This window comes from Cynocephalus volans, chromosome 10 (assembly GCF_027409185.1).
Source record: "Cynocephalus volans isolate mCynVol1 chromosome 10, mCynVol1.pri, whole genome shotgun sequence".
Taxonomy (NCBI): Eukaryota; Metazoa; Chordata; class Mammalia; order Dermoptera; family Cynocephalidae; genus Cynocephalus; species Cynocephalus volans.
Window position 1 is genome coordinate 113,100,900 of NC_084469.1, and position 124,663 is coordinate 113,225,562.

The 124,663-nt window shown below is 58.1% G+C and overlaps 4 protein-coding genes and 1 pseudogene across 11 annotated transcripts; 3 read left to right on the forward strand and 2 right to left on the reverse strand.

The window, feature by feature from the left end:
- Positions 1-220: 220 nt before the first annotated feature.
- LOC134388629 (small ribosomal subunit protein eS27-like) lies at positions 221-461 on the reverse strand (annotated as a pseudogene).
- Positions 462-13,467: 13,006 nt separating this feature from the next.
- Positions 13,468-78,803, forward strand: PIEZO1 (piezo type mechanosensitive ion channel component 1 (Er blood group)). 2 transcript variants are annotated; one of them, XM_063109346.1, is made up of 51 exons: positions 13,468-13,628; positions 44,949-45,044; positions 51,332-51,454; positions 52,520-52,562; positions 52,716-52,854; positions 55,807-55,975; positions 56,109-56,322; positions 56,415-56,586; positions 56,663-56,776; positions 56,849-56,936; positions 57,609-57,709; positions 58,019-58,279; positions 59,223-59,334; positions 59,406-59,584; positions 59,667-59,815; positions 60,143-60,325; positions 60,743-60,849; positions 61,026-61,186; positions 61,294-61,470; positions 62,010-62,135; positions 62,223-62,423; positions 62,882-63,086; positions 66,587-66,691; positions 67,304-67,457; positions 67,534-67,777; positions 67,851-67,947; positions 68,042-68,213; positions 68,827-68,916; positions 68,993-69,087; positions 69,476-69,547; positions 70,194-70,291; positions 70,782-70,878; positions 70,955-71,005; positions 71,088-71,260; positions 71,436-71,542; positions 71,807-72,019; positions 72,186-72,444; positions 72,512-72,700; positions 72,872-73,187; positions 73,646-73,775; positions 73,872-74,019; positions 74,118-74,332; positions 74,462-74,620; positions 74,754-74,901; positions 76,763-76,951; positions 77,186-77,278; positions 77,386-77,558; positions 77,629-77,751; positions 77,834-77,913; positions 78,022-78,211; positions 78,302-78,803. In XM_063109346.1, the coding sequence occupies exons 1-51, from the start codon at positions 13,565-13,567 to the stop codon at positions 78,549-78,551; spliced, it is 7,614 nt and encodes a 2,537-aa protein (XP_062965416.1). In that variant the 5' UTR covers positions 13,468-13,564; the 3' UTR covers positions 78,552-78,803. The 2 variants fall into 2 exon arrangements, with proteins under 2 accessions (XP_062965416.1, XP_062965417.1); XM_063109347.1 differs by lacking the exons at positions 77,386-77,558; positions 77,629-77,751; positions 77,834-77,913; positions 78,022-78,211; positions 78,302-78,803 and having other exon boundaries at positions 74,087-74,332; positions 77,186-77,274.
- CTU2 (cytosolic thiouridylase subunit 2) lies at positions 78,776-85,554 on the reverse strand. 2 transcript variants are annotated; one of them, XM_063109349.1, is made up of 15 exons: positions 85,446-85,554; positions 84,823-84,897; positions 83,673-83,751; positions 83,397-83,456; positions 82,075-82,135; positions 81,404-81,513; positions 81,021-81,325; positions 80,788-80,923; positions 80,456-80,587; positions 80,026-80,117; positions 79,802-79,905; positions 79,550-79,700; positions 79,366-79,414; positions 79,102-79,160; positions 78,776-79,017 (listed from the first exon to the last, which is right to left on the reverse strand). In XM_063109349.1, exons 1-15 carry the CDS (start codon positions 85,508-85,510, stop codon positions 78,942-78,944), a joined length of 1,554 nt encoding a protein of 517 aa, XP_062965419.1. In that variant the 5' UTR covers positions 85,511-85,554; the 3' UTR covers positions 78,776-78,941. The 2 variants fall into 2 exon arrangements, with proteins under 2 accessions (XP_062965419.1, XP_062965418.1); XM_063109348.1 differs by having other exon boundaries at positions 79,348-79,414.
- A 108-nt stretch (positions 85,555-85,662) lies between these two features.
- On the forward strand, positions 85,663-96,205 carry RNF166 (ring finger protein 166). 3 transcript variants are annotated; one of them, XM_063112216.1, is made up of 6 exons: positions 85,663-85,848; positions 90,581-90,737; positions 92,912-93,024; positions 93,594-93,708; positions 94,060-94,167; positions 95,132-95,274. In XM_063112216.1, the coding sequence occupies exons 1-6, from the start codon at positions 85,694-85,696 to the stop codon at positions 95,195-95,197; spliced, it is 714 nt and encodes a 237-aa protein (XP_062968286.1). In that variant the 5' UTR covers positions 85,663-85,693; the 3' UTR covers positions 95,198-95,274. The 3 variants fall into 3 exon arrangements, with proteins under 3 accessions (XP_062968286.1, XP_062968287.1, XP_062968288.1); XM_063112217.1 differs by having other exon boundaries at positions 93,609-93,708; XM_063112218.1 differs by lacking the exons at positions 93,594-93,708; positions 94,060-94,167 and having other exon boundaries at positions 95,132-96,205.
- Positions 96,206-103,045: 6,840 nt separating this feature from the next.
- Positions 103,046-110,241, forward strand: SNAI3 (snail family transcriptional repressor 3). 4 transcript variants are annotated; one of them, XM_063112264.1, is made up of 5 exons: positions 103,104-103,372; positions 103,919-103,985; positions 106,714-107,334; positions 109,329-109,531; positions 109,680-110,241. In XM_063112264.1, the coding sequence occupies exons 3-4, from the start codon at positions 106,788-106,790 to the stop codon at positions 109,508-109,510; spliced, it is 729 nt and encodes a 242-aa protein (XP_062968334.1). In that variant the 5' UTR covers positions 103,104-103,372; positions 103,919-103,985; positions 106,714-106,787; the 3' UTR covers positions 109,511-109,531; positions 109,680-110,241. The 4 variants fall into 4 exon arrangements, with proteins under 4 accessions (XP_062968332.1, XP_062968334.1, XP_062968333.1 ...); XM_063112265.1 differs by having other exon boundaries at positions 103,113-103,197; XM_063112262.1 differs by lacking the exon at positions 103,919-103,985 and having other exon boundaries at positions 103,046-103,197.
- The last annotated feature ends 14,422 nt before the right edge of the window (positions 110,242-124,663 follow it).

A 124,663-nucleotide genomic window follows, 5' to 3' on the forward strand; every position in this document is an offset into this window, starting at 1 on the left:
TGTGCATGTTTCCAGGTGCACTTCTTACCATGGTGTGATGACTTTTAAAAAGACCATCACCTTCATCATCACTATCATCATCAACACCATCATCGTCACCATCATCATCATCACCATCACCATCACCATCACCATCAACAACATCACCATCACCACCATATGATTATTATTTCTTTGTGTGTTTATTGGGATGGTTTCCCATGATCTTGATTCAGTGCTTTTAGTGCTGCTTCTTCCTGAAGGAACATCCCTCTATCGGCCTTGCTTTTCCTCTCATAGGCTGGCGGAGGACAGTGGAGCAGCCAACACACAAAACTACCATTTGTGCACATGGTGATTTTATAGCATCCTGGGCACTTCAGGTCCATGAAGTAAGAATTGGGGCTCTGCACCGGGTATTTTTTGTTGTGTTTCATCTTCTCTTCTGGAGAGGGATGGAGGAAATCCTCTGTGAGAGGCATGTTCTTGCGGGGAGGTCTTCACCGCTAGTAAAAGCCATCATCATTATTTTAACCACACTCAGAGATTATAAGAGTTGCCTTAGGTTCTGTGTTTGGACCATAGCCTGTTCTGACCTTCTCTAACTTCCTAGAACCTATCCCAGTCCCCGGGTCCTGCTCCCTGCCAATCCACCACCTCAGTGCATGCACAGTGTGCAAGGCTTGCAGTAGCTCCTCATTTGCTCAATCCAAGTTCCATTTGCATGTAACAATAACAACAAGCCAGGGGTGTGCAGTGCTGTACAGTTTTCAAAAGCAATTTCACAACACATCATAGCTAGCTTCTGTCAGACTTGCTGTGTGTGAAGCTCTGCTCTCCATGGTTAGAATGCCTTATCTGTGTCACCCTCAAAGTGAGCCTACAAGTAGGACCCACTTGTGGGTGAGGAAGCCCAGTCTTGAAGGGCACAGAGCTGGTGAGACAGGGAGCCAGATCTATACATCGCACCTCCACCACTCAGTCAGCTACTCTTTTCTCCACAAGGGTCCAGACAGGAACCAGCAAGTAATGTTGGAATTCAGGCTCATAGGATGCCCTGGGCCCTGCAGCGAGCCTGTCAGTAACCTAAAGCCACCAGGGAGCTTTCCATGGACTTGGCTCATAACACAAAGTCTGTGGCCAAGTCTGGAGGCAGCTTTCACCTTCAGTGAAGGTATTTGGGTCTCAGCCAGGATTGATCTGCACTTGGCTCTCTGTCAACCAGACAACCTTGAATCCATTACGAATGAGACAAAGAGGAGGTGGAAAAGCTGTTGCAACTGCCCATGGGTTAAATGACCCAGGCAGTCTCCTCTCCTCCCCAAGTCTTGGTTTTCTTATCTATACCAGGGAGATCTCATGGAACCTTCTCCCAGCAAAGTTGTTGTCAGAGTCCCAGGAAAAAGAACCACACCTCTCATGTTTATCTCAGTGATAACAAACATCCTCACCATTACACTTGGTTTTAGAGAGTGTCAGGGTGGGGAGAGGGTTAACATTGTCTTGATCCTTATATAAACATCTAGCATAGCTCAATCTAATAGAGACATGGTGTGAGTCACTGCTGTGATTTTCAATTTTCTAGTAGCTACATTAAAAAAAGTAAAAAGAGGGCTGGCCCATGGCTCATTCAGAAGTGTGTGGTGCTGACAACACCAAGGCCACGGGTTCAGGTCCCATATAGGGATGGCCAGTTAGCTCACTGGGTGAGCATGGTGCTGACAACACCAAGTCAAGGAAGGGTTAAGATCTCACCAGTCATCTTTTTTAAAAATAAAAAATAAAAAAAGCGAAAAGAATCAGATGATGGTAATTTTAATAATGTTTTTAATTTTACCCATTATGTCCAAAATGTTGTCCGTCAACACATAATCAGTATAAAATATATTAATAAGATTTTACATTATTTTTCTCATCATCATCACCATCACCATCACCATCACCATCACCATCACCACCATCACCACCATCACCATCATCACCATCACCATCACCATCATCATCATTACCATCATCATCAGCATCATCACCATCAGCATCACCACCATCACCATCATCACCATCACCATCATCAGCAGCATCATCACCATCATCACCACCATCATCACCATCACCATCATCATCATCACCATCAGCATCAGCATCATCACCATCAGCATCACCACCATCACCATCACCATCAGCATCAGCATCATCACCATCATCACCACCATCATCACCATCACCACCATCACCATCACCATCACCATCACCATCATCACCATCACCACCATCACCATCACCATCATCACCATCACCATCATCACCACCATCACCACCATCACCATCATCACCACCATCATCACCATCACCACCATCACCATCACCATCATCACCATCACCATCACCATCATCATCACCACCATCACCATCATCACCATCACCATCATCACCATCATCACCACCATCATCACCATCACCACCATCACCACCATCACCATCATCATCATCACCATCACCACCACCATCACCATCACCACCATCACCATCACCACCATCATCATCATCACCATCACCACCATCACCATCATCACCATCACCACCACCACCATCACCATCACCATCACCATCATCGCCATCATCATCACCATCACCATCATCACCATCACCATCACCACCATCACCACCATCACCATCATCATCATCATCACCACCACCATCACCATCATCACCACCACCATCACCATCACCATCACCACCATCACCATCATCACCATCACCATCATCATCATCATCATCACCATCACCATCATCATCACCATCACCACCATCACCATCATCACCATCACCATCACCATCAGCATCATCACCACCACCATCACCATCACCATCACCACCATCATCACCATCACCATCATCACCATCACCATCATCACCATCATCATCACCATCACCACCATCACCATCATCACCATCATCACCATCATCACCATCATCACCACCATCACCATCATCACCACCATCACCATCATCATCACCACCATCACCATCATCACCATCACCACCACCATTGCCACCATCATCACCACCATCACCATCATCATCACCATCATCACTATCACTATCACCATCACCATCATCATAATCATTAAGTACTAATCACATATACTAAATGTACTAAATCTTTGAAATCTCCCGTGTATATACACAGCAATCTCAATTCAAAGGATGCTACATTTTCATGGAAACACTTGATCCTTAATTTAGATTTTAAAACATTGGAAAAAGTGGATTCACATAACAGCAAGGTCAAGAGTTCAGATCCCCATAACAGCCATCCGGCAAAAAAAAAAAAAAAAGTGAATTCACGTATCCAAGTTGTTGTACGCATACTAATCAGTTTTTCAATAACTGAATAGAGTGTTTAAAATTAATTAAAAGTATGCAAACGTGGAAGTCTGATTCCCAGTTGCATCGCCCCATTTGGGGTGCTGATGGACCCAGGGACAGAGCTTGTCCAAGCGAACAAGCCCATGGGGAACCACGAGCTGTCAGAGATCACAGGTCTGGACAACAGAGCAGGGAGCTGTCTAGGGAGCAGGGTGGCAGAGGGGGTCTTTTCCAACTGGGGGCGCCCGTGACATGGTGGCTAGGGAGGCAGAAAAGACGGTGTTAGGGCCCTGGAGCTGCGGGAAGGTGCGCTTGGAAACCGAGAGAAGACCCCCGACCCTCCAGCCCCCAGCCCATGCCCTCCCCAGCGTGTGAGACCAGGCCAACAGCGTGCCTGATGCTGTCAATCACGGGGGGGGGGGGCTCGTGGAGGTGGCGCTGCTGGGCAGGTGGCCTGGGCTGACTCCCAGCGGCACTGTGGCACTGTACGTTCGGTAGGTGTCAGCCCAAGTGTGGGACATGCGGGGTTCACACCCCAGGGGCAGCCCAGGCCACTCGTGGAGCTGGGAAGTTTCCACGGGCCTGAGCTCCGGCTGCCCGCAAAGCAGATAGGATCAGCCCTGGGCCATCTGGGGTCCCCACGCGCACGCAACCTGAGTGACCTCAGCGGAGGGTCCCAGCCCGGCCCCGCAGTCACGGGGCTTTACAGTCGTGCCTGCCTGGCGCCGCGCTGGTCAGTCCCAGGGCTCTCGGCGCAGGTCCCTGCTTTGGGGACCATGGTCCCCCGGAAGGAATGATCTAAGGCACCCGCAGGCGTGTCGGCGCTGGTTGCCCCAGGTTACCCACAGTTAACAGAAGCAGCCCCCCCTTGGCAACACATCCAGCTTGTGGGAGGATGCCTAGAACTGTAGGAATAACCTGAGAAATAACGTCCGGTAGTGCCCTCCGATTACTCCCTTAAACTGTGGTGCTTATTCCAGGAGAAAGGCCCAACTGCCAGGAGCCCTTGTGGAACAAAGCAGACCAAACAGAGGGGTTCCCTCCCCTCACCCTAGGCGACTATGATGGGGCCCGTGGGCATCACTTGAGAGCCCTGCAGACGTTCCCTCATTTAATGACTTCCAAGGCCCTGCCATAAACGAGGGGTGAGCTGACTTCCCCAAAAGTTCAAGGTGGATTAGATGTGGTCCGGTGTTGGAGGATGTCATAGCCTGGTAGAATCGAAGCTTAGCTTCCTGCTTAAGAGCTCAGGCTCTGGAAGGAGACCACCATTAGTCAGCAGTGTCCACTGAGCACCTGCTGTGTGCTGGGCACTGTGCCGGGAGCCCAGAGAATGGAGGTAAGCTTCCAGTGGGCTGACATACCTTAAACAGGCTGCACGATAAACTCCCCTGGGATAACACTTTGCCTAGTCAAGTGTGCCTGGCAGGGACCTGAAGATGCAGAGGAGTCAGCCATCAGAGCCTAAGACGGCAGTGGTCTTGGCAGGAGTTGCACCTGGGAAGGCCCCGGGCCAAGGCTGGGGCAGGGGTGCTGGGATCTCAGGCAGTGAGGTGATGCACATAGTACAAGGTCTTTTTGGCCTCAGGAAGCATTTTGGAATCTTCCTCAGTGCAATGCAAGGCTTACACCCAGGAAACAGAAGACCAGATTTCATATTTTAATATATTGCTGTGGCTGGGAGGGAACACTGCGTGGAGCTGGGAGCACTTGCCCGGACAGAAGCCCACAGCATTTGGATTAGAGGGGGGAGGACTCAGATGAGGTCAAATGCTGGCTTGTGCAAGGGACCAGTGTATGTGGCATGGGCCCCAGGAACTGACCTCCTTTGGGAGACTCACAACACTTACCCATGGGGGCGTCAGGGTGCTCTCGGGGCAAACCTGCAGTGTGCCTGCCTCCCGGGCTGCACTCAGCAGCAGGAACTGACCAATGGTTAAGAACGGAGACAGGGTCTCCTGTGTCTCAGTGCCTGACAGGGACAGCCGTACCGAGGGTTTGGGGAATTGCAAGGAGGGAGCGTGAACTTGCAGAGCAGAGACGGATGGGAATCTGAGCAGGCTGTGAAGCCTCAGCTGGGCATGTGTCCTTAGGGATGGGGCAAGGGGCGTTTGTGAGAGGTGGGATTCCAAGATGGCCCCACAGTTCCTGCATAACTGCTTGGCCAGGGTGGAAATGGTGGCCAGACCATGAAGGACTCGGAATGCCATGAAGGGGTTTGGACTTCTTCCTAAAGCTGGTGGGGGAGAGGTAGCTGGTCAGGTCCGTATTGGCAGCAGGCCCTGGGCTGGCCGGGCACAGCCGGGAAGTGACCAGCCTAGAGCCTTGAGTGGCTCCCCTGCTGCTGCTTTTTATTTTATTTTTTCCGCATTACTACAATAGTTAATTTTATTTTTATTTTTTTTCCAGCTGGCCAGTTTGGATATCCAAACCCTCCCACATTCACTACACTCTACACGGCCACATTTGGGAGACTCTGTGTTCTCCCAAAATCCACCTGTGGCAGCTCTGTGACAGCTAATTCTAAGATTGTGGTGGTCACTGTGGGAGTCTGTCAGCAAGAGGGGGAGAGTCATCTCAATCTGGTGCAGAGAAATGTTAATGTCTTCAAATTCATTATTCCTCAGATCATCTAGTACAGTCCTGATTGCATCATAATTGTGGTTTCCAACCCAGTGGACATCCTTACACTTGTTACCTGGAAACTAAGTGCATTACCCAAGCACCGAGGGATCAGAAATGGGTGGAATCTGGGTTCTGGTGGGTTGCGCTGTCGTATGGCTGAGAAGCTTGGCGTTCATGCCCGCTCTGCTCCTTCTGGTGCCACTTCATGTCAGCCCTACCTGTGGTTAGAAGGTAGGGACCTCAGGACCAGGAAAAGGGAAGGTTCCAGGACCCCTGGGGCTTCCTGCCTAGACCTGTGAGAGGCACAGCCAGCAGGTGGGTGGCAGGAACGCAGAGCCTTTAGCTCAGTCTGAGCCCCTGGAGTCTGAGGAAAGAACAACCCCTCTCATCTTCCTTCCCCAGGCCAACCCCAACCTGGAGAGGGGTTGGGAGACTTTCCCTGGGACTTGTGCCCCTGGGCCAGTACCGCTCATGTAAAGGGCAATTCAAATAGTGAGCCATCCTACATACCGGGAAGCCTGGGTTGTCTTCTTGAATAGGACCAGGAAATTTCCCAGGTAAACCTCCCTATGGACTTCTACATTTTCATAGCCGCGACACTGAGGTTTATTGGTGGTAGACATTCTGCTGGTGGACAGGTGCTCTCTGGCCCAGTGTGTCCCTGATAACTAACTCTGCTATGATTAAAGACCAGCTTGGTGATGAAGGCCAGAGAATCAGGCCACGAGGTTCAAAGGAACCAGAGGGAGGCTCCAAGTGAGTGTGAGGATGTGACTGCTCCATGTGGCCAGCGTGTGGGGAGCCCCCTGTGGGTGTGGGAGATGCTGACCCTATCCAGGTGCCTCAGGTGTGGGGTCTGTCCTTTTCTCAGGTTACCTGCCACTGGAACTGCCTCTGAAATAACACACATTTTCTTGGTGGGGGACCCTCTTAACCTGGAATGCCCAGAAAGCAGAGCCCAAGGCAAAGGCTTCCATGCTAGGGTTTTGCTGGGGTGGGCAAGGCAGGAAGTGGCATGAGGCATGAGGAGCGAGGGGTGAGGGACAGGGAAGGACGGCCAGGAGCCCATGGAAGATGCGTCCCTGAGCTGGCGTCTCCACATGCAGCTGACTCAGTTGCACACAAGGGTCCTCCAAGAAGCAGGGCAGACTGCACCTCAGTACCATCCAGGGGAGAAAGGGGAATTTACCCACTGGCCCTGGTCGATCAAAGGTCAGCGACGCTCCCTTTCTGAATTGTGCACATGTGAGCGTTGGGTGGCCCCAGGGCATCCTGTGCCCCCATAACACAGAAGCTCTGGGCAGAAGGTGAGGGCAGGAGGTGGAGAGAGGAGGGGTACAGTCTGGGCCGGGCCTGTGTGACATTGTCATCTGTTGACACACTGAAGTGGTGCTCAGTGGCTGCGGTCAGTGGCCAGAGCTCTGCAGGAGAATCTGATAAAGGGACTGACCTCTACCTGCTCTGCAGGCACTGAGTGGCCTTTCCATGTGAGGGCACTGTGCTGGTCCTGGGGGTGCACAGTCACTTGAGACAGAGCCCTTGGGAGTCCCCTGGCTCGTGGCCATGATGGTTACACCCCAGGAAGTTGGAGCTATCCCAGAGGGATGCTTGAGCTTCCTCAGAGGGATGCCTGTGCTGCCTCAGGTGGCCAGAGTGGAATGTCAGGAAGGGCTCTCAGTGGAGGGGACTCTGGAGGTGTTCAAGAATCATAATGAGGAGGTTGCCAGCTGAAGGGATGGCATTCCAAGTGGAGTTATGGCTGAGGGTGACACACTTGGGGAGTCTCAGCAGCCCTGTTTTACTGGTGCGGGTGCATGGTGGTTGAGTGAGGTGGTGCATGTGGCTGCCGTGCTGAGCCCTGTGGGTGATGGGACCATTGAAGACCATGACGAGAGGAGTCCTGCCAGGCTCCCAGTCCCTGCTCCCTCAGGCCTGAATGCTCAGCACCTTCTGTCTCCCTTCTCATCCACAGCCCCTAGGGCATGAGAGGATGACGTTCCACGTGGGGCCCTGCTGCTCACTGTTTGAGTGTGGCTGGCAAGAGGGCACTTTCTGCCCTTGCCTGAGCGGCCCATGCTTCCATCAGGGGCCAGGAGTCAACAGTGCACTCTTGGTGCTGAAGAAAACCAGCAACCCTACAGGGCTGGGACAGGCAATGGTAGAAACCTGAAAAGTGCTCAGGCACTTTTTTTCAGGTGGCAGGCAGCAGCTTCATCACTTAAAACCTCCATCCTGGGAGATTCCTGAAAACAAGGAAGGGCAGGCGTGCCCGTCGCTGGCTCCACCCTTGAGCTGGCCCAGCCATACAAACCCAGAAGCAGTCTGCAGGAAGAGGGCGAGGTGGCAGGGCAGCCAAGTTTGCACATGTGCCCATCACCCCCTTCAAGCTCTGATGAGGTTCCAGGGGAGCTGGCCGATAAGGGTGGCCCCAGATAGAGGGTGGATGGGTCAGCGGGCGGGAGGAGGCAGCGAGGTCTTAGCCAGGGCTGGGGCTTGGCTGGGGCTTGGCTGGTTCCTTTTCCCCACCTGGGAGGATGTGCCCCACCATCACTGCCGCCTGGGTAGTCAGCCCTGCTGCTCCCCGCGGGTCGGGCTGAAGTGGCCACTGCGCTCTGCAGAGCTGCTGCTGTGGGACAGGGCTGTGGAGGGCTGGGCAGGGCTTGTGGTCTTCACCCTCTATCTCAGTCTGTTTCTGTTGCTTTTAACAGAAATACCTGAAACTGGGTAGTTTATAAAGAAACAATATTTATCACTTACAGTTTCAGAGGTTGGGAGGTCCAAAGTCCAGGGAACACATCTGGTGAGAGCTGTATTGGTGATGACAGTGACACAAGATGTCACATGGCAGAATGGTGGAGCAGAGAGAGAGCTTCTTACATTCTCCTTTTAAAACTCTCAGAACCACGCCCACGACCACCATTAAACCATCAATGGATTAATCCATTCACTAGGGCATGGTCCTCACAATCCAATCACCTCTTCGAGGCCACACCTGTCAAGTACCATGATCAGATTTCCTACCCTCTTAAATTGCCACAGTGGTGACCAAGCCTCCAACACATTAAACTTTGGGAGGACACAATTCAATCCATAATACGCTCTGCATCTATGTCTCGTCTCTGGAGCCCCTCACACTGTCCCCATTCCACTGGACTGTCAGCTGCAGGGGGCACTGGGTGTTGTCTCATTCATCGTGGCTCCCGGCAGTGCCCGCTGCTCAGGCCTGGGCCATTGTCCCCAAGCTGGGTTTTGGCCATGTCGCTCCCATCATTGCGTCCCCTTGGACTCCAGTTTTATAGCCACAGTGGGTATGGCAAAGACACTGATAAACGTCTAAAAGTTGTGCTCACTTGGAAAATGCTGAGGACGCATCGGGCAGCCTTACCCCCAGCTCTCTCACCGCAGGTGTGGGTTTAAGTGCCCCCTCTACTCCTGGTAGCAGTTTGTCAGAGGGCTCCTGGCCACAGGCCTGTTGGCATGTTTCCACATGGCAGGGTCTTAGCTGCTAACCTTTGACCTCTCAGCCAGCCACTTCAGACATGACTTCGAGCTATGGATGCTGAGCTGGGGCCACTGTGACTCTCTGGTCCAGTCACATCCTCATGGACAGAGTCAGGGCTGGGCCTTTGGGCAGGGAGGAAGCAGGGGTCAGTGGGCCGATTCCAGGTGGGCAGGAGTGTGGGAGGTGATAGTTACAGCCAGTGTGGGTGGCCATTTTGTCTGTCATTGCATGATGCATCTGGCTTGATGTCTGCCTCTGCCAAGCACCTTAAATCTGCATGTCCCCAAAAGACGGGCGAGCACATGTGCTTTCCAGGTGTGTTCCCAAATGAGCATCTCACCTGATCCTGTGGCTCTGAGGATGGGTGGGACCCGGCTTTATAGACCAGCAGATGGTTGAGGCCCCCATGGTTTGTCCCAGGCCTCAGACAGTGAGAGGCACAGCTAGGGCAGGCCCAAGACATGGGTTGTCACAACAGGTAACAGGTGCTGTCCAGCCTCAGTGGTTCCCTGAGGACTGGGCCTGGTTCCAGTCGTGGGACAGGGAATGACAGTGTTGAGTGCAGGCTTTCCCCTCAGCCTGGCCTTCTGGGGCCCTCGGCTGCTTACCTGGGACTGAGAAAGGAAGGGGGTGGTGGTGTGTAGTGGATTGAATTATGTTCCCCCAAAACTCGTTGAAGCTTGAATTGTGTCCCCCAAGTTTTATGTATTAGAAACTTGGCCCCTGCTGTGACTATTAAGAGTGTGGGAAATCCTATTATGGTAAATGAAAGGTGGAGCCTTGAAGAGGTGATTGGATTGTAGGACTGTGCAGTAGTGAATGGATTAATAATGGTGATCAGGGGCATAACACCAGCCATCCCTATATAGGATCCGAACCTGTGGTGGGAGCACTGCTGCGCTCCCAGGGCTGCACTCTCCTGAGTGCGCCACAGGGTCGGCCCTGAAGGTTTTAAAAGAAGAGGAGAGTCTGTCTTTCTCTCTCTCTGCTCTCTCTGCTTCCACCATCTTGCAATGTGAGACCCCTGGGTCACTGTTGCCACCACTAGATGGACTTTGGACTTCCCAGCTTCAGAAACTGTAAGCAGTAAATGTCGTTTTTCTTTATAAATTACCCAGTTCTAAATATTCTGTCTTAGCAACACAAAACGAACTAATACGTGAGGGGAGAGAGTCTTTCCACTGCCTGAGAGGAAAGGGCTTTTCGCTTGAACAGAGTCTCTGGTAGAGGCGCCAGCTCTGTGCCCCAGGTGGGACAGCCCCTGGCAGGAGCAGGGCATGTACCGCTTGCTCATCGCGGATCGGTTCCTGATCTCTGTTTCCAGGAAAGGGGCTTGGGAAACTCAATGGGAATGTACTCAGGGAATTAAAATAACAACTGCCCAAAACTCACAAAGTCTCTGGCCAGGAGTCAGGAAAACGATGGGCTGGAGAAATGGAGATGGTGGTTGCCTCTGGGGAGGGGTCCTGGGGTGGAAGGAAAACTTAAAGCAGACTGCCTGAAAGTTGTTTTAACCATGTACGTATTTCTTAAAATTGTTTATTGGGGTAAAAATACATAATATAAATTTACCATTTTAACCACTCCGAGTGTACAGTTTGAAGGCATTAACTACATTCACAATGTTGTGTAACCACCACTGCTATTTCCAGAATTTTGTCATCACCCCCAAACCGAACCTCTGTCCCTATTAAACAATAACTCCCCACTGCCTCCTCCCCAAGCCCCTGGTAACCGCTATTCTACTTTCTGTCTCTGTGGATTTGCCCATTCTAGATGTTTCACATAAGCGGGATCCTACAGTATTTTTCCTCTCGTGTGTGGCTTCTGTCACTCAGCATACCCTCAAGGTTCATTCACATCATGGTGTGTGTCAGTGCCTCGTTCCTTTCTATAGCCACGTAGTGTTCCAGCGTGTGGGTAGCTCACATCTTGTTCACACACTCATCCATTAATAGATGCTTGGGTTGTTTCCTCTTAAAATTAGTTTTTAAGTACAGACAAGTAATGACGACTGTATTATCCTTGGGAAAAGGGAAAGACTGAGTGGTAAAGCTGACAGTCCCTCTGATCCTCTTGTGTGGCTCTTCCTCTCTCCCTAGGAGAACTGACCAGTGTAGCTCTTCCAAGCTAAATTACTATTAAAAAAAAAAAAAAGGAGTGGCTTTGGACTTGGAATCAGGAAAGCTGGGCTAGCTCAATGCCTGGCTTGTCCTTTGGCAAATGGCTTGTCCACTCTGGCCCTTGGTGTCTGTCTTCTTCTGCAAAAGGAGTTGGGTAAGAACACAGTCTGAGTTTCCGAACGGGCCGTGGGCTGGGCGTGTGGGAGGCACAGCCGGGACGTGAGACAGGCTGGCTCTCCTGTGCGCGTCCGCTGTGTCCCATACCACCCCCTGCGGGCAAGCAGCAAGCAGGGACATTCTGTTTTTTGAGGATCTGTTCCCATTTCGCTGATTTTATTCTGTGAATAGGTGACACATGTATATAGCAAAACATTAAACAGCGCAAAAGTGTATTCCAGTGAGGATTATGTCTCCCTTCCACCCTGACAGCTCTCTCTTCCCAGAGGTGACGGCTCTCTCTGACCCGGAAGTGGTCAGTGTCCCAGAGGCCTGTGGGCTGACGGTGAGCACCTATGTGTTTCTGGTTGCTTTTTCCAATTGAAATATTGTATCTTAGATGTGACTTGACATCGATACATGGGGAGTTGCCTTAACTCTTCAACTGCTACATAGTCTTCCACTGTCAGACACACTGTGACTCATGTATCCCTCCTGCAGGCGCACAGGTCCATTTCTCATCACTGGCTGCTCTGATGACCCCTGAGCACTTGTGTCCCAGTCCTGCGTGAGCACACCCAAGCAGGGAGAGTGCTGAGACGCCCCATCTCTGCAGACTGTTTTTGAGCCAGACCAGAGGGTGGGTCTGGGAGAGAGAGCAGGTCAGACTTCCCAGACAGTCTGCATTTCCGGCTTTTTTTTTTTTTTCCGGTGGCCGGTTGGTACTGTGATCCTATCGCTTGACCTCGGTGTTACAACACCTCACTCCAACCAACCGAGTAACTGGCCAGTCCCCTGTCATTTTTTGGAAAGTTGGAGGGTCTGGGCTTCTGTCCTGGCTCACACATCAGTTGGCTGGTGCCTTGAGGCTCTGTGGTGGCCACAGCCTCCCCCCACTGTTTCACTCATCCTTCATGCAGCGAGTCTGGGACCCTGCACTGAGCCCAGCCGTGCTGGCCGTGGGCGCTGCCCTTCTCTTGGCGCCCACCTCAAGGGCAGATGAAGGCCAGACTGAGGTGCTCTGGCCGTTTTACTACTGTCCTATGGCAAAATGATTAGGACAAGGCCGCGTGGCGGTGGCAGGCGTGGCTGGAATCATCCGTCAAGCCCGGGTGTGAACCGCACGGGACCGCAGCAAGGCGGGCGGGCGGAGCCGCCCCACGTCCTGCTAGGCCGGGCCGCGGCGCCGCCACCGCCGTCTGTCCCTCTGGCCGGAGCTCCGAGCCACCCCACGGTCCCCAGGAGGCGCTGCGTCCCTGCGTCTCCGGGAGCAAAGCGAAAGTCGCTCCGGCCACGCGGGGCGCAGTTGCTCGTGGGGTGCTGCCAGGGGAGGCCAGGCCCCAGGGAGCCTTCCTGCAGCGCCCGGGCCCCGGCCCCAGCCCGCTCGGGCAGGAGCGCCCCCTGCCCCCGCGCGCACACGCCTAGCGGCGGCGCCCAGGCCCTGGCGAGGGTGGGGGTCTTCTCGGGCCGTGCGCTGGACGGGGTCCCCGGGCCTCGGAGCGCCGGCTTGGGCGCAGAGGGCCAGCGGGGTGCCGGGCCGCGTGGGGCCGCGGGGAACTCCTGGGCGCGCCGGCGGCCGTCGGGGGAAGCGCGGGGGCGGGCACGCCGGGGAGGGCGGGGGCCGAGCTTATAAAGGGCCGGGGCGGGCGCGCGGGGAGGGAGCCGCCGAGCGGCGGAGGAGCGGGCTGAGCCGAGCGAGCGCGGGTGCCGCGTCCCGGGGAGAGAGGCGCGCGGGGCCCGGGGTCCGCCGTCCTGTGCGCCATGGCGCGCCGGCCCGCAGCCGCCTAGCGCGCGGTCCCCCGACCCCGGCATGGAGCCGCACGTGCTCGGCGCCGTCCTCTACTGGCTCCTGCTGCCCTGCGCGCTGCTGGCCGGTAAGCGGGGGCGGGCGGCGGCGGGAAGCCCCGTCCGAGCGCGCGCCGGGGAGGAGGGCGCCCCGGGACCCTGCGGCTGGCGCCTGTGCCCGGGCGCCGGGGGGGAGGGCCGCGGCGAGCGGAGCACGAATCTCTTTTTCTCTTTTGTGTTTAAAAAAGAGAAAAGTGCAGACTTGCATCGTGACTTCCTGGCCAATCTGGGGGAAGGCGGGCTTCCTGCCTGGAGCTGTTTGATTTGGAGCCTCCGAGCAGAACTAACGAGCGTGGGCAGCCCCCCGCCCGCCGAGGCCGGCCCTTGCCGTGGAGAGTAGTTAGTTAGGGTTCCTGCCTGCCCCGCCCGGCCCCTACGCGCTGGGGCAGGCCTCCGCCCTGGGCTGGGGGAGGGCACCCCGGGAAGGCTCTGGCCTGGCGACAGAGCTGTGGTCCCAACCTGGACGCAGTGGCCCCTGCTTGCCAGGGAGTTGGTGCCCTTCGGGGAAAACATCCTGTGGCTCCCGATACTTCTGCGCCCTCCCTGCCTCCACCTCGCCCGGGACCCTGTCCCTCCCTTTACACCCCGAGCCCTCGGCCCCCTCTGCGTGTGACCAAATCTCCTGGCAAGACCGGGAAAGCAGTCTGATTAGGTTAATCCACCGAAAAGTGGGATGGGTTTGCATTGTGAAAGTCTGTCTGTTGTGTAGAAATCTCTCAGCCCGTGGTGGGTGGGGGTGTTTTTATTCTGAAAGTCCTTCCAGAGCCTTTGCTGGGTCGCCCCTGCCACTGTCTGTTCTGGGTAGGAGCCGGCTCCCAGCGGCTGGGATGGGGGCATCAGAGTCGCCTCCCCTGTGGCTTGCAGACAGACCTTGTTTTGATTTGTAGCACGGAAAGGTGGTGAAACCTGGGGAAATTTTTCGAGACAGGAATCAATGAAAACCATTGAGGTTGGAAAGGAGGGGTTTGGGGAAACTGTCTTCAGTGTGGTCAGCCCTGTGTGGGCAGAACCTCCAGGATCCGCTCAGGAGAGCGCAGGGTCAAACGGGCCCTCAGCAGTGTTGGCTTGTTTTCCTCCCTGCGCCTTTGGAAAGCCAGGCCGCAGAAACTAGCAGAATTGACCCGGCCCAGAGGCAGGGATTAGATGCTGACATGGCCTGAGAGTGGGCAAACAGGTACGCTTTTTAAAGGTGCAGGGTTACTTCAGACTTCCCGTCAGGGCACCTGCAGCCTCCTCGGCCTTTAGCATGTTGAGGTAAGAAGTGAATCAGTTAGGGGTCACTTAGGAGGTCTTTCCTCTTACTTCCTGCGTCTCTGAGTGGGACATGGGGCACTGTCCTCTCAGATAGTGGACTCTCCCTAAGCAGGGTTGGCAAAGTTTTTTTCTAAAGGGCCAGATGGTAAATATTTTCACATCACGAAATGATATTCTGATTTTTTCCCAGCTCTTAAAGAATGTAAAAAGCATTCTTTGCTTGTGAGCTGTATAACGAAATAGGGGGTGGGGCCCTGGCTTGCTGACCCCTGAGAGTTAGGGGCCTGGCTGCTTTGGGCTGCTACCCACGCAGGTGACCTGTGTCTTCTACACACACCTCTGCCTCCTGGGGTCAGACGCGGAGGTTGTGCTGCCTCAGGGTTCCCACTGCGGGCACATGTTAGAGTCACCTGGGGTGCTTTTAAAAAATATTGATAATTAAGTCTCTGTGCTTTCCATAAACCTAAAACTGCCCCCAGATAAAGTCTATATGAAAAATATTGAGGCCCAGGCCATGCCCCACGTTGATTCCGCGCCTGGGCGTGCGGCTTGGGCTTCAGCAATTTCTCTTAAGCTTCTGGGGAGATGGACGTTGAGCCGGCCGGGAGCCCTGCCCAGGTGACACCCAGGACCCTGGCCCTGAGGCGTGAGCAGCTCCCAAGAGACCGGTTTGCTACCTGCCAACGTGCAGATGCGGCTGGCCGCAGGCGGGCGTGTGCTCTGTCGTCCTTTGACGAGCTTTGACAGAAACGGTTATTTCTGTGGTGTTTTGGAACTGGATACGGCCTTCAGAGGGTTTTAGTCAGCCTTGTGCCTGTGCTGGCTCAGACAGTGGCCGTGGTGAGAGTTTGGGTGCCCCTAGCCTGTACGCCACTCGCTGTGCAGGATTACTACCCAAAAAGCCTGACAGAGAGCTGCCCCGGTCCCCCTGGGAATGGTGACCACCTCAGGCTGTCTCACCTGTTCTCCCTGGAGCCAGGGACCCAGGGGATCAGGACCCACAGCAGGAAGCTTCTAGAAAGATGTTAGGGCATGACATTTTGTGCTTCCAATAGAACAGGACCATACCTCCTGGCTCCTGACCTAGCAGGGCAGCCAGAAACATAAACATTGTAACAGAAGTGTGAAAGTGGTGACTCTGTATCGCTGACGGGGGAAACACATGGGGTGACAACATGGCTTCTGCTTTTCAGGATGCCTCATGACACAGACTGGTGTGCACGCCTGCTGGCACTGGGGGCGTCACCTGGGCTGGACTGACTGTCACTGAGAAGTGTCACCATTTAGAATGGGGGACACTTCCTCCTTTTCAGAGCTTTTTTCACATCACTGCCCCGTGAGGCAGGTGGGAAGGGATCTTGTTCTGGCTGGGCCTCAGGAACAGCAGGGACTTGTTAGCGGTCACTCAGCAGTCCAGATCTGCTCCTGATCAGGGCAAAATGTGAGGCCAGCCCAGCAGCCAGGAGAGTTAGGAGGATTGCAGGAGAACCCAGCATTCGCCAAGTCACCCCTTAGACGGTGACCTGTGATAAGGTTTCAGAGCTACGACTTCAGATGGGTCTGTTCCATCTGAGGCCATGCTGGTGTCACTGGGAAGAAGAGCACCATGTCTTAGCCTCTGCAGAGTGGAGTTGGGAGCTGCTTTCCTCTGTGGTCTTGGGGAGCATACCCTGCTGAGCACAGCTCCCTGGTGTGGTAGAGGGGAGAGTCACTGCCTCCCTGCTGGGCTGGGGCCTGAATGAGTCAGCAGGAGTGAGAGAGGCCTGGTTCACGGAACTGGGGGCTGCGTGTGGGTAGGTGTGGGTGAGTGCGTGTGTGCCTGTGTGTGAGTGTGTGTTTGGGGGAGGGGCTGGAGACTGCCCAGGAGCTGAGGATGGATCATGGTGGTTGTCCTGCAGGTGGTCGCTGGCCTGCTGGTGGCCAGTTCACGGAGAGCCCTGACCTGGCTGGGAGGGTCTTGCAGAGGAAGTGTCCTCACTGCGGGGAGCAGAGGTGCCTGGTCTCTGACCCTGGCACTGAGGCTGCTTCCTGGGCGGTGTCTCTCCTGTGCTGACATGGCACTAAATTTACTTCCAGTGCTCAAAGATGAGCGGCACGAAGGGTGAGCCTTTTGACCGCACACTGCATCGTGCTCCTGAGATGGGGTGGAGGACGTTCCCCTCCTGCAGGGCCCAGCGTAAGCCTTCTCTTACAAAAGACCATTCTTGGTCACTCTGACCTTCCAAAATCCCTTTGTCAATTCAACAAAATGTTGGCCTTCTCTTTATTCTAGAAATTACACATTCGTTCTTTGTTCATATACGTTTTTTCCTTCTGGTTACAAAGCAACTTTGTACTTCCTTATGGTGAAGAAGCTAAGTGCTACAGAAGCAGTTCGTGGGCAGCAGTGTCCCACCCGTCTGGCTGGTGTGCAGCGCACTCTTGCTGAGTGTCTCTCTTGTGTTTCTCCTTAAGGCAAGCAGGAGTTACTGGGTGGCACTCATCCCCAGCGCATGCTCTTTTCTGTCCATCTCGGCCTTAGCCTGTCCTGGAGGCCTGAGTTTCCTGGAGAGGGAGGTGGGGTGGGATCTCCATACCTGCCCTCTGCCCTGCTCTGGAACTTCAAACTCCTCTGTCGGCCTCAGAATGCAGCTGTTAGCCTGTTTTATGGATTACGAGTCTTGGGTGTGGAAAGTCAGTGCATGCACCCGCGATCGCACAGGTGGGAAGTGGTGAGCCGGGATGAAGTGTTTTCCTTCCCTGGGTGGGTGAGTCCCATACCTTGTGCTGGCAGATGTTGTACCTGCAGGAGAACCTGGGGTGGAAGGTCATGGGGAGGACAGGGAGAGGGAGGCGGCTGGGAGGGGAGGGCAGGTTGGGCCGAAGCCTAGCGGACTGGGCTGCAGGGGCTTGTGGGCGACAGCGGCCTCTGTCTTGCTTTGAACTTGCCTGGCCCTCACCCCTCTTTCTAAGTCTCAGTCTCCTCCCCTGTAAATGAGACTGTAAAAACTTTAGAGCCGCTTCCAGGTCTCTGATCTCAGTCTCTGGGGCTTCGGATCTAAGGCCCAGGCTGGGCGGGAGCAGGGGTGGGGCAGTCCCTTCCACAGAACGGCCAGCACTTCCTTGCACAGCCCTGGGATCCTGGAGCCCCAGAATGCTTTCCCAGATGTGCCAGCAGCTGGGCCCAAGCGCTGGCGGTCGGCAGCCAGGTCGGGCCTCGGGGGAGCTGAGTTGAAGGGGAACTACTCACCATGGGGGTCCCTCAAGCACCCTGGATGGTTCCCAGGAGGGGGAGGCTCCAAGAGACCCTCCAGGCTGTCTGCCTTGCTCACCCTCCACATGAAGAATGTGTCCCCAGGGGTGCCTGCAGCCCCTGCCCCCCACATTACGCCTGCACAGATTCCTATGTGCTCACGCGGGACCTGTTCCCGAGTCTCAGATTCATTCATGCATTTTCTCATCCTGGTCTTGTGGGACAGAGTTCTGGGTGGGAGCCAGGAGCCCCGGTTCTGGTTCTGGGCCAATCGTAGTGGATGGCAGGGGAGGGGCTAAAGCAGCTGCCTCCGCCACCACCTGCACAGGGAGGCCTTGGGACCAGCACAGGTTCTGTACGTGCTGCTGCTGTTTATTCACCAAGCACAGCACTGAATACGGGGGAGAAGAAACAAACCCATCCAAATGGGGTCCCCAGTAATACCATGGAAGATGGGGTCCCCCAATAACCCCTTTCAAAGTGGTGTCTGGCACTCCCTGTGTAAAATAAACACGTGGACAAGTGCAGCAGTGCAGGTGGTCAGGGCAGACAAGACCAGGTGGACAGGACCTGCTGTGGTCCTGGGCTCTGAAGGCTGGACAGGCTTGGGTGGGTAGAGGAGACCCTCAGGGGACCATGGGGCTGGAGAGAGATGGGCACAGGTTGGGGAGGCCAGTCTGGCTGGAGGGGGGGAAATGAGCAGCCAGGCTGGAGAAGGAGGGGCCGGATGGCCTGGTAGATGGGGTTGTTGTGCGAGGTGAGCATTGCTGGGAGTGACTCTAGGGTCCAGTCCCCTGGTGGTGGCTGAGAGGAAGCTGGGAGGCCAGGTGGGGGACAGGAGGCGCAAGCTGGAGGCTCTATACCTCCCCTGTGGCCTGTCTCCCCCAGCAGAGCAGCCCTCCCAGGGTAGGGAGAGTCAGGGACTGGAGGCTGGATTTCCCACCCCCCTGTTTTAATTTATATTGAGTTTTAATTATACAAGTAATATATAAATACCTTTTGTAAAAAAGCAAAATATAAAGTCAGATAAGGCTAAATGCCCCTTTTAACCCTTTAGACCTTCTGTCCTCCGGTTCGCTGAGGGCAGCCTCTGCGCTGGTGTGCCTTGCATCCTGTATGGTCCCATCTTCCACACAAGCCACCTGCAGCTGCAGCACTGTAACTGAGGGTCTCCCTGAGTTACTGTGGCATCCCCTGTTCCCGGGTGTTTGGGTTAGTCCCAGCCAGGTTTTTGGAATCATTCTCCTTTTGCTCAGTGCATGTGTTTCTCCGGGGTGGACTTTGGGCCAGGAGCTCTGGGACCTGGGGCAACCTGCCCATGGGTAGGTGAGGACCTGAGGCTGTGCACAGGTGGAGACTCACACCAGGCCCTGGGAAAACGGACCATCCTCAGGGAAGTGAATGCCAATCCTGGAGCGACAGCCTGAGACGTGATGGGGCAGTGGGCAGCTGTCCCGCCAAACTGGCCTCCTGATGGTGATGCTAAGGCCCCTTGGGCCGATGTGCATGGCCTCCTGCGTCCCTGCCACCATCTCAGGGGCCTTTGCTGGGTGGGGTGGATCAATTTTTCTGGTATGTTTTAATAACATAATTATAGAGAGTATTTTTAGGTTCCCTCTAACAGGCCGGCAGGGGCTCAGCCGCCGGCTGTTTACCAGGCTCCGATCCGCACGCTGTTTTTCTCCGTAGGTATATATAGCTGGGGCCGCTTCTCCTTCCTTGGCTTCAGGCTAAAGAAGGACAGTGGCCGCCTCAGCCTCCTCCTGTGGTTTCCTTTGCCTTTGAGTGAGTGGCTAAAACGGGCCGGGAGGAGTCAGCTGGTGCCTGCAGAGCAGCGAGAGTAGCAGAGTAGCACGGAGGCTGGGGGCTCGGCCACCCCGAGTGGCAGGTGAGGCTGTGAAAGGGAGGGGCTTCCCCAGGTGCCCAGGTGTGTCAGGCCCGCCCCTCCCCTCCTGTGAGTCTGGATGCGCCTGCCTGGGCCACGGTCCCTGCGGGTCCTTGAGGGAAGAGGACGAAACAAAGCCACTGTGTGAACGGACCCCTCGGGTCTGCAAGGGCAAGGGAAGGCCTGTGGCTGTGGTGGGGCCTGCAGGGCAGAGCAGGAGGGACCAGGTGTGGGTCCCCACGGGCACCTTCTGAGGGGCCTTGCAGACCCCAGGCCAGGTCGTGATTTCCATCACCTCCCAGCCTCCACGTGGCCTGCTGTCTGTCACTGGTTCGTCCCCAGCTCTCTGACAGGGCTCCCGGGCCCACATCTGCCCTGCACAGGTGGCTGTGGAACACCGTCGGCCCCTCCCTCTGTCCTTCCCACTTACTTGATTTCTGTTTATGGTTAAAGCACCATTTAAAACAACACATCATTAAAACATTAAAGGGAGCTTTTAAAGGGAAACGAAATCACCCATTCCACCACCCCTCACTTAACAGCTGTTTTTATTTTTCCTTTCCTGTCCAGTCCGTCTGGACCAGGATGGTCAGGGATGATAATGACTGCCACAGACAGACAGAACCCGGGAGGGCTCCGGGCCGGGCTTTGTGCGGTGTCTTTGTCTCTCTCCCCTCCTGGGAGGGGTGTGTACAAAGGAGCAGGTCAGAGAGGGTGCCTCAAGGGCCGAAGGTCACCCTGGGGAAGGTGTGTCCCTCCAGCTGGCCCGGGTGCCCTGTGTGACTTACAGCAAGTCCAGGCAGATGTGGGTCTGTCTGCAGAGTCCTGGGCCATGTGGGGCTGCAGCCCCTCAGCTCCTCTCCTGTGTTAGTCCATTTTCTGTAACTGATAACAGAATACCTGAAACTGGGTAATTTATAAGAAAATGAAATGAGTCCAAGGTCCGGGGGTGCATGTGGTGAGGGCCTTCTTCTGGGCGGGAGCTCTCTGCAGGTGAGGCAGGGAATCGCACAGTGAGAACAGCCAGAGCGTCTTCATGTGTCTCCTTATAAAGCTGCCACTCCACAGCCACGATAACCCGTTAATCCATTAACCGATTAATCCATGCATGAGGACTGGGCCCTCACGATCCAGTCACCTCCTGAAGGCCCCACCCCTGCACTCGGCCTCCGTGGGGATCTGGCTCACATGTGCGCTTTGGAGGGACAGGCATTCAGAGCATGTCATCTTCTGGACGCCAGGCCTCATCTCCTCCCGCACAAGGAACTCCCGCCTCCTCACACGTGAAGTTGTGCATACTCCTCCGGTTGACCGACTGGTCACTTGGGCACAGGCCTCTGTGGGATCTCTTCTAACTCAGTGTCTGCTCGCCCAGTCCCTGTCCAGCCTCTGCCATGTCCACTGCCATTGGACCCTCTGGCCTGGGCATACATGGGGCATCTCTGTGTGCTCCCCGTCCCGGGCTTCCAGCTCTGGTTGAGATGCACCCAAGGCCGTGGTGGGCCTCCCAAGCTCATCTGGGCAGCCATTCCTCCGCACAAACCCCCGAGCGCTGCCCACCATCCACCTTGAAAACCCTGATGCCTCAGCCCCACGCAGGCGTTCCCAGACTTTCTGGTCTCCACCCAGAAGTGGGTCTCAGTGGCTCTCCTCCTGGCAGGGAGCGGCGGCACAGAGAGCACAGTTACCTCTTGGGACAGACAGGTGGCAGCCATCGCATTTTGTGGGTGAGGACGTGCAAGCCCTGGGGTGGTGCCGTGGGTGGCAGGGTGGCCGTTGGCACCAGGCCTGCCTGCCCAGAGCATAGGTCTGCCCCTCCACATGTTGGACACACTGGTGACTCCCCTGTCCTGCCCCTGTGTGTGTGGCTCCCCAGATCCTTCTGGAACTTGCCTCAGCCCCCAGCGTCTTCCTTCCCCGAGAGCCAGAGTGCACTCGCAGGGGCCTGCAGCCGCCCCTTCCTGCATCTGCCATGCCGCCTGCCTCCCGGCACTGGCTAGTGTCCTCTGCTCACCTCATTCATCTGGCAAATGTGTTAGAGAACCTGCTCCATGCCAGCCCCTGCCTTAGGCTTTGAGGGTCCCCACAAAGTCCCCCAGAGGGTGGCACTGAGCCCCATGTGTTTTCTAACCGACGTATCATTAGCAAACAATGAAATGCACACGTCTTGAGTGCATAGCCCTCCAACGAGTTTTGACAGTTGAGTATTTCGAATAACCAACTCCAAAACCAGATAGAGGAGGTTTCCACTCTCTGAGTCCCCCAAGCCCCTTTCCAGTCCCCCCTTTCTATCACAGTAGGTTACTTGTGCTATATTTGGAATTCACTGATGTGGGGCTACCGGGGCTGTGCACGGCTGTGTGGCATTTTTCCCATCGTGATGTTTCTGTGACTCATCCGGGTGATTGTGTGCCGTGGTCACTTCTGTGTCACTGCTGGTAGGATTCCTCTGCGTGCATACAACACCATTTGCTTATTGATTTGTTCCCTGGTTGGCAGTTGTGAGGCTGCTGTGGAGAGTTGGCTGTGTCTTTCTGTGGACACAGTTTCATTCCACACACTCCTGCGTGCCTGGGTCCTGGGGTTGCTGGGTCCCAGGGCAGTGCGTGCCTAGCCTAGAAGGAAACTGCCTGTCAGCTCTTCAGGTGTGCCCTGCAGGCTCCCGGGCAGGGCCCACACCTCCCAGCACCTGCTGCTGTGAGTCTCTTTGATTTTAGCTGTCCTGTAGGTGTGAAGGCCACCTCCTGTGGCTGTGATCTGCATTACCTAGATGCCTAATGAGGTTAATCACCCTTGCCCTTCTTGACATCTTTTGTGATGCGTCTTTTCAAGTCTTTCAGCCATTAAAAAAAACTGGAACATTGGTCTTTTATTTCTGACTTGGAGCTCTGTATGGATTCTAGATTTAGGCTTTGTCAGCCGTGTGTACTGCAGTGTTTGATCCCTGCCCGGGCGGCTTACCTGTTCTGATCGCTTTCTTAATGGTGCCTCTTTAAGAGCAGACGTTTTAATTCAGATAAAGTCTGATGAACTTACGTGACATGCTCTGTTTGGATGTCCACTTTCCCCACTAGAACATCCTTGCTACTCCTCGACTCTGGTGGTCAGTCAGTGGCCTCCACTCCTGGCCATGCCCCCTGCGTCCTCCTGCACATCATTCCACCCTTTGTCTTCCAGCCACCTCCTGCCCGGCTTTTAGCCACACTCAGACCTTGCTCCCCAGGGGCCTCTGTCCTGCTGTCAGGGGGACTGCCCCTCTGCCATGCTCTGTGCCCTGCATGTCGTGGGCCTGGCTGGGACTCTCCATGCCCTTCAGCCTGGGTTCCCTGGCTGCCAGGAGCCTGGGACCTCTGTAGGTGTCTGCTGGAGGAAGCGGCTTCCTCTAAGCCCCTGCAGACTGTCACCTAGGTCTCCTGACCCCTGCCCTGTTGCTCCCAGGGGTTGCGGGTATCATCTTGGTGTACTACTTTTCCTTCTGCTTATTTCCCCCTAAGATAAATTCCCAGGAGTTGGACTTCTGAGCGTGAGAGACAGGATGATTTCAGAGCTCCGCAGATGCCACACCAGGCTGCCCTGGGCAGCGGGTGCCTCTCTTGCTTTTTGCGCCCAGGCACTGTGGGGCACTTTGTTTCTCCTTGAACCCTCTGGGGAGCCTTATGTGGTCCCAGCTGCCACGCTTTGTGGAGGGACACTTTGTTACTCCTTGGGCCCTGTCCTCGTCTTGATGGCCACACCTTCTGGGGTCAGTGTGGCCTCTCCTGCTTTCTTTTCTGTCTCACGGGACCCCGCTCAGACCTCCAGCTTGTCCAGCAATGCCCGTCCCTGCTTCTCCTCCACTGCATGCGTGGAGGTGGTGAGACCTGCTTCCTGGAGACTCTGGTGCCCCGGGGGTGAGTCTCCCCGCTACGTGGTCTTGCTTGCCTGTGGCCTGCAGCACCCGTTTTTGTGTTTTTCTCCAGTTCGTGTTATCACTGCGCAGTCAGGGCCGGGGTTAGGAGTCAGCGTCCTGTGGGTGGGAAGGGAATGTAGGCAGAGGCCAGGAGGAGGTGATGAGGATGTGCTCTCTGACAATGGGTCTTGGACATCACTGCCCCAGCCATGCCTGGTGTATGTCCCTGTGCCACGGTGGGAGTCTTATCAGTGCCGGGTCTTATCAGTGGGCGCAGACCTTCCCAGCCAGGGGTGGTATGGGGGGAGGGCAGGGGACGGCCCCAATCTCCCAAGGTCAGGAGTGACTGGGGGAGGTGGCTCTCAGTACTGAAGGGACTTGGGGGGCCTGCAGGGAGGCGTTGGTGATCAGGGACGGTGGTGGCGCCTGAGGGGACATGTGATGGGACCCCATGTGGACCCTCAGAGTGAGGCAACCTCACTTGAGAGCAGTCTGTGCCAACCCTCTGTCCATTTACCACTCCTGGCTCAGTTTCCTTATCCTGGCAAATGGGCACATAATACAAGTCCTCGTGGTGCCTCCAGGAGACGAGACTGACTGTCGCATGAGCAAGGTGTCCAGAAACAGCTCCCCCCTGGGCCCTGGACCCTCTTCCTGAGACAGCTTGGGAGGACACAGGCACAGGGCAGCTGGTCCTCCTCTTCTGCCCACCGTCTTGCAGCTCTGATCCACCCCTCAGATCTGGGGACCTCAGGAGTGGCCGGGAGCCCCTGGCACTGCAGGTGGGAAGCTCCAGCTGCTGTCTTCAATCCTCCCCCAGTGAGCAAGGTTTATGCTGAGAAATAACACACAGGCTGGCACAGGGCCACACAAGGAGGGGCCCCACAGTGTCGCTCTTCAGCTTTCCAGTCTCCATCCACCCTTTCTACTGAGGGTCCCAGCCGTGGAGAGCAACATGAAGCCTTGAAGCCAGGAGTTCTTGGTGAGGCCAGAGGGGACGCCCCCCGTGGGAGGCTCAGTGTGAATCGGTGAGACCCAGGAGGGGGCTGGCCAGCTGCAGGTGGAGGAGTAATTGTTGCTTACAGGGGACAGCGAGTTCCAGACTGACAGGCTGCGTCACATTCCAGAGGCTGACAGACCTTTCCAGGCACCCCCCAGCCCTGGGAGGCCGCCTGGGGGCCCCGGACATCCAGTTGTGTGTTCAGTGGCATTGCTGGCGTGCCTGCCATGGGCCAGGCTCTGCCTGGGGCTTCAGGTCATTCCTTGGAGGGGAGGCTGCCCTGTTGTGCCACAGGAGCAGCCCCGGCCTGGTCTGGGCGGGAGGAGGAGGAGGAAGCAGGTACTGGAGCCATTTGTGGGGACAGAAGCTGTGGCACTGTGGCTCTTTCTCACCCTCTGTCAGACATGGGCTCACACAGGTGCTTCCCTGGGACGCAGTGCTGGCCACTCTGGCCCAGCCGCCTGATCCCAGGGCTCAGGTTCCAGCATCCGTCCGCGGGCCATTTGTAACCTGAGACTTGCTGCCTCCTTGAGACTGTGTTCTGAGTGGTAGTTGTGGCCGGAGGCTGAGCCTCAGGGGCCCCTTCACTGTCCTTGATGGCGGGTGACACCGTTGCCTTCCTTTGCTCGTGCTGCACAGTGTCCAGGACTCCTGTGTCTCCACCCCATTTCAGACACAGACCTGGGGCCTTGGCCCATGGAGATGTAAGGAGCTGCTGGACATTCCAGCAGCTGTGCCAGTCCCCAGGAGGCTGGGGCATCAGGGCATGTGTAAACAGCATTTTTCCCCATCCCTGCTTGGGATGCTGCTGTGGACCCTGATCTAACTGGCACCTCTTTAGTGCCCTGCTGTGTGTGGGTAGAGGTGGGCCCACCTGTAGCTGCCTGGAGACCTCAGCTGGCCCTGGATTCTGCCCGTCCCGCATACTATTGCTTTGCACTCATTGGATGGCCATGCCAAGATTTGGGCTTGAGTGCGTGTGACCTCTGCACCCAGCTGCTGCTGGGGTGGTGGGAGTCCTGAGAACCGGGGGTTCGCACAGCCTCATGCTCCTCCCCCTGCCTGCCAGGGGGCCTGCGGAGCAGAGGTGGTGGAAGGGAACAGCTCCCTCTGCTAGCCTTGCACAGTAGACATGGCTTCAAGTCATGGCCTGCTGTTGGGTGCCCTGGGACAACCTACTCAGCCTTTCTGAGCTTTGAACCCTTCGTTTCACAAGTGGGACTGGTGTGCACCTGCTGCACTGCAGGCAGGTGGTCCCGAGTGGAGCTAGAGGGCGCAGAGTCCTGGCCAGCACCTGGCCAGGCAGGTGCCCAGCACAGCTATCCTAGCTGTGGGGCCTTTTGCACCCCAGCCTTTAAAAGATCTCCGGTCATAAAATTAGTGCCTGCCTGCTTTGCCTCACAGGTCTTAGGGACGACCTGCCAGGGCCTGGCTGCAGATTAGATGGCCAGCCTCCTATTCCCTCACATCTAAGGGCCCGCGAGGGGCAGCCCACGCCACCAGGAAGCCCGTCCAGAAGACAGTTTCCTCTGGCAAGCACTTTCACCAAGGAGCTCTTCCCTGAAGTCTCAGGGCACTTGGGTGGCCTCCCAGGTGATAAAACCAAGGCATAAGGACCTCTGTGGAGGCTTGGTGACATCCTGCAGCCCAGGCAGGGGCTGAATGAGTTGAGGACCCCCAGCCTCAGGCCCAACCACGGCTCAGCCACTCAGGTGGGAGCAGTGGGCCTTGCTCGAGGCACTGGTGCTGCCAGGCTCTGCCTGGTCTGGCAGAGTCACAGGTAGCAAAGGCACTGAGGGGACGGCCCTGTGGGCTCTGGTGGGAGAGCCTCCCCAGCCCAGGGCCTGTCTGGATGGTGAGCCCTGCTCTGACGGCTGCCTTTCCTGGCTCTTCAGCCTGTTGAAAGCTCAGGATGCCAAGGACTGAAATTTGGGATCCCCCCGAGGTGGATGCCTGGCCCAGTGTCCTGGAGGACCGTCATCAACTCAGCTTGATGCTTCCAGGGGCCGTGGACTCGACCTTAGGGTGGCTCGCTGCTCCCAGGCCACAGTGGGGTCATTGATGGAAGGAGCAAGACCACAGTGCCCTCCATGGCCTGTCCACCTCGAGGCCCTGCACCACTTGTGGGCCCTGCTCACCAAGTGTGGGCAGGCCATGCTGGTGACTCTCTGCTGTGTGTCTGTGGGTCCTCATGGTGGCCTCCCAAGGCAGCTGCCACTGTCTCCTGTGTCTCGCAGACAAGGGACCACAGCTCCAGCAAGTCCAGTGAGTACCTGCGTTCCATGGCTAGAGAGGGGCGCAGTGGAGCCTGGCTATGGAGAGGTGTGACTGGGTCATGGGAGTGGATATGCGGCCCCCGTCAGGCTCTGTCCAGGCCCAGGTTGTGGGAAGACTGCACTGTGGGCTTCTGGCCAAGAGGATGGGTGGGCAGGGGTCCAGCTGGTGGGGCTGGTATTGTGGGGAGGGCAGTGTCCCTGGCTTCAGGAACCTCTCCCTGTGGGAGGACACCTGGGAGGCCCCCCCTTGCTGAGGGATGGGCTGAGTTGTGAGACCCCTGTCCTCTCTTGGGGCAGCAGCCTGGAATTCCTGAGCTACAAGGTTGGAGTGGGTCTCAGGAGGTAACTAACAACTCCCCTGCCATCTGGGGTTGGGAGCAGGTGAATGGGATCCAGGACCCCCAGGTGATCTGTTCACCACACTGCCCCACGCTGGTCCCCTAGGGGAGAAGCAGCATATGCCAGCCTCTCTGTCCCCTCTTCCAGGAGACTCGGGGCCTGTCTCGTCCCCCCACCCCAGCCCTGGGCTTAGCTGCCACACTGGTTTCCCATCACACAGTAGCCCACAGGAACCCGCATCTGCTCATGCATTATCCCAGTGGCCTGGAGCAGGGTCCCTGGAGGGTCGCAGTGGACAGCCAGGCCTGGGGGATGGGGCTGGCCCAGGCCACTGTAGCCAGGCCTCTTCCCTCCTGTGACTAGAGCCGCAGGATCCCAAGAGTGTGACCCTTAGGAGTGAAGCTGTCGGGCAGAAGATCCTTGAGGGGTCTCTGGCCGTGTGTGGCAGTGGGAAGATGGGGATTGAGGTCAGTCCCTGAGCTTCTGGCCCAGTGGCCAAAAGGCTCAGGTGCAGGTCTGGCCCCAGGGGGGTGTTCAGCAAGGACTGTTTTCATGTTAATAAAGAAAATACAGACCCTATAATAATGAGGATTATATGTTATAATACTGCTAATGGGTTGGTAGCTTTATATAGTGTTTCTCACTTGGTAGCCTTTGAAATAGATAGGGTTGGTGTCCCCATTTTTCCCTTGAGGAAACTGAGGCCCAGGGAAGCCACACAGCTTGTAGAGGAGGAGCCAGGGCTCTGGCCAAGGCCACTCTGCCACCGTGCCTAGGACTAGACCCTGTAGCTCATTATGTCTCCAGCAGTTTCTGACCTGCCTATCGTGGGCAGCAGCCCCCAAGGTGACAGCTGCCCCCTCCCCATGCAGTCTGGCCAAGGATTGGGGAGGGCGGTGGGCAGGAGCCGGCGTCTCACTGCCAGAAAGGGGTTCATCGATCCCTGGCCTCTCCTGAGGAAGAGGAGGGGAGGCTGTGATCCTCGAGGGACAGGGAGCTGGGTGGTCGGGGGAGACCTGTGGGGATCCGCCCATCATGGCCTCTTGGGACCCCCGAGGATGTCTGCTGCTTGCTGTGCCGTTAGGAATTAGATTAGTTTTCCATAAAAACAGGATGTGGTGGGTGAGGGCTGCGTGTCGATCTTTTTCTCTTGCTCCTCTTTTTCCAGGAACTGGACATATAGCCTTTAGCCAGGGCCATCCCTGTCCCCACCCCGCCTCCCCCAGGATGCAGGAACAACCCGCTCCCTGCTTTTAAGTGGCTACTTAATCCTCCTGCCTGGGAGTGATTACATCAGCCGGAGCCTGTGGGCCAGGCTGGGGAGGAGGGGCAGGAGCCTGGCGTGCTGAGCCCTGTGCTGTGAGGAGAGCATGTCCTCGTGGCGCAGAACATCAGGGGCTCCGGGGGTCCCTTCCTGCAAGCCTGGGGACCGCAGTGCATGGTGGAGGGCTGAAAGGAGCGCTCTGGACCTGGGGAGGGGGAGGTGAAAGGCGTGTGGGAAGGATCCGTGTGTGCGAGTCACGTGGCCGCTTTAGGAAAGAGTCCTGCTGTTGGGGAGCCCGGGGCAGACCTGGGGAGGCTTGGGGGGTTGCATTAGGATGTGGGTTTTGTCCTGAAGTGACATGGCCACAAAGAGGGGCTAGTGGGGCTGAGTCTGAGTCCCCCTCACTTCCCTCGTGGCTCTGGACCCTGAGTGGGGGCTGCTGTCATGGCTGCAGGGCAGGGTGGGGGTGCCTGAGGTTAGGGGCCCGGCTCAGTAGAGCTGGTTCAGCCAGACTCCGTCACTGCCTGGCTGTGGCCTTGGCTTGAGACCTGTGGGGACCTTTGCTCCCAAAATACAGTCTGTCCTCTGCAGCCGGGGCAATGTGGTGCCTCCCTTCTGGTGGCTTGTCCTGCGAGCGGCCCCACGCTGTGGGGCTCTAAGAGAGATGAGGGGTGGGGAGCGGAGGTTTCCAGAAAACCTGGACAGCTTCCACCCCCAGCTGCTTGTGCAGGAGGACGGGGTGGGGGCGGGGGGACTGCTCTTCCCTCAGGCCTCGGCGAGGGTCTCCAGGGAATCAGGACTGGAGAGGACTTGGGTCAGGCCAGAGTGGACCTATCTGTGAGCTCCCTGGTCCTCCTGCCACAGTCCACTTAGCTCCTCCGTGGCAGACACGGGCCTGGCCCGGGAAGGCATCTCCACTGCTTCTGCTCATTCCAGCCTCAAACAGACCTCAGCTGCAGGCCTTCAATGCCCCTGGAAGTGACCTCGGATGGAATTCCAGAGCTCACAAGTGCCTCTTTCCTGGAAGGATATACCGAAATTCACAAGAGTGTTTCTTCTGGGGAGGGAAGAGGAGTCGTGGGGAGATGGGCACAGAGCAGTTCATCTTAATCAGTCAAGTTTTATTAGTAACATGGACTTGGAAGGAAGAATGTGTCAGAGGGCTCACGGCATTGACTGCATGCAGGCTGTGCTCGTTTGTTTTTACTTTCTGTGCTTCTCTGCATTTAAAAAAACTTTTGGAATGAAGAGAAGGAAAGTATGTGTTCTATGAGCTGGTCAGTGACCCTTCATGTAAAGGGGAAACTGAGGCCCACTCTCTCCTGTCTGGACCCCAGGGTTCCTGCCTGGGGGTCCAGTGGCCCTTGCACCTGGCCTGAGGAGGTCATCCCCTTTCAGTGGGTGCTGGGAGCTGCATAGGCTGAGCCCCTGGTTTCCCTGGGGTGGAGCTGAGCCCTGCCCTGGTTGTTATGAGCTGACAATGTTGGTTTTTCCCCTGATCACTTTATGAACTACCTGACTTGCCAGCGTTCGTGTGGCCCCCAGTAACCTAGCCCTGTGGCTATACAGCTGTCCAGAGCAGCCACCTGGCCCAGACCTCAGAGGTAGGGGGAGTACCTGGGCGACCTCACAGGATTTCCTCTTGGAGTCCCCGTCGAGGTGCTGGGGCCAGGAGGGACCCACAGGCAGGGGAGCCTCGGGGCCCCCAGGCTTGGGCCACGCCAGTCAGTGGTGTGTTACATGTTAGAGAAACAGATATTTATTTTAAGGAATTGGCCCCATGATTGGGCTGGCAGTCTGAAATCTGCAGGGCCAGCCAGCAGGCTGGAAACTCAGGCCAGAGCTGATGCTGCTGTCTTGAGCCCAAATTCCACAGGGCAGCAGGCCGGAAGCTCAGGCTGGGCTTCTCTGCTGAAGTCTGGAGAATTCCTTCTCCTCGGGGTCCTCAGTCTTCTCTTAGGCCTTCAGCTGATGGGCAGGGCCCACCCCACCCACGTCACAGAGGATCATCTGCTTTACTAAGTCTACTGATGTGTTAATCTCATTTGAGAAACACCTTCGCACCAACTTCGAGATCAGAGTTTGACCAAACCACTGGGCACCACGGCCCAGCCAGGCTGACACACAGAATCAGTCCTCACACCCAGCCTGCAGGCCATTACCAAGCACCCGAGCTGCCAACCCCGAAATCATAGGCATGCACAGACTTGCACGTGACGTATCTGGTTACACCTCTGAGCTTTCAGGCATGTCCTCAGACCTCAGTGCTGCCTCCGGAGTGGAGATAGCATTGTGGGTTCTCCCAGGATGAGACGCCACAAGTGTCTCGGTCATCTGGTCTTCGCTCCAGCTCTGTGAAACGCTCACTGGTCACATGTTCCTGGAGTGCCTTCAGGGGCAGCACCTTCAGGGGAGCAAAATGGTCCTGGTGGAAATGCCTTAACATTGTCTCATGTCACTGAAGGGGAAAGCAAGGTACGTGCTGAGCTAGGCATGGACACTAGTCTCCTGCTGAAACACGGAGAGATGACATAACGGCATTCCTCACTGCCTCCCACTGAGATGCCATCCACCTCTGCCCACCCAGCGCCTTCATTCTTGAGGAGTCGGGGTTCTGAAGGGGGTGTGACCAGAGAACTGTCCCCTCGCCCTCCCCACCCGCCGGGCTGCCTCCCAGTGGCCAGGGAAGGCCCTGGAGAGCCGGGCCAGCCTGTGGCCAGGCCCTGGGGCTGTTTGCACAAGCCCGACTGGACAGGCCAAGAGGTGCAGAAGTGCTGCGGGCTGGGTGAGTCACGGGGCGGGACTCTGAGTCAGCGTCCCAACCTCGCATCTGGGGCCAAAGCCGCCGAGGAGACGTGGGGCAGCCGGATCTGCCTGGGCTGGGCACTTCGTGGGAGAGGCAGCCCCAGCCTGAGCAGCATCTACCAGAAGGTTCTCAGAGCCAGAGCTCTTATGAAGCCCTGGCTGCCTCTCAGGTCAAGCTGCTGTGGGCCGTCCTTAGAGGGGATGCCATGTTCCGTCCCCCCAGGAGAGAAAGAACTTGGGTGGAGGCGGCACAAGAGCACCTGAAGGTGGGCCGACCGGCCTCCAGGTCCCAAAAGCGGAGGGCTGTGTGGTTGGGGAAGGGCTGTGTGCTGCTCGGGATCTGTTGGCAGGCGGTAGAAGCAGGTTGTGGTGGGTGGATGCTGATGGATCGTGTGGCTTGCTCCTCCTAGTCAGAAGAATGGCACACCTGTTTCCTTCCAGTCTTCGAGGGAGCTTCTGGAATGCCACTTCCGCTTTGAGAGCATGTCTACATCCCCAGCGGGGGGATTAGAACACAGATTACCTGAGAATCGGCATGGCCACTGGGTTCCCAGGTGATGCTGGTGGTGTGGCCGAGAGCCCACTTTGAGAACCTCAGCTCTCTAGAATGGGTTATGTTTAGCCTGGGCATAGCAGAGAACTTGATCGGGGGGACTCTGAGAGGATCCATTCACCAGTGACCAAGACACATGTCTTGCAAGTCCCGCGCACCCACCCCGCTGCCCTCTGCAGCATTCTGACCTCTGGATTTCCACCCAAGGGCCTTTGCGCTTGACACCCCCTCTGCCAGAGTTTCCAGCCCAGGTCCTTCCTGCCACCAAGTCCAGCTCCGGTGTCCCTGCAAGGGGAAACTCCCCCTGGGAATCCATCTTACTCTAACACTCATTGTGTCTGTGTCCTAGTTAATGGTCCACCTTGGCCTCCTGGCTGGTGTCATCACAGCTTTATAACCATACCTGGTCCACGCTGGGCCATATCCTCATATTTGTCATCTGGGAGCGAGTGGCAGACGTAGACCCTTGTCCAAGGTGGCTCAGTGCTCTTCCTGCTTCTGGCTTCAGCCAGCTCCCCGCTGCGGACAGCAGGTGCCCAGGGTTGGGGCTCTGTGGTCATTCCTCTTGTGGCCTCCACAGCCTGGTGTGGGGGTGTCCTGAGTGGACAGAGAGCAGCCCTGCTCAAGGTAATGCTGTTGTTGGGGGTGGGGAGAGGCCCCCTGTCTGACGGCCAGGTCTGGGTGGGGTTCTGCCTGTGCGAGAGGTGCTGGGTGGCCCAGGCTTGCTCCGCAGCCTCAGAGGATGAGGTGGGAGCTGAGATTTGAGGCCAGAGCCCTGGGTCAGGGAATGCTGTGTGGCAGCCTCATCATGCGCGTCCGGGTTGGGATGGCTGTGATGGGCCTCACAGAGCCCAGACTGCTGTCCCCAGTCTTCCAAAACCTCTTCCCACCCTTGTCTTGGGTGCCAGAGATGGGGCCATCTGCAGGAATCCTACCATCTCAATTCGTCTGGAATGCTTGGGTGGGGATGGGTCCAGCTCACAGGAGCACCAGAGCATCTCCTAGATGGAGAGAGAGGGCCACAGAGGAGAGACAGTGGCTCGACCACGGCCTGGAGCTGGCTGTGTTCCCTGCATCCTGTTCACACAGGGGCCACTTATGTGCTGGGGCAGCCAGCAAGGCCCCTCCAAGGGGACCAGGGACCAGACGGTGTCACAGTTGAGCCACCAGAAGCCGGTTCTGCCTGCCCCAGGCAGCTGCTCCCTGTGGTGGCTTCATCCCAGGTGGGGACATCACCTGCCAGCTCACCAGCTGGGCACTGAGCACGTTTGAATTATAACCTGGAACTTCAGGCATCCTCTGGCCCCGCCCCCAAGCCCACGTCCTGTCACTGTGCCCTCGCCTGGCCCACTCGTGTCTCCATGCCTTGGATGGGCTCCATGAGGCCGCCCGTGTTACTCCTCCAGGTGGGCGCCTGTGTGTTGGAGGATGGAGGTCCAGGGTTGGCATATTCCCAGGAAAGAGCCCCAGGGACCCATCTGCGTGTTGCTGTGGGCTGAAGAACTAGCTTCTTTCCAGCCAGGCCTGGTAAGGGCTCAGTGTCTAGGAGAGTAGCCAAGGCTCTGGGAGCCATTGTGCCTCAGTTTTCTCATCTGACAAATGGTGCAACAGGAGCCCCTTCCTGGCGCAGAGCCCAGTGTCAGCCCCGACACAGCTCACAGGGGTGTGGTGAGACCCGGGAGGGGCTGCTGCTGGCTGCTTGGTTCTTGCCTCGGATGGTCTGGCAGGACCTCTGCTGGCCCACTGTGACACTGCTCGGTGGAGGTCTGCCCTTCACAGTCAGGGTTTGCGGCTCACCTGGGAGCCCCTTCCCCTCCCCAGATGCGTTTTTTCCTTGACGCTGGAAGGGGTCCTGCCTGCCCCAGGGGTCTCAAATAGCAGGGATCTGGGAGGGCAGTGACCTGCAGGTCAGGTGGAGGCTTGTGGAGGGGGCCCACCCTCTTGAAGACTCGGAGCCTCGCACAGCCCGAGCATCCCGAGGTAAGTGAAGCAGGAGACCCTGGTCTGAGACCCGAATTTGTCACCACTCTCTGTGGGAAGGGAGGGGTTGCTGCATGCAGAGGCTCTGCCCGCCCACCTCCCCTGCCAGGCATGGTGGGCCGTGTTGGTTCCATCGGGACCTGGCCCTGTGTCCTCTCTGGGCCCCTCCCTCTGCCACTGCCCCCCCCACCTGTTTACCTGCAGCAGCACAGAGATGGTTGCCCAGATAGGAGATAGGCCTGGTCTCCACCCTCCTGCCGGGGCTGGGGGCGGAGGGGGATGAGGCACAGGCACTGCAGTCGCCTCTCAGGCTGGTCATCACTCCTTGTGGAATGCAGGCCCCACCCCAAGCCGTGGAATTTGTCTCCTTCGACATTGGGGAGGGACACCTCCAGCAGGTCAGGGTGGCTGGAGCTGGAGCCCCGATCCTCTAGGGGAGCGAGCGCGGGATAAATACCGAGGTTTGTGCAGGGGCGGAGGTCACCATTGGTTGTTTTCTGGGGAAGGACAGGGCATTGGGGAGGGTCCCACAGAGGAGCAGGGGGCTTAACTGACACCATTGGGACCAGCCTTGTCTCTGATGTGAGGGGAACGTTCCACATTGGGGGTGAGCCATGATGGGGGGGCCATTCTTCACTGATGTCCCCACGGCCTGCAAAGTCGGGATGGGAAGTCAGAGCAACCTCCAGGGCCAGGACAGACAAGCCCATCTTCCTGCTCACGGGTCTCTGCCTGGTGAGCAGAACGTTTGTCTGTGATGTGGGCGGCAGTGTGGACTCCGTTTTGGGTTTTTTTTTGTTTTATTTATTTATTCATTCATTCATTTTTTAAAAGATGACCGGTAAGGGGATCTTAACCCTTGACTTGGTGTTGTCAGCACCACACTCTCCCAAGTGAGCCACGGGCCGGCCCAGCAGACTCCAATTTTGGACGAGGCGTGTGGACGGTGCTCAGGGCCCTCTGCGAAGCCGCTGGCTGAGGTCCAGGGACAGGTCTCACCAGCACCGTTGTGCATCCGCCATCACCCCTTGGCCGGCACCATCCTGGGCACCATACTGCGCAGGGCAGCACTGATTCAGACCCCAGGCTCAGGCGTTCAAGTCCCCCCGCAGCCCCCTGCTCCACCTGCAAGCAGGTCACCTGGAGAGCAGTGTCCTCCTGTGGCGTTGGTCTGCTCATCTGTGAAATGGGCATGTGTGAGAATCTCAGGGGTCGATGTCCATGGGACCCTGTGGAGTACACCCTGCTCCCTGGGCAGGTAACTGTCCCCTCTTACCCCTGTCTACATGGTGTGCACAACTGTGGCCTGCTGTCCCTTTGTCCCCCACACGGTCACCTCATCCCTAGCATGGTTATTTCTTCTGCAGCACGGTCATCTGCCAGAGAAGCAGGCCTCCTCCAGCCTTGCAGGAGTCACCAGTGGCCATGTGTTGAGTGTAGCTGGGAGGGATGGCCTGGCTCCCCCAACTGTTGGGTTTGCGAATGGGATGGCTGTGGCGGGCACCTGGGGTGCCTCTTCTCTCTGGTGGGGTCCTTCCATGCCCAGCTCACAGTGGCCACTGGGCCATGCTTACAGGCTGCCCTTAGCCTCACGTGGCTTCAGGAAGCCAGTGTGTACAGAGGGAGCTGGCCACCTGCACCCTGCCCCGCACAGGTCAGACAAGCCGTAAAACCACGTTTCCCAGACACCGTGCTAATTAAGCCTGGACACTGTGCTAATTAAATGCTCCAAAAGCTCCTCGCAGCCCCAGGCTGCCTGGCCGGGCTCCAAGTAGGTAACACATGTTTCCCGTGGCCACCTCCTGCCACCGCGGCTGAACCGCTCCCCTCCTGGGCCCCTCCGTTCGTCTTGGGCTGCCTTCCTTTGGCACCGTCCCATTGCTGACTTCAGGCGCCCCCCTTGTCTCTCCTGTGAGACGGGAGGGCTTTGTTTGAAGGCCTGTGAGGTTTTTGAAGCTCTGTAAACTGTGCGGTTTTTGAGCTCTAGGAACCACTTTCTCTCCTTGCCTGCTGGGTCTGCACTGCCGCACTCAAGAGGGGTGGCTTAGACTTGCTCCCCGTGTCTCTCTCCACTCTCCTTTGTCTGTGATGCAGAAAGAGGGGCTTCAGTGTTCAGCATGGGTGGGGTGGTGGAGGAGAAGGGCAGGTCCCGCCCCACTGACTGTCCTGGGCCCTGTGGTAGTGCAGCCCCACGAACATGGCTGTGTGTCACCAGGGCTGGAGCTACCAGAGGCCCTGCCAGTGTGGGGTTAGGGTGGGCTTCTTGGTGGTGGGCATTGAGGGCGGGTACCTGGTGGGCTTGTGCTCATGGAGAGTGCTAATGCTGGGGTCTTTGAGGTGATGGGGGCGGATTTGCACAGAGGATGGCAAAGTAATGGTGTTTCAAGAAGACCACAGAGCAACAGTGCATGAGGGAAAGTGTGCATAGGGTCAGGCCTTGGGACCGGGGCGGCCCCAGCCCCCCTACCACACCAGCTGCTCTCTGTGTGTGCTGTGCTCAGGAGCTCTGAGATGTCAGGCCACACTGCCTGGGCTAAACCCAATCACAGGCTTCATCTGCAAAGGCTGGGGGCCACTGGGGGTGGGTTGATATGCCAACCTTCCCCTTCTGGAAAGATGAGTCCAGGCGTCACCTCTGGGTCTGGGTCTGGGTCTGGGTTTAGTTTTTGTGTTCTTCCTGGGGTGGGGGGACATGGCAGGTGTGGCCATGGGCCCTGTTGGAGCTGGAAGGACGAGCCTGCCCCAGCGGCCCTAGTGAAGAGTGGGGCAGGGCAGGGCAGAGCCTTTGCAGCAGGAGCTCCCTGTGCCACGTTCTCCCTCTTCCTCTTCCTCCTGTCTTCTGCCTGGTCCCACCCACTGGCAAAACACTAGCACAGAAGTGTTTATGGGTTTCTCATCCAAGCCAAATAAGGCAGGGAGCTCACTCAACTGGCAATTGGCACAGGCTGGGGGAGGGCGGCTGGGCTTGGGCCAGGACCCCTGCCCTGGCAGCTGTCATCTGGGGACTTTGATCTTCCCCTGGCCCCACCTGGCCCCTGCAGAGCTTCACAGGCAGCAGAAGAAGACAAGGCCCAGCAAGGTGCCCACCAGGCCAGGTCCTGCTGCTGTGGGGGCTCTGGGGACTCAGATGACTCATGTCCTTTCAGCCTCTGTTCCCTTCTGAAAGAGGAAAGTCTGGGCCAGGCAACCTGACCCCCTGCTATCTGTTCCACTTCCTCCAGTCTTTTCAGTCAATTCGCTGTTGCTGACTCCAGTAATTCAGGAAAACATTATGGGTAGGACCCCTTCTGCAGGGGGAGACACTGACATCAGCTTGGTGCAGATCCCCCTGGGCCTTTTATATGTTTACAGACATGCAGACATGTAGACTGTTTTGTTTTAATTTTAGTATTTGTACAGAAGGGGTCATAATGTATGTATTTGGCTCTCTGTGGCTTTTATCACTCAACAGTGCCTGAGAGATTGGTGCATGTGTGTCAGGCATGGTTGTAACTGCAACCCTCCTGTGAGGTAGAAAGCTAAGACTCTCACTTAACAGCTGAGCAAACTGAGACAGACAAGATTGGACCTGTTCCTGGTCATCTAAACAGTCACAAAGGATTGGGGTCTGAGCCCAGTGGTGCAGTTCTTCATGCCACATGCCACCATGCGTCTGTTCCATGACACACAGGGTTCCACTGCACGATGTGCCACCCTGTGGCCCTGCCCTACTGTTGGATGCAAAGGCCATTCCCGTTCTTTCCATTCTGGTGCTCCAGGGTCTGCCCTGTCTCATAGGTCTGAGGCCTCTTTCCTCAGGGCACTGTGGAATGGGCTGTGCATTTTCAAACTCTGCCTCTGTGTCAGGCTGGAGAAGAAGAGCCCTGCGTGAGCGGTTATGGGCCATAGATGGATGTCAGAGGGGAGAGGAGCTGGGATGGCTGAGTGATGATGGGTGGGAACAGAGCTCAGGAGAGGCCAGGGTGGCCCCTAGGCTGGATCACTGCTCATGCCGAGGTTGGAGAGCAGCAAAAAGACCACTGGACTGGGGGGACATGATTGGGCCCAAAGTGGGGAGCCTTGAATGCTAGACCAGGAATTGAATCTGCTCTGGGTGCTACCAAAGGTCATAGTTCCTCGGCTGGCCATTCCGTTGCAGGGGGAAAGTCAGGACAGGCCACCGTCTGGGAACCCCACTCGGGTTGTGGGAGCAAGGCTGTGAGGTTGATTGAGGAAGCCCTTGGGAATTCCTTCCTGGACTCAGCCCCTCTGCCCCTGTGAGGGCTTGTTGATCTAGCCCTATGCCCCCTCTGCCAATTAAGTCTGGGCCTGGTAATAGAGGCACAGAGGGTGGCCGGGGGTTTCCTGGTCCAGCCTACCTAAGACATCTTCTGGGGCCTGCTGAGGTCTATGAAACTGTGTCAACTGGCAGAGGCCCTTCCTGCCTCCTGGGGCATCTGCTGGAGCAGGGCTGCTTGGGGAGCTGCTCTGTGACTTGAGACCCTCACTTACTGGGATGTCTTGGGCTGAGATTGCCTATGAAATGGGGGTCACACCTCCCTTGGAGATTGCTGGGAGGATCCTAAGGGGACACCCTGGGAGCAGCTTCTGGCCCAGTGCCACCTCCTGAGAACCACTTCCCAACATTCCCCGTGGCCGTCAGCCCTTGTTCCAGCTGCTGTTTCCTCTCCCTGTGCCCTGGGCACATGGTGTCCACAGTCCTCCCAGAGCCTGGCCCTCACCACACCCATATCACGGGCTGTCCTGTACAGGGCCAAGGACCCCCCACCCCAACCTCACAAGCACACTGGGTCCTGGGCCAGGGGCTTCGGACAGCATCCTGCTCAGAGTCCTTCTGCAGCCCTGCCTCGTGGCCTAGGTGCACTCACCTCCAGCCCTGCGCTCTCGGCACACAGCCTCCAGGCAATGTGAAGTGGAGTCCCCTGCCTGTCCTCAGGCCAGGGGTGCCTCCCTGCCTAGGCCTGAGCCCCTGCTGGACACCAGGCTGTGCTTGGGCAACTTGCACACCCTCGTGGGCCCGGTGTCCCCCACTCACAGACAGGGAGCCATGCTCCAGGCACAGCTGCCCACAGGCTCCCAGACGGTGGCCGAGAGCCACTCCCTGCCAGGCCATTGTGGCCCCTATGGGCAGTGGGGGCTCTCCCTGCTGACACCAGCCTTCTCCGGCAGAGCCCCACCCACTCCTGTGGCTCTGGCCCCAAGTGTTGGACAGCACCGTGCAGCTACCAGCTCAGGCCCTCTAGGGCCTCACCCCGAGCCAGGCTGGAGTTAGAGGAAGTGGCCATATGGCTCCAGGACTCGGCCTCCCTGTATCCTCAGCTGTACTCCTTCTCCTCATGTGGGAGCTCTGGCCAGACCCGGTTGTGCTGGGACCCAGGGTCGCAGCCCCTTGGCTTGGCCCTGGTCCCCCAGCAAGGTCCCCCACCTGTTGGCCACTGCTGCAGACCTGCTATCCTGCCCCTTCCCCGGCGTCCTGCCCCTGAGGCTCTCCTATGGGGTATGGGGCGTCACTGCCGCCCCTCTCCCTTGGCCTGGGGGTGACCCTCCTCTATGGGAGTGGGGCCTGGGGGCTTGGAGGGTGGGCCACTTGGCATGTCAGGCTGGCCTAGATGCACTCTGTCTCCTGTCTGCAGGTGGAGGTGATGAGAACGGCCCTTGTGGGTGCTGTGGGAGCATGTGGGACAGGTTGCCAGCCCCGTGCCTGCACGGGGACAGTGGCATGGTGGCCATGGGTGTGTCCACCTCCTTTCAGGCCTCCCGCCTCTCCGTGGGGCACTGGCAGCCCTCTTGCCAGCTCTCCTGGGGTGTGAGGCCATCTGCTCAGCTCGCTGATCTGACCCTTGTGCTTTCCACACCTAACGCTGCCACAGACCACAACACCACGTCTTTGCTCACACTGTCCCCCACTGGCTTCTGACCCTCCCCCACACTCTGTAGGTCCCAGCGCCCTGGAGGTCCCCAGCTTACCCTGCCCATGCCAGTCCTGCCTTCCTGCACCAGTGGTGTGGCTTCATGCTCCAGGCGGGGTGAGTCTTTCCTGGAGCCTCCCTGCAAACGGGGTTGTAAACACCAGCTTCCAGTTGCTGTAAGGCTCCCAGGGGCACATGCATGTGAGGTGCCACCACATGCACTGTGCCCACTGTGTCTGCTCTCTAGGGAGGAGACCGGGGTCAGAGCAGGCCTTCCTGGCTCAAGCTCCCACAGGGAAGGAGGATCTGGGAGGTCCAGGTGGATCCTCTTCTGGGGCGTAGGCCAGCCTTGGGGGGCTTGTCCCAGGAACTGCATCCTGACCCGAGTCTTGGGTGTCTGACGACCCCTCGGCAGGCCCCATCTCTCTGGAATGTTCTGCTCCTCATCCTCCCTCCTGACCCAGCACTTGGTTTCCTCAGCAGCAGGATGAGGATCTGTGGGTGGATGCTGGCTGGGCCCTTGCGTCTCTGCCATGCTGGGTGTGGCCACAAAGGGTTAAGCATGTGCTGGTGGGGTGAGGGGGGCCCTTTCCTGCCGGACACAGCCCCTCCCAACCCTATTGTTGCTGGCTCAGGAAGAGGCATGTTTTCCCCATGAGGTCACAGGCCCAGCCTGCCTGGGCACCTCCTGACAGGGAGGTGCCCTGTCCCCCCTCCTCCAAATATCTTGGGCTCCCACCTCCCCTCCAGCCAAATCTCTTCCTTCTCTGCTGGAGCCTGACCAAAAGCTGCTCAGGTTGCCCCAAGTTGTAGCAAGCCTTCAAGACCAAAAGCAGTGTCACCTCCTCCAGGCAGCCTGCTCTGATGTCTCCCCCCTCTGGCCTTCTCCGCACACAGAGTCCCAGTCGAGGCCACATCGGTGCACTTAGACCAGCAACACCGCTGGCATGTGCAGGACAAACAGACACAGGGGTGCGTCCAGGGAAGCCCTGGATCTGGAGCCAGGAATCCTGGCAGTGCCGTTCCCCAGAGCTCCTCCCCCGAGAGCTTGTTCCTCATCTGAGGAGTGGGCAGCGTGAGCCTTGCCTCTTTGCTGTCTCTCTGTGCCTGCCTGAGGTCCCTGTGCCCTGCTGGCAGCTTTCTGCCCCGTCCCTGGTCTCTGGGGCCCTTTAACGGGGGAGGGGCAGTGGGCTGGCCTATAACCGGTGGGCCTGGCTTTCCTGCTCATGCCTCCTGAGCTGGCATCCAGGGCTGTCCAGGCGCCACCCGCCTGCCCAGGGCCAGCCTCCTGGCAGGGCTGACAGCAGGAGATGGAGTCAGGGAGACCAGCCAGGCCAGCCCGCCCACAGCCCATCTCTGGGCGAGCTGGCATGCTCTGGCGGGACGAGCTGGCATGCTCTGGCGGGACGGGCAGGCTGCCTTCCGAGACATCCCAGGGCCCCCGGGAGAGCTGGAGCCTCAGTTTCCTCTTCTGTGTTGGTGGGGGTGCTTGCTGCCCAGGGATGCTTTCTTTCCTGTCCAGCTCTCCACTCTGTCCCAGAGCCTGGACCAAGTGGGCCGCTGGGGGCGTGTGCATTGAGTGAAGGAATAAACACAGGAACAAGCCAGTTCTGGGCCTTCCAACTCCCCCGGAGCAGGCCTGTGGGGGTCATGGCACACAGTGGATCCAGGTCTCTGGTGGGGGCAGGTGTTCTCCCAGGGTGGGGGCAGCGTCCTCGGCTGGCCCCTGGCAGCGCCCTGTGCCCTGCCTGCTCCTCGGTGCTTCCCACGCCTGCGCCCACCCGCGCCCCTTGGCTCGCTGCCTCTCTGATTTCCCGCTTTTGGCAGATGGAGCTTCTTGGAGCCTCTTTCCCTCCCACTTGGCCTGGGGTGAGCAGTGGGGGAGGCTGGCCTCCCCCTGTCTCCTCACTGTGTTGTCCAGCAGCAGACCAGGCTGGGACAGCCCCTGCCGCCCGAAGCCTTGGGTTCTGGTTTCTGAAATCCTTCATAGATTTCAGAGGCCGCTTATGTTGGTAGATTATACATCCACAAAATGTATTGTTTTAACTGTTTTTAAGTGTACAGCTCAGTGGCATTAAGTACACTGCTGTGCAGCTACCACCACTGCCCATCTCTCCCCAAACTGAAACTTGGTAGCCGTGAGACGCGAGCTCCCTGTCCCCGTCCCCCAGCCTCCAGGTCTGTTTATTGGGCTTGCCAGACGTGCACCTGCCCCTGCTCCCCGGGGCCTGTGTTTCTGCCTCTAGGAGGCTTCCCTGGTGCCTTGCCCATGCTGGGCCTGTCACGGGCATGGACACCGTCCCTGCTGCACTTTTATGTGGAGGCAGGGACCTGCAGAATAGGCTCTCGAGAGAGTTCCTCGGATGGGTGGACAGACAGATGGACCGATACCGCCTCTCACCAGGCTGTTGCAGCAGGGGAGGGTGCTGCCCTCTCTGGGGGCAGGGCCAGACAGGCATTGGTGGAAAGACAGACAGAACCGAGTGTGCACAGCTCTGGAAAGCAGGAGGGACCTTAGAAGCCTTTGCAGTAAATGCTTTTTCCTCTTGCCTCTTGGGCCAGATCAGATCGATTGTTTTTTATGAAAATACATAATTGTTGGAAAACTTTAGATTTAAGAGAGCTGAGCAGATCGCTACCGCTAGAGCACGTCATGGAAGGAAGAGGGGTCCTGACCATAGGGACCACTCTGGGGGACGGTGTCCGCTCAGGAGGAGGGCACTGCTTGGGGCCCAGGACTCTCCTGTGGCTCACTTTTGTTGAGCCACCACTGCTGCCCCCAGTTTGCGGCTCTTCGGGGTTTCCTCATTTCTGGGGTGTAGAAAGGGTTTGGTCCATGGTGGGTAGGAAGGGCGGGGGCCTCCGTTCATGGAGCTCATCCTGTACCCTGCCCACGCTCAGCTCCTCACACGGCGCTCCCCATCAGCCTCCCTGAGGACCCTCTGGGCGGCAGCGGCAGCCCACTGTGCACACGTGGACACCCAGGCCTGTCTGGCATCGGGCGGTGGTGCCTCCTGCCCGAGCCTCTGGTCACCACTGTGCATTTTCTGAGCTTCTGGTTTAGGGCGAGAGAGCTGGGGGTCCTGGGGACTGTGGTGAAGGGAGAAACAAAGGCAAGAGCGAGCTGGCCAGTGCCTCCCTCCAGAAGACATCCTGGGGAGGGTCACAATGAGGCGCTTGGATGGGGACAGACGGGGGAGAGGCACCACTGGCCGCACCCCAAGCCTGGGCTTTGGGGTCATGCGGGGCACTGTGGCCAGAGGTCTCATGTGGACAGGGGTGCTGAGCTCTGTGCTGAGCCCCTCTTTCACCTCCGCCCCCCAGGGTGGAGACAGCCGAGGGGACTCTAACCATGGCCCAGCAGAACCACAAGGGGCCTGAAGCCCACGGGCCAACCTGCCTCTAGCACTGGAGGGAGGAGTCAGCCATCGTCACCCAGGTGGCCTCCATGGAGAGCAGGTGCCCTCTGCATAGTCAGGATGTGTGTCCTGCCCTGGGAAGGCCTGGAGAAGTTGCTGGGACGGGTAACCAGAGGCCCTGGTGGGGGGCTGTCTTCCTGGGTGGGTAGGTTCTCGTCACAACCCACAGGTGGGACCCCGTGTCTGGCCGCTGGGTGGGTGCCAGCCCCAACCCAGACGTTCTCACAGAAGAGTCGCTGCCCAGCAGCTTCTTCCTCAGCCTGGCTCTGTCATCTGGCCCCTTCATCACAGAGGGGACGACGTGGCCTGGCTTATTTTCAGAGTGTCCAACTGTTTTGGCCCTGGCTGTCCAGAGTGGCTGCTGTCGCTGGACGCTGGAGCCGTCGCTGGGCTCCCAGGCCTCACACTTGGGGATCTGTGGGGGCAGAGGGCGGATGTAGTCTGGCAGGCCCCCTCCAGGAGACTGCCTCTGGGCTCAGGCTTGGAACCCGCTCCCCTCGGTGGGAGAGCCCAGTCGACGCCACCTCTGCTCAGTAATGGAAGGTTGGGCCAAGGGGTCGGGTCGTCCAGGAAGGGAACAGGTGCTCACGGTGAGAAATGGTGACTCGCCCATGACCTGCCCTCTCCCGGGGTCTGGAGTAGGCAAGACCGGGTCAGCATGTGTCAGCTCCAGGAGGCAGCGGCGGTCTGAAGTACAGAGGGGACGGAGGTGGCTCTGGCCCTGGAGATTCGCAGTGATGCCATGTACTGTGTAGTGCGTGGCACCCTCTCCAGCACCCCAAGGAAAACTGATGGGCCCGCGGTTCCCCTGGGGGTGAGACCCACATCACGAGCCTGTCACCTCCTGACAAACCTCATATGTTCTTGGGAGGAGACAGGCTTGGCTCACGAGTGGTGGGCAGGGACTCCTGCTCTCTGACTCCAGGTCCCCTGGCCTCCCTAGCAGCCGCACAGCACTTCGTCAAGTTGGTGCCAGCACTGTGAAAATGTCAGCGAAGCCCTCTGGGGGAAGCCATGTTGCTTGCGCCTCTGACACAGGCCCCAGCGCGGGGGGTCAGCAGACCTGGGAGTTGGAGGCAGGCTCCGGTGACCTGGACAGGGCTCAGCCCCCACCACACAGAACAGATTGGCAGGCGCTGGGGCGGCGAGGGGGCATCAGAGGTGGTGGATGGCGTTGTGTCCAATGGCTCTGTGCGTGTGTTTGGGCTCCCAGAACTGGACACCAAAAAACGTCTGCTGTCCTTACTGCATGCTGATTAAAAGATTAAGATTTTAGAAAGGAAGAAAAGCAAGTTAGAAAATCAGTCACAGCCTCAGGGTCCACCCACAGGAGGACAAGCACCTGTACTGTGCGTGCGTAAGAAACACAGGAAGATGGTAAACCTCAGATGTGTCGTGTTGGGAGCGAGAAGGTCATGTGAACGTAGGGATGCATGTGGCCTCGCGGGAGTGCTGAGCTTGGCACCTGGCAGCACTGTCCTGAGGGCCAAGGGGCTGGCCGTCCCCTTTGCCCACACATGCTGACCATCTGTCTCCTTCCGCAGCCTGCCTGTTCCGCATCAACGCACTCTCTCTGGTCTACCTGCTGTCACTGCTGCTGCTGCCCTGGCTCCCGGGCCCCACCCGGCACGGTGTCCCAGGTAAGGGGCTTGGCGGGAGAGGAGCTGGAACCCACTGCTCAGAGGGCTTTGTCCAGTGGACCCAGCCCAGTTCCCACAGTGGGAGGGGTGTTGGGTATTTGGGGCAGAAACCTGTACCATGATGACCTACACTCAGTTCCAGCTGAGCCCTGGGAGACAGACCTACAGCACGATGTCACGGGGGACAGTAGCAGGAGGGACAGAGAGGACCCTTCTTCTTGGGACTCTTGTCACCTGCCCCATAGGTGCTTAGTGTCAGTTTTGTGCCAGTTTTTCAGTGAAAGCAGCGGTCAGGGGCCTGTCCCCAAAGGCTGCTCAGCCCCCTATGGGTAGGGAAGGGCCCCCAGCCAGCCTTTAGGGTTTGGAAGGTAAAGAGGCTTAACGGGGCTCCTCGGGGAGGTGTGTGTGAAGGACAACCAAGGAGGGCTGAGGGTTGGGCGGGGCCCAGGTGGGGCATAACTTCCTGGAACCTCTGGAGGGCCACTTGTGCCCACGGGCACTGCCCTTGTGGAGACTCTGGGCACAGTGGACGGCTGCTCTGGGCCTGGGGGAGCTGCTGTCGTGTCAACACAGCTGAATGGTGTAAAACCACACACTTTGGGGCTGGAGGTCAGATGTCTGACGTGGGTCTCACGGGGCTAAAGCCAAGGTGCCAGCAGGGCTGAGTGTTTTCTGGAGCCTCCAGGGGAGACTCGTGTCCCTGCCTTTTCCAGCTTCCAGAGACTTCTGCATTCCTGGGCTCATGCCCCCTCCTTCCTCCTTCAAAGCCAGCAGAGTCTGGTTGAATCTCCTTTACATCCCACCTATAACAACCTTGTGGTTACCTGAGCCCACCGGACAACGCCGGATACTGTCCCTGATTACGGTTGCTGGTCTCAGCTGATTAGCAGCCTTCATTCCATCTGCTCTTCTAACTCCCCTGCGAGGTCCACATGTTCACAGGCTCCAGAGATTAGGATACGGCCGTCTTTGGGGTCCATTCTGCTTACCACAAGGTCACCCCCTCTCTGGCCTGTTGACATATGGCTCTGAGTACCCCTCAGGCTGCCTTCTAGCTCAGGGTGCTTTGGAGCAGGCTCTGGTCTTGGAGCACGGGCAGCACTCAGGGGTGCAGAGAGCAGAGGAAGGTGTTTTGGGGAGGGCCCAGCACAGGCAGAACGCTGGGAGCCACTGGAGACTCAGGGCCAGACCCCTTCCAGGACTCACAGCTAGGGCTGGACGGGCGCCTCTCTCTCTCCTGGTCCCGATCCCAGGCCTCTCCCTCCCTCCACGGAGCCCATTCTGTCTTCTCCCAGGCCCTTGACCAAAAAGCCACTTATTCTGTAAATACTTCATGCCCCGTGTGCGATTGGGAACACTTTTCTCCAATCAGTAGTGGGAGAGCTCAGCCTCCCAGCCAGACCAGGGGAGACCTGGAGACCCTGCCTCCCTGCCTGACCCTCCATGTGTCCATCTGTCCAGTCTCCGAGGCCCATCAGGGACAGAGACGCTGCCCAGTTCTTCCAGGCAGGAGAGGAAAATGTGAGGCCTGGCTGAGCTGCCTGCGCCTTTATGGCTTACACAGCTGCCGGCCTTGGCACCAGCCCCTGGTGGAAGATCTGATGCCACCCATCCCTGGGAGCACTGCCCTGGCCCCGTCCCCACATAGGCGTCAGCCTGACCCTCTGGGGGCTGGGGGCAATCTGCTGGGGGTGGCCAGGCAGGGGCAGGGGCTGTCACAGAAGCTTCAGGGCTGCAGGCAGACCCTGGGGAGTCAGCTGCCAGAGAGCTGCATGGCATTTAGGGGCTCATGGAAGCCCCATCCCTGCCTTAGAACAGAACCTACCTTTGAGGCTGCTCTCAGGAGAGAGATCCTCCCCACCCTTCACCCCCTGTACCCAAGGGGCCTGCAGTGGGGCCCTACCCTCTCCGCCATCAGCCTAGCTCAGCCGTGGAAGCCTCTAGAATCCTCCCAGGCCCCTGGCCTCCCTGCTGCGATGGCCTGGGCTGTAGCTCTGCTTTTGCTCAGCTGCTGTGTGAAGGTCCAGGTCCTGGGATTCAGGGCCGCGGCTGAGAGGAGCGTGAGGATGCTGCGAGTGATTCCGTCATCCTCATGCCCACATGTTGGTGGCTGTGGTCCCAGCCCCCCTTCAGGGCCTCTCTCAGCCCCTACCCAGGACAGAGGTTGGTGCACAGCCCTCAACCCCTGTGCCCTGCTCCTGCGCTCGGTGACACAGGTCACAGCCATGCTCTTTGGCCTCCAGGTTGATCCAGGTTTTGGTGCAAGGGCGCGTTCCTCTCAGCCTCTCCTCCTGTTGCTGGGTGGGTCTCATGGCACAGACCCTTCGTCTGCCCCCACCTCTCTAGACTCTCCTCCGTGTGTGTGTGGAGGGACCCCTCTGCAGGTGGTGCACAGGGTCCCTTGGCTAGTCTCACACACCACACGAGTCAGCCCTGCCCAGCTCGTGTCTGGAGAGTAATGTCTGCATACAGCTCTGCTGAGGGGTGGGCACCACAGCCCCGGGCAGGGGGCGAGGCCAGCTCAGAGGAAGGAGGTACTGCCAGCAAGGGCTTCATGGGTGGGCTTGGATGGGTCTTCCAGGCTGAAAGGGCAGCAAGGGATGGCCTGGGGACAGAAGGTGGGGGTGCCTGAAATGCAGGAGAGGAGGTTGGGGTCCATGCTGAGGCAGGAGACGCCCCTGAGCTTTTACAGCCTGGGCAGTGGTCTCAGGGGCTGTGGGTCGATAGATCCGCTGTATGGACTATGCCCCTGTCTGCGATGGCCTCTCCCTCCCTCCTGCCAGAAGGACCCGCCTCTCAGCCCACTTCCTGTTTCCCTAGAGAGCCTGCCAGAGCCTGAAGCCCCCCGTGGGAGCCCCTGCCCCTTTTTTTGGATGGGCAGTGGCCACACTGAGCCCCTCCCCACCGCAGACAGGGGGGTCGCCTGCCCTGGCAGTTGTGGCAGGGGACAAGGACTGTGGGCGGATGGGCCGGGGCCAGACAGTGGTTCAGGAACAAAGGCTGAAGGCAGCAGCCAGCCAGGGCGGGCGGGTCCCTGGCTGGAGCCTCAGTCGCTCCCTTCCCCAGGATAGAGGAGGTGCTGTGGGCCGATGTGGCCTGTGATGGGAGGGTCCTGCCTGGGCAGGAGCCAGGTGGGGAGCAGGAAACCCCCCCGGCCTCCCCTCAGCCCAGCTGCTGCTGCCGCACTCGCCCCTGGAAGGGGCTACTGGGTGGGGCCCCTTGGCCTCCATGCAGGCCTCGGTCTGGGTGTCAGAGCTTTGTCTTGGTGGTTACACAGGCTGCAGCAGCCAGGCCAGGGGTCCGTGCAGTGGAAACACTTCTCTAGTTGTCTGACCACGAGCTGGTGCTCCGAGCCTCAGTCTCCTCATCTGAAAGATGGGGAGTGTGGTAGCAGCCACCCCTGGGTCAGTGATGCAGGCTCGGGTGCAGTCTGAAGGCTGAGCAGGGCCCCCACCCAGCTAGCCATCTGGGGAAGGGCTTGTAAGCTGATAAGTGGGCTTTTCCCGGAGTTGTCAACCCCACCATCTCTAGGTCATGATCATATTTGCCAGGCCTGCTGCTGGTGAGCTGCCTTTTCTCCTCCCAGGTGGTTCCCACCATGCTGGGGCCCACAGGGCAGCAGGGGTGGTCATCGCACCCCCACCCCACCTTGCTTCCAGACCCCACCGTGATCCACAGGTTCTGCAGAGTCTGGCCTAGAATGTCCCCCAAAGCCCACTGCCCCTCTTCCTGCTACAGGGCCTTTGCATGGGCTGTTCCCTCTGCTCAGACCCAGCCCCACCCTCCACCACTGAGCGCCACCTCATCCAGCTAGTGCCACCTCCCCTCGGATGTGCATCTCTGCAGGAACCTCCTCTGATCCCCAAGCCAGGTCCCCCCGATTTGCGTTCCCTGTGCCACCATGGCGGTCCCTGTGCTGTGGCATTTCTCGGGGTGTCACTCTCCCCAGCCAGATGGAATCCCACAGGGCAGGGACTGGTCCTTCTACGGAACATCCTGTACCTCATGTGCTTCATGATCAGGTTCCTGGAGAAAGGACAGGCAGCACCACCCCGGTGACTATAGCCACCAGTCACCTGATCACCCCCAGCGCCCCTCCCACTCCACTGTCAGAAGTGGAAGGGACGACCATGTGCAAGACTCACAGCTCAGGTTCCAGGGGAGACTGGAGGAGCCCCATTCCCCCCATCAGGCTGCAGGTGACCATGCTGTTCAGAGGTGGAGGGGAGCGGGGCCTCCTGCCCACTCTCCTGCAGTACCTCCTGGCCGGCCGGACTTCCCGGCTCTGCAGAAGACAGGCAGGCATGGCAGGTGGGAGCCAGCACAGCGGAAGGTCTGAGCCAAGCAGGGGAGGAGGCCCCTGCTCCCATGGGTTCCGGGCAGGGAGGTGGGGGTGCTGAGCTCTGGAAGGTTCTGTCGTCTGGGAACCCTGCACGGCCTCCCACTGGTAGCCAGCTGAGCAGCCTTCCCTCCTGTGGACTCCAAGCATTGGGCCCTGTGAGGGCTTTGGGCCGGATGTTCCTTTCGGCCTCTACCCTTCTTTCCCCCCACCTTCCACTGCCTCCACCCTGGCCTTCCTCTCACCCTGCCCACTGCAGGTCAGAGGTAAGAAGGGTCAAAAGGTCAGGGCCTGTAGGGACGCTAGAAGGAGAAATCAGAGAAGCTGGTGCAGGTCCCTCTGGGACTCCTCGCCTCGCTGAGCTGGGGTGGCATGTGTGGCTGTGACAGTCATCACTCCAGAAGGGACAGCTGAGTGACATCCTCTGGGCCAGCCCTGGAGCCGAGGAGACTGAGGCCAATTCTGAGTCTGTCAAACAAACATTGTTTGTGACCCCAAAACAGTGAACAAAACAGACACGGGCCCTGAGCCTGCTGGGTTCTGGGCAGAGAAAAGAGGGCCAGATATGATGGTGCCATTTTTGCAGCCCCCAATCTGGACACTGTCTGTCCCCGAGCTCCAGGAGGTGGTGGGAGGAGCCTGTGCTGCTCCCTGCGTAGGTTCTCGGTGCCGGCGTCATCTCAGGGTCTGGCTGGGATGGCGCAGTGAGTGGCCAGCAGGGGTGAGGACCTGGCGGCTGCTCCCGCCCCTGTCCGAGTGTGAGCTGCCCACCCACTCACAGAGAGCAGAGGCGAGGCCAGGGCCCCTGAGGCCTCCTCTGCGGCCGCCCGGTCTCCTCCCTTCCCGCAGCCCAAGGCCACCCTGCAGGGTGGACTAAGTCCAGAGCACCCCCAGGGACAGGGCCTGGCAGGGCCCATGGTGGCTGGATCAGGGCGCAGCTGCAGGGCACCATGTCCCACTAGGCACACGGTGCTGAGGGACGGAGGCTGCGGTCTGGGGCCACACCTCCCTACGCTCCGGAGCTCCCACTCTCAGCTTCTTCTCCCACAAAGCGATGAATGAAACAAGGTCTGAGATGCTCTCAGCCCCATCTGGCTGAATGTTCCCTAGGGACTGGGTACCACGTGCTCCACCACAGGAGCCTCTTAGCCCACACACCCCCACTAGGAGGCGGCTACTCACCCCACTTTTCTCCAGAGACACCCTGGCCCACCCCCACTCCAGACCACCTCTTCTCTGGGCACTCCCTCAGCGCCCTCACCTTCAGTGTGTGCTGGGAGGCAGAGAGGCCATTGCTGGGGTCCCTCCTTTTACATTCCCTCAGGGCTTGCAGAGCCAAGCAGTGACACAGATGTTTGCTACATGAGTGCACACACCCACAGGTGTCTCCTCCAAGCCCAGAGGGCCTTTTCCTTTCTGTGCTGGCCTCTGTCCCCTCCTGCCTGCATCCCAGGAAGGAGCAAGGCCCAGGCAGCCAGGGGCCAGCACCAGCCCCCAGCCAGCCGGCTCCACAGGCTGTGCTTGGCTGTTTGCTCATTGTGTGACCTTGGGCAGGCCCCTTCTCCACTCTGTGCCTAGTTCCTCTTCTGTAAATCAGGGGTCTTGATGGTGCCCACTCCGCAGGGCTGCTGGGAATGGCCTGTGAGATGGCGTGTGAAGGGTGTCGAGCAGCCTTGGATGGAGCAAGTGCCTAACGAGGGTCACCGCTGCACGAGGGTCACTGCTGTTGCTGGAAGCTTCAGCCACCTCCTGGGGGGGCACCGGCTATGGTACATGCTGTGGGCCAGCCTGCTGGGATCCTGCAACTGTGCTGGATGTGTATCTTGGGCCACGCGGACGTGGCCTGGTTGGGGGCTGTTAGCCCAGGTGGAATGGCCTTGGCTGGCCACCCCCCTCCCATCCTCCTTCCGCTGTGTGTCAGCCTCATGCCTGCTTGCTCTGCCCGCAGGTCACACTGGCCGCCTGCTCCGGGCCCTGCTGTGCCTCAGCCTGCTCTTCCTGGTGGCCCACCTCACCTTCCAAATATGCCTGCACACCGTGCCCCGCCTGGACCAGCTTCTCAGGCCAAACTGTGAGTTGCTGGGGGCAGGGGGGCTAGGAAGAGAAGGGGGTGCCAGGGGATGCAGTTGAGGGAAAGGGGAGACCCCAGTGGACTTTCTGAGCTAAACCGTAGGGCCTGCGGAGGGTGAAAGGGAGAGAGGCAGCCTCCACAACCCTGCAGGGACCTTGGGTCTCTTGGGGCGGTGGCTCAGCCTCATCAGCTGCCCTGCCACCTGGGCCTTGCCTAGTGAGGACCAGCCCCTGAGCATTGGCCATGATTTATGTCCGGCCTGGATGGCCCAGGTGAAGCGCTGCCAGTAAGGACCTGGCCTAGGGGTCTGAGCTGAGCAGGGCTGATCCCAGAGCCAGCGTCCAGCTCAGGGACAGCCCTGGTCTTCTCGGCGGCCCTCCCTCTGTCAGCATCTCCTCCACTAACCTGGCTTACCACTGGGGCTCAGCAACTCTGCGAACTCCAGGCCCTCGAGGCTGCCCTGCCCACCCCCACTGCCCTGTGGACACTGTCTGCAGTTGGCCCCCTGCCTCTCCCCCAGACAAGGGTGGATGTCAGCACCCAGGCTTCAGATGCAAAAGCCCTGGGCTCCAAGTCCCTACCACCCCACCAGGGGCGTCCTGCTCTACCACGCGGGTGGGTGGGCGGGCGGCTGTGGCCTGTGTCCTTGTCTTCATTCTATGAAGATTTTCCTCCTGCTATTTGGAACCTGAAGCTGGAGAGGATCTTGGTGGCCTCTGTCAGTGGCAGCTCTGAGACCGGGCCTCCCAACTTGGCCCCACTGTCTGCACCCAGGAGCGGTGGAACGGGGCTGAGGGTCCTGAGAGCCCAGACTGCCCTGTCAGGCCTTGTCCAGCCCTGTCTCGGCTGCACGCTGCCCGGCGGGGCTGAGAATCCCCGTCTGCCACTCAGGGCTGATGAGGCCTTCAGTCAGCCCAAGTTTCCCTGGCTGGGTCTCAATTTCCCTGTCAGTAAAGGCAGCATTTTCAGGCATCCCTGAGACCAATCATGGGCATCCTGCAGACATGAGGTGGGCTGCTTGGCTCTCCCTCCCTGATCTGGGTTCCCCTGTGCCTTTCTCTGCAGGCAGCCACTGGGAGACCTTCTTCCAACATGTAGGGGTCACAAGGTAAGACACCCCCTGACCCTTGCACCAGCCTTAGAGGACTTCCCAGGCCCAAGAGAGGGTCAGGGAGGACCTGGAACCATCCACCACGCTGATGTTCTCCAGCCCCCGCATCCTCGGAGGCCCACCCCCCATGCCCCTCCTTGCCCTTCACAGGCTGGACCTGAAGGACATCCCCAACACCATCCGGCTGGTGGCCCCCGACCTGGGCATCCTGGTGGTCTCCTCTGTCTGCCTCGGCCTCTGCAAGCACCTCACACGGAAAGCCCAGCAGAGCCAGCGTGCCCAAGAGCTGGTGAGGGTGGTGGGCACTGGTCACATGTGTTGGGGGTTCATTCTAGATCTGTGGTCCCAGCCATCTGAGGGACTGCTGTTGTTTTTTTCTTAACAAATGTAGACTCTTTAGTTGTAAAAGTGAGTATGTGCTATTTACGAAGAGCAGAGATGCTGGAGGAGAGAGGAGGTTCAAGTCCGTTCCTGGCCCTCGCAACAGGGCAGGGTGTCCACATGAGGCCTGTTCCTACCAGGGCTCCATCTCTGGTTGGAAACATTCATGGACCCCAAGACAGTGTCTGTGCTCTTGGAAACTGTTTGTGGGGGGATTTATCAAGGCCAAGAAGCAGCAGGAATCGGCAGTGCAAGAAGATGGGTCTGTGCTAGAGAGCACCCTTGGACAGATGCCTGAGAAGCTGGGGGCCAAGGCCCTAAATCAGAGACTCTGTCTCTGGAGGGAGAGGCAGGGTCCAGCTCAGCTGCCACGAGGCTTAAGGGTCCAGCCCTGGGATTTCTGGGCTCCCAGCTGCTCCCCATGGGCAGGGCATGACTATCGAGGTCCTGGATGTCCTCCACTGCTGAACAGCTTTGCACGTCCCTACACGAGGACTGTGGTCACACGCCCAGCCCAGGCCCGCTCCTCCCATCCCCCACCCCCGGCCTTGGCCTCTGCCTGATGGGGCCTGGTCCCCAGGGCTCAGCCAGGATTTATGACCATCCGTGTGTCCTGGCACATAAACTCCCTGCCCGGAAGGTGCCAGGGAATATGGGCTCCTCCCACCTCACCTGTGTCCATCTGTCAGACATCTGACACTTGTCAGGCACGTGGGCCTCGACTGCCAGAGGAGCCAGAGAGGGGAAGGCACACCCCAAAGCCACACAGCAGATCAGGGCAGGGCAGCTCACCCTGAAGCTGGCCTGGCCTGCTATCCTCCCTATCCCTGTCCCCGTCCTGCAGGGCAGAGCTGGCACCACCTTCTCAGAGGTGGAAACGGGTCTGGAGGTCAAGTGGCTTTTCCAGGCATTTGGCAGTTTAGCCCAGGCCTCCTGGAACAGATTCACTGGGAAGGGGTGGGCAGGAAGGGAGAAAGGCCAGCCCCCCAGAGCACAGGGCTCTCCAGGTGGCATCTGGGCTGCTGGATTCTGGCCTGCAGGTGACCCTGGACAGGTCACCTTCATTTCTGAGCCATCCTGCCAGGCTCTGGCGTGGCCAGTGTGGACAGACTTCATAGTGAGGGGTGAGGGGTACTGGGCTCACCTGGGCACCTACAGGGCACAGTTTTAAAACCCAAAGTGAGGAGCTCCCAAACATGACTGCACGTGTGACACTGACTGGCAGAGTCCACGAGCACCTGGCCCACAGGGACACTCTCGCTCCAGGTGCATGCACATGTGTGCACGCATGCAGCAGGGTGCAGAGGCGGCTGCAGGTGGGACAGGAGAGGCGTGTGGAGATGTTTTCCAGGGCGTTCCAAGGGACCTGCTGGGTCAGGGTTGGCTGGCCTGGATGCCGCGGGTGCCGCAGGCACCTGTCCTTGGACCGGCAGCTGCTCTGTTCTTTCCACTCCCAGAGGCACTCACGTTCACACTGTTTCTCAGATTTCCCAGGGCTGGGGCCAGGCTGTGGGCGGGTGGCAGCAGGCCTGGCTGTTGTGTTTTCCTTCCAGCCCCTGGCTCCTGATTCTGGGGTGTGAGGGGACAGCCCTGGCAGGAGGGGAGCTCCTTGAACCTGACCAGCCTCACCTTCAGCTGCTGTGTGGTCTCAGGCCCCACCTGCCCTCCTTGCCCCTGCTCCCAGGCTTGGGTCTGCACCCCTCCTTGGGCCTCCTCAGCCCCCTGGAGTCCTGTGAGGGCAGGATCTGTCGGTTCATCTCTCCTGTCCAGTCTCCATCCCCCATTTTATAGATGGGGAGAGTCAGAGAGGTTGAGTAACTTGCCTAAGGCTGCACAGCACGGAGACTGTTGGAGCTGGGAGGGGCCAGATCTCCTGGCTCCAGAGCCTGTGCTCTCAGCCCAGGCACCTCGTCCCGCCCCAACAACTAGGAAAGGGCAGGCAGGGTGCCCAGGGGGCCGCCAGCCCGGGACATCTGACGACAGAGGCTATGTCTTTCCACCACACCCTGGCTTTCTCCGTGTCTGGGAAATAGCTCCGCTATGGGAAATCCTTAGTCAAGGCCAGGAAAAACAGGCCTGTCAGGTCTCTGTCCCCCCAACCCAGGCAGGTGCTGTCCCTTTTCCTCCAGGGCAGTCAGTCACCTCCATCCCTCCAGAGGGTCTGTGAGGGCAGGAGCACCCCCCACCCAACCAGGATGCAGCTAGTTTCTTGGGGGGCGGGACAGGGGGAAGGGCTGGCCACAAGGCTGGTGGGGGCACCCAGGAGATCCTGGTGCCTGGCTGTGTCCCTCAGGGCCCCCTTACTCCCCAGAGATCCCACAGGGTGCCAATGGGGCCCTGCTGCTTCCTGGGTATGTGGTTTGGGAGAGTCACCTGTCCCCTCCGAACTTGTTTCCAACCCCGTGTGACCCACTGTAGAGGGTCTGCAAGTGCCCTGTGAGCTGAGGTGTGGTGCAGGGTGTGAGCAGCTGCTTGCCTTCCCAAACCGTTTAGGGGCTTCAGGGACAGATGTGGGAGTCATGGCGCCCTCCCTGTCCTCCAGGGCCTGGTGGTCTAGATGGGGAGATAAAGAGATGCTCAAGGTGTTCTGGAACACTCCACAGCCAGCCTACACCAGTCAAGGACTGTGTGTCTTGGGGTGGGCAGGAAGGCCCACCAGCTTGTGAACTTGAGCGAAGAGGCAGGAAGGTGGGGGGGGGCCTCTGGACAAGGGGGACAGCTGGGGCCATTGGAGGGACAGCTGCGGTGTGGCGGAGCAAGGCCTACCTCACCCCAGCACTCCCAGCTGGGCAGACGTGGGGCTGGAGTGGTGGCCTCAGAGCTGGGAGCCTGATCTCCCCACTCCCCGTGACCTTGGCAGGATGATGACGAGAGGGACGTGGACAACAACACCCTGGAAGAGCTGCAGGGAGTTCCTACACTGGCCCCTACTCGGAGGTCACGGCTGGCCACCCGATTCCGGGTCACAGCCCACTGGCTGCTGGTGGCTGCTGGGCGGACGCTGGCTGTAGTGCTGCTCGCACTGGCAGGTACCCACTGAGGCAGGGGGCAGGGCCCCGGCACTGTCACCCTGAAGGGGCCTGGGAGCTCCTGATAACCCAGGAGAAGGGGGGTCATGCACCCCAGTTGGGCTGACCCTGTGCACCCCACCCGGCCCGGCAGGCATCGCCCACCCCTCGGCCTCATCCAGCGTCTACCTGCTGGCCTTCCTGGCCATCTGCACCTGGTGGGCCTGCCACTTTCCCATCAGCTCCCTGGGCTTCAGCGCTCTCTGCGCCATGGTGAGCTGCTTTGGCGCTGGGCATCTCCTCTGCCTCTACTGCTACCAGACACCCTTCGCCCAGGCCATGCTCCCACCTGCCAGCATCTGGGCCAGGTGAGGCCCCGCCCGGACAGCCCCCGGTCCTTGCTCTTGCCCTGGCCCTGCCCCGTTGCCTCGGTGGTCAGTGACAGGCTTTCTCCGGGCAGGGTGTTTGGTCTCAAAGACTTCGTGGGCCCCCCCAACTGCTCCAGCCCCAACGCACTGGTGCTCAATGCCAGCCACGACTGGCCGATCTACGTGAGTCCCGGCGTGCTGCTGCTGCTGTACTACACGGCGACCTCCCTGCTGAAGCTTCGCAGGCACCACCCCACAGGCCAGGTGCGTGCCTTCCCTCCACTTTCTTGGGGCCTGCCTCGGGGGGCGTGGGCTGAGCTCCCGGCTTTGGTCTCCGCAGAGGAAGGAGGAGGCTGTAGGGGATGAGGAACGCGAACTGGAGCTGGACGAGCTGGACCAGCAGCCCCAGGGCCAGGCGGGGGCTGCTGTTGCCCAGGACAGGGGTGCCGCCCAGGTGAGGAGTCCGGCTGCACTTTGGGGGTGTGGTTGGAGCCGTTGGCGTGCTGCTCATTTGGGTCCTCTACAGCCCGTGACGCCCATGGGGCCAGGTGCTGAGGCCGACAACTGCATCGTGCACGACCTGAGCGGCCGGACCCCCACCCAGCAGCACCCCTGTGAGTACCACACACAGACCCACGCGGGGACACCCCACCCTCCCTCGGGCACACGTGGGCATGCTGTGGTTTCCCAGATACTGGGTCCTGTTGGGCAAGGCCAGTGCTGCCCCCTGGTGGCCACTAGGTGGTCTGGCGCGTCCGCCCACTGCCTCTCCTGCTGGCTCCCAAGACCTGTGAGGGGCACCAGCTCTCTCAACCCCTGCCCCGAGGACTTGGCTGCTTGGCCCTGGCTCAGAGGCTGCCGTCCCAGGCAGATGTGGCCTGGATGCTGCGTGTTGACGCTATTGCCGTGGGCAGGGGATGGGGACTTCTGGGTGCTCTTCACCCTCCGCCTTGGTTTCCGTGTCATGATTTGAATGAAGCAGATGAAGTTGCTGGCCTTGGGGGCAGACACCCTGGGGATCTTGTGTGCACAGAGCTGGAAGGGGGCAGGGGCCGTCTTGTGCATCCGGTCCTTTCAGGGTCTTAGAAACCAAGGCCCAGAGGGGCAGGAACCGGCCAGGGTCACACAACATTTGGGAACAGAGTCAGACCCACCATTGTCGCCTGCTGGGCCCTGGCCTCTTGCCCTGCCATTGCCCACTGTCCACATTTTAGGGCAAAGCCAGGTGAGGTGCAGGGATTCCGGAGCACCCCACTTTGGGGCTTACCTCTGTCCCCCACTCCCAGTGCATCCCAGGCTGACTGAGCCTCGAGAGACGTCCCCAATGCAGAGCCTGGGCCACCTCATCATGGACCAGAGCTACGTGTGTGCCCTCATCGCCATGATGGTAAGAGTAGCTGCTGCTGGCACCTGCCACAGGCTTTCCCACAATGTGCCGGGAGGTGGGATGGCAGCTGAGGCCTTGTCCTCAGAGACAGAGCTGTGGCCCACTGGGCTGGGAGTCGCCCTCCCACCCACAGGTGTGCGTGCAGTGTGCGTGTGCGTGTGTGCACGTGTGGTGTGCGTCCTGTGCTGCTGAGCTCCGGGCTCAGCAGGTATGTTCCCCTCCTGCATGAGCGTCACTGTGGCGGGCTGGGTGAGCAGGGTGGGTGCAGCCAGGTGCACTCATCCCCTGCCTGCTGCCCTGGCTGCCCAGGTGTGGAGTATCACCTACCACAGCTGGCTGACCTTCGTGCTGCTGCTGTGGGCCTGCCTCATCTGGACAGTGCGCAGCCGCCACCAGCTGGCCATGCTCTGCTCGCCCTTCATCCTCCTCTACGGGCTGGTGCTGTGCTGCCTGCGCTATGTGTGGGCCATGGACCTGCGCCCCGAGCTGCCCACCACACTGGGCCCTGTCAGCCTGCGCCAGCTGGGGCTGGAGCACTCCCGCTACCCTTGCCTGGACCTTGGTGCCATGGTGAGTGAGTGTCTGCCTGCCACACCTGGGTGCTGGGTTCCATCCGATGACCTGCAAGGACGATGCTGTGCCATTCACTGTCCACTCACCTGTGGATGGAGGCTCTGGGAGGGCAGGGCCAGGTCCAATGGCCACCACAGGGCCCCCAATGGCCACCAGGGGCCAGTCCAGAGTAGTTGCTCGATGAGCATTTGGGGAGTGGGCGCTGCCCTGTGTCCCTGATGCTGTGTGTCAGCGTGCACTGTGTCTGTCAGACATGGGCTCCCTTAGCCTCCCACACAGCCCTGGGTCTCAGTGGCTTGTTGTCTGGGTCATTGTGTTCATGGGCACCCATAGGTCCCTGTGTGAGACAGGCGTGTGCCACAGTGCTGTCACATCTGTCACGTTTGCAGGCCAGTGAGTTGTATGTCATCACGTGAGACTTGTGAACCTGTGTGTGCAGATGTGTGTGCCAGCGTGTGCAGCCATGTGAACATGTGAGTGCACACGCATGCATGTGTGAATCCATGGCTGTGCAAATGTGTGAGCCTGGGTGTATGTGTAAACATCCCAGCATGTGTAAACTGTGTGAACACGTGAGCCTGCGAACGTGACACTGCATGTGAAACCTGTGTGCACACATAGGTGTGTCTGGCTCTGCGGATGTGTGCTTCTGTGCAAACACGAGTATGTGTGTAAGGATGTGAACCCATGTGTGAGCATGTGCGTATGCATGCATACGTGTGAGTCTATGGCTGCACATGTGTGCTTCTGTGCATCTGTGTGCGCACCTGTGTGAGTTGGAGAGCAGGGTTGTGGCTGGAGGGGGGCTGGTGCAGAGGGGCTGGTGCCGGCTGCGTCCCTGCCGAGGGCTCTCCCCTGGCCCCACATCGTGGCTGGGCCCTGCCTGTGGGAGGGGGTGCTGGGCCCCCCAGCCCTCAGTGACAACCCCCACCTTTCCCAGTTGCTCTACACTCTGACCTTCTGGCTCCTGCTGCGCCAGTTTGTCAAAGAGAAGCTGCTGAAGAAGGCGAAGGCCCCTGCTGTACTGACGGAGGTCACCGTGGAGGACACAGGTGAGTGGCGGGGCAGAGGCAGTGGGTGCCCTGCCCCCGCCAGCCTGACGCCATCGCCCTGCTTCCTGCAGAGCCCACGCGGGCGCGGACGCTGCTCCGGAGCCTAGGGGAGCTGGTCAAGGGCATCTACGCCAAATACTGGATCTTCGTGTGCGCCGGCATGTTCATCGTCGTGAGCTTTGCCGGCCGCCTCGTCGTCTACAAGATCGTCTACATGCTCCTCTTCCTGCTCTGCCTCAGCCTCTTCCAGGTGCCTGGGGGGACGGGGTGGGGCCCGGTGCACAGGGGTCCTGCTGATGCCCTCACTGCCACATCCCTGTCCCGACTGGCAGGTCTACTACAGCCTGTGGCGGAAGCTCCTCAAGGTGTTCTGGTGGCTCGTGGTGGCTTACACCATGCTGGTGCTCATCGCCGTCTACACCTTCCAGTTCCAGGACTTCCCCATGTACTGGCGCAACCTCACCGGCTTCACCAACGAGCAGTGAGTCTGGGCGGGTCAGCCGGGCCGCGTGGGGCTGTGTGATTTTTTTTCTTTTAAAGATGACAAGTATGGGGATCTTAACCCTTGGCTTGGTGTTGTCAGCACCACATTCTCCCAAGTGAGCCCCAAACTGGCCCCTCTGGGTGAGGTCTTGTGTAGGGCCATGTGGGGCCCATGCCCCCTGCTCACCTCCTCGGGGCCACAGTGGCTCCCTGCACGCCCGCCCCGTGTCCCACGGTGTTGCCTGGCAGCTGCATAGGTAGACCCCAGGGGTGTGGGGCTGGGCCAGGGCTGATGCCACCCCTGACGCCACCCTGTCCCCGCCAGGCTGGGCGACCTGGGCCTGGAGCAGTTCAGTGTGTCCGAGCTCTTCTCGAGCATCCTCATCCCCGGCTTCTTCCTGCTGTCCTGCATCCTGCAGCTGCACTACTTCCACCGGCCCTTCATGCAGCTCACAGACCTGGAGCACGTGCCCCCAGCCCACAGCCGCCGCCTGGGCTGGACTCACAGGTGTGGCCGCCACCCTCCCCAGCAGGCGGACTGAGCCTGTCGCTGCCTCCGATGGCTGCAGGCTCCCTCCGATGGCTGCAGGCTCCCACTCGGCTCACATCCCACCAGCACCGGCACAGACACAGATACAGGGAAGGGTTCCCCCTGGGCGGGGCAGAGGGGAGCCAGGGCCTCTGTATGGCCTTCAGATGCTGAGGGCCTCAGGCACTGGACCTTTTCTCACAGCCTGTGGGACTGGGGGCTGTGTGAGCATCATGGGGACTGAATGTCAGCTGACTGCATGCACCTGACCTGGAAACTACGGCAGAAACAGAACGAGGGTCACCGAGCAGAGGGGCGCAGGCGAGGCTTCCTTCAGCCCGGGGTGCAAGAGCGAGGGTGGGAACGGACAGAAGTAACCCTTTTGGCCCCTCCCAGGCAGGACGCAGCAAGCGTGGCTCCGCTGCTGCAGCAGGAGCAGGAGGTCCCCGGGGATCAGGAGCTGGGCACAGCTGGCCCCTACCAGGACACACAGGTCCCCGAAGGTAAGTCGGGCCAGGCCAAGCACAGCCCCAGCAAACAAACGAGTGCTGAGGGCTTGGGCCCCAGGTCCCGAGTCCACTGCCAGGTCCCTGCTGTGGGACGTTGACACAGTCCCCTCTGAGCCGCAGGAGCCTCGTCTATGCGCAGGACCCTCCTCACTGCTCCTGCCATTCCACAGGCACAGCCAGCAAGTGGGGCCTGGTGGCCGAGCGGCTGCTGGACCTGGCTGCCGGCTTCTCAGCCGTCCTCACCCACGTGCAGGTGCTGCTGCGGCGCCTGCTGGAGCTGCACGTCTTCAAGCTGGTGGCCCTGTATACCGTCTGGGTGGCGCTGAAGGAGGTGGGCACTGGCCGCCCCGAGCTCCGCTTCCGTGTCTGAATCGTGCCCCTCCGGCTCAGCCTCGCTGGCCTCCCTGGAGCCCAGTCGACTGCCATCCCTCCCTGCAGGTGTCGGCGATGAACCTCCTGCTCGTGGCGCTCTGGGCCTTCGCCCTGCCCTACCCCCGCTTCCGGCCCATGGCCTCCTGCCTGTCCACCGTGTGGACCTGCATCATCATTGTGTGCAAGATGCTGTACCAGCTCAATATTGTCAACCCCCACGAGTACTCCAGCAACTGCTCCCAGGTCTGCCCACCACACCAGCCCTCATGGGCGGTGACCGCAGGAAGCTCCAGGCAGCTCCATGCTCCCGAACCCACCTTCGGGGCTGCTGCTTCGGCTCAGGGTGGTCAGCGATGGGTGCAGAGGGGCCATCCCTTGGGGGATGGGGGACTTCCTGGGAGAGGTGTCTTTTGACCTGGTCTGGGTGGGATCAGAGGCTGACTTCCCTGACGCTGAGATGTCCTCAGGCTCAGAGGCGTGTCCTGACTGAGTGGGTCCCCTGATGAAGGTCATGGGGTGAGGGGCACTGAGGTCAGAAGCCTCCTGCTGAAGGAGGAGAGAGAGGCTGCTGAGGACAGTCCCTGCCTATGGCCTCCCTGTTTCCCAAACACCTGGTACCCTCACCTGTTAAAGGTGGCTCCGAGGCCAAGAGCCCCCACGCGTCCCCTGGTTGGGGCAGCTGAGGGTGTGGGGCAGGACTGGAGACAGGGCTGGTGGTCTTGCCCCTGCCCACCTGGGTTCCAGCCTGGGAGAGGGTGCTAACACCTGTTCCTCTCTGCCAGCCCTTCCCCAACAACACCAACCTGCAGATGACAGAGATCCACCAGTCCCTGCTGTACCGGGGGCCCGTCGACCCCGCCAACTGGTTTGGGGTGCGGAAGGGCTATCCCAATCTGGGCTACATCCAGGTGAGTATGGAGGGCAGGTGGGGCGGAGCAGGGTGGGCTGGCCAGGCTGGTGGGGCAGGTGGCCCCTGACTGTCCCACCCTCCACAGAACCACCTGCAGGTGCTGCTGCTGCTGGTATTTGAGGCTGTGGTGTACCGGCGCCAAGAGCACTACCGCCGGCAGCACCAGCTGGCCCCCCTGCCCGCCCAGGCTGTCTTCACTGACGGCACCCGCCAGCAGCTCGACCAGGACCTGCTCAGCTGCTTCAAGTACTTTGTCAACTTCTTCTTCTACAAGTTCGGGCTGGAGGTGAGGCCGGGGCGTGTGCCTCCCACCCTACCTGGGTGGGGCTCGGCCAGCTGTGGGGTTGCGCTGAGCCTCTGCAATGTGCACCTGTGTGCAGTCCCCGCCTCGGGGCTGCCTGGGGTACAGAGGGGACCCAGAGGAGGCAGGAAGCCGCTGGGGCTGGGTCCTCGCGGGGAGGAGGCATGGGTGCATGAGGAAGGGGCCTGGGTTAGAGCCTCACTGCGTGGAGTGCAATGCCCTGAGTCTCGGTTTCCCTGGCATGTAGAGACATGTCCAGCCTCCCCAGCACTCCCAGGTGGGTGGTGTGGGCCGTCGTGAGCCTCGGCTGCACTGAGCCTGCCCCGACCTCCAGGTTGGCTGTGGCCCTCTGAGCCTGCTGCCTGCTGGGGCCTGAGGCTGGCCAGGATGGTCCCTTCCCCCAAGCACAGTCCATCCCCCATATCCCCCCGTCACGCCCCCAGATCTGCTTCCTGATGGCCGTGAACGTGATTGGGCAGCGCATGAACTTCATGGTCATCCTGCATGGCTGCTGGCTGGTGGCCATCCTCACCCGCCGGCGCCGTGGGGCCATCGCCCGCCTCTGGCCCAACTACTGTCTCTTCCTCACACTCTTCCTGCTGTACCAGTACCTGCTGTGCCTGGGCATCCCGCCAGCGCTGTGCATCGGTGAGTAGGCGGCGCGTGTGCAGTGTGGGGTTTGTGGCCGCGTGGAAGCCGTGGGAGTGTTTTCCGCCTACCCTGGCTCCCATCTGCCCTCCTGGACTTGGCTGTGGCACTCCCCCTCCCCGCTTGCCCCTGCACAGCCTGGCCCCAGTGAGCCCATCCCCACGGTGTGTATCCCCCACGGGCTGCACCCGCTGCAGCTGTGTTGTCTCTCTGGGGTGGGACCTGGCCTCCTGCTTGGTCTCTCTGCATTCGTTGCTTTCTTTTCCTTTTTTGCCCAATATTCTATTGGGAAAATTTTCAAACCTTGAGAAAAGTTGCAAGAATAGTATAAGGGACACCTATGTGCTCTCTCTGGCCATATGAGAGTTAGTCGTGACATTTCATGCCAAATGCTGTCTCAAGCATGTGTCTTCAGACTGGGACATCCCTCTGTGATTGCAGCATGGTGGCCATTCATGGCAGTCCGTCTCTGGCAGTAGCGTCATCTAACATGCTGTTTGCATTCAAACCGCCCCATCCACACAGCAACGCCCTTTGTAGTTGTTTGCTTCTGATGCAGGATCCAGTTGACATCTGCATCGAGTCTTTGGTCTCCTTTGGTCCGGACTGTCCCCACCTCTTGACATTTCTAGAGAGCCAGGCCAGTGGTTTTGCAGAATGCCCTGAGGTCTGCATTTATCTAGCTGTTCCCGAATGCTCGGCTGCTGGTGAATACCTTGGACAAGATGACACAGGGTGGGATGGTCTGGCATGGCTCAGGGACTTGGTGTCGGCACAACCCACAACCTGGGTGTCAAGTTCACCCATCTGGCTTGTTCAGAGTGTCCCCACTGGCCCGGTGCCTCGATACTCCAGATGTGCAGAGTCCTTCCCCACACTGGTTCCCGGCGTGGTTAGCTGCGAGTGATTCACAAAGTGGGATTTTCTGTTTCTATTACCTGGACACGCTCACCAGGTGGCCTTTCTGTCAGGGAGCGCTGTGCCCGCTCCCCTTCCCTTGTTACATGTTTCCTCTTTCTGAATGTGTGGTAGCCCCTCCTGCCGTCACGTTCATGGCCACTGTGTAGATCCGGCCCACACGAGCCCTTCTGACATGCTTCGTTAGTGTTGCTCAGAGTTGGGTCCGGCAAGGCGCAGCGTCCACAGCCAGAGTCTCCTTCTCGGTGTCCAGCACCCAGGAACCCCCTGTCCCATGGTGGAGCTCCTGTTCCAGCCACCTCTAACTTTGCCTTTTCTGGAATGTCTCAGAAATGGGTTCACACAGCGTGTCACTGTCTTTCAGGAAGCAGAATGTGTTTGAGACTCACCCAAGTCGAAAGATCAGTTGTTCATCACTTCTTGGTTTTTTTGTTTTTAACTTTTTGCATAGACTTACCGAAGAGCTGAGAAGCCCCCAGATACCCCTCACCCGCTCTTCCCTAGCACCCGCCTCTTATGTAAGCCAAGGACCAAAACTAAGCAGGAGACTCTGGTGTGGATCTCCCAGCTGGCCACAGAACTGCAGGCTTTCTGTGTGTCTCACTGGGCCTCCCAGTCGCCCTCCTGACCCAGACCCCTGCAGGACCCCACGTGGCATTTAGCCATCCTGCCTTCCTCGTCTCCTCCTGTTGGGGGCAGTTCCTGGCTTTCCTGGTCTTCATACTTTAAGAATTTTGAGGTTCCCTGGCCATTGTTTTGTAGATCGTGCCTCAGTTTGAGATTGTCTGGTGACTTTCCACTGGACCCGATTACTTGTTTGGGGCAACAGTTCCACAGGGGTGACACTTCCTTCTCAGTGGGTCACGTTAGCGTCAGCGTGTCTCATCACTGGTGACACTACCCTTCAGCACTCAGGCACCGTGGTGTCTGCTGGGTTTTTCCATGTGAAGTCAGTATTTTTCTCTTTATAATTAATAGGTATTTATTAGTAAATATTTACCTTAAGACTGTGCAAATATCCTGTTTCTCCTTAAACTTTCACCCACTAATGTCACCATCTGTCGGTGGATCTTGCCTGTAGCAATCATCTGTCTGGTTTTCGATAGTACTCTTCCGGCATGTTTTTCTTCTTTGGTGGCTGGCCAGCATGGGGATCCACACCCTTGACCTTGGAGCTATCAGCACCAGGCTCTCATGGACTGAGAAGCCGGCCAGCCCTTCACTGGTTTTCTGATGGTGACTTCGTGCTTCTCTGCTTAGTTGGTGTCTTCTGTAAGGGAGTGTGGTCCCCGCTCCCCGTCCGTGTGTTCATTCAGGTATCTGTGTCCACGTGGCACTGTTTTCTTCTCTGGGATCTGCTGCAGTGCCATCCATCTGCTCATGTTGTCCTGGCTCTGGCCCCTGGGGTGGGCTGGCTTCTGGCCCTCTCCATGTGCTGTGCCAGCCTTTTCAAGCACATCCATGTTTTCTCTCGGGTGCTCCTGCGTCACCCTGGGCTCCCTGCCCACCCTGAGGCCAGCCATGCTCCATGAGCCCCAGTTCCCTTTCAGGAGAGTGAGATTTCCAGACCTGGATCTGGGTGCTCGTAGCCACAGGGGCCACTGCTTCTGGGTCCTCTTGGCCGATGGTGCACAGCTGTCTTCACTGTTTCTAAAGTTCCTGAGGTTGGCTTCTTTCTTCCTGTCCCCTCTGGCGAAAAGGTGTGTCGTAGGAAAGGTGTGTCGTAGGAACGTAATCCAGTCTGCACTCCGCCCTGGGCTGCCCAACATCCAGGGGGAATCTGTTTTTTGAGCATAGTAAAATTCACCCTGTGGCATTCAGTTCTGTGGATGTTGACAAAGGCACGGGCTGTGTGTTCACATCCACAGCCCTCAAGAGACATCCCCACCACTGGAGTGTTTCAATGCGACCCCTCTGTCCTCAGCCCCCCCCACACCCGGAAACCACTGATCTGTTTTCTGTCCTTATTGTTTTGTCTTTCAAGAATGTCCTGTAAGCAAAGTCACTCAGCATGTAGCCTTTTGGTTCTAGCTTCTTTCATTTAGCAAAATGGATTTAAGATTCATCTAGGTTGTTTCGGGCATTGATACTTTGCTGCTGAGTCATATTCCAGGGATGTGTATCTTGGTTGTTTAACCTGTCGCCCACTGAAGCGCATCAGGGTTGTTTCCAGCTTTGGGCTATTATTATATTACATAAATATAAATATAATCTTACTTGTGTTATCATATCATATATCATCTGAACCACGATGCATTCCAAATGCCGCCTCTTGTCAGAGAGGCCTGCCCCACCCACCCCATCTCAGGTGAAGTTACCTGCCCATCTCTGGCCTGTCACTTAGTTCCTTTCCCCCAGGGAGCCTGGTGCACCATTCATGTCAGAATGCACTGGAATCTCTGGGCTTCGGAGCTCTCAAGCCTCCAAGTGTGAGTGGGTCTGTGTTGGGACTGTGCGTGTGTGTGAGCGAGTGTGAGAAGGGTTCCCAGTGGACACTGGATTGTCTGTGATGGAATCACAGGCCCCCGAAGCCACTGGTCAGCAGACAAGGATGGGCCCTCCTCACACCTCTTCCCCTGCAGACTACCCATGGCGCTGGAGCCAGGCCATCCCCATGAACTCTGCACTCATCAAATGGCTGTACCTACCCGACTTCTTCAGGGCCCCCAACTCCACCAACCTCATCAGTGAGTGCCCACCCGGGCTGGGGCCCGCCTCCCAACTCGCCACTGCCTGGGGGCGGAGGGGGGGGGGGGTTCACTGGAGGCCATGAAGGCTCCGCACACAGGACATGCAGCGGGTGAGCAGGGACCCTTGTCTGGAGCCAGATGAGGGGATGGGTGGTCCAGGCCTCACCCTGCCAGCCAGGCCAAAGTCCTGTTTCCCCAGCTGGGGGGCCTTTGTCCAAGAGTGGACACCCCATGTTCCAGGCACATCCACGTGGTACTGAGAGGCCCTGACTCAGGGCACACACAAGGACATGTTGAGGAGCACGCATGCACACCCAGGTGTACAGATCAAGCCTGTTCCTAGGTGTGCACAGATTGATGTCCCCACAGTGTGCAGTCATGCCTATCAGCCCATGTTCCCTGACACATATGTGCACAGATGCAGCACGGGCACACGTGCCCTTGTGCAGACCGCATACACTGGTACTCACACGGGTAGATGTGTGTCCACCCCGCAACCCGCGCACAGTGGTGCACTCTCTGGTCTGGGGTAGGAGGTGCCCTCTGCAGCAAGTGTTCCAAACTGACATGTGCGTGGGACAGCCCGGCAGTGTCCCCTGTGTCCTGCAGGTGACTTCCTCCTGCTGCTCTGCGCTTCCCAGCAGTGGCAGGTGTTTTCAGCCGAGCGTACCGAGGAGTGGCAGCGCATGGCCGGTGTCAACACTGACCACCTGGAGCCACTGCGGGGGGAGCCCAACCCCGTGCCCAATTTCATCCACTGCAGGTGGGTCCCATGCTACATAGGGGCCTTTGCGGGAGGGCCATGGTCGGGGCACCACAGTGACGACCCCGCCTGGCAGGTCCTACCTCGACATGGTGAAGGTGGCTGTCTTCCGCTACCTGTTTTGGCTGGTGCTGGTAGTGGTGTTCGTCACAGGAGCCACCCGCGTCAGCGTCTTTGGGCTGGGCTACCTACTGGCCTGCTTCTATCTGCTGCTGTTTGGCACTGCACTGCTGCAGAAGGACACACGTGCCCGCCTGGTGCTGTGGGACTGTCTCATCCTGTACAACGTCACCGTCATCATCTCCAAGAACATGCTCTCGGTGAGCCTGGCCCTGCGCCCCTGCCCCCTGCCCCCTGCCCTGGTGGCTCAGTTGACTCCCCTCCCGCCCCCAGCTCCTGTCCTGCGTCTTTGTGGAGCAGATGCAGAGCAGCTTCTGCTGGGTCATCCAGCTCTTCAGCCTCGTGTGCACCGTCAAAGGCTACTACAACCGTGAGTGGGTGTGGGCGCGGGGCGGGGAGGGGCGCATGGGGACACCGCTGCTTCTCGGCCCTGATGCCTGCCCCATGCCGGTGCCTGTCTGCAGCCAAGGAAATGATGGGCAGGGACCAGGACTGCCTGCTGCCCGTGGAGGAGGCCGGTGTCATCTGGGACAGCATCTGCTTCTTCTTCCTGCTGCTGCAGCGTCGGGTATTTCTCAGCTACTACTTTCTTCATGTCAGGGTTGACCTCCAGGCCACTGCCTTACAGGCCTCCAGGTTGGTTCCCGTCTCAGGGCTGGGCGGGGGCACCACTGGGCACCGAGCAGACACTGTGGCTCTGTGCCACTGGCGAGTCACCTAGGGGGATAGTGCTGTCATGTGCAGCTCCCACAGCCGAGCACTGGATCTCAGTTAGAGGAAACAGGCTGAGCCCCAGGAAGGAGCGAGGTCCCAGCCAGGGCTCTGCCATCAGCTGGAGTTTTGCCCCCAGCTTATTGCCCCTGCTGGCCCGAGTGCACCCTGCTGGAGGGCTGTGCTGCAGTCTCGCACTTCCGTGGGGACTTTGGCTTACAGCCAGCTCTACCTGCCTCCCCTGAAGCTCTGGTGGGTGGGCGGGCGTCATGCAGACATGCCTCTTGACTTGTTCGGTTTCCTACCTGAGACCAGAGGGAGCAGGAGGGTCTCTCCTCTCTCACCTCACACAACGCTGGGGGCGCAGGTGGCAGCAGATGCCTCCCCAGTGACTGCTCCGCTGTCCAGTGAGGGTGCTCAGGAGAAGGGGGCCCAGCAGGAGCAGGGAGGACCGGCAGGTGCCCCAGAGGTGGGGGAGGAGCCCACAGAGCTGGAGCTTGGCCCCTGGGTTCTCACACCACCTCTCCCTTCCCCACAGGGGCTTTGCCCTCTACAACGCTGCCAACCTCAAAAGCATCGAGTCCCACCGCAAGGCAGAGGAGAAATCCCTGGCTCAGCTGAAGAGACAGTAGGTGCCCTCTGGGTGGGGACACCTCGGGCTCTTCTGACCAGCCTGGTGCTCAGAGCCCCCTCCCACCCGACAGGATGGAGCGCATCCGCGCCAAGCAGGAGAAGTACAGGCAGGGCCAGGCAGGCCGTGGCCGCCACCAGGACCCCGAGGACCCCAGCCAGGAGCCAGGTGAGCTCCATGGAGCCTGGCACCTCAGAGGGCTCCCATGTCCAGGCATGTCTGTGCCTGCTGGAGCCTGCCTGCACCTGTGTCATGTGACGTCCCCGCAGGAATGTCAGCCCGTCTGTCCTGTGCCATGTGGTCACCTTCTGTCCTGGCAGGCCACACGGCTGCCCCGTGACTGTCCGTCTGCACGTGTGTGCTCTCTTCTCCATCCCCCCACAGCTCTGAGCCATGAGGCACCACGAGGCCCCCTCCATTGCTGCGGGGGCTCCGTATCTGTCCCTGTCTGTCCCTGCCATGTGGCTGCCCTTGTCCCCAAGGTGGTTGCGCTCACAACCTCCCTGGTCCCACCTGTGCCTCTGCTGCTGCCTCACGCTCGCTCTGCCCCCCACAGGGCCCGGCAGTCCAGGGGGCTCCTCCCCGCCACGGCGACAGTGGTGGCGGCCCTGGCTTGACCATGCCACAGGTACCCCTGACGGGCCTGCCCATGACCACCCTCTCAGACCCTCCACGGCCCGTCTGCAACCCGCCCGCTTTCGTGGCTGCTGTCTCCCCGCCCTTCAGCTTCATTCTCCCTTCCTGCTGGACCCAGGCCCTAGGCTGTGGGACGTCGTGGCCCCTGCTGGGTGGGGGTGTCGCCCTGGTTACAGGTCTCTGGCCTGAGCATGTTTGCTTTTCCCTGCTATCCTGAACCCCTTCGCCAGTGGAAGCTCCCATTACTGGCTAAGTGTCAAGTTAGCCCAGGTTCCCCAACAATGAACTCTGCGTTTTCCTCCTGTGTTGTCTGAATTTTCGCCAACGACCTGTGGTCTGTCCTCTCTGCACCCCCTGCTGGCCCTGCTCCGTACCTGTCCTTCCTGGTCCAGTCTGATCTCGTCCCACTGCTCTGGCCTATGTCCTATGACGCGCTGGTGTCCTGCAGCCTGCTGATGCTCTCTGCACGGGGCACTTCCCACGGGAGGGGTGGCACTTGGGCCTTGCCTATGCTGGGGGGTAGGATGCTGGGGGAACTCACGCTGGGCACCCTGAACTTAAGAAATGAACCTGGGGGACTGTCAGAGAAGGGCAGCCCTACCTGGGGGAGCCAGCTCTTAGCTCCGCCCTGCCCGCAGTCATCCACTCCGGGGACTACTTCCTGTTTGAGTCAGACAGCGAGGAGGAGGAGGCCCCGCCAGAGGACCCCAGGCCGTCTGCACAGAGTGCCTTCCAGGTGAGGTAGGAGGGTCCCCCACCTGCACTCCTCTGTCCGTGCAGCTCGTGGGCAGGGGCAGCAGATCATGGGCTGCTACCTGCCCCTCTGCCTACTACCTCCCAAAGTCCTAACTCTGACCACTCCAGGTTATGGTGGCTGCCAGGGGCCTAGCCTGTGCGAAGGGCTCAGTATGTGTTTGCTGGACTCACATTTGTGTCTTGGGGCTAGGAGGAGCCTCTCATCCATCTTTGGGTCCCTGATTCTTAGTGTGGGGCCCTGGTGCTGGGTGAGCTGCAGGCACTGTGTCCTACCTCCACAGCCCCTCCGGAACCCCATTTCCAGAGAAGGATTAGGGAGGTGATGGTCCCCAGCTGGGTGCGGACAGAGTGGGGATCTAGTGCCAGGCCCACCCGGCCCCAGGCTCCTTCTCAGGCTCAGAGGAGGGGGGCTGAATTGGATCTGAGGATTGGGGAGGCCATGGTCCTAACCCAGAGGGTCTGGCCCACAGATAGCATACCAGGCATGGGTGACCAACGCCCAGACGGTGTTGAGGCAGCGGCAGCAGGAGCAGGCACAGCAGGAGCAGGCAGGGCAGATGCCCACTGGTGAGTTGAGCGACCTATGGGCTCTGGTGTGGGAGCTGCATGGTCGCAAGACACTGACCAGCACCCCTGTGTCCAGGAGACAGCTCAATCCAGGAGGTGGAGTTGGAGTTGGAGAACGAGGTGGCAGGTGCGTGGGCCCAAGGGGCTAGGGGCCGGGGACTCTCCCACCTACAGGCCACTCCTCCAGCAACCCTGCCACCCCCCTGCAGGCCGCAGCCATGTGATGCAACGGGTGCTGAGCATGGTGCAGTTACTGTGGGTGCTGGGGCAGGCGCTGGTAGACGGGCTGACACGTTGGCTGCAGGCCTTCACCAGGCACCACAGCACCATGAGCGACGTGCTGCGTGCTGAGCGCTACCTCCTGACGCAGGAGCTGCTGCAGGTGAGCTGCACCCCGCCCATGGCCACAGCCCTCCCTGCCATTCCCACGGCCCTGCCCAGTCATACCTGCCACACCCCTACGTCCATCACACTCCCGTGTCCACGCTGGTCTGCGTGCGGGATGTAGAGCTGGGATACAATCTGGGCAGCCTGAGACCCCTCCACATGCCCAGCAGAGCGGAGAGGTGCATCCAGGCGTGTTGGACCAGCTGTATACCAGCGCAGGCGAGGCCACGCTGCCAGGCCCCTCAGAGGCCCGTGATGCACCGAGCACAGCATCAAGGTAGGTGCAGGGGGCTGAGGGGGCAGGGGCCAAGGCAGGCCCAACCCCACCCCGCCTGCCCTCAGCCCCAAAGCAAGGGTTTTCCTCTGAGTTCCTGAGCCGCCCACATCAGCTGGCTTGGCACCACCTGGCCCGCCTGACCCTCACCGTCCTTCTTGTCCACTAAGGGACTTTGAGGCACTCCAGCCCCCTCCACCACTCCCCAGAGCCCCAGGGGCTGGCAGAGAAGGGGCCAGCTCTGTGACCTGGCTTCTTCTCCCACAGTGGGCTGGGGGCCGAGGAGCCACTGAGCAGCATGACCGAGGACACCAGCAGCCCCCTGAGCACTGGCTACAACACCCGCAGCGGCAGCGAGGAAATCGTCACTGAGCCTGAGCCCAGGGACCCTGAGGCTGGGGCTTCCCTTCGCGGCTCCCAGGAGCTTCTGGCCGGTGTTCGTACCCAGATGCGCACAGCCAGTGAGCTGCTGCTCAACAGGTGCGAGAGTCGGGGGTTGGCAGGAGGGCCTGCGGTGTCATGAGGAGGTAGCTGAGTCCGCATGGAGCCCAGGCCCATTGGGAGCCCGTGACCTTGACAGCCGACTGGGCATTTGCGCCTGAGAGGGGGTCCCGGGGCACACCTGAAGCTCATGGTTCTGCTGCAGGCGCCTGCGCATCCCAGAGCTGGAGGAGGCTGAGCAGTTTGCAGAGGGGCAGGGCCGGGCGCTGCGGCTGCTGCAGGCCGTGTACCAGTGCGTGGCTGCGCACTCGGAGCTGCTTTGCTACTTCATCATCATCCTCAACCACATGGTCACGGCCTCAGCCACCTCCTTGGTGCTGCCCGTGCTTGTCTTCCTGTGGGCCATGCTGTCCATCCCGCGGCCCAGCAAGCGCTTCTGGATGACGGCCATCGTCTTCACCGAGGTGGGCGGCGGCCAACAGGGAGGGGGGGGTAGCCTGGCCCCGCCGTGCTGAGCCCCCTCCCCTGCAGGTCACGGTGGTCACCAAGTACCTGTTCCAGTTTGGCTTCTTCCCCTGGAACAGCCACGTGGTGCTGAGGCGCTACGAGAACAAGCCCTACTTCCCGCCACGCATCCTGGGCCTGGAGAAGACTGACGGCTATATCCACTATGACCTGGTACAGCTCATGGCCCTTTTCTTCCATCGTTCCCAGCTGCTGGTGAGCACCAGGCACCGACTGGGGGTGGGTGGTGCTTCTCAGCGCCCTGGTGCTCTCCAGTCCAGGAGGCCAGGCTGGGTGCTGCTCGGGGTAGGCGTGGCCATCCTGCCTGGTCTGAGCACTGCCCAGTGCCCAGGCTGGCCTCCTCGCCACCCCTTGCCCTTTCTGCAGTGCTACGGCCTCTGGGACCATGAGGAGGACCCGCTGTCCAGAGAGCAGGACCGGAGGAGCAGGAAGGAGCAGGGCACTGAGGAGAAGCTGGTGGCCCCACTGGGACCCCAGACTGAGGCAGACACAGGGCCCCAGGAGGAGCCAGGGCTGGCTGGGGCCACCACCAAGGACCACATCCAGGTGGAAGCCGGGGTCGGACCTAAGAATGGGATCCCAGAGCCCCAAGTGGTGCCGAAGACCCGCGACACGAGGCGCATCAACCTACGTTTCAGGAGGAGGAAGGACAGCCCAGAACCCAAAGAACCGGCAGCTGTCGGTATAATACCTCTGATCACAGTTTCTAGACCACGTGGTTCTGGGGCGGAGCTGCTGGCCCTCTGGCCACATTGCTGGGGAGGTGGATGAGTCACATGAGATGGCCAGGCCCAGCGTGGGGGCCGTCTGCGTTCCAGAACAACACTTTGGGCCGTGGGCTTCTGGCTGTTTCAGGGGAACCTGCAGAAGCTGCCCTCCTAGGCTCCTGCCCCAGGGCTGCCCCTCCAGGCACAGGGGAGAGGCCTGTTGGCCTGGGCTGGCCCCTCAAGGCTGCACAGGCAGAGGATACAGCCCCAGCTGCCCCCTTTCTGGTGATACTGGGGAGGTCCCTGTGCTCAGTCTGCTGCTCTGTAAAATGGGAGGATGCCAGCCACCCAGGGTGGTCTCTTGGGGTGCCAGGAGCCATGAGCCAAGCCCAGTCCCCAGTGGGCTCAGTCAGTGTTGGCTTCTCCCCCACAGAAGCTGAGGACAGGGAGGAGGAGGAGGAGGAGGAGGAGGAGGAGGCGGCTGGGAGAGAGAAGAGGCCAGGCCACTGTCGAGAACGAGTGCGAGCAGCTGGGCTCTGGCTGCAGGGCTTCTGCCTGTCGCTGTGAGTGACCCTGGCCTGGAGCACCCCAAGCAGTAGGGGCAGGACGGGGAGGGAGGCGCCGAGGCCCGGCACCCAGCTGAGCCCACCCTCTTGCAGGGCCCAGGGTGTGTACCAGCCACTGCGGCGTTTCTTCCACGACATTCTCCACACCAAGTGCCGTGCAGCCACCGATGTCTATGCCCTCATGTTCCTGGCTGATGTCGTCGACTTCATCATCATTGTTTTTGGCTTCTGGGCCTTTGGGGTGAGCTAGGCCCGGGACTCCCACAGTGAAAGCAGAGTCCATCGGTCACTACACACCCCAGCTCCAGGCTCCCCTGACATGTGCTCTCCCGGCCACAGAAGCACTCGGCAGCCACGGACATCACGTCCTCCCTATCGGACGACCAGGTGCCCGAGGCCTTCCTGGTCATGCTGCTGATCCAGTTCAGCACCATGGTCATCGACCGCGCCCTCTACCTGCGCAAGACTGTGCTGGGCAAGCTGGCCTTTCAGGTGGTCCTGGTGCTTGCCATCCACCTTTGGATGTTCTTCATCCTGCCCGCTGTCACCGAGAGGTGGGCACCGTGGGGGCACTGCACCACCCGGGGGAGCGGGCACTCTGCTGTTCATAACAGAGCCGGGGTTGGGGCTGGGGACCTTGGGGGGTCCGTTTCTGATTTGATCCCCGACCTGCTGTCCTCCAGGATGTTCAACCAGAACGCAGTGGCCCAGCTGTGGTACTTCGTCAAGTGCATCTACTTCGCCCTGTCCGCTTACCAGATCCGCTGTGGCTACCCCACCCGCATCCTCGGCAACTTCCTCACCAAGAAGTACAATCACCTGAACCTCTTCCTCTTCCAGGGGTGAGTGTGGGTCTGGCCCTCAAGGAGCAAGGTGCAGGAGGTGGCCGGGCTAGGCCAGGCCAGGCCAGATACCTGTCACATCCTGAGTCGGAGGGCTCCCTCCCCCGCTAATGGGAATCTTGGCATTGGACAGGTTCCGGCTGGTGCCATTCCTGGTGGAGCTGCGGGCAGTGATGGACTGGGTATGGACAGACACCACACTGTCCCTGTCCAACTGGATGTGCGTGGAGGACATCTATGCCAACATCTTCATCATCAAGTGCAGCCGAGAGACAGAGAAGGTGCCTGGGCTCTGTGCAGGGGTACCTCAAGAAGGGGACGGGAACACTGTTCTCCCATTGGGGCAGATGGGCCACCCCACAAGAACCAGATGGTGCTGGTGGTCCCTCCCTGACAGCTCACAGCCATGCTACCTGAGGCCAGAAAGCACAGGCAGCCCAGAAAAGGATCTTTCTAAAACTCTTGGCAGCTGGGTGTGGGTGCTGGGGACCCAGTGGGCTTGGCCCCGTTGGAAGCAGGCTATCAGCAGGGCCTGGCGGTGGGGGTGCAGGAGGGAGGACGGGGACTGACGCTGTGACGTCCGCTTGCTCTTGAACAGCTTTACTGAGAGAGTTCACACATCACACAGTTCACCCAGTTAACGCAGTCAGTGGTTTTGAGTGCGTTCAGTCACAGAGCCACCACTAGAACTGATTTTAGAACATTTTCATCATACCAGAAAGAAACCCAGCACCCATTGGCTGTCCCTCCTCATCTCCTCCTGTCCCCTCCCCAGCCTCTGGTAGCCTCTGATCTACTTCATGTCTAAATAGATTTGCCTGTTATGGATACTTCATAAAATGGAACTATATATCCTGTTGTGACTGGCTCCTTTCACTGAGCATTATGTGTTGTAGCATGTGTCAATATGTCATTCTTTTCTATAGCCAGGATTCCATTGTGTGGATAGACCACAACCTGTCTATCCATTCACCCATCAATGGACTGATGAGTGGTTTCCACTTTCCAGCTAAAGCAAGGGTTGCTGCTGGGGACATTCATGTACAAGTTTTTGTGTGGACATGTGGTCTCGCTTCTGTTGGGTGCACTCCCAGGAGCGGAGCTGCTGGCTCGTGTGGGACCTCTGTGTGACACTGAGGAGCTGCCTGTTTCCCACAGCAGCGGCACTGTCTGAGGCTCCTGCCAGCAACACGAGGGTCCCAGTTTCTTCTACATCCCAACAGCCTATTCTCACCTGTCTTCCTGATCCCAGCCATCCTAGTGGGGGTGCAATGGCAGCTCTCTGTGGTTTGACTTGTTTCCCTAATGGTTAATGGCGCTGAGAATCTTCACGGTGCTGTTTGGCCATTTGCATATCTCCTTTGTAGAAATGTCTTGTCAGATTGTTTACCCATGTTTTTCTTGGGTTGTCTTTATTACTGAGTTGTAAGTGTTCTTTATATATGAGGGTACTTCACAAAGTTCGTGGGAGAACAGAATTAAAGTACAGATGTTTCCATGAACTTTTTGAGGTGCCCTTGTGTATATGTGTGTTTTGGTTACTAGACCCTTATCAGGTAACTAATTTGCCAAAATGTTTCCCCTTCTGTGGTGCACCTTCTTGATGGTGTCTTTCAAAGCACAGAAGTTCTTGTTTTTAATGACGTCCAGTTTATTCTCTCCTCTGCTGCTCATGCTTTTGGTGTTTCCTCTGTGAATCCTTTGCCAAATCCAAAGTCATGAAGATTTGCCCCTACAGTGTCTTCTAAGAGTTTCATAATTTCTACTTTTACATTTAGCTCTCAGGTGCATGTTGAGTGTTCTGTATGTGGTGTGAGTTAGTTCCAGCTTCACTCTTTTGCATGTGGCTGTCCCAGCACCACTTGTTGAAGACTGTCCATTCCCACTGAATAGTCTTGGCAACCTTGTCTAAAATCAGTTGACCCTCCCTAAATGTGAGGGTTTATTTCTGGACCCTTAATTCATTGATCCATGTGTCTGGCCATATGCCAACACCAGCCTGTCTTGGCTACTGTGGCTCTGTAGTCAGCTTGGATGTTAGATCAAGGTTTGACTTTATGGAGTCCTGGGTGAGCCACAGGCCTTGGTTGTGGGAGGGGAGGGCAGAGCTGAGCAGGTGACCTGTGCGTGTCACCACCCCAGAGATACCCACAGCCCAAGGGGCAGAAGAAGAAGAAGGTCGTCAAGTATGGCATGGGCGGTCTCATCATCCTCTTCCTCATTGCCATCATCTGGTTCCCGCTGCTCTTCATGTCTCTGGTGCGCTCAGTGGTTGGCGTTGTCAACCAGCCCATTGACGTCACCGTCACCCTCAAGCTGGGTGGCTACGAGGTGAGTAGCCACCGGGCCTGTCTGATCCCCCAGGAGGAGCAGGGGTGTGGCTGGAGTGTGGGCTCAGCCTGGACACAGGCTCTGGCCAAGGCAGTGCCACCACCACACCCCCTCCACTTTCTAATCTTCTTGGACCCCTTGTGGCACTCTGCACGGTCCTGGAGCTTCAGGGTGCCTGGAGAGGTTTCGCTGGTGCCGTGTCCATCCCAAAACCATGTCCCCTGTTCACCCCAGCCCCTGTTCACCATGAGCGCACAGCAGCCATCCATCGTGCCCTTCACACCCCAGGCCTACGAGGAGCTGTCCAGGCAGTTTGACTCCCACCCGGTGAGTGGACCCTACATTGTGACTGCCTGGGGGTGGGGGGGGGCCGGGACAGCCCAGTGGAGTGGGGGTAGCCAGTGCCCCAATGAGAGTATGCTGCCCCTGCCCAGCTGGCCATGCAGTTCATCAGCCAGTACAGCCCTGAGGACATCGTCACAGCACGCATAGAGGGCAGCTCTGGGGCACTGTGGCGCATCAGCCCACCAAGCCGGGCCCAGATGAAGCGGGAGCTATACAACGGCACGGCTGACATCACCCTGCGCTTCACCTGGAACTTTCAGAGGTGTGTCCTGTGCTTGTGGCAGGCCCGGGTGGGGCACACCCTAGGGTGGCTCACATGTGCCCCCTTGCAGGGACCTGGCCAAGGGCGGCACCGTGGAGTACACTAATGAGAAGCACACCCTGGACCTGGCTCCCAATAGCACTGAGCGGTGGCAACTGGCCAGCCTGCTCGAGGGCACCTCAGACCAGTCAGTGTGAGTGGGGGCCACCAGGGGTAGGGGTGGACAGAGGACAGCAGGGCTGGGTTGGACCTGACCCACTGGCTCCTTCCCACAGGGTCATCCCCAACCTCTTCCCCAAGTACATCCGTGCCCCAAATGGGCCTGAGGCCAACCCTGTGAAGCAGCTGCAGCCCAGTGAGTGTGGGGTGCGGTGGGGTGCGGTGCGGGGGGAGTGGGATGCAGCCTTGCCGGGGACGAACAGTGCTGGCCTCTGGCCCCAACCACCTCCTGGCTCTGACCCAGATGAGGAAGCTGACTACCTGGGTGTGCGCATCCAGCTGCGGAGGGAGCGTGTGGGCACGGGGGCTGCTGGCTTCCTTGAGTGGTGGGTCATTGAGCTGCAGGACTGCCAGGCTGACTGCAACCTGCTGCCCATGGTCATCTTCAGCGACAAGGTCAGCCCGCCCAGCCTTGGCTTCTTGGCTGGCTACGGGTGAGTGCGCAGCTCTTGTGAGCATCCTGTGGCTCTGCGGGGGCTCCAGGCAGCAGTCCCAGGAATGACCCTGCCTGGCCTGCCCAACAGGATCATGGGGCTGTATGTGTCCATTGTGCTTGTCATCGGCAAGTTCGTGCGTGGCTTCTTCAGTGAGATCTCGCACTCCATCATGTTTGAGGAGCTGCCCTGCGTGGATCGCATCCTCAAGCTGTGCCAGGACATCTTCCTGGTGCGGGAGACCCGCGAGCTGGAGCTGGAGGAGGAGCTGTACGCCAAGCTCATCTTCCTGTACCGCTCACCAGAGACCATGATCAAGTGGACTCGTGAGAAGGAGTAGGAGCTGGGCTCCTGGCGTACAGTGAATGAAGGAGCCGGCCTGGCTAGGGAAACGTGGCTGCATGGGCTGGGTGACGCTCCTCAGGCCGGGAGAACAGCAGCCCCAGTCCCAGGCCACCAGCTGTGACATGCCCTCTTGGCCCACCTGAGCCTGATGCTGCTGTCCCCTCCTGTTGCCCTTGCGGGCCCAGGGCTGGCCCTCCCTGCCCCATGCGTACTGTAGAGTTTTCTAATTAAAAACATTTTTATTTATACAAACGAACAGTCAGCCCCTATCCTTGCCTTCCTGCTCTAGTGTGGACAGCCCTTTCCTGGGGACAGCGCACAGTCCAGCAGAGCTAGGGGCCTGCTATCCCTGCCAGAGCTGTCTTGGTGAGTGTGTCATGGCAGTTCAGCTCTGACCTGTCTCCGCCTCGTCATCACTGTCCTCGATGAGATATTCCTGGACTTCCTGCATGACCCAGGCCCTGGGGGGAAAAGGCCACATGGTGGGAACCAGCCCTGAGGGTCTTACACCCAGAAGGGGCTCCCAGAAGAGCAGGCACCAGTACCTCTGTCTGCGGAGCTGGGCCTCGGCCAGGATGTAGGGTGGCAATGAGTCCAGGGAGCGCTGGAACAAAAGCCAGCCTGTGTGTGGGGCCTGTGGAACTAGCCCCTGCACAGCCACGCCCAAGCCTGCCTGCCCTATCGCCACCCTGGGTAGTTTTCTTGCTCTCCTCACCCAAGACACTGGGAGGGGAAGACTTCATGTGTCCTCAAGCCCAGCCCTGCCAGGTGCACTGTTGCCACCCACTCACCAAGTCCTTCATGTTCACCTGACAGCCATAGCACAGCTGCTCCATGATGCAGGCTCGGGGGTCCCCCCTGTGGAAGAAAACCTGGACCTGTATGCCCGTCTCAGCTCCTCAGTGCAGGTGCACTGTGGGGAGAGCATGGTTGCCCCACCCCACATGCAGCTGCCAGGGGCCAGCCATAGGGCAGGATCAGGCAGGAACTCACCTCCCACAGGTGGCTCTGCAGCAGCCTTGGGTCCTGCCCACCCCCGGAGAGCAACAGGGCACTGTGGGCATCCCAGCCTCAGCCGGTAGGGTGGGCGGCTGCATCTGGGAGAGACGTGAAGAGGTCTGAGCCCCAAAAGCTGTGGCACTGTCTGCAAGCAGAGAGGGGCTGATGGGACTCTGGGGCTGCTGAGCCCCAACACAAAACCCCAGCTCCCCACATCCCACTGCCTGGAGAGGACGCAGCACAGACCAGCAGCGTCGATGTCCAACGTGCACATGCAGAGCAGGCAGCGGGGGCCTGGGGAGCCGGCAGCGTGGCCATCCCTCGGGGCCTTGACTAGCTTCTCGCTCGTCCTACGGCCGGGAGGGGACAGGTCACAAATGCACTGGGGACTTTGCACCTTCCCAGGCCCTGACCCGAGCATGTGGCAGTGGACTCAGCGCCCCGGCCCCCACCCGTGTGCACACACACACCTGTACACGGTGCTGACAGTGGAGGGGAACTGGGTCTGCAGCCTGAGGATGAAGGCCTCCATCAGCCGGTGGATGCTGGCCTTCTCAGGGGCCTAGGGACAATTAGATGGGGACTGTGGGAGCAGAGACCAGAGGCCTCACATGGCAGCCGGAGCCTGCCTTTGTAGGGGCTGGACAGGACAGCCGAGGATGCACTGCTGAAGTGTACCTGACAAGCACACCTGATAGGGTGTGCTCAAAGGACCCTGAGGGGCACTGCTACTGGTGGTAAGGCCACAAAGGCCAGCTGGGATCCTGGAGTCAGCCTGGAGAGAGGAAGGGCTCATGCTTGTGGAGGCTGGTGTGGACACTGAAGCTGCACCATGACCTCTGGCTTTGTGCTGCAAGTAGAGCCACCCTGCCAGGCTACACAGCCCCTTGGTGGGCCTACCTTAGTGTCGATGGCTGGCGTGAAGACCGAGGGAACGGCGAATAGGCGGTTGTAGAAAGCAACCTCCTTCAGGGTGTAGTCACGCATGGGCCGCACCACCACCACATCCCTATGACGCTCGTCCGAGAAGCCCTGGGGGTGGGGAGGGGGCTGTGTGGCCCAGGTCCTGACTGCACACCCCATCTCCTCCTGTGCCAGCTAGGGGTGGGGGGTCACAGGCCCCCTCCTCCAAGTGGGAGACTATGGGACCACGCACAGGACACTACTTTCAAGTAAAAGAGGCCAAAGGATGAGGACAGGGAGGGGTCTCAGATGCCCCAGCACCTGCATACCGTGTCCCAGGCAAGGAAGGCCCCTCTCCCCAGTGCCAGGTTGGTCATGAGCTTGATGGCCAGGCGGGTGCAGCTGTCCCCAGTCATCACCTTGGAGTAGCCATGGGCTCGGGCCACGTGCAGGATCAGGTGGGTCCTGTGGTGCAGAGCGAATCAGAGGCAAGGATGGAGTGGGGCCAGGACCCCAGGGTGAGGTGGGGCAGGGAGAGGACCCTGGGACGGGGTGGGCCCACCGAAGGGTCTGCAGAAGCTCCTCCTTGGCTGTCAGCGTCTTCACTGAGTTGAACAGTCTGGCCAGAGCTGCGGTCTGGGCAGCTGTAGGTGACCCAGCCAGGCTCTGTGGGTCCAGGGGGTCCCGGGTGTGGGGCCGGCATAGCTGCTCCTCTCTCTGAACTGGGCTGGGGCTGTTCTCAGCCCCCTCGACCCCCAACACATGCTGCTGCCTGAGGAAGCTGTCCACGGCCGCCTTGTAGGCCCCCTCAGTCCCTGCCGGCTCCTGGGTGGAGTGCTGCAGCACTGATGGCGGCAGGCTGAATACCTTCCAGGACGCAGAGAGTGTGGTGAGGCCAGGGCAGGAGACCCCCGATAGCCCCTCACCAGGGACAGGCCTGCTCACCTCCTCTAAGGCAACGAGGTGCCAGGGCATGCCAGCAGTTTGCAGGACCAGCTTTACTTCAGCCAGGGTCTTTGCTCTGTTCTCTGGGCTCTGGCCACAGGCTGTTCCCTCTGGAAATCACAGGCAGAAAGAGGAGTTACGGCAAAGAACAAGAGCCCCAGGTGGCATAGGAAGAGGGCTGACTCCATGCAGGGAGTTCCTTGAGGCTGTGCTGTGCCGGCGGTAGTTTCTGTGAAAGCTGCAGGATGCCGACTGTCTTCCTTCAGGGGGGTGGGGGAGTATGCAGGGGGTTCTCCCCCGGGGCTCACCGCAGCACTACAGATGATGCCTGAGAGCATGTCAGCAGGAGCTAGGGGCGGGGAGCTGGCACCATGGCCTCTGCACACTCCGACTGCCATCATCAGTACTGAACTCACCCTTCTCAGTCCCCCGACCCTGTCATGGTGGCCAGCAGTTGCTCCTATCCCCCACCCTGACTCTGACCAAAGTCTGAGACTCTGGGAACAGAGGTGCTGTCTGAGGCTAGACACATCCACTGTCTCCTGACAGAAATGTCCCCACCAGTCCTTGGGGTGGGAGGCAGCACCAGCTGTTCTCAGTGTCTCACCAGAGAAAAGGTCAGTGGGCCCACCCAGCAGCCAGGGCCTGGGAGGAGCGCAGGCCACACGTACCGTCCACATAGATGATCCCTGGCACAAAACGCAGTCTTTTGGCAGAGTCTCGACTCAGGCCCTGGAGGGAGAAATGTCAGGACTCATCCCAGGCCACAAGTCATGGGACACGTTTTTGAAAAAGACAACTTTTCATCTGGATTTGACACCTTACTGGAAAAGCTGAGTGCCAGCCAGGCCCCATGGGCAAGGCTCATTTTAAAGGACATGGGGTCTTTGCTCCCCCTGGTTAAATGTGTACCTATCTGCAGAAACCACCACTCACCAATCAGTCCTCAACGTCCCAGCAACCCCCCGAGAGAAGAACCTGGGTTTGCAGGGGCCACCGTGCCATCTACCCCTGCACCTTTGACCACTCAGAAAGTGTTCTCGAATGTAAGAATGGAAAGTGGGGGCTGGCTGGTTAGCTTAGCTTGTTAGAGCACAATGCTGGTAAGACCAAGGTCCAGGGTTCCATCCCTGTATCAGCCAGCCACCGCCCCCAGAAGAAAAAAAGGAAAGTGACAGCTCACTAAAGACACCAGGTGCTGCACAAATGGCCAGGTGGGTGAGGTGCTCATTTCACACCACCATCTAGGCAGTTTTAGGGAAATGCGGGGTGAGGACAGAATGCCAGCCACAGAAGCATCATGCAGGGTTCCCGTCCAAGGACTAGCACCACCCTCCCGGGAAGAGCCCTTGGCCACCGACTTTTCCCCTTTCATCTGTCCTTCCCTACCCCATGCCTACCATGGCCACAGCCTCCTCAGTGGCCCCTCGAGTCTGCACCCATCAGCAGAGTGTAGAGGGACTGACTGTCCAAGTCCCTCCCCTGTGTGGAGACTCCCAGTGCCCTCAGGAGAAACCCTACCTGCCTCAGACACCCTGAGCCAACCCTGGACATGCCAGGAGAGTGGCCCCACACACCCTCAGCAGTCTCATGGTTTGCAGCTCGAGCTTCCACCCCCTCCCCACCATGTGCTGTTTCCACCTAGACCACTGCTGCCTTTGCTTCAGCCAGCAAACCCTCCTTCCCCGTCTCCCTTCCAGTCACACGTGGCCAAGCTGCGACACCGTATTCCAGTAACTACATTTCTGTGTGAGTTGAACAAATGGTAAGAGCTAAACTGCAGCACAACTGGCACTCTAGATGCAGCTTCTGGTTTGTGCACCTGCTGTATACACATCTGAGAACCCTCTAGGTATCCCAGCTAAGGGGAGGGCTACTCTCTCTAGCTCCAACCAAAAGCCCCCCCCCCCCCCCCCGTGCTGGCTGAGAAGGGAGGCCTCCCACTCCAAAGCTCGGCCCAGTGGTCTGGGCCTGGAGGGTGATGTAGACGCACCTCAAGGACCTGCCAGACCATGGAGCTGGACGAAGGCCCCCCAGACCACGCCAAGAGCACCTGGCGGAGAGAAATATCACTGAGGGCACTGCGTGTCCAACACAAGCATGTCCACCCCCACCTTGTGGACAACCCCTAACACTGAGTCCACCCTCAAAGCCCAGGGAGGGGCTGATGGGCTGCAGCAAGAACAGGAGAGGTCTGTGGGAGGGGCAGCAGGGGCCGCAAGCTGTGGGGCTGGGCTGCTCAGTCAGACGTCCAGGCCCCACAGTCTACCTTCTCGCCTGGAAAGATGAGCCGGTTCTTCCCCAGCATGGCTCTGAACTTATGGACATAAAAGGCCTTGAAACAGTCCCTGCAACACAGATGCTGAGATGGGAGAGCTGCTCCGCACCTGCACAGCTGACTGGCAGCCTGGGTTACATTTTTCCTTCTTTTAGCAATTTCCATCTCTAAAAGCAGCATCTTCACATCAAGGCTCTGCCCAGAGGCAGGCAAAGGAAGCCAGGGTTGAGGGGCTCCCCCAGCTGTGGCTTGCCCAGGGCAAGCACTGGGGCTCACTTGGGTCCCTCTCACAATCTCCACCAAGTGTGAGCTGCACCTACTGCCTGTGGGGGCCAGAGCTGGGCACCACTTGCACCCATAGTTGTTCAAAAAGGGCCCAGCTGTGGAACGGATGGACTTAGGCACGTGAAGTGCAGGACAAGGCCACCCCTGACTCCCAAGAATACGAGTTGATGACGTGCATCCAAGACCCCCACGGGCAGAAGTACCACCTTTTTGGGGTAAAGAGGGGAGGCGCTGAGCAGGCCACAGTGAGGGCCCCACATCTGGGGCTCCACAGCTGACATCTCTAGTGTGCTGGGCCCAACCGGGCCAGCAGTAGCTGGGAAGCCTACACAAACACAGAGGCCTGCTCCTTCCAAAGCCACAGAATCAGAACTGGGTGGGGACTGGGATTATGCGTTCTTTTTTTGTGTGTGTGTGTGTGTCGTTTTCGTGACCGGCACTCAGCCAGTGAGTGCACTGGCCATTCCTATATAGGATCCGAACCCACGGCGGGAGCGTCGCCGGAGCGCCGCACTCTCCCGACTGCGCCACGGGCTCGGCCCAGATTATGCGTTCTTAATAAGCTTTCCAGCTGACTCTCTGGTTCAGTTAGGTTAGAGGTTCTCGGCACTGGCTGCATGTTAGCATCGTGAAGAACAATTAAGTCGGAATTTTCAGGGACGAGGCCCAGGAATCTGCACGTTACAAGCTCCCTGGCAGGTGGTCAGAGTGAACAGCAGCGCCCAATACAGAGGAGAGCAGTGCTGCCACAAGACACCGCCCTACATCTGGCTGCACCGCAAGTGTCTTCTGTCTTCCTGTCAGTCATACCCGGTGTACACAGCAATCCCTCCCAACACTGACCGGCTGTCCTCACCTGCAGAAGGCACCTCCCGCTCGGACCACCACGACAGGCAGGCCTGCCTCGCACCTCACACACTTCTGTCCACGGCTTTGGAGATAGGAGGGGGGGGAGAGAGCAAGAACACAGATTACACGCCCCACCCCCAGTGGGCTTCGGCGAGACAGCTTCTGTGTCTCACCCTGAGCTGGGTGGGAGGACGGCACGCGGGTACAAGCACACACCGGGGAGTGAGTTTTGTCCAAACTACCAACTTGGGGAGAGACAAAGGCTCTGGGGGGACGTCTAGCCTGGAAAAGCCGGTGCAGGGGCCCACAGAGGCCGCCTCTCTACCCCTCAGGGGCTGGCATGGAGAGGAGGGCAGAACTTGGTGTGTGTGGCCCGGGAGGTTGACGTGGAACCCGCGGGTCGCAGCCACTGGGAGGCCGACTTCCTCCCCGAGCACGGACAGCAAGCGAGCGGCCGAGCCGTCCCCGAGGACTGCAAGAACGATAAGTGCGAGCCAGCAGAGGGAGCCCCTCCCGCTGGGGTTCGCCGCTGGCTCGACAGCCGCCGTCCGCGCGCGGCGGAGCGAGGTCCGGTCTCCCCGGGAGCTGGCCTGAGAGCAGCGGGGGCGCGAGGGCCTCCGGAGCTCTTACCCGGGCCGCGGTGGCGGCGGTTCCCCCGGCGCCGGCTCCCCGTAGTCCTCTCCCACCTGGCACATGGCTGTGCGCGGTCCCGTCGCAGGCCCCGACCGCTGCGGGGACGCGCCCTGATAACGTCACGCAGCGCCGTCGCCCACCGATGACGTCAGGCCGCGCCGTCGCGGCGGTGACGCGTGGGCCGGCGGGCCGGGCCAGTATAGGGCGGCGGCGGCGGCGGCGGCGGCGGCGGCGCAGGCCCCGGGATGGCGATGTTCCGCAGTCTGGTGGCCTCGGCGCAACAGCGGCAGCCGCCGGCCGGGCCCGCGGGCGGCGACAGCGGCCTGGAGGCGCAGTACAGCTGCCCCATCTGCCTGGAGGTCTACCACCGGCCCGTGGCCATCGGCAGTTGCGGCCACACGTGAGCACCCACCCCAGGAGGCCGCGGGGGGTCGCGAGGCCGGCAGCCGCCGGGTGCAGCCCCGGAGCTCGGCGCGGGGCGGGGACGGGGGCGCGGGGCGGGCCGCGGGCGGCGGGGTCCGGGCCCTGCGCGGCGGTGCCAGCCCTCTGGGCGCGGTCCTCCTGAGCCCAGCGCCCCCGCACCCCGGTTCTCGACCCGACCACCCTGCGCACCGGGGCGACCTGCAGCCCTGCGCGCGCCCGGGGTCCCGGGGGTGCTGCGCCAGCCTCCGACGATCCGGTCCTGTGGAGCCGAAATGGGCAGTTGCAAATAAATGACTTGTGGCTGTTGCTGTCAACTCTTCTTCCACCCGCTGTCTGCTTGTTTTGACCACGAGGAAGGGAGTTCCCCAAAGTTAGGAGAGGGGCTTGTTTGGAGTCTGGTGCTGTTTTGTTTTGTTTTGAAGGCGAACTCGGGCCAGGCTGAGCCCTGAGTAGCTGGGTCTGCTAGCACGCAAGGGACCAGACACCAAGTGCCTTGTAGGGTTTCCAGCTGCGCCAGGGCCACCAGAGGGTGTTTCAGGAACAGAAACTTGAGGTTGTGGCCTTCCTCCCAGCGGGCAGGGAGCTGCTACCCTGGTTAGCAGGGATCTGAGATCAGAGTGTCTGCTTCACAACATCTCCGAAGTGCTGAATAATAGCTCTCAGCGAAATTAGCAGGGTGGAGAGGGAGAGAAGGGCTTCCCCACAGATGCAGAGGACTAAGCTGCTGAGGGGGTGGGTTTGGGCAGGGTGCACCCAGGCTGGTAGGAGGCCCTAGGACATTTTGCAAACAAAAGCAGCTGACTTTGGAGGCTGCTGATACAAAGAGGGAACCGGAACTGCTGGGTGGGGTGCGCCTGCCAGTCACCCAGGGAGGCAGAAGGGATGGTGTCAGGATCCAGAGCTGCATTCGCTCTCCCTGCCCTGGTGTCAGGCAACACAGCCACCTACCCACACAGGGAGCTCTGCCAACTTAGTAAGTGCACTGCTCGCACTCCTCAGTCTCACTCTACTGTGACATTTTGACGGGGCAGCCCTGAACAAGACTTATTTCTTATGAGCACATACTAGTGCATGCTTTGAGGTGTGTTCTGTATCTTCCAGTCCGTTCCTGAGAACGTAAGGCTTGTCTCGGACCTCGTTTTAGAAAGCCCTTCACAGGTTTCAGGTGGTGTCCCTTTGGCTCCAGCACCTTCACCCTGACTGGACCACTGTATTTCCAGTTTCCTGGCCTGCAGATATCGATATTTGCTCTTTCTTTTTTTCTTCCCTTTCTTAAAATGTGGTTTTCATAACACAGAATACAGGTACATGGAATGGTAAAAGCCTCTTTTCCTATAAGCCCTCTCCCCCATCCAGTGCTTTTCTTGACAGAATTTGACAGCTCTCCTCCTTGTCTTACTGCTGAACCTGCAAGAGTCTCTCATACAGTCTCTGCCTTTAAAAGACTTTCTCCTGGCTTTCTCTGCTGGCTGTGTTTTCTGGCTGTTCTTTCTTTGCCTCTAGCTTTCTCAGTTTCTTGTCGTGTGTTGCTATGGGGTGTGTGCAGATGAGCACAGGATGTTCATGTTCCCTGAAAAAAGTCTTGCATGTTACCTGTAAAAAGTTTGCTAATGGTCTGGTTCTTTCCCTCCATGAGCTACGTGACCAGGAGCAGTTTCCTTCCCCAGAGTAGGTTTTCTTGTGGTGAGTGTAGCCCGGCGTCGGGGCAGGAGCCCTGCCTCAGCACTGAACAGAAGAAGGGATGGTAGGGAGGGCTTTCGAGTGCAAGCGCCTGGAGGCCCCTCGGTGGAGCTGTGTGGAGGAACTTGTAGGAACTCCCTCAGAGCCCCAGAAGGAGCTGTTGTCTGTCACACCTGGGGGAGAGCCCAGGCAGTGAGCCACATCACAACCAGAGCTGGTGGGCCAGGACACACATGTGATCACAAGACAGCCTGGAAAACCTTTGTAAGGCAGCCTTCGCCAGTCAGGACGACTGCAGGTCTTGCATGAGGGGACTGGCCTGTCCCATGTGCAGAAGGCCAGGGCAGGAGTGACATCAGTGGTGCCGCGTGGCTTGGCGTCCACGCTCCAGTCCCATGTGCCTGGCAAGAGAGCCAGCGTGGGCCGAGCCCGTGGCGCACTCGGTAGAGTGCGGCGCTGGGAGCGCGGCGACACTCCCGCTGCGGGTTCGGATCCTATACAGGAATGACCGGTGCACTCACTGGCTGAGTGCCGGTCACAAAAACGACAAAAAAAAAAAAAAAAAAGAGAGCCAGCGTGATTCCCCCCCAGCTCCATGAGGCTTTTGCCGCCCCCGTACCCACCGCCCCCAGCTGCTTCATTCAGCTGAGAAGCTGCTCAGCACCAGTCCCGGGGCAGACGCAGGCAGGAGCTTCTGGTGGGAGTAGTGTGCCCCCTGTTTGCGGCTGCTGACTCAGCACACCGGAGTGGTGGTCACTGGAAACTAGGCCTCAAACCAGGCCCCACCAAGTGGACACTTCATTCTGCCTCCTGCTCTTCAGGGGCTGGGACATGGAGATAGTCAGGTTTCCCTGCAGGTGGGGACGGTTTCCTCTTGTGCTCTCCCTGCATCCTGCTGGTTGAGGACAGGGCCTTGCTCATGTGACCTGGCCTTCTGTTTGGTTTTTAACAGGTTGATTGGGAGAGAACTCACATACCTTATAATTCACTCACTTAAAGTGTATTGCTCAGTGGTATGTAGTGTGTTCACAGAGTTATGCAGCCATTGCCACAATTTCAGACCGTTCTCATCACCCAACAAAGAGACACAGTCCTCTTTTCCGTCCTGTGGCCCCGGCTTGTCTGCATGCAGTGCCCATCAGTTCTTTGCTCTGTTTCATGGCTGAGCGTCACCCCATGGTGTGTGTGTGCCACCCTGTGCTTTTCTGTCCACCTGCTGTGGGCACCTTGCATACTTTGCACTTCTTGCTGCCGTGGACACTCATGCACCGTCGGATCCCCTCTTCAGACCATCTTGCCAGCACCTTCCTCCGGTGATTGGGTGAAGTCAGAGGCCTCCCTGGCTGTTAGGCTAATGAGATCCTGGGGGCCAGTGATGGGCTCGGCCCTGGGAGGACTGGCTGGGGCACTAAGGGGTGAGTGTCTCCTTTGCAAACCTGCATGCGGTTCCTGGTGAAACCTCACCCTGCTCGGGTGAGGTAAGTGACAAGCAAGCGACCTCTTTACTCTTCAGGAAAAGGCCTCTTGGGAATTTTTCATCTCCTGATGGGTCTCAGGTCTTAGGATGACTCTTGCCTTCTCTCCTGTGCAAAACTTACCATAAGCGAGACTAGCCAGGTGTTGGCTCCACCCATGTAGGAAGAAAAGGGGCCCTGGGTTGGACAGCAGGAAGGACTTGAGATGCCCCCGTGGCTGGCCTTGCCCGAAGCTCTCGGTCTTCCTCATTGCAAAACAGACCTTTTCTTGAGAAGGAGACGGAAATCTCTTGATGGCACAGAGAACTCTGGCCCATAATTTAGCTGAGTCATCTGTAAATTAAGGAACATTCTCACGTCCCCTCTGTCCCATACAGCTCCTTGTCCCCACCCCCTGGCCCAGCCTGTGGAGTGCAGCCAGGGAGAAGTAAAGCTGTGCACACCCCGATTTCCTGCAGTCTATGAAGTAGCCATCTTTCTGTCTGGGCCAGCTGCCCATCCTCAAGCTGGCACTGGCCTTGGGACTGGGGGCTCTGTCTTGGTGTCCAGTGTCCCAGGCACCTCACTGTGGCTGAACTTCCCCCATGGCCCTCATGAAGTTGGATCGAGGCTGTCCTGTGATTGCGTTCCTTTCCTTCTTTTTGCTCTTCGCTGGGAGTTTTTGTGCCCCATGTTCCTGCTGACTGGTTTTCCTCCCACCTGAGCAAGGCGTGTGTGCTTGCAGAGAGAGGCAACTATGAACACCAGCTGGAGGACGTGTGTGAGCGGGCTGGGTGGGGGGCTGGGGCACACACAGGGACCACTGGGGTGTTGTGTCTGGCCATACATTCTCAGGACACAGTTATCTCTAGGGGGTGGTGCCAAGAGCTCAGAGCCCATGGGGAGCCTCAGGTGCTCCAAGTGTGTGTCTGGGACCTGAGCCAATGTGCTCAATGGTCATGAGCCTAAGCACAGCCCCTCCTGTCATGAACCGCACTCAGAGGGAGCAGGAGCCCCCTCCTGCCTTCTCTTCAGGATGCTGTCCTGAGGCTGGTGACTCTCACCCAGCCCAGGGTGTGTTGCCACCTGGCCAGCTGCTCCCTGTTCCATCCAACAAGTCCAGAGTTCCCTGGGCTGGGCAGTTTCCTTTTCCACATTGTTGGTGATTTTACTCCCCAAAGCTTAGCACCTGGGGAGCTTCTGGGAGCTGTCCCCTGCCCTCTGATCCTGCAGAGGTATTGATACCAACACATGATGAGCCTGGCAAGGCAGAGTCCTGGCCACCTGCCCCAGTAGTGTTCTTTTTGGGACGATGCCACAGGGCCAGCTCACATGTTGGGCAGCCACAGCCACTGCTCTGCCAGCCTCGAGGACACAGCAGGACCTGCTGCTGGGAGCGGACCTGGCCGCCCTTTAGCCAGATGGAGCCTGTCCAGCTGGTGGGCCTTGGGCACAAGAGTGACCCATCCAGAAATGTGGACAGAAGTGGGGCAGCTGCCCTGTAGATCCCATGTGTGCTGGAGCATGAGAAGGGGCTGGGCCACCGGCCATCCCTCAGGCCTATGTCCCCTACAGGTTCTGCGGGGAGTGCCTCCAACCCTGCCTGCAGGTGCCATCCCCCCTGTGCCCGCTCTGCCGCCTGCCCTTCGACCCCAAGAAGGTAGACAAGGCCACCCACGTGGAGAAGCAACTCTCATCCTACAAGGCGCCCTGCCGGGGCTGCAACAAGAAGGTACCTGCCCCATGGCCTCCTGGGGTCGGGGGGAGGTTCTTTGAGTGGGGTGGCTTCAGTCCATGAGTTCCGCTTTCCAGCAGGGGGATGGGTGCCTGAGCTGCCTCCCTTTCCTGTCAATTAACGGTTTCTGCTTCTGCATGAGGAAGCCTGCCCAGTCTCCCTCCTCCTGTCATGTCTCACTTCCCTGTCGTGACATCTGAGACCCAGGGGAAGGCCCTGATAGTAAGGCACTGTCAGAGCGCCTGGCCCAGGCACTGGGTCCCATGTGAGTGTGGCTGATACAGGGACCTGGGGCTGAGCTGAAACCCCCGGATGCAGCTCACCACTCATGGTACCTAACATGCTGGCTGCCACACAAGTGGAACTGCGGGGGCAGAGTGAGGACGGCCCTGGGGCTCTGAGGTGCGAGGCAGGGCCTCAGGGCTACAGAGACACCGGCTCTACCACACCAGAATCAGCACCCCCTCAGGCCCTATGGTTTGTGCTGGAGCTCAGCAGCCCCCCATCCTGCCCTCTGGCACCCACCTGCACCCCACACCCCTCACTGCACAGTGGGGAGACCCCTGGTGTTTGTCCCTGTACTTCAACTGCTGCTGGTGGGACAAGTGGGTAGGAATTTACTTTGAACTTGTGTTTTCAGACCTTGCCCCATCTTGGGTTAGGAGCTCTGCCAGTTTAGCGAGTAGAAGCAGCCCCTCGCTGCTCCATCCATACGGCTAAAGGTCTAGACGTCCAGGGTCTGCCTTGAGTCCTGGCGGGCTGAGGCTGGGCTGCCGTGGCCTCCTCCGCCCTTGGGTGCCTCCTGGGCTCTTCCCTGGTCAGACTCTATCCCCGAGGCAAAGATCAGTCTGCTCAGTTTTGCATGTGAAGGGGCCTATAACAGAATGCCCGAAACTGGGCAATTTATAAAGAAACAAAATTTACTTACAGTTTTGGAGGCTGGGAAGTCCAAGGCTGTGGGGCACCTCTGGTGAGGGCCTTCTTCCTGGACTCTTTCTTCACAGGACTCTAGAGAGTCTGTGGAGATGTGCTGCTTATCCGATGGCAAGAATGGCATGAGCAAGCATGTGTTCATGTGTTTCCTTATAAAGCCCCCAGTCTACACCCATGATAACTACTCCATGAATGGGTTAATCCATTCATGAGGGCAGAGCCCTCATGATCCAGTCACCTCCTAAAGCCTCACCTCTCCACACTGCCACCATGGGGATCCTGCTCCCACGTGTGCTTTGGAGGGACAGGCAGCAGGACCCACCCTTCTCTAACGTGGATCTTGAGAGTGCGGCTGCACCTCCCGCTTGCCCGCCCAGGTGTGCAGGGCTGTCTGTGTCCACTGGGCTGGTGTCCAGAGGGACCCTTGGCAATCACCCCTGGAGGAACTTCTTGGGCGCCTGCCAGTCTTGGGGCCTGGTACCCTGGACACCAGGGTTGCAGCGTGGCCGGGGATGGTGCCCTGTACTCCCTGAAGCAGCTGTCCCACCCTGCCCCTTGCTGCTTCCCCAGTTCTGTGGAATATTTATCCCCAGCCTCATGGCACTTGCTAAGTGGCAGGACTTTGTGGTGTCCACCCCCAGGGAGGGTCAGCTGTGCCTCTTCCTTCTGCCGAGTCATTCCGTCTCTTCCCCATTCCCTGTCTCCAGGCCAGATTTCTGACCCTGACCAGATCTTCCCATGTGACTTAGGTTTGTTGTGTTGTGTTTTTACACCTGGTAAAGAGTTCTGTCAAAAGATGTTTGTCTAAAAGGATTATATCTGTTGGTTCCTGTTAGGAGGTGTGGTTTTTCCCTAATCAACGCCATCCCTTTCCCTCCCTGAAGTTCTCTTTCCCGTGGCAGCTCTCTCTGGACAGAGACTCGCAGGCAGCAGCTGGTGCTGGCCCATCTGGAGCAGCTGGTGGCCAGACGCCTGCTCCATGCACCAGAGCCTGAGGCCTGCAGCCACACTGCTGCTGTGTGCAGCTCAGCAGTGGGTCTCTGGGACCCTGAGCCTGTGGTTCCTTCACTTGGCATCTTTTCTCCATCTGGGTCACTCCAAAGCCACGCACATGGGCTGCTGCCTGGGTCCTTTGAACATTTAGGAGCAGGAGGGACTGGCCCTGCTGCAGGTGACAGGACGTGAGCTTGTCCTTCCCTCATCCTGGGTGACTGAGGCCCTGCCTGCCTCCTCTTAAGGTGACACTGGCCAAGATGAGAGTGCACGCCTCTTCCTGTCTGAAGGTCCAGGAGCAGATGGCCCACTGTCCCAAGTTCATCCCCGTGGTGCCCACGTCCCAGCCCATCCCCAGGTAGGCAGCCCGGCTGCGGCGCGGGGGACAGAGGCCTTGGCCCACCTTATTTCCTCCTCATTCTGGGAGTGGGCAGAGTGCCGCTCTGTCTCTAAGGAGGTTGGGGAGCTGCCCAGGGGGCTGGTCCCACTCTGGAGATATCCTGGCCATCCTGCTGAAAGGCATGCCACCCAGGGACAGGGACGCCTCAAGTGTCAGGAGCCAAAATGAGGGCTCAAGCCAGACCCAGGCGCCACCTCCCAGCAGGTGGGATGGGCTGAGCCAGCTCCACCCAGGACAGGTGGCAACACAGCCCCTCCCTCTGGCTGGCCACAGCCTGCTTGCCCAGCTGTGTTGGGTGAAGGAGCAGATGGGGTTACTTAGGAGGCAAGTGGCACTCCCCCAGCAGTCAAACCAGAGTGTGCAGAGCTGGGAGGGGAAGGTGCCCTGCCAGGCCTCCTTCCTGCCTGCCCAGAGTCCACAGAGGGCTGGGAAGGCTGGGGCCATGGCTGTGTGAGTGAGGCAAGGTGGGCAGTGCCCCTTGGGCCCCAGAGCGGCCACTCACTCTCCCCACTACCCACCGCCGCCAGCAACATCCCCAACAGGTCCACCTTCGCCTGCCCTTACTGCGGCGCCCGCAACCTGGACCAGCCGGAGCTGGTAAAGCACTGCGTGGAGAGCCACCGCGGCGACCCCAACCGTGTGGTGAGCTCTGCGCGTGGGCCCACCTTCACCCCACTTTGGGGGCCGTGGGGGACAGCATGCCCAGCCCGAGAGCCTGCTCCCTGCAAGTCCAGGGGTACTTGAGCCACAAGGGGCCTCCCGGGACCCTCAGGGTGGTGACTCAGTGCCTCAAGAGCACCTGGTGAGAGCCGGTGAGTGTCAGCATGTCGGGGTGAATAACACCCATGACACAGGAGGCACGTCTCAGGCAGTCGAGGCCTGAGTTCCATGTGCCTTGGGGTCCCATGCTGGGGCAGCCATGGGCAAGGACCCCATTCCCGCTGTGCCGAACTACCCCACAGTGTGGCTTGACCCCCGTGCCCTGTGTTCCAGGTGTGCCCCATCTGCTCGGCGATGCCCTGGGGCGACCCCAGCTACAAGAGCGCCAACTTCCTGCAGCACCTGCTGCACCGGCACAAATTCTCCTATGACACCTTTGTGGTGGGTGTCTTGCCTCCCTATCTTCCTCATCTGTGTCTGCTCATGCCCTCAACCAGCGCTAGGGTCCTAAGGTTCAGGGAAAGGTGGGAACCCAGAAGCTCACTTTAGCCCCTGGGAAGCCGCCTTTAGGGGGTGCTGATGGTGGCCAAGTCTGAGTAGCCACTGGAGGGAGCCCGGGAGCCCAGGCTCCTTTGCTGTGCTGGTCCCTCGCCCACCCACCCCCAGAGCATCTGTGAGGAGGCGCCTCTGCCCTCAGTGGCCTCGGAAACAGAGAGGCCCTTCAGGGCTTCCTTCCAGGTGGTTTCTGGAGAAGAGCCAGGGGACCGTCATCACCTGTGACATCCTTCGGCTCTGCGTCTCCAACCTGCAGTGGGTGAGGGAGTGTACTCAGCCCCAGGCTGACCCTGGCCCAGACCCTTGCCACTGGTGTGGCCTCTCCCTGCCCAGCCCTGTCTGTTGCTGTCCCTGCCGCCTCCAGCCCCTGGCCGCCCAGGGCTGCTTGTGGGACTGCTCATGCCAGGGTCCTTGTTGCTGGGGCATGGAGCTCTCTGGCTTACCTGCTCATCTCAGAAACCCCAGTTCTTACAGTCGGAGGTGAGAAGACAGCCGTCCCACACCTACTTGGCACATGGGTGCCGGGCACACAGTCACTGGCCACAGGCGTCTGCAGACTGCTGGGCCACGCATGGCAGAGGCTCTGGCCTGCGCTTGAGGACCTAGCCTAAGACAAGAACTTGGGGAAAGCCCCATTACAGTCACGACATGGACAGTGCTTTAACCTCCCCACAGAGACGGTGCAGGTCCCTGTCCTAGGCCCTGACCTGGGTTGTGCTGGGAAATGGAGACTGGAAGTGATGAGTGGATCTGTTTGTGGTGACAGGGTAGAGGAGGTGTCCCGGTGCTGGGGGCCAGGGCTCATCTGGGCTCTCACGTCCCCGGCCCATCTCCACTTCCTGTCTTCCAGGACTACAGCATCGATGAGGAAGCTGCCTTCCAGGCCGCCCTGGCCCTGTCTCTCTCTGAGAACTGAAGGAGGCCACCCAGCTGCCAGCCTGAGCCTCGGAGGATGCACCGTGCACCAGCCGTGTACCAGGCAAGCCTCACCGCACCAGGTGGAGTCTCCACTCGTGCACAAGGAGAGCCACTGCTGGCTGTCCCTCTGCCGTCAGGGCAGGGCCACCTGTGGTCCTGGGTCATTTGGTGCTTCAGGCTGATCAGGGGGCTAAGCAGGCGGCCTCACGGGGCAGGTGCTGGCCCATGGGGACTTAGAGCCGTCAGCCATCTCCTCAAAGCCATGATGTCCTCCTCATGTGGAGAAGGGACAGTCGGTACCCCACGCTGCGCCCCGCAGGCCCTGTTGTCGCAATGAGAGCTGGGGAGAGGAGCCCAGGCCGCCACCCAGCGCCGCCCCCACCCACACCTGGCAGCGCTTCCACCTTGCGCATTTGGTACTGGCTTTTGTGATACTTAGGAATCCTGGCATTTTCTATATTATCCAGTGTGACGATCTTTTCACGTTTTTTAGAGCAAAGACAATGCAGCTACTCTTCATACTGCAGTATCTGTGTTTGACTAGGAACAATAGTATTTTTATGAAACATTTACAGAATTATATTTTTTAAAAAAACAATCAAAAACAAGCAGTGTGGGACCAATGCAAGGAGGGAGGGAGATGGGTGGTGGCCACAACAGTCAAGCCAAGGTCCCCACCGCTGTCAGCTCTCGTGGTTTGTTGGTTTCTCTTTGATGCTATCCAGGAAGAAATCCCAGCAGCCCGGCCACGTGCTGTGACTGCTTCTGCAGATGCAGGGTGGCCCTCCTCCCACCAGGGTACTGGCCTTGGCCCACTGTCACCTCCCAGAGCTGACCATGTCCTGCCTTGGGCAGGAGCGCCCCCCAGTGGTAGCAGAGCTGGGGCCTGGGCAGGGGCCTACTTGGCGGTGGGTTGGGCCAGAAAGCACCTGTCAAAACTCTTCTGTTCATGGCATAAATTATTGCTGTCTTTTAAAAGAGTTTAAATAAAACGTTTCAGAGCATCTATAGCAGCCTTGGCGGTGGGTTTTATTCTGCAGATATTCACAGCGGAGGGTTCTGGGGAGTCCCTGGGCCCTTTCTCTACATCCTAGGTCCTCAGGTGTGTTTCTTCCTCAGGGCCTTACGCCAGGCGTGCAGCCTGCTGGGGCCCTGGTATGTGCCCTTGGCCGGAGCCTCACACCTCTGGAGAGCACCGGACCCTTCTCCCTCTGAAATGTCCACCCATGCAGGGCATCCCTGCTTTTTGCTGGCCTGGGGCTTGGACTCCTGGGTTGGTTTCTGGGCATCCTGGGTGTTAGACTGGCTGCTTGTGGCTCTCCAAGGGGCCACCATCAGAACCTCAGGGTCCCTGTTCTCCAGATCACCAAGGGCCAGTCGTCATGGAGGGCTGCCATTGCGGCCTTGCCCCCTCCCTTGCACTGGAGCAGGTCGCTTCCAGAGGCAGGTCTGTTCTGGGTGACTCATTCTAAGGGAAGGTGGGCGTCTGGAGCTTTAGAGCCATAGCATGGGCCAGGCGAGCAGAAGCTCCACCAGTTGTAACTTGAGGGGAAACTGGTTTCGGGGCCACTCTTGGACTCCGCCAACAGCGGTGCCTGTGTTTGGGGCATGGCGGGCAATGCCAGATCCTGGGGAGCAGCAGAGCCTGCCCTCCCCTGTGGCCTCCCTGGAGGCCAGTGACACAGCACCTCCCAGGGAGCTGACCCACCCTGATCTGTCCATGTGGGCCCATGTCCCATGCCCAACTAGTCCGAGAGCCCTCAAAGCAGGGCAGGACCTGGCCGCGTGTGTCCACCATCTAGGCAGCCATCCATTGCCACCTTTCAGTGCTGCCCTGCAGGCACAGGCCTGCCCCCACCTGCCTATGGTGAGGCAGGGAGCCATCACGGGGCATGACCGCGATGCCCACGAGGCCTGGGGGCAGCTTTGGGGCCCTGTTTCGGCAGGTCCTGGCCTCCACAGCTCCCCTCCACCTGCCACCCACCCTTGGGGAAATGACACCTGAGCTTCTCTGCGTCACTTGCGGAGGCCGCAGCACCTGCCGAGTCACTGGGAGGCTCCTCAGCACTGTGGGCCCAGGAGCCCGCCACACCCCAGGAGGGGGGGGGTGGGCAGGTTGCCAAGCTGCAGGTCAGTGGGGCTGTGCAGCACGGACGTGCCCAGGGCTCCACGCTGCCTCTCGTGCCTCCTGGTCCGTATCTGGGCTCCAGTCAGATACCCCCCCACTCTGCATCGTCCTCAGCTCTGAGGAATCCTCTCCCAGGACCTCTACCCTGGGACTGTACTGCAGCTGGTGAGGCACCCATTGGGGCTCAGGACTAGGCCAGGTGTCAGGGACACTGGACCTGGGGTGGAGCTGGAGAAGGAAAAACTGTCCCCAGAATGGGACCCCCTGATGCTTATGCTGTTGACGGGAGCAGATTTTTAAGGGACTTTGGCTTCTGACAGGGCCAAGGAAGGAGAGGACCCTTTTGCATGTGTCTGTCTCCGTGGCTGGGTCACTGTCCTTGGGGATGATATGGCTGGTGCCGCCCGGGATGAACCATGACCACACACCTGTTCCATAAAGCAGCCCCCCAAGCTGAAGAGGGAAAACAGGGCATCTGGAGGAGGAGGAGCCGACCCGGGTCTCACAGTGGCCGGCAGCGGAAGCAACTCGGTCAGCTCCCAAACCCCTTCCGTCCTTCTCCAAGCATTTGACCCAGGATGATGTAGTGGACTCCCACCCCCTCCCCATCTGGGGCCCCAGGCCCCTGCTGCCCCTGATCTGGGGCTGTCTGAGGAAGCCCCTAGCTGCCGCCCTTCAAGGGCCCGGGAATGGATGGATGGCCTATCTTACTCCCCAGGATGCCTGCCAGGTCCCCTGCCCCCTCCCCCAGCTCATATCTGGAGGCCACAGGGGTGGTGACTCCTCCAGGCCCCTCAGCAAGACAACTGGGGAGCCAAGAGCCACGAGACAGCATCCCACCGAAGTCCCCGCCCTGGTCTCATTCCTTCCTCTGCAGGCCCAGGCAGCTCTTGCATGATTCAGTGTCCAGGAGATCTCCCCAGGGAGGATATCAGAGTGACCCCCAGCAGACCCTGCCACGGCGGGCGAGGAAGGCACAGACTCAAGCAGGTGGCCAACAGCCCTCTTTTTACTCTTTAATGAAACCCCAGGTGGAGCCGAATGTCTGAAATCCATAATACTAGTGGGGTTGTCCCAAGGAGAATGGAGAGGCCAGGCCCTTCACCTCTGTGGCCGCATTTGCCTCCTCTGGGTGTTGCTCGCATGGCTAGAAACAAGCCACAGTCCCTTAAACCAAAGAGTCAAGGGAGGGGGCTCCCCAAGCCACACACAAATCACAGCAGCAGGAGCCAAGATGGCACCAGTTCCTAGCAGGTTTCCCACTATGTGGGCTGGGTGTGGAGCCTGCATGGCTCAGACACAGACCCACCCCCTCTAGGTGGTGAGTCCCAGGAGCTTGGGTCTCCTTCCCACCCTGAGTCTGCGAGGATCAAGGACCGGACAGAACAGCACAGACCCACCTGGGCCTTGTCCTCCAGGAGCATGGGCTCCTGTGCCCTGAGGGGTCCAGAGGCAGTCAGGGGCCCAACTCGTGGCAACATGCCTTCAGTTGCTCAACAGCGTGGGAAGCAAGCACCTCACTTCCTAGAAAGCACCTCCAGGTCACCGGACTCCTGAGTCAGGGGGCAGCAGGACGAGGCCCAACGAGGGAGGATGAGGCAGGACGCCAAGAGCATGAAGGGCCCCTGGCCCCAGGTCAAGCTCCCAAGAAACTGCCTGTAATGCTCACCGCAGGTGTCAGGAGCCATGACCGGAGGTCTGGGCACTCCTCAACAGCAGCAGAGCAGACACGGCCGAGTCCCTGCTGGAACTACAGGTGTGCACAGGGGCCTGCCCTAAAATCACTAACAAACAGGTCTTCCAGCTGCACCTCCTCCATCCAGGTGGGCCTGGCACACCTGGCCACAGCAGCCTCATCCTCCGTAACGGCTGAGGCACACTGGGTGATGCTCAGCTTTCGTCTGGAGCAGGGCCACCTCATCTTAGGCTCATAAGGCCCTGGGGACATAGGCAGGAGTCCCTGCTCCTGTGTCATGGATGAAGAAAGAAATTTGGAGAACCTGCCTTAAATCCCCTAACGGGAGGTGAACAGGGTCAGCACTCGCCGTGTGGGCCCAGCCCGCACTCTTCCCACTCAGCAGCACACCTGAAAACCCCAGGGGCATCTGTGGGAGACCCAGAACGGCTCTGCCCAGAAGGGGGAGGTCAGCCTCCCCTGGGGGAGAAACACCTGGGTAGAGCCCACCCCAGTCAAGAGACCACTGTGGCACCTCCTGTAACTCTAAGATACCAGGCTTTATCCTCTCTGTCCCCTCCTAAACACACTCTTGGGGAAAGAGGCTTAAAGTCATTCACAACCAGGTGTCAAAGACTGAGAAGGTCCAAAGGCACTTTAACAAAGAGCCTAAGGAAGGCATCGTGAACAGCAGACTGTGAAAGAGCCTAGGACAGACTCTGCAGGGCCAGAGGACAGACTCCCAGTGGCATCCTGCTCCGAGACCTGAGAAGCTGGGCTGGTCATCTCTCTATTGAGCCATTGCCAGGCTCTGGGGGATGGCACCTGGAAGAGCAGCCTGTCACTGATAGAAAGCGGTCTTCAACCACAAGGGCAGTTATTGGTGGTCTCATAATTCTAATTAGGGTTGTTCTTCTACTGCCTCTGTGGCCTGACCTGCAGCAATTCTGGAGGGCGCTGGAGCCACTGCCTAGGGCCAGAGCTGCTGAGGCCCCCTGTGAGTCTGGCCTACTGCCCTGACCCGGCCCAGGGACAAGAGCATCCTGCTGAACGTGGGCACCAGCGTGAGGCCAGCAGACAAGGTACTTTGGACCCATCGGACCCGCTGCCGGCTCCTTTGGGATGTGCCTTGAAGGGACTCCAGGTCCTCCTGTACATCTGTGGTCAGCCTGCCCCAATCCTGGCCTCACATTAACAGGAGCCTGGGCACCAGGGTGGCTCATGCCTGGTCCTGGGCCTGTTCCGGCTGGCAGGGCTCAGGATCCCTTGAGCAAAGCTGTGTGGAGGTTTGAGCCACTGAGACATGCCTCCCTCGTGCCGGCCGCGGAGGAAAGGCTGTGCTTGGTTGGTCTTTGTCCCCCTTGTGGCTGGACGAGATAAGCACAACGCGCTGAGGGACACCGAGAGAGAAACGGAGAGAACATTCCCAGTGGGGACGTTCTGCCTTGTGACAGAGTGCCACACGGCCCTTGGGCTCATCAGGACGGTGCTGTGGGCCCACCCTATGGACTTCTGTCTCAGCCTCGGGCTCCCCCACTGATGTATAACCTCCCTGTCACATAGGAACAGCACCTGTGACTTTGCACAAGCACATGCAACCATGCACACAGTGCCTCGCTGCTGGGACCCCTGCTCGGTTCTCATCTCTCCTGCCCAGCCCCAAGGACCCCCTCCTCAACATCCAGCATCACTTTCTCTGCCACGTCCACCCTTGCATGTCTCACTGTCTGATACACCATGTGTGACCCCGTCTCTCAGGACCCCTATGCCTCTCAGGACCCCTATGTCACACAGGGTGTGTCCACAGTTTAAGGACCACTATTGCCTCGAACATTCAGGCCTCAAAATGGTGTGAGCAGCTTATGGTAGTAACTGCCCTTCACTGAGGGTGACCAAGCACTACTGCTCCACTCATTGTAGAACGTACCCCAAAAGTACAAAAATGTACACATACAAGGGATAAAAATATCAACATAAATGAAACTAACAGTTTCTTACTGATCCCGTAATCTGACCTACGGCTTGGGGTTTGCACCCCACTTGAAACCCACTCTTTGTATACCTGATGGAGGCAGACCAGAGGGGCTCGGCTGCCTGGCCACAGCCAGCTGTCCTCCCCGAGGTCCTAGATGCCGAAGGGAGAAAGCAAGTCGCCTGCAGATCCTGCTCTGGTTCAGAGAGGGGCCCGTTCTAGGAGGATGGTGGGAAGCAGGTTTCCTACTGCAGGGGCAGCGAGGGCAGGTTTAACCCCCAGAGCAAAGCATACGGTATTGAAGACAGAAGGACACAGAGCAGACGGGGAGAGCTGCCCTCCCTCCCTGGCGCCTCACATGTGGGGACAGTGCAGGTGCTGACGCTTTCCTGTGGGTCTTATGCGGGTCTAGACTGGACACCACCTGTGACTCACAGCTGAAAAGTGAGTCTGTGCAGCCAAAGGAGGGCAACTCTGAGAAGTTGGTAGAGACCTCAAACTCCCCTTTGGGATGATTTGCTGTGGACACTCTAGGAAAGAATACTCTAACTGTACCCTGGGGTGCTCCCAGGACCCCAGACTCCCTGGGGCAGGCCCAGGGTGAGATGAGCAGTTCTCCACAGGAGTGCTAGGTGACCCTAAACAGCATGAGTATCTAGCTGGGGATCAGGAGATAAACTGCCAGGGCTTGGCTGCTGGCCATGCGGTGGGTGGGTGGGTGTGGGACGGGTAGTGTGTGTGGAGTGAGTGTTGGCTCAGGTATCTGCATGTGTTATCAGTGTCTGGGAGGGGAAGAGAGAAGGAAGGGAGGTTATAAATAGAAACCTTGTGAGGCCAAGGAACAGGTGAGTAAGCAGAAGGCAGGCACGTGTCCTCTGAATCCACACTCACGGCAGCATGGTGCCGGGCCGTGGCCACAGGGGACACGACACCTCCTCCATCCACGCACCCACTCGCCCTTCCACACTTGCAGACAGGCACACACACGCGATGTCTAACAGGCTGGAAGCGTGGGTCAGGTCCCAATTCCACTGCTTCCTAACCTCTCAGAGCCTTGGTTTTCTCATCTGCAAAACGGGGATGATACTATCCCAGCTACTCACACCCTGAAACTGTGAGAACATAAGACCTGGTGTGACAATGCCCTCCCACCCCGCTGTCTTCCCATCCGTCTTCTACAACCTCACCACCATTTCTATTCCGCAGGTGGCAAAGAGCACCAGGCCACCAGGTAAAAAGCACTACCAGGGAGGCAGGCCTGCTGCACAGCCATGGCACGCCCAGCGCCCACCCACCTAGAGACTGCCCCATCTGACCCCCAAAGCCATGAAACACCCACACTGAAAGAGAACTGGACAGCCAGGCATGACTGCAGCCACCTTTCTGCAGTCCAAAGGAGGGAAGCGGCCTGCCCAGGTCACAGAGGCAGGTGTTACAGAGCCACTCTTCCGTTCAACTTCCCACAACAGCATGTCTGAACTCCTGGGAATTCCAGAATTCCAGGATGGGTCCTTTGTCTCAACCAGATAAGCTTTCTGAAGGCATGGGGCAAACTCCTAAAGCATTGTCTTTAGCGGGGGAGCCCACGGGGCCTTCACCCCACTGGGGCAGGTCCACTTCCTCCAGGTGCCTATCCCTGGCCTGCTCCAGAGTGCTCGCCCCCAGTCAACACTACGGCTATAATAGGTGCAGGGCGGGTCGGCTTTGGACCTTCAGGCCTGTGTTCACGATCCTGCCGTGGGGGTCTGCAGAGGAGGTGGGGAGGGACGGCCTTGTGGACCGGGACCTAGCTGGGCTTCCACCCAACCCTGACCTCCGCCCTTTAGTCCACGGCGAGTGGGTGGCGCAGCCCGAGGGGTCGGTGTGTGACTCGGCGACGTGCGCGCCAGGGAAGTCCCGTGGGCAGGACATCGGCGGCCACGCGCTCCCTCCCCCGCCCGCGCACCTGTCCCGGGCGTGGCGCACCCGGCCCCGCCCTCCGGCCCCGCCCCGCCCGCGCCGGGCGCTGGTTGGTGGAGGCGGCGCGCTATGCTAATGAGCCTGACCCTGCCCGCACCTGCCCGGCCGGGCGCTGCCCGCGGGCGCCGGGCGCCGGGCGGACGCGGCAGTCGGGATCCGCGCTCGCCCGCCCGCGCCGCCGGGGGACCATGCCGCGCTCCTTCCTGGTGAAGACGCACTCCAGCCACAGGGTCCCCAACTACGGGCAGCTGGAGACACAGAGAGGTAGGGGCTGCTCCCCCCCAGCCCCCGCCCAGGACTCGGCCCTGCGGAGTGGGCGGGAGGGGGGAGACCCCTGGGAGTGGGGGGACACCTGTCCAGGTGGGAGAGAAGGAGCCAGCTCACCAGCACAGCTGGGGCCGAGGTGTTCTTTCTGGCCGAGACCCGGAGTTGGACAGAGGTAGGTGGCCCACAGTACCTTCTCCACCTCAGGGGACTGAGCCCCAGCTTGGGCAGAGCGGGCGGGATTCTCTCCCCACATAGAGAAGTTTTCTAGGCTCCCAAGGGTCCCTGGGGCTTCTCGCCTAGGGACCCGTTGCTCATCCCTACCACTACAGCCTCTGCTAGAGAGACCCCAGAGTCATCTTCCTGGTGCACGGAGTTTGGGAGGGTCCCAGGGATGGTGGGGACAGAGAGAGAGGGTAACCTGGGGCTGCTGGCCAAGGGCTCCCCCAGAGCATCCTGACTGGAGATGGTGAGCACAAGGGACGACAGGAAGAGTGACCCATGGGCTCTCTCTGGTGCAAAGGCCCTGCTCCTTCTGCATCAAGCTGAGCCTGAAGCCTCCTCCCCTCTGTGGCCTTCCTCCCTCGGACCTCCCCTCACCCCGGTGAAGGCTTGCCCTTGGTAGGCTGGGCTAAGGGGCTGCATCCTTCACGTGCTAGCTAGGATGGGGAGGCGGACATCCAGTAACCAGGGCTGTCCACTCATTCCTGCTCCCTGGTAGGCATGGAGACATGAGGTCTTTGGCACTCAGGGAAGAGGACCCTACCCCTCAGAGGAGGGCACTGCAGGTCAGAGGAGTCCCCACCTTCTTGGGACGAAGACCCACTGGGGGACTGCTGGGACGGTGGGAGGAGAGGCGAAAGAAGGGCACTGTGAAGACCAGAGCCCCCAGCCAGCACCCTCAGCTGCCTTCAGAGAGCTTTGGCCCTGCTCACAACCTGGGGTGGGTGGGAGTGCCACCTGGATCAATGCCCCGGCCCAGGAGGTCATCAGGGGAGCTGTATAGGATGTGCTTTTCAAATGGGCATTTTGAAATCAATTTAATGAGTCACCACCAGCAATTCCGTAAAATAAAATAGAACCGGGCCGGCCTGTGGCTCACTCGGGAGAGTGTGGTGCTGATAACACCAGGGCCCCGGGTTCGGATCCCATATAGGGATGGCTGGTTAGCTCACTGGGTAAGCGTGGTGCTGACAACACCAAGTCAAGGGTTAAGATCCCCTTACCAGTCATCTTTTAAAAAAAAAAAAAAAAAATAGAAATAAAAAAAAAAAAAAGAACTGAAACTCTTGGAGTGTACCGCTCACAGTAAGGGAAACTTTTGTTTCAGTTGTATTTATGTAGACATAGATATAGATATGATGGAAAATTGAATTTGCATGGGTCATTTTAAAATTTAAAAATCAGTTTGGGGTCCAGCCATATGGTGCACCCCCCTTACCATCTGAATGTGCAGATCTGGGCGCTGTGCGAGGCCCAGGGACAACTGTTGGAGAGCAGCCTCTCTGCCCTGCACCTTCTTGCCGTGTCCCTAGCTGCCTGACTTGCCAAGGACCAGATGGCCCTGGTGACTCTCTTTCTGCAGGATATTACAACAGGATAGACCTGAGGTGCTGGGGTTAGGTCCCCCTCTTATTTTAAATAAGTGCCTCTTTAGGGCCCCCAGGGAACCCCTGAAGCCAGAATGGTACTTAAAAGCCTCTTTCCCTAGGAATCTGGGCTGCAAAATTAATTTCAAAAGCAAGCAAAACCCAGCGAATACCGGGAAAGCATTTAATATGCTACTAGTCAGTAGCACCCAGTCATGCTTCTCTGACCCTGCCCTGCCTCTGGGGCTGGGCACTGGTGCCCACAGGCAGGGTTTTGGCTCTGTGGTGGGCCAGGGAGGTGGTCAAGGTTCAGAGATCAAGGCTTAAGAAAAGGTGACTTTCTCCTGTAGAGCAGCTCCTGGTAAAGCTTCCATGCAGGGGATGATGGGGGGACCCCGGTGCCATCTCTCCAGAACCCCCTTGGACTTTGTCTCCTAGGCTGTCACTGCCCCCCTACCCCTGTCTGGGAAAAAAGAAACCTGATGTGCTGATTTCATAATTAGGAAAATTAGGTAAAGTAAGGTCAGGAGAGAGTGGAGGGATGGGAACCTTCCTTGACTTCTGCACCCTCAGCAACACTTGTTATTGTCCGTTCTGTTTATTTTAGCCATCCCGATGGGTGTGAGGTGGTATCTCACTGTGGCTCTTATTTGCATTTCCCTGATGGCTGATGACCATGAGCATCTTTTCACGTGCTTCTTGGCCATTCGTACATCTTCTTTGGAGAAGTATCTGTTCAAATCCCTTGCCCGTGTTTTAGTTGTGGTATTTGTCTTTTTATTGTTACAAACTTTTTTTTTTTTTTTTTTAAAAGATGACCAGTAAGGGGATCTTAACCCTTGACTTGGTGTTGTCAGCACCACACTCAGCCAGTGAGTGAACCGGCCATCCGTATATGGGATCCGAACCCGGGGCCTTGGTGTTATCAGCACCGCACTCTACCGAGTGAGCCACGGGCCGGCCCACAAACTTTTTTTATGTATTCTAGATACTAGTTCCTGATCAGAGAGCTGATTTGCAAATATTTTCTCCCATTCTGTGGGTTGTCTTTCTCTACCCAAAACCTTGGCATGGAGATAGAAATGGGGCCAGAGATTTATTTCAATACTTATGGAATAAGAAATGGGTTGAGGGCTGTTTGGAGACTTGGGCCTTAGGGGAATCCAGAATTTAACTCTGACCTGCAGATGCACCTGTTTATTTGGGATATTGCCATTATGTTGGTCAAACACGTGGCGTGCTAGCCCACAAACGCAAGCCAAGCCCAGGAGTGAGTCTGATGCTGCCTAGAAAGGCCATGGCCAGAGAAGCCCAGACACACAGCCGGCTGAGTATGTTAACAGAGCAGCAAATGTGAGGCACCCAGTGGCCAGGGAGGCTTCTGGGCACACACATCATTAGGCGCAAAAGGAGACGCCAGGGAGGGGGACTGTGAGGGGGAGGAGGCAGACTAGCTGCGGCGGGCAGGGCAGCGTTCCGTGCAGCGCCTTGCTGCCCAGTGTGTGACTTCGCGCTGCGTGGAAGGCTGGAGGGCGCTGGTCCTGGCTGGCACCCACACTCTGGAGGTGGGATGCGGCTCATTGGAGAGGCCGGCCCAGCCCTGGGCTGAGGGAGAGTTCCTTTGCCCTGTGAGGGCTGTTTTACATTACTGGACATGAGGGGTCCCAGGAGGTGTTTCCGTCTCTGTGTTTTTACAGAGGAGTGAGCTTCACGCTCTAGACTCTGGTCGTTCTGGATTCCCATGTCACTGTGTGGCCTCACCTCCTGTGCGGCAGCACCGTCCCTCTTGCAGGATGGTCTGAATGCTGGTGCCCGGCAGCATTTGCCCTAAAGATGGCTGTGATAGATCTGTGAACGGAAGTTTGAAAACACAAAGCGTCGGGGACCAGTCTTTACTTCGTATTCTCTCTTGCCTTCACCCTTCTAGAAATCAATGGTGCCTGCTCAGCCTGTGGGGGGCTGGTGGTGCCCCTCGTCCCCCCAGACAAGGCGGCCCCTTCCATGCCTGGTGACCCTCCCCTGTCCTGGGACTGCACCTCCGCCATCTCCTGCCTCTCCCTGCCCCTCCTGCCGCGGCATGAGGAAGCTGTGAGGGCCTCTGGGCCAGAACCCCTGGAAATCAGCCGGGTGGATCCTCAGGCCAGCCGGGCCCCCAGCATACCCCTCAAAGACCGCCTGAACCACCTGAACCTGCCCCCAGTGCTGGTGCTGCCCACGCGGTGGCCCCCAATCCTGGGCCCAGATGGGAACAGGACTCCAGACAAACTGCCCGGGGCTGAAGGCACAGCCCGAGCCCCTGGTGGCTTCGTGTGCTTCCGCTGCCACAAGCCCTACCACACGCTGGCTGGGCTGGCCAGGCACCGGCAGCTCCACTGCCACCTGCAGGCGGGGCGCGTCTTCACCTGCAAGTACTGCGGCAAGGAGTACGCCAGCCTGGGTGCCCTCAAAATGCACATCCGCACCCACACGCTGCCTTGCATCTGCAAGATCTGCGGCAAGGCCTTCTCCAGGCCCTGGCTGCTCCAGGGCCACATCCGGACCCACACAGGTAGGACAGGATTAGGGGTCCTCCAGAAGGATCTGGGTTGGGCATGGGTGAGCCTTGGGGGTTAGGAAAGAGAAGAAGGGTTGATCTTACAAACGGTAGGAGGGATATTCACAGCCAGCTCCTGCTTTCCCAGCATGTTCATTTCCTGAGGTCATCAGCTCAAAGTCCCACAGACTGGGGGATTCAAACAACAGAAATCTATTCTCTGAGTCATGGAGGCTAGAAGTCTGAAACCAAGGTGTCTGCAGCGCTGCGCTCTCTGAAGGCTCTAAGCGAGGATCCTTTCTGCCTCTCCCAGCTCCTGGTGGCTACCCCAATCCTTGGCTTGTGGCCACATCGTCCTAATCTCTGCCTCTGTTTTCACATGGCCTCTCCCGTGTGTGCCTGTGTCCAAATTTTCCCTTTGTTATAAGGACACCAATATAAGTCTTATTGGATTAGGGTCCACCCTGATGGCTTCATCTTAACTTAATATTTACAAAGACCCTATTTCCAGAGGAGTTCATAGTCACAGGTATGGGGGTTAGGATGTGGACATATCTCTTGGGAGAAGACGATTCAACCCACAAGACTGGACAAAGCAAAGGACTCACAGGACCTCCTCAGGTCCATCTGCCCACAATCCATGGCCTCCAGAATCCTGCAGCAGTGGGATGGGCAGGTGGAAAAGGTCGGCCTGGGCAGGAGGGCCACAGCAGGTCATGGCCTGGCTGAGGGCAGAGACTGTGGATTTGGGAAGAGGGTAGCCAACCCGCCCACCTGAGAGAGGAAGGCAGACCAGACACAAGAAGGAGAAAAGAGCAGCTGTGGATTGGATGAGAAGGATGAGGAAACAGAGGAAGGAGAGCTGAGTAAGCCAGGAGTTTTAGCCTCTTCATTCCGCAGATTAAAAAGAAAGCCCATAAGGGTGGAAATGGCCTGCTCTGCCCAGGGCCAGCTGGGCCTTCAGCCTAGCTCTTCCTTGTCAGCCACAGCATGCAGAGTGGACGCAGAAAGGAGAGACAGAGCTCTGGGGTGAGCTTTGGTCTCTCGCAGGCCCACAGTTGCAGCACGCTTTTTGTAACTGGAGGCTCCCTGACCCCTAAGCCACAGCTCTGAGTCACACCTGGGTGGAAGCCAGAAAGAAGGCGCTTTGCAGAAGCCGTTTTCCAGTCCCATAGGAAATCCTGTCTGGTTTTCCTAGACCTTTTGCTGAGGATGCCCTCCGAGCACCCCCTTTCCTGCACCAAAGGGCCCTGGACCCACACACCGAGGTGTAAGCCTGTCAGGGGCTTGGTGCTCTTGGCCAGGGAGTAAGGAATGTGGGGAGACCCTGCAGGAAGTTGGCCTGCTGGGAGGGTGCCCGGTGTCCAGCCAGCAGGGACACGGGTGCCCTGGGCCCCTCGGGGCCGCAGGCTGGTGTCTCTCAGGACTCCATGGGGCTGCAGGACTGGACAGATGATTTCCAGTGACCCTTCTCTTTATACTTGTTACGGTCATCCAGGGGGCCACGGTCCCAACAAAAGGACTTTGTCCAAAAACCTGCTTGCTCTGGCTGGAGGTGGTTCCTAATGCGGCCTCCTCGAGGAGCACAGCCCCTCCTTCCAGCTCTGCCCTCATGCTGGACACTGCTGGAGCCCGGCTGGTTCCCACCTCTCGCCATCAGTGGCCAGGAACAGCTGCAGAGGCTCCCAGCTCCTCTAGCGTCCAGATCAGAGTGGCCAAGGCCTCAGGAGGCTTTAGCAGGAATGGTGAAGGACCCAGCAACTATAGCTGCCTTTGCCCTTAGGAAGGGCTTGGGATAGTGTAGTCTATGTGACATCTGCCCTGTCCCCAGGCAGCTCCAACCTTGAAAGCTTAGTTGTGAGTGAGCATTGGGAGGGGGAGGAACAGGGTTATTCATTGATAGAAGGGGCATTTTAACCTTTGAATGGCCTGCCATGGTATTGTTCCAGCCTGTCTCACCCCCCACTGGCCAGTGGTCACTCACTGGCCCTTTTGTCTTCCTCCTCCAGGTGAGAAGCCCTATGCCTGCTCTCACTGTAGCAGGGCCTTTGCTGACCGCTCCAATCTTCGGGCTCACCTGCAAACACACTCTGACACCAAGAAATACCAGTGCAAGTGCTGCGCCAAGACTTTCTCTCGCATGTCCCTCTTGGCGCGGCACGAGGAATCTGGCTGCTGCCCCGGCCCCTGAGCAGCATAGCGGTTGGTGCAGGTAGGAGTGAGGTGACCTCGCCCCAAGAACTGAAGGCTGGGGCCCCCTTGGTGTGCCTAGACGAGCCAGGCATGCTGGGAGGGCAGGCGCCTGGCCTCCCTCTGGGGGACTGTCCCCCGCCTGCTCACCCCTGCCCATGTCCATTCAGAACCAGAGAAGTCCAGCAGGGTTGCTGGAGGACCGAGGCTCCCGTGTCGACCTCCCACCCCACCAAGCTCCATTCAGAGACCTCTCCCAGGGAGCACTTCCGCCAGCAGAACCACGGTTTCAACCTCAACTGGGTCTGGTTTCTGGTTCTTTTCTTCCAAGAGTTTAACACTGGGGGAGGTGGTCACCAGCGTTGGGCAGTCCCTGATATTGAGTTGACTAATGGGGCTGTCTGGGTTCCTTCATGACTTGAACAGTTTTGACTGTGGCGAGCACACCTGTGTGGTCCGTCCTCGGAGGCCCAGCCTCTGTCTGCCCCATGTCATGCGTGTACACACAGGCACACCCTCCCACCTCCTAGACAGACCCTCCCTCTGATGCCACAGGCCTGGGAGAAACAGTGTGGGGCATGGGTGGGCGCGTCGGGACAAAGGAGGCTGCCTGATCCGAGCCTCTGGAATCATCCTTCATGGAACCTTGGGGAGCAGCGGCCTTGGTTGGGCTCACCGACTTCTCAGGGGCAACACCGTGGGGTAATAAAGTCTCCGCACTCCTGCCTGTTATGTTTCTTGAAGATCTGAGTCTTGCCCAATCCCCTGGGTCTGTGGAGGAGCCCAATTCGGGGAGGTTCTCCAGAGGCAGCAGGGTTCAAGGATAACGTGGGCCCCTCTGGCCACAGCGTAGGTGTGAGACTGTGGTGAGGCGTCCCACGTGAGGGGTTGTCATGGGAATGGGCATGGGGGTGGGGATGCCGCAGCCAGGGGAAGAGATGGGGCCAGAAATGGGAGCAGCATTAACCAGCATGGAAGAGTGAAGCGGGGACCAAGACTCGGGGGGATGGTGGGGCGGGCGACCGGCGGCTGGTTGAAGGCAATTCACTCTCTCCAAGTGGAGGAGAGAAACCAGAGTTCTGTCTGTAGCTGCTGAGCATCGTGAGGACTCGGCTGGGTTGCTGCCATTTTGCTGAGGGGCTGAGTCCCATGTCCACCAACAGCCAAGCCCCCCCATGTGCTCCCCACTGCCCAGCTCAGTGCTGTTGTTTCCTTCTCCTCTGTGGCCTCTTCTCACCCCCAGGCTGGAGGCGGCCACTGCTGGACTGGTCATGCTCTTCAGTGTGTCTGAGTATTTCCAGCTCAGTCCTAGAGGGTGACTTGATGATCAAGCAGGGAGACTTGTCAGAGTCTCACAGAGACTGATGGAGTCCCTGACACCTCCGCCAAGGAGGACAGTGGGTAGGAGGTTTCCAGGAGGGGACTCCTTTGCTCTCTCAGGAGGGCTGGCCTGCTGTCAGAAGCTCCACTTATGGCCTCAGCCAAAGGACATGAGCTGGGCACCTTCGTCCTGGCTCTGGAGCCATACAGCAGGTGGCAGAGGCTCCCCTCTCTGCTGAGCCTCCTCTCCATGAGGAGAAGGCATTCAGGAAAGCTCACTGTGACCATACACAGGCCCCTTGTTCTCCAGTCCAAACACAGGCAGGAGTCAGCCTGGGGCATACCCACCTGCAGGCTCAGCCTGGCTAGCGCTTGCCAGGCGTGGAAGGGCCTGGACACCTGCTCAGTGATGGCCCCTTGAGAGGAGACATCCTAGAGAAAACTTGACCTCGGGTGGCTGGACCAAGGGTGACCTTGAGTATATAAAACTTTCAGGAGAGTTGCGGCTCCAGCCTCTTCCAGCCCCCAGGTTAGCTGGTGGGGAGGAGATGCTCCCTGAGAAAGCCACTGCCTCCCCCGTGGTGTTGGTTGTCCCTCCAGAGGGTGTGGACCAGGCTGGGGATGTGTCCACTCAGCTAACGCATGGCTTTGATGGGGCCGCTATAGGGAAGGCCACAGCCTGGGCAGCTTAAGCGACAGAAATGTATTCTCTCACAGTTCTGGAGGCCAGGAGTCCCGGATCGAGGTTCTGAGGTTGAGGCAGAATCTGCCCCAGGCCTCTCTCCTGTCTTCCGGAGGCTGCTGACGATCCTTGGCGTTCTTCAGCTTGTGGAAGCATTGCCCAATCCCGGCCTCCGTCTTCCCATGGTGTCTCCCTCCTGTGGCATCTCTGTGTCTCTCTTCTCCTTATACGGACCTAGTCATATTGGACTAGGGGCCACCCTACTCCAGTATGACCTCGTCTTAACTAATTGCACCTGCAAAGACCTTATTTCCCTATTTCACATTCTGAGGTACTGGGGATTAGGACTTTAGCATATGGATTTTGGGGGACACTATTTAACCCAAACAGCCAATGAGAACATGTGGGTTTACAAGAGTCACCTTGCTGGGTCCCTGTGCTTACAGCCAAGGAGAGCAGAGACTAACCCTCTTCTTTTTCCTTCGGTCTACAAAGGATCATGGGGGACAGCTGGTTTTAACTGATGGGACTGGCTGGAAACATCCCCTTCCAAAGTGTGTGAAAGTCCCACTCCCCAAGAGGCCATGGCCGTTTCCCCTCCCCCATCTCCTCTCCACCACCCCTGTCAGGGTCAGCGCCTGGGCCCTGGAGCCAGGTGAGAACAGCCTCCTATCCAGTCAGGTTGTCCTGCCTTCCAAATTTCTCCCAAAGCTTCTGGCCTCCTCTGCCAAGTGGGGTCATGCCACCTGGGGCAAAGGGGTCCTTTCAATCCCAACACATGGCAAGACCCCAACCAACATTTGTGTTTTGGGTCTGGGCATCTCACAGGAGGACCTTTTCTTTTTCTTTTTTAAAAATAGCATCCAGATGCCTAAAGGAAACTATATTGTAAATCGTGTTCTATTTCTGTGCCCCAATATCTAAATGGGGCGGTTGCACCTGTCGGGTAAGAAGGAAGGGAATTTCACAGGCCGAAAATAAAGTCGAATGTTTTCCCTTCTGCACCAGCTCATGGAAAATGCTCTTACATTTATATCTCTGGCAGAGGGCGGGTGGTGGAGGGTGGGTTGGCAGAGGGGGCAGAAGGAAGGCGGACACCTGCCCGGGAGCCAGCATGTCATGAATGGAAGAGACTCCTCTGAGGGTAGGTCGGGCTGAAGGCAGCCCCGGCACCCGGCCAGCTCCCACCGTGGGGCCTGCCCGGCCTATGGCCCAGCGCTCAGGAACCTCCTACATGGCCTTTCCTCCATATTTTGCCTGATCGTTAGAATATTAACCTGGAATACTCATCTAAAATTTGTGCTGCTGGGGACCTCTCCCAACATCTACGGAATGAAAGTCAGGAAAGGGGGAAGTTGGCTTGGCCACTCTTTCTTTGGGGGCGCTGTGTGGGTCTCCCTACCTGCGGGCCATCTTTTTCCCCACCAAGTCTCTACTTGTCACATTCCCTCCTTCCTCCCTAAAGGCCTTTTGAGCAAACTATTCCAGGGATGTTGTTGGAACCTCTCTTGGAGGAGGGAGCAGGGGTGGACGAGGGACCAGAGGCCTCAGGACTTGAGGGAGTTGGAAACAGATGCTCCAGGTACAGCCCAGTTATGTCCCGGCGAGAGCAGAAGCCTAAGAAATGCATGAGGACCTGGACAAGGGCAAAATAATGTGACAAGCTCAGTGAAGTGGCAAACTGCCTCTTCAGGGCTGGCCGAGGACGGGGCCAGCACCAAAGTGTGCAGGAGGGAAGATCGGTGGGGCCTGTGTGCCTCCCTGTACTGTTCAATGACTCATGGGGCCCAAGCAAGGGACGCCTGGGCTCCTGCAACAGGTGTGCCAGGGACAGTGGGCCTCCGGGTGGCCCAGTGCCTCTCCCCTCTCCCCGTTGAAAGAAATCTCTGCTGAAAGCCCAAGAGGCACTAAGGTTGTTACCCTTGCTTCCAGCAGCCCAGAGGGTTCTATAAATATCATTTTGGCACAGAATATTCCGGGGGGTTCTCTAATGTTTGAAAATAGCCCACTTGTTACTATCTATATTCAGAGAACCCACTGCTGGCCTGCAATTGCGTGGCTAAGTATAGCTTCCTGGCAGAGTTCAATGGAACGAAAGTTTCCAGGCCGGCATCACCTTGTGGACGACAGAACATTCCAGGCAGACTCCTCGGCTGCCAAGATTCAGAGGAGCCCAGAGAGGCTGGAAGCAATTCAGCAGCACCTGCCCTGTCCTGCCCTTGAGCTGGTGAGTCTGTGGGACATTCTGCAGATAAGAGGGGCTCTTGCTAGATGCAGAAGGAAGTAGCCGAGTCCAGTTTTGTTGTCCTACCAGGGTTGAGTTCACCACAAAGCCTTGGTTTTTCATTTATAAAAGAGGAATTGTGCCAACCTCTATGTCAGAATTCAAGAGAACACCAAGTAAACATAACAGAAAGAAAAAGATCCTTAGGATACCTAAGATAAAATATAATTTAGGAAAACTTCAACCTTTAGCTCCTCTTAGAATCTCTGTCCATTTCTTGACCACCAAGTTCTGCTGCAGCCTCTCCTGCCGGCTGCCCCCTTCCCGGCCCACGGAGCTTCCCTAGAGTTGCACTGGCACCTGCCCCTGCGACAGCCCACAGAGCCCTAGGTACAGCTGGACCGTGTGGATAGTGCAAAAGGTGGGAGAAGCAAGGTGCGGGGATTGCAGGGATTTCTGTCCCCAGTATAGGGACAGAAGAGTCCCATCTTGTCGGGAGCAAGCACCATCAGGAATCCCAAGGACAAGCCAGAGGTCTCTTTCCTCCTGGTGTCAGTCACTGTCCCCCTCTCACTGCCCGTCCCCACCCCCCGCAGCTGTTTCCAGTATTCCCGACTGAAAGGCAAATCTTGGCATCTTGGGGCAGGCACCTTTCTTCCCCACACCTCTCTTCCTCCAGCAGCTCTTCTGGTTTTCTTCTTATCTCTGTGTTTTGTTCTCGTGGAGGCATAAGCCTGTGAGTCCTCCTTAAGGAAGACCCGAAACCGCTCCAGTTTTACTTACCCAGCTCCTAGTGCCACCCCCTCCTCCTCCCCCTGGGGACAGCCACCCCTCTACAGGGAACTTCAGAAGTGAAGGGGAGGGCGTGGAGCACGTGGGCAGTGGGATCACGGGGCCCTTCTCACCTGCATGTCCACCTCTGCAGTCCAGCTGTGTGGACTGGCCAAAGACAGAGGCTGAGACGGTGGGGTCTCGTCCCATCGCCATTCGGTCCACGAGCATCAGCCCATGCACATGGGGTGAGGCTTGGCTTGGCACACCCTGGCTCTGGCCACTGTTGGGGTGAAATCTCCCTTCTGCCCTCACAGAACAAACACCCCTTTGTCAGTAGTTCTCACAGGTGGTCTGCAGACCCCTCAAGCCCCTCTCAAAGGGACCGATGCTAGGGCAGAGCCTTTCTCCCCAGTTGGCACATGCACAGGGTGGGGGTGGGGTGCAAAAGCAGTGGGGGGCCACACTATGAGCACCTTGGCTGGATGAGGCTCCAGAGCCCCCAGTGTCCCGGCGTGTCCCCACCACACACTGACCAAAACAGACAGCCTGAGAACGCCCTTCACTGGGCCGCACCTCAGCCCCGGCTCTTTCATCTCTGTGGGATGCAATGGCAGGTGCTGGGGTCCCAGCCGCACCAACATCCATGGCCTCGAGGGACAGAACCTGTGCATGGTTTGAGGGGCCTGCAGCACGCGGAAGAACAGTGGGCAAACCCGCCCCAGCGACCCGGGCTGGTTCCCTGGCAGTGTCTGGGAAAGGCCGGGGGTGAGCCTGTCTCTTCAAGGAGCACAAGGGACAGAGTTTGTGGCGATGTTCAGACTGGTGTTCTCAAGTGACAGAGACAAATTGGGTAAACTTTTATCTTCCACTAAAAGCTCGAGAGCTTCCCAAGCTTGCAGACTTTTCTGAGGAGAAAGTGATTTTCTGATACTATGAAACGAAGCGGGTCAACCTCAGACGCCCCGCAAGCATCAGTGAGCCAACTCCTTCCACGTGGCCGCCGCCAACGGGAGGAAACCCTGGCTGGGGCCAAGGCCGAGGCTTGGGCAGGCGAGGGGGTTTTGGTGGGGAGAGGGGGATGTCTGCTGGCGGCCAGCTCCAGGTTCCATGCTGCAGCCAGCTGCCAAGTGACATAGCTGGTCGAGTTTGGTCTGCTACCAAAGAATGGCCACGATAATCTGAAAAGGCCATTAAAACACTTTCTGACTGCAGATCTGCACAGCACAGGCCTACACAGGCGTCAATCAAGACAACGCATCACAGAAGCGCACAGAACCCAGTGGTTAATTTCTATTAATCAGATGCTGAAGAGACCCTCAAATGTGCGAAACAGTGCCACCTTCTCACAAAAACATTTTGTTTTTGTTTTAATTTTTCTCCTTTTTGTGACCGGTATGGGGATCGCAACCCTTGGCTTGGTGTCGTCCGCACCATGCTCAGCCAGTGAGCGCACCGGCCATCCCTATGTAGGATCCGAACCTGCACGGCGGGAGCGCTCCCAGCGCCGCACTCTCCCGAGTGCGCCACGCGGTCGGCCCACAAAAACATTTTTGTATCAGAAAATAGTTACTTTTCATAAAACTGTGTTAACATGTGATGGGTTTATTATTGTTAATTTTAAATGAGTTTAATAAATGGATCTTTCAAAAAGATTTATCAATTTTAATTTCTGATAAGGATAAATATAGATAGACGCAGCCCGCACGAACAATAGCTCTTTGGGGCCCTCAGTAGTTTTTAAGGGTATAAAGGGATCTTGAGACCACAAGTCTGAGAACCAGTATCCTGGGGTGACTCTGACGTGTAAAGATATATATTTAATGTGGACCCATTGGTGCTCAACCAGAGACACAGCTGTTCAGCTTGATGCTGGGGGAAGCTTGCATCGGGCTTATTGAAAGATGGTTCTGTTCTTTGTTTCACAGGCCATTTTAAGAAGTTATTCAAGAAAAGTTTGACTATTTGCGATTTCTGCACCATCTGCTGACTTTAGAGGCAAACCTCTGAGGTCACGTGACTTCATCAGACACCTGCCAAGAAAGACTCCCCATGGCAGCAGAGGACACAGCCAAAACTCACTACTGGGTAGCCCCACATTTAGCTGAGACCTGTCAACTGCACCCCCAAAGTATTTCTCAAACCATCTCAGTCCTCAATACCTCTGCCTTGGTTCACACTCCCATAATTTCATCTCTGGACAACTCAAGAATCCTCTCCCCTCCCCCCATGACCATCCTCCAAGTCGCCCCCTCCCTGGGCAGTCTTCTCATGACACCCGCTTGCTCCAAAACCTCTGACAGTGCCCCACAGTCTTGGGGTCAAATCCGTCATCCTTGGCGCTGCGAAAGAGGCCACCTTCTTATCCCACAAAACCCCGTCATATCATAGTAATCTCTGTGTTCCAAGCGCCTAACCCATATCTGACCCATGATAGAGGCCCTTACACATCAAGGGAATGAAGGAATGAACACAGAGCAGGAAAAGGCTCAGTCTAAACCAGACTCTTTAAAAAAAAAAAAAAATCCCGTTCTGGGGCTAATTTCACAATTGTGCTTTTCCAATCCCTGGAAAGGGATCTGCTCGTTTTTTAGCAACAAATTCAGTGACCGTGACCAGGAGGCAGGGGCAGTCCAGTTTATGTTTACCCAGCAACGTGAATCAAGCCCCAGATATATTTACCCAGGAGTGCTGAGGCGCAGGGAAACAGGCGTGAGTTTGAAAGCAGATGACTTGTGTCCCCTGACGCGGGGAATACTTTCCGCAGCAAGTGGCTTCGGCAGAAAGCCGCCAAGGTAATGCGAGCCGTGGCCCCCGGTGGCGATGCTCCCAGCCACGTGCATACAGTAAATGACGGCGTGTTTGGAGGCCCTGTTTTGGAAAACTGGAAGCTACAAAAGAAGCTGTATTTACTCACTGATTTAACCAAATGTACATTCTGTTTCTCCTCAAAGGCGGCCACACTCATGTGAGAGCTTCTCTGGGGATCAGTAATAACCAGTACGCACTGTGGGTTGACAAAGGTGGGCACCCTTCAAAGGGCTTGTCTAGCTCTCTTAATCCTGTTCCTGATGCCAGTCGTAAAGCTAGGCGATCACGCTAGTTGTCGTGCTCTTTTACCTGCTGGTAATCCTGCCGACTGGGCCGACTGTCCAGCTAAGGCTGGGTCTGGAGCCTACAGACCCCTCAAGCCCATTCACAGACTGGGTCACAAACCCTTCACATGCCAGGCTGGGTCCCCAGACCCCTTCACACAGGTCTATGAGCTAGGTAACGGGCCAAAGGTTCCTTGGAGCCATAGGTTGGAAAGCATGGCTGCACCAAGGGGACGCCCGAGGCTGACGCCCACCCGCCTGCCTCACTAAACTCTCTCTCTCTCTCCCCCTCCCCCACCAAGAACAGCAACAAAACTAAAAAGATACACTGGAGCACATGCGCACTAACCACACGAGCGCGCGCGCACTTGCTTACAAAAGATGCTGAACCACACCCAGCTGGACCCGAGGTGAGGGCCCTGACCAAACTATTCTATTTTCCCAACAGGGCTTTATCATCTGTGAGGGACAAACTGTCCATCCCCTACCCTACAGGTGAGGAAACTGAGGCACAGAGGCTAAGTATCTTGTCCAAAGTCACACAGTAAGTAAGCAGCACAGGTGGTCTTTAAACTCAGGCAATTTGGCTCCAGTGACTGTAATTTTTGTTCCTAAATTATGCTGCCGCTCAGTAAGAAATTCTGAGATTTCCTTTCACTTTGAAGTCAGAAATAGAGCATTAGATCAGGATCGAAATCCTGCTGTTTAAGTTGGGGCGGGCACGTGGGGTGAGGTGGTCAGAAGGATCCCCAGGAAGGAAGGCAACAGGAATACAGCATGAAACATGCCGTGGAAAAAAAAAAAAAAAAAGAAACATGCCGTGGGAAGTGGGTTAGAGGGAAGAGAAGGGGCGAGCGATAGGAAGTAGAGCTGAAAGTTACCACGAGGACTCGGGAGACGCCAAGAGCGGGGGAATGACCAGGGTTTGAGCAACGAGGAAGAAAAGGCAAAGGAAGAAAGGAGAAAAGAGAGAGAGTCAAAGGGCAGATGCAGAAAGCACATGGGTCTGAAATTAGATTTGTAAAGGAGGCCTGAGGCAGGCTCATCATCTGGCTGTGAACAGGCGGGCTTTGGGGTTAAACAAGATACTAAGGAACTAGCTTGGTACAGCACCTAGCACACAGCAGATGCTCAATCAATGTTCAGTGCCCTCCACACCTTATGACTCACAGTCCTGGTCCTTCTGGTTTACAGTTAGAAGGACCTTAAGTCTCGTCTGTTGAAACCATAAACCTTCCATGACAGGGCAGTGGCATGATTATGGCCAGGCCCAGGTCTGAGTTCAGACAGGAAGGTGATGGCAGGGGTGGGCTCGCGGGGTCACCGCGGAGCAGTTCAAATATCACACAGGAATCCCTGCTACCACTGTAACTAAGCATGTTGAATAAAGGCATAAATTGGGCATTATTCCTAAGTATTTTGGGAATACAATATATTATAGCTTTGATATTAATTTGCTAGGGCTGCCACAGCGTGGGTGGCTTAAACAATAGAAATTTATTTATTTATTTATTTATTTTTTTGAAATTTATTTTCTTACAGTCCTGGAGGCTGGAAGTCTAAGATCAGCTGTGGGCAGGGCTGGTTTCTCCTGAGGCCTCCCCTTGGCTTGTAGACGGCATCTTCTCACTGTGTCCTCACATGGTTGTCCCCTGTGTGTATCTTAAGCTCCTCTCCTTACAGGGACACCAGTTAGATTGGATCAGGGCCCACCCTAGTGACCTCATTTTAATCATCTCTTTAAAGACCCTGTCTCCACATACGGTCACATTCTGAGGTCCCGGGGGTTAGGACTCAACACATAAATTGCTCAGGGGGTGAAGAGGAAACACAATTCAGCCCATAACACCTTCCATTCAAAACCATTTTATCGTATTTAAGAACAAAACACTTGCGCGGCCCTCAGCAGGGGCTGGTGAGTTTGCAGGGCTCACCTCGTTCAATCTGAGGGGGCACTGCTGTTGGTGGCCCCATTTTACAGCTGCAGTGGCACAGGCACAGGGGGCAAACCGACTTGCCCAGGTCTCCCATCTAGAATGTGGTGGACCCAGCACTTGACTGGCCACCGCACGCAGAGGCAGGAGTCCTTCTGACGTCCCTTTCTTGCAAGAGACATAGCTCTTCTTCCAAAGGATGCGTGGGACTCTAATAAGGTGGGTTTGTCGGTTTCTCCCACACTTTTAAGACGGCCAGCTTGCTTGCCTTCCCTCGACCAGATTTCAGAGTCCGCCGTCTTTTCCTCAGGAAGGCGCCCAAGGAAACGGCCTCATCCGCACACCCAATCGCGTGTGCCCAAGACTAATCCCCAAATATAAGAAATACAATAAACACAAGGAATTAAAAACCTAGAAATAAAATCCTCTCTTCTGTCACTCCCTCTCTGCCAGTGGAGAGGATAGAGGCAAGAGATGTTTGTCAAGGCTGTGGTCCCGCTGGGCATGTGCCTCGTCACATTCCCCCAGGAGAAGGGACCAGGTGGGAAGCAGGAGGGCAAAGAGGCCAGGTGACTGCTTGAGGCCTTGGCCCACGGCAAGCCGGGGTTCCAGCTCTGAAAGGAATCCAGAAGTGGAATGATCTGCTTGTGGAGTATTGAGAACACTCCAGCAATTCCAACAGAAAGGAGTAAAGACCAGGCACACAGACCAGAGCAGGCCTCCACAAGGGTCCTGGCAGAACGTCTTCTGAGTCTCCTCATCAACGTGACACACCGTGCAGGAGCGTCCCCCTCGACTGAGCACACTGCTGCTGTCGTCGTGAAATTCTTCCTACTTTGTACGGGGCGCCCGCATTGTCATTCTGCACTGGGCCCTGCAAATGATGGAGCAGGTCCCGCACTTGAGGGTGACCATTGGAGACATGAGCACCATGCCCTGTTGGAAGAGGGAACCCATAAAGGTCTGAGAACAGACCAGGAGTATGGACAACTTTAATGGGTTCACAAGAGAGTCAGAAAGTTTTATAAGGTTGTTTTGTGATTATCAGAAAATCATGTAGATGCTCACTTGAAAGAGAGCAGATAGGAGCTCAAACGTGTGAAGACAGGGGCGACCCCACTCCAGTCCTAACTCATGTGAAGCATGGCATGAGCTGTGTCACCACCTCTGTGACACGCACACTCGTTAGTGCACTTATTGTCCTATCTCTGTCACTATACCCCCACCCTCTCCTTCTCAGTTTTCTCAGGATGCCAGCAGGCCCTTTGCTGCTGAAAGTGCTGGCCCCGCGAGTTGGCCAGCTGCAGCCCACCTCCTGCTCTGTGCAGCCCAGGAACTGAGCACAGTCGTGTGGACGAAAGTCAAAGGACAGAGCAGCACCACCCACAATGCCAGAAGGTGGAAACAACCCAAATGCCCACCGACCGATGAACAAACAAAATGTGGTCCGTCCAAAGGTGCAATATTATTCAGCCAGAAAAAGAAGGAAATCCTGACACAGGCTATGATATGGAAGAGCCCTGAGGACACAAGTGAAATTATCTGTCACGAAAGGACCAGCATTATCTGATTCACTTCAGGAGGGACCCAGGGTAGTCAATTTGTGGACAGGAAGCAGAATGGGGTGGCCAGGACCTGGGGGAGGGGGAGTGGAGAGTCAGTGTTTAATTGGGACAGAGCTCTAGTTTGTGAAGATGAAAGTTCCGGAGATGAACAGTGGAGATGGTTGTACTTAATGCCACTGAACGTACACCTAAAATGGTTAAAATGGCAAATTGTATCTCATGTGTACATTACGCATAAATAAAAATACCAAGAAATCAACCGGAGGATATTTTGTGACACCTGAAAATTATATGAAATTTAAATTTTGGTGTCTACACAGCCACACCCATTCATTTACACATTTTCTGTGGCTGCTTTCGACCTTCACAGACCAGGTTCAAACTCCATATTTTCCAGGGCCGAGTGGTACGTGCCAAAGGAAGAATGGTGGAGGGGGAATGAGAAATAAGACTGGGAGATGAAATTTGGGGGTTGCTTCCTCTGAAGGCGATAGGAGAGAAAGAGGAATTTCCTCCTGGGGGGCCGAGGGAGATCCCACTGAGGATAGTGTCCCAGGGGTGTGCCAGACTTGCCGGGGCTCACTCTTCTCCCTGTCCCTCCTATTGCCTGTACGACTGGCTGCCCCAGACAACACTCACCTGTCATCAACCATCTGCACAGTCGCTATCTGCATGCCATCGGATCAATTAGACACTATTTAATGGTCAGTCCCTTGGGATCTGCAGCAGAAAGCCCCGGGATCAGCGCTGGGGCAGTCCGCGCTCTGGCTGGCAGCCTGTGCAGGCCAAGCCCAGACCGCAGGGCAGGCGCAGACGGCATGCAGCATGGCCAGGCCTTCTCATTTATCTCTGCTTTCCTCCTTGCAAAATCACATCTGCATCCGGACTCGGCAAGGCACCCACACACAGGCACATGCTTGATAAATGCTCGCTGAGTGGAAGGGTGCCTCACATCCCCAAGCCCCAAGGCACGTATGGCTCGCAGTCCCCTCAGCCTCTGTGCCACCTCCCACGTTGCCTGACAGTGATGCTCAGGGACCCCACCTCTTCACCCCTGCCTTGGGTGGCTGAGTGGTCTTCCCTTGGTGACTCTGTGTGCAAGCCCTGCACTAGGTAGGTTGCGTGCCCGCCGGCCTCCCGCTGTCGTCGCTGCTACCAAGGGCTGGGCCGTAGACCAGTGGCCTCGGCACCAGCTTCCTGGTGCTTGTTAGGAGTGCACAGTCTCAGGCCCCACCCCAGACCTACAGAGTCAGAATTGCTTTTTTTTTTTTTTTACTCCCTCCACCCCCAACAATTACAGTTAATTTTCTTTTTTTTTTTTTTTTTTTTCTTTTTAAAAGATGACCGGTAAGGGGATCTTAACCCTTGACTTGGTGTTGTGAGCACCACGCTCAGCCAGTGAGCGAACCGGCCATCCGTATATGGGATCCGAACCCGGGGCCTTGGTGTTCTCAGCACCACACTCTCCCGAGTGAGCCACGGGCCGGCCCATACAGTTAATTTTCTTTTTCTTTTTTGGCAGCTGGCCAGTATGGGGATCCAAACCTGTGCCCTTGGTGTTATAAGGCTGTGCTCTGACCAACTGAGCTGACCAGGCAGCTCTAGAATGTACATTTTAATAGGATCTCCCCATTACTCCTATGCACATTACAATTTGAGAAGCATCCTACATTTTCTCTCATCAAAGTCAGGAGATTGCTTAAAATAAAAGGAACGCTGAGGCAGAATTGTGGGAAAAGCTTCATGCTTGCAGCGGGAGGGCGTGCCTACTCTTAGTTCTTGTGACTCAGCCTTGACATTTTGAACTCTGCTCCCTGTTTTCCCTGTAGCTACCACCATCCCCTTTGAAACGCTTTGTGATCAAACTAATCAGAATAATGTGTGGGTGTGTATTTTAAAGTTCCTGTTTAAAGTTTCACCCCTGCCATGACCCAACAACAAGGCACTAACCCCAAACCCACTTGATAGAAAACAGAAAATAGGGGGAAATATTTATTCCACATAGTTATTTCACAGAGAGGCCATAAGATGAGTTAATTTTTGACACTTATAGGTATAGTTTGCATTTCGGGACAGTCTGGTCCAAAGGTATCAGTGTGGGGATCTATGTCTAGCCCTCTCTTAGAGAGGCTGTTCATCCAAGATTCTCCAGTAAAAAGGGTGTCGCTGCCTACATGCACACTGTCAGGCAGGTGTGCCTACAGGGCTCACTGCAAATATGATTTACAGAATCATAATAATGAAAGCGAGGAATGTTGATTTAGCTGTAGGGAGGATGGAAGAGAAAGGTATGTGGTTGGGAGATGGAAGAGAACTCCTTATTCCTACTTAATAGTAATCATTAGATGTTATCTAAAACTTAAAAATAAAAAACAATAAAAATGGAAAAGCCAAGAAAACTTAATATGTATTGTGTGCGTGTATGTGTAGATACACATGGAGGTTATTTAGGCAACATAGAGGAAAATAGAAGAGATTTGAAAGTGGCTACCTTTGTTCAGCTGGACCTGGAGCTGGGCAGGTGCGGTGGAGTCTGTTAACTGACTTTTTAGATCATGCACATTCATACTTTGATTATAAACAATGAAATGGTTAAGGTACCCAGGAATATAAATAAAACACCCCGCACAGTGTCTGGCACAAAGAGACGCTCGATAAACGTCTGACTGCTTTTTCATCACTGCCAGGATAAGATATATGAGGGTATCTCAAAAAGTTCGTGGAAAAATAGAATCGAAAGATAATACCAACCTTTTCATGAACTTCTTTAAGTACCCTGGTAAATTACTGAGGTTACTGTAGCTCCACCCTTATCCTGGGTAGCTCAGTCATCACCATGACTGATGTCTAAAGCAATCCACCGTCAGCTCTTCAAAAGAAGCTGTAGTGGCTTTGCATGAAACAGAAAAGTGACTGCAAGAGAAATTAAAAGCCATAACCATCTGAAACGCAAACTTAAACAGTAGATAGCATTTTCCACCCCTCAGACTGACAGGTGACACTGTGCTGGTGAAGGCGTGTGCACTCTCGAACTTTGGTAGAGCGAGTCCAACTACCGATCCCGCTTCCGTAGAGGGCAACTTGCCAGCAGCCGTCACAACTACCTCGGGCACATACCACTCGGCCCAGCGGATCTACGTCCAGGAATTTCTCCTACAGAAATGCACTTGCACAAAATGTGTGGAAAAGCACCGTTCGCAGTGTCAAAAAATTGGTAACAACCTAATCGTCCGTCGACGACAGACAGGTTGCATCAGTCACGCCACGTCTAGACACCGAACGGACGAGGCTCTCCAGAAGCACGCGGCGGGAAGAGCTGGGGGCGCGGGCTGTGCGCCCCGCCAGCGTGGAGGTCACGGACACCGCCAGCGGACACGGCCGGGAGCAGAGCCGGCGGCCGGCGGGGAAGACGTCACGCCCGCGGGTTCTGAAACCTAAGCCATTCTGTAGCTAAAGACGCTTTGAGATCGGGAAGGGGAGTCGGTGTTTGCCGGAGGACGAAAGAGCGCCGGAGCGGAAGGCGCGAGTGCACCCAGCGCCACAGAGCCGCACACTATCCGCGT

Bases quoted from the DNA above. Each gene is read 5' to 3' on its own strand.
- PIEZO1 (XM_063109346.1), top strand. From the start codon at position 13,565: ATGGAGCCGCACGTGCTCGGCGCCGTCCTCTACTGGCTCCTGCTGCCC. The intron at 61,187-61,293 runs GTGGGCACTGGC...CCCTCCCTGCAG, and splicing joins TCTGGGTGGCGCTGAAGGAG to GTGTCGGCGATGAACCTCCT. The intron at 73,776-73,871 runs GTGAGTGACCCT...ACCCTCTTGCAG, and splicing joins CAGGGCTTCTGCCTGTCGCT to GGCCCAGGGTGTGTACCAGC.
- CTU2 (XM_063109348.1), bottom strand. From the start codon at position 85,510: ATGTGCCAGGTGGGAGAGGACTACGGGGAGCCGGCGCCGGGGGAACCG. The intron at 81,326-81,403 runs GTGAGCAGGCCT...GCGTCCTGGAAG, and splicing joins ACCTCGTTGCCTTAGAGGAG to GTATTCAGCCTGCCGCCATC. The intron at 79,415-79,549 runs GTGAGTTCCTGC...TTTCTTCCACAG, and splicing joins TGCAGAGCCACCTGTGGGAG to GGGGGACCCCCGAGCCTGCA.
- RNF166 (XM_063112216.1), top strand. From the start codon at position 85,694: ATGGCGATGTTCCGCAGTCTGGTGGCCTCGGCGCAACAGCGGCAGCCG. The intron at 85,849-90,580 runs GTGAGCACCCAC...TGTCCCCTACAG, and splicing joins ATCGGCAGTTGCGGCCACAC to GTTCTGCGGGGAGTGCCTCC. The intron at 90,738-92,911 runs GTACCTGCCCCA...CCTCCTCTTAAG, and splicing joins GCCGGGGCTGCAACAAGAAG to GTGACACTGGCCAAGATGAG.
- SNAI3 (XM_063112262.1), top strand. From the start codon at position 103,122: ATGCCGCGCTCCTTCCTGGTGAAGACGCACTCCAGCCACAGGGTCCCC. The intron at 103,198-106,713 runs GTAGGGGCTGCT...TCACCCTTCTAG, and splicing joins GCAGCTGGAGACACAGAGAG to AAATCAATGGTGCCTGCTCA. The intron at 107,335-109,328 runs GTAGGACAGGAT...TTCCTCCTCCAG, and splicing joins CCACATCCGGACCCACACAG to GTGAGAAGCCCTATGCCTGC.